Source organism: Monodelphis domestica, chromosome 3 (genome assembly GCF_027887165.1).
Source record: "Monodelphis domestica isolate mMonDom1 chromosome 3, mMonDom1.pri, whole genome shotgun sequence".
Classification (NCBI taxonomy): domain Eukaryota; kingdom Metazoa; phylum Chordata; class Mammalia; order Didelphimorphia; family Didelphidae; genus Monodelphis; species Monodelphis domestica.
Genome location: NC_077229.1, coordinates 397,616,241 through 397,760,419, shown reverse-complemented (window position 1 = coordinate 397,760,419; position 144,179 = coordinate 397,616,241). Strand labels below are relative to the sequence as shown.

Here is a 144,179-nt window from a genome sequence, read left to right as displayed (position 1 = left end):
AGCTAATGAACCAAACCCTGGGGATCAAAGGTGAAAAAAAAAAAGGAGGAGTCACGGGCACCAGCCCAGGGCAGAGAGCAATAAACCCCTCCCCACGTTATCGCTGTATCCCTGCTAGAGAAAGCGCAGGTCGTTCGGAGCTCGGAAACCTTGCTGACAAACAGCCTGGATGTGAATTTGCAGCTGAGCTCTGCTCTCTTGTTCATGAGTTTCTTTGCGCAAGTACTTGCGCGTCGACGCTAAGAGTTCGTATCCGCGTATCCGCAATTATAAAATTCGGAAGGTTGGTCAGATCTGTAATCCCGGGACTGTGGCACTGACCCATCATAGGCATTCTTCTATTGCAGGGACAGAATGGTTAACTGGATAAACTCGGATCACAGCGTGAGTCATTTGCCATTTTGCAGACCCTGAGATAATTGCTCCGGTCACTGAACCCTGGGATCACCTGAAAGCTAACTGCTCCCAAATTGTTTTTAAGTGAATGTACCATCATTAACCATCAACTTAGGAAATGGCATCTCAGGTGACTTCTGAACCTAGCCTTTTTTTTCCCCTTTCATCCCATTCACTGCAAACTGTAGTTATGTCAGAGCATCATAGACTTAGAGCTAAAAGTTTGGACCTTAGAGGTCACCTGGCCTGACTTCATTTTACAGATGAGGAAACTGAGACCCAGAGGTTTGAATAGGACCACATAGATAAAAAGCAGTGGAGTTCTGCTCCTAACCCTATGAAAAATTCTGGATTAAACAAAGGGTTTCTCTAGTATTCCTAATGGTCCCCATGGCTAATCAATTTGACTCCAACTCGTCTGACCTCTTTCCTGAGCTCCTGTCCTACATTTCTGACTGCATGCTCGACAGTGACATCTGTTCGTGCTGCTGGCACAAGCAAAGCCCCAAATCAGTGAATTAGGAAGCATTAATCTCCTACTATGTACCAGACATTCTGGTAGGCTTTCAAGAGCCCAAAGCCAAAAGTAAGAGTCCCTACCTTCAAGGAGCTCATAGTCTAACTTTCTCATGATAACAATAACTGATGACATACATAGTAAAATAAAGCTTTCAAAGGGTTTGACAAACATGAATCTAATTCAATATTCCCAACAACTCTGTGCAGGGGCTGCTACCAATACAATTAGGTCTTTTATTGATGAAGAAGCAGGTTCAGTGAAGATCTACACACACATACACATCTTAGACAGATATAGAAATATGTAAAAATACATGTATATGCATATATACAAATCCAAATATGTGTGTGTGTGTTTATATAGGTAGGTATGTATGATGCTGGGCAAATCTCTTTATCCTGTCTGCCTTGGTTTCCTTATTTGTAAAATGAATTGGAGAAGGAAATGGCAAACGCTCCAGTATGGTTGCCAAGAAAACCCCAAATGAGGTCAAGAAAAGTTGAACATGACTGAACCACAATAACACCTATACCTATATCTGGATTTGTATGGAATACAATTAGAGCCTTTCTCACATGGGTCAGGGCTAGGGACTGGACCTGTGACCGCACTGATATAGGAAATATGAGAAAAATTCTACTAATTCAATTCTCTCTAGCTTCTCAGCAATTTATAGTCATAGAAAGTCGCCCAAAGCACTGGGAGGTGGGAGTGGGAGGTTGGGGTTAAATGACTTGTCTAGAATTATATAGTCAGTATGTTTTTAAGAGAAGAACCTCAAATTCAAGTCGTTCTGCCTCCAAAGCCAACATACTAACCAGCCCATCATCATAATACTCTCTCACTCTCTCTCTCCTTTTCCTCTCTCCCTTCCTCCCTCTTTCTTTCTCTTTCCATGCCCCCTTTCTTCTCTATTTCTTTTTATTTCCTTTCTCTTTGATTCCATCTGTTATTTTCTCTTTCTCTCTTTCCCCTCATTTCTTCTTTCTTTCTCTTTCTCTCATTCTTTCCCTCCATATATTTACTTATACACACATAGAATATATACAAAGTAAGTTGGGGGAAGGAACAGCTTGGGAAATAAGGAAAGGCTTAATATAGAAGGTGCCACTTGAAGTGATTTTGAGTCACCGTGAGGTGACTATGTCAGCAAAACACAAAATGTGGCTGCTCCTACCTAACCCAAAAGCCTTCAGTACTGGAACTGACAATTGTGTGGCTGTTATCTTTCCAACTTGTTAAGTATGGAGATAATCATCACCAAAGTTCTGGTCAAAAAGTAAGGTATTTTTTTTTTTAGATGGGGGAATAGCAGTTTATAAAGACAACTGAAAATATAGGGGAATTTTCATCTTCATTGGGGGGGGGAGAATTACATCAGCCCAGTGAAATCCCACCTTATTGGTATCAGCCTAGGTCCTTAGAGAGAAAGAGTGAAAAGAACTGGACCTGGGTTTGAATTATTCCTCTTTTATTTATTACCTGTGTAATATTGAATAAATCACATATGGGATGTTTCAGGAGGAGTATAATCCCTGGTAAGAGGACTTGCCAAGCCTTTTTCAGGGCTTCTCATTTACCTTTGATGTCCACCTCTCACTCAACTCTTCCCTGTGGTTCTAAGAAATTGTAGCATGGGCAGTGTCCACACTCCAGTGAAACCATCTTAGCAGATGGACTAAACCAGGTTGATGATAACTGACAAGTGTCAAACTCATCAGTGAAGTAGGGGGATGCTTACACCAGGCATGCCAAGACTTTCCCCAGGAAAACAATTTGTGTCAACAGCCTTGAAGACAGCTGAAGCAAGAACTGTGGAGTGCCTAGAGCTTGGTCAGACATGGAAAACACCAAGGTCCTCCACTGTATCTTGGGCCATCACCAATTGTTCAGGATTTTGTCTTGCCGTTGGACTTCAATGACTTTGGAAGAGTGAGCCCAAAGAATGAGCAAGTCAAGATATCACCCTATGATGTCACTGGGCCTCTTCAAAAAGGAAGGACAAACAACGACAAATCCAGACAGGCAAGTCACTTTTCTCTAGAGTGATTTCATTTTCTACAAATTGATAGGGTTGGATTAGATGATCTCTAAGGTTTCTTCTCTAAATATATGATCCTATAATAAACAGTTTATATCTGGAATGTGTTCTTACCTCCCTCCTATATTGGGTAATAGTCATTCTTATGCCTATCTGTACTTCCCAGTCCATATGTCCTAGAATTGACATTAAAAACACACTTCACAAGTAATCTACTCTTAGACACTTAGTCTCAACTTTGCATTTTTCCATCAAATCATATTTTTCTGAGTTTTATCTGTGTGTGTACCAACGTGTACTTGTATGTTTTTTAACACCCTGTCTCCCCATCTCTGCCGAGATGTCCAGCAGATGCTCATAGCATATACTTATATATTCATACTCACTACTGATAAGCCCAGGAGTTTTGCCCTGCTCCATTTTCTCCCTGCACAGAATCACTCCTCCTTAGGTAAATCAGTGACCCCTATGCCCAGGGGACCATTGTACAGATGGTGAACTAAGTATAAACACCCCATCTGACTATATAACTAACTTTAGTTCAGAACTTTCACACTTCAGACATCCTCCAACCTCCGACTCTCCAATAGCTGGGATGACATTGCATGCCACCATATGTGACTCAAGTTGTATATTTCTGGAAAAAATGAAGGGAAGGATTTTGCATAGTGCAAGTGTTTTGAGGAAAATGTAACTTTTAATATAGATTTTTTATTCTTGCAACTAAAATTCACAACTCCTTCATGGCTTAAGGCTTTTGATATTAATTTTGCTGAGTAGTTAAGAACCATAAAAATACTCTGAATTCTCACACTAATATAATGATGTCACAGAATTTAATATAATGTGGCTATATCTTTTTTAATTTAATTGATTAATTAAGAAAATGTTTCCATAGTTACATGAATCACATTCTTTCCCTCCCCTCCTCCTACCCTCCTCCTATAGCCAGTGTGCAATTCCATTGGGTTTTACATGTGTCCTTGATCAAAACCTATTTCCATGTTGTTAATGTGTGCACCAGGGTGATCATTTGCAGTCTACATCCCCAATCATATCCCCATCAAGTCATGTGATCAAGCAGTTGTTTTTCTTCTGTGTTTCTACTCCCACTGTTCTTCCTCTGAATGTGGATAGTGTTCTTTCTCATCAGTCCCTTAGAAATGTCTTGGATCATTGCATTGTTGCTAGTAGAGAAGTCCATTACATTCAATTGTGCCAATGGGACTATATCTTGGACCAAAGGGAACCAATTTTATAGCATCATATATAGACTGGCCCAAGCCATGGATTCCAAGGACCATGTCATAGCAACTCCAGTATAGTTTTAAATATTTGGCCTCATTTATCATTAATGTTAAGCTTCAATCTAACTTTGCACTTCTTTAAAAAATAGTGGCATAAATGTGCAAGGATAAATAGTATTTACATAACCTGACTATGCTCAATTTACTTTTTTTCTCTGAGTCATAATTTATGATCATTTTACCCTTTAGGAAAGTTGGCAGAATGTCAATGCTGTGTTCTATTGTATTTTAGGAAGGGAAGGGGCAGCTCGGTGGTGCAGCGGCTAGAGCGCCAAGCCTGAAGTCAGAAAGACTCATCTTTCTGTGTTCAAATGTGGCTTCAGACACTTACTAGCTGTGTGACCCCAGGCAGGTCACTTACCCCTCTTTGTCTCTATTTCCTCATCTGGAAATAGCAAATTACTGTAGTGTCTTTGCTCTCAACCCCCCAATGGAGTAATGAAGAGTTGGGCATGACTGAAATGGCCAACAACACATTCCCTGGGTGGAGTATGTTCAGAGGAGCACCACCATGATTGTGAGATGACTAGTAATCAGGAAATACATATGACTATTAGTTGAAGGCACCGGGGATGTTCATCCTAGAAAAAGAGATGACTTAGAGGAGAGACACGACGGCAATCTTCACATGTTTGAAGGGCTGTCATGTGGAAGAGAGTTGTTTTTGTTCCATTTGACCCCACAGGGCAGAACTAGGACCCATGGGTAGAAGTAATAGGGAGGCATATATAAAGCCAACCTTCTTGACAATTAGTCCTACAGGAATAGTGTGTTGCCTGTGTTCCCTCTTCCTAGAGATTTTCAAGCAGAGGTTAAATGATTACTTATTGGAGATATCATAAAGGTTATTCTTGCTTCATGTATGAATTGAGTCAGATGATCTCTGAGATCCCTATATACTCCAAATGAAGGAGCAGCAGTGTGGCAAAGTGGAGCTGGTGCTGGATTTGGGGTTGGGAAGACCTAGGTATAAATCCTACCTTGGACATCTCCCTGTATGACCAAGTCACTTAAGCCTCAATTCTGTAAAAAGTGGATAAGGATTCCCTGTATCCACCTCACAACATTTGTGTAAGGTCTGTACTAGGCGATCTAAATTAAGTACTCAATAATGATAGCATTATTATGAAAAAATGGTATCTATTTTTTAAAAGTAATTGTGTGCCTGGATCTTGAAGGGGCTTATGAAATATGTTGAAAGCTCCTTAAGTAATAGTTTAAATATATATATATATATAATTTTTTATTTAAAAAAATATAATATGTATGCATATTATATATAATCCTTCCAGTTTAGAATCAATACTATGTATTGGTTCCCAGGCATAAGAGTGGTAAGGATTAAGCAATGGGGGTTAAGTGACTTGCCCAGGGTCACATAGCTAAGAAGTGTCTGAGGCCAGATTTGAACCTAAGACCTCCTGTCTCCAAGACTAGCTCTCAATCCACTGAGCCACCTTACTGCCTCCATAAGCAACACTATTTTAAGTAAATATAACATTTTCCACTGATTCTCAATTTACTTTATAAAACAATTTTGAAGAGAGACAATCATCCTAGAGTGAATTTTCATTTATACAGTGTAAAAGCTAAGAATATTTTATTTTATTTTTAAATTACCTCATGCCTCTTAGCATATGGATGAAATGATGAGGTTGTTTGGGATTGTAAACTTCCTTGATTAGCTTCAATTCTCTGTATTTTAAATATATTATATTAGGACTCCACCCTAACTCCTAAAATGCTACTGTAAAGCTGTTTGACCCATTGCTCATTTATAACATTGGCTATAATGACCTCCATAATGTTGTCTCATCTAATGCCATGTTTTCCTGGGCCCAGCTAATTGCATTAGGTATGGCATTTCTGCATTTATTTACATGACTATATATGCATAATCTCATTCATCCTTACAACAGGCAATAAAGCAGTTTAATAGCAGCACAGTGTATTTTTTTCAGTGGATAACTAGAGGATAAATGGAGGGAAGAGCAATTTTCTTGGGTAGGAAGAAATGACTTAGAGTCTGGGTAAGAGGTACAGGTGGATATGCAGTGATTCCCTTCCTCAGCCAGAAGAGGCAAAACCAGGAACTATTGTCCTCAAGAACACATCTGGTCACTCCTTTCTGTTCTTTCTTCACTACCCATTTTTGTGGGTTTTAAACTACCTTGGGCCCAAAATATGTTCAACAGATATGCTACTCTCTCTATTTTACCAATGTAAGAAAGGAGTGGAGCAGCCAGTAGCCCTCCCACCACCATTACTCCCAGCTGATTGATTTCCTAGCCAATCCTGAACCTGGCTTTCCAGCACATTTACTGGGTTCTTCCAGCTACCTTCTCACCTCCCACCCCACCATATTTTTGGAATGTCTGTTCCCAGATGAGAGTAGGGAAGGAAATGCTTTTCCTTCCTCTCTTGCCACCTTCCAAACCCTTTAGCTTCCTTTGACATTCCTAAGATGATAGACTATCCTTTTAGGTGATGGAGATATTTATTTCAAAGGTAGAAAAACATTTGGGGGAAAATGGTTGCTCAGAAACAAGATACACTAACAGGTAAAATAGTCATGTGGCAAGGTTCTTGCATCCTTTCCCATGTCCATCCTACCACTCCCTCATTTTGATGTCCTAACAAGTCTCCTCTAGAGTGATTAGATTATCAGCTATTGAAAAGTACAATTTCTATTCAGTACTTTCTCTATTTTTAAAAAGGCTCATAGGAAGTTTTCTTGGTATTTTTATCTTTTACAGCACATCCAATCTTTTCTATTGAACTTTCCTTCATTATTTTGAGGTAAGTAAAACCAGCCATCAAAACAACCACATGTCACAACATATGCCACATCCCACCAGTTAGAGCTGTCATAAGGTTCAAATGAAATAATATATTATATGCAAAGCTCTTAGCACAGTATGTGGCATATAGCAAATGCTTAATAAATACTTGTTCTCTTTTTTCCTTTTCTCCTTCCCACATTGTTGATTCTCTACCTTTCAAACTAAGGGCAAGTATTCTATTTCATCTTTTTTCTAGAACTAACATTGGCCACAATAAATTCTCTATTTTCAAACTATGCAAGAAGCACAAATCAAAATGCTCTATTAAGTATTTATTAAATTTTTCTAATATATTTTTATTTTTCCAGATTATACACGGATACAATTTTTAATATTCATTTTCTGATATTTTGCAATCCATGCTTTCTCTTTCCTTTCCATCATTCACCTCTCCCCAAGAAAACAGGTAATAGGATATAGCCTGTACATATATTATCATATAATACATATTTCCATGTTCATCCTGTTGTGAAATAAGACACAAATTGCTTATGTTCGAGGAAAATTCATGAAAGAAATACAGTGAGGAATGGTATGTTTTAATCTGCATTCATATTCCATATATTCCTTCTATGGTGATGGATATCCTTTTTGTCATGAATCTCTTGGAGTGGTCCTGGATCCCTGCCATATTGATAATAAAGCCATTCACAGTTGATCATCATACATTATTGTTTTTACTTTGTATAACACTTTCCTGGTCCTGCTCTCTTTATTTTGCCTCACTTCATATGGATCTTTCCAGGGTTGGGGTTTTTTTGTATGATCATTTTGTTTGTCATTTCTTCTGGCACAAAAGTATTCCATTACATTCCCCAATTGAGGGACATCCTCTTGGTTTTCAGTTCCTTGCCACCACAAAAAGACCTTCTGTAAATATTTTTATATATGTAGGTTCTTTTCCTTTAACTTTAATCATTTTGGGATATGGACCTAGCTGGGTCAAAGAGTTTGCACAGTTTGATGGCCCTTTGGGCAAGGTTCCTGATTGTTTTATAGAATGGTTCAATCAGTTTGTAGATCCATCAAGAATATATTAGTGGGAGGGGGGGGCAGCTGGGTAGCTGAGTGGATTGAGAGCCAGGTCTAGAGATGGGAGGTCCTAGATTCAAATCTGAACTTAGACACTTCCCAGCTGTGTGACCCTGGGCAAGTCACTTAACCCCCATTACCTAGCCCTTACCACTCTTCTGCCTTGGAACCAATAAGCAGTATTGATTCCAAGACAGAAGTTAAGAGTTTAAAAAAAAAGAATGTATTAGTGTCCTGATTTTTCCACATCTCTTCCAATATTTATAATTTTAATTTTTTGTCTTGTTAGCCAGTCTGATGAGTGTGAGATGGTACCTTACAGTTGTTTTATCTGTATTTCTCTAATCCATAGTGATTCAGAGCATTTTTGCAGATGACTAGAGATATTTTAATTTCTCTATCTATTCATATCTCTTGACCATTTGTCAACTGGGGAATGCTTTGTATTCTTATAAATTTGACTGTTATTTACATATTTGAGAAATGAAGACTTACAGAGAGATTTGCTATAAAGATTTTTCTCCAGTGTTTTTATTTGCCTTTTAATCTTGGTTGCATTGATTTTCTTTCTTTCTTTCTTTTTTTAGTGCAGAAACTTTTTTATTTACTGTAGTCAAAGTTATCTATTCTATATTTCAATATTCTCCATGTCTTGTTTTGATCTAAATTCTTCCCTTGTCTATAGGTCTGACAGGTAAAGTATTTTGTAAAGTAATTTGTATATGATTTCACCCCTTATTTCTAAATCATATAATCATTTTTTACTTCATGTTGGTATATGGAATGAGGTGTTGGTCTATGCCTGACTTCAGTCACAATGTTTTCCAATTTTCCCAGCATTTTTGTCAAAAATTAATTCTTTCAAAAACTTGATCTTTCACCATTTATTAAATTGTGATAAATGTATTATTAAAATCGAATAGCAGGTTAGCTCAAATGAAAATAAATCAGTAACAGAATCATTCTTATTGCACTAGTAGACATAAAAGATGATGATGACGACAGCTATATTTATTATAGTGCCTAATATGTCCTGTACTAAGCACCTTACAAATATTATCTCAATAGATCCTTGCAAAAACCCTGGGAGACAGATGCTATTAGTATCCCAGTTCTCCATATGAGGAGATTGAGGCCAATTTCATACAGCTAATAAGATATCCCAAGGAAGTCATCCAAAGATAGAAACAATACACAACCCCAGTCACTTGATAGAGTCCTTATGTTCAGGCACCAGCCTAATGCTGAGAGCCTGGAATTTAACTCAGAATGTTAGCTCTTTCTTCTCAGCCACAATTGCCACTAAAATCAGGCATGTTCTTCTTGCATTCTTTTTGGTTTAATCTTCACCCTAACTTTATCTCATCTTTCTCTTGCCTTCTGCATGACCTCCTTTAAGCACACCCTATTAGTGATGCTGATCAAAATCTAGGTTGTTCCTGTGTATCCTGCTGGTCAGGTTTCTGTGTTTCAGTGTCCTCGTATCTAAAGCTCCAGTTCTTCAGTAAGGGCTATGAGAGTCTAGTTTCTGGGCTAGTATTTTGTCACGAATGACCCCTTCCATTTTCTGCACCCTAGTTATAATTTCATAGGCTACATAACCACAGATTCCCTGGTGGTGGCTTGGCAGAGTCTTTCTTATTCCCTGATACACTCCATCCTTGATTACCAATAGAGAAAAAAGTCTCTTTTCTGTTCTATGTGAACAGGAAGGCTATCTGTTCATTCAGATTTCAGGTTTATTACTTTTCTCATACATAATTTGGCTAACTCCATTTTTTGGATCTGCAGATATTTGTCCTTTCTCCTTCATCAGTCCATCTTCTCTAGTTTCAAGTAGTTCATAGGGAAGAAACTCTCTTGACTGGTCCAGTCCTTACCAGTGAAATTCCTCTTCTATATATTTCTTTTTAAAAATTAATTAACCAAATTAGCATGTTACATTAAGATTCCTAGATATCTTTCATCTTTCCTCCCCTTGGAAAGACCTACATGAAAGTAAAACGAGCAGAACTAAGAGAAATAATATTTGAAGAATGACTTGTGTGTGTTCACCTCCAGAGAAAGAATTGATATGATAGGGTCAAACACAACATAGTTTTATATATATAATATTTATTTTTGTTAAATGATGCTTTCTCTGTGCATTTCTCAATCCAGAATCAGCACAATCATATAGAATCTTCCTGTGCCAGAAGCCTGAATCCTAATAACTTTGGTATTTCCATTTAGTGGTTCCCAAAGAATGATGGACATTTAATAATAATAATAAGTGCATTAAGGAAATATAAATATAAAATACTCTATGATAACTAAACCAAATGAACAAATCAATTCAGATGTTAGGGGAAATGTGGCATTTGAGCTGGATTTTAAAGAGTAGATAGAAATTCATTGGGCAACTAGGTGGGGAAGGAGATAGAGTAATGGACCAGGAGTAAGAAAGACCTGAGTTCAAATCCTCCCTCAGACACTAGCTATGTAACTGTTGGCAAGTTACTTAAACCCTTTTCACCTCAGTTTCCTCAGCTATAACATGAGCTGGAAAAGAAAATGGCAAACCACTCCAGTATCTTTGCAAAGAAAACTCCAGATGGGGTCCTGAACAGTCAGACGTGACTGAAACTATTGAACAACAACAATAACAAAGTATTTAAGGGATGCAAACACAGTGGCAGACATATAATAGGCACTTAATAGATGCTTATTTCATCAATTGATTATAGTTAAGAGTAATTGTAATAAATGATAAGGCTGGGAAGACAGAACAGAGCCAGTCTGAAAACCAGGAAAAGGAATTTCAGCATTGTTCAGGGGATAATTGCTACTGAAGATATCTAAGCCAGAGGAGTGCAGGCATGACCATATTTATGCTCAAGGAAGATTATCTGGTCATTGTTGTGAGACTGATTGAAATGGGGGAGAAAGACAACACTATAAAAAAAAACAACTTTGAAGACTGTAAAAAACATAACCAATACGATGACCATCCATGTTTCCAGAGGACTGATGAAGACAATTTGGCAACTGACAAAAATTTTTTTTCATGCTGTCTGTATTTTATTTACCTTGCAAATAAGATAAATACCCTTCATCAGTTGATGCTTTCAAAGTACTTATTTTTAAATTCCAGAGACAGTCAGCAGTGGGGAAGTGGAAATGGTGTGGACAAAACTTTCCAAAAAGTTTAGTTGCAAAGGAGGGGAGAGAGATGAAACTATCTTTATGGTGTGGAAGGTTCAAAGAAAAGCTTTTTGTTCAGAATTGGGAAGAATGTTTATAGATAAAAGAGAAGATAATGAAGAGGGAGACTTGAAGATGTATGAGAGAAGGCATGACTGATTGATCCTGAATAATGTAGAAAGGAACAAAATCAAAGGAAGATAAAGTCAAGGGAGTGGCTTGAGGGAGAAGCAGGCTTACTTATAGGACAAGAGGGAAGAAGTGAGAGTGGGCGATAATGCTGAGATCTTTTCAGAAAGAAAGAAAAAAATCTGAGGAAACTCATATGAGGTGGCCTCAATCTTCTTGGTGAGATAACAGACTAGGACATCTGTTCTAAGTGCGGAAGGTAGAGGCGAAGGTAGAAGAAGGAGGAAAGAACAGAGATTTGGAACAATGGCTATAGGGAATGAAATAGGGAGTTAATAAGGTTAATAAATAATGTTAATAAGTAGTAGGATTGTCAAGCACAAGGGAGGTTTAATTAAAGCAATGGGAGTTGAGAAAAGAGTATTGGATTAGGAGTTAGAGGAACTGAAATTGAATTCCAGTTTTGCTTTGGTAAATCACTTAATCTATTTTTGATTCTGTTTCTTCATTCATAAAATGAGTGGAATGGATTTTGAAACTCTCCTTCAAATCTAAATCTAGAACCACTAATCTATGGGGTTTTGAGGAACAGATCTTGTGATTGCAGCAGCGAAGCAAACTACACAGAAATTCTCTCCATTGATATACAGATCAGCTACTTGGACTGCATTTTTTAAACCCACACCTTCCATCTTAGAATCAATACTGTGTCTTGGTTCCAAGGCAGAAAAGTAATGGGGGTTCATTGACTTGCCTGGGGTCACTCAGCTAGGAAACAAGATTTTTTTTCAAATTTTTATTGTCATGCAAAATACACTTTCATATTGGTCATTATTGTAAGAGCAAATTCATATAGAACCCAAACCCCCAAATAAAACCATAAATACACTTATGTGAAAGATGACTCCAACAGTTCCTTCTCTGGAGGTGGATAGCATTCCCCACTGTAAGTCTTTCAGGATTGTCCCAGATTATTGTATTGCTGAAAGAAGCCAAATTTTTGCAGATAATCATTGAGCTAGGAAGCATCTGAGACTAGATTTGACCATAGGTTCTCCTGTCTCTAGCCTGGCTCTCTATCCACTGGGCCACCTAATTGCCCTGACTTGTACTGAATCTTATAGACTTAGGGAGTTATCTGGGGGTTCCAGAGTTCAGTAAATTACTCAAACTTACATAAGCAATACTTAAACTCAGTTCTTTCTCATACTAAAGCTGGCCTTCTATCAACTATGCACACTGCCTCTATGAAGTCACCGTGGTATTGTTACTGATCTCCACTGACACTCACTGAGCAGATCTGGAGCAGAAGCAGAAAAGCTTGGGATCTTTGAAGTTATTCTGGGATGAGGAGTCACAGGCTGTGAATAGTAGGAGGTTGAGGGTCCCAGGAGTCACAAGTTGGGGACAGCAAGAGCCTGAGGGTCAAGGCACTCTAAGGGAATCGCTAGTAAAAAACACTATGGCGACAAATTGAGTAAGGAGGGATATGAAGCCACAGTGGCTGAGATGGCCTGGAAGAAGGATGGGTCCCAAGAACCAGAGACTGGAGTAACAGAAGCCTTTAGAGGCTATCTAGTATAAAACTCTTATTGCAGAATTAAGGCCAATAGAAATGAAATTAATTTCCTTAAGGTCACATAAATAATTAGTGGCAGATCTAGGAGTAGAATCTTTTGGCTCCAAATAAAATTTTTCTTGGTTAGTCATTTTGGACTAAAAGAGCTAGAAAAGCCATAAGCTTCTTTTGGTTTACATAAAGCCCATGATTTTTCTGGTTCTTTTAGATAAGGCAAACAATCATTGTTCTCAATTTGTTATTGAATCAATTCCAACTCTTCATGACCTCATTTGGAGTTTTCTTGGCAAAGATACTAGAGTACTTTGTCATTCCCTTCCCTAGCTCATTTTACAGATGACAAAACGGAGGCCAACAGAGTTAAGTGACTTGTCTAGGGTCACATAATAAGTGTATATGTAAGTAGTAGTAATTTTGATATCAGATTTGAACTCAGAAGCATGAGTTTCCTTGACTCCAGACTTGGCAATCTATCCAATGCATCATCAAACTATCCATCCACTGGAGAAGGAAATGGCAAGTATCTTTGCCAAGAACAGTATCAGGGTGCTATGGTCCACAGACAGGGTCATGAAAAGTTGGATAGGGCTGAACATGATTCAATAACAACAATAACAATAGCACTTTGCCTGGTACATAGTTGTAGGGGTTCTTTCTTTGCATGAAAGAGGATTAGTGATATCATGGGGTGATATCTCCATGGGGTAAAGTAAGGTAGAGTTGCACAAAGTAGTTGCCTTTACTCTCTCTTCCAAAGTCATCAAAGTCCAGTGGTAAGACAAAAGTCAAGATGAGTGGTGATGGCAGGGGATGCAATGGATGACCTTAGCCTCTTTGATGTCTGAGCAAGCTCAAGGCATTCCACAGAACCTTTCAGCTGCCTTCATGGGAGTTGGGACAAATTCTTAACCACTCATTCTGCTGTGGAAGCCACCTCCCTAAGACACTGATGGGCTTCAGACCAGTCAGTTACACTCAACCTGGTTTAACCAGTCTACCAAGATGGTTCTACTGGGATGTGGTCACTAAGCATACTATAGCTTCTTGGAGCCACAGGTGAGAATTGGGTAAAAGGCAGACACAAAAGCAGCCCTGAAAAGGGCTCTCAGAGCTACTAGTCTTCCCTGAACATCCCATGCACCCCTTGGCACTGGGCAAATTCCAGCTCTTATTATTATCCTTATATCTCTGGTTCCCTGACATTCTATAGTTCCCCACCTGTGAATGCTCATCCTTTGGCAACTTCCTGCCATCCAGTTTTTCAGTTCCTTCTCTGGAAGTGGTGACAACGTAAAAGAGCCAGCAAGTTATGAAAATGGAATTTCAAAATTCTGGATGTTAGGAGTGGCACAAAAAAATTCTGAGAAGTGGTTAAGTCAAAGGTGTAGACATGAAAAAATGGTAGGATCTAATTGCAAGGACATAGATTTTGGCTCAAAATAAGGAAGAACATCCTTACAATTAGAACTTTCAAAAAATGAAATGAGCAGCACAGGAAGGTAATAGATTCAGTCAGAGGCTGAAATGATTTATCTGGAATGTTGTGGAAAGGATCTAACTGTGAGATAGAGAGTTTATTAGGATGACCTTTTGGTCTCCTCCTCCTTCTTTCTTCATTCTTGAAGCCCCAGATACCCCACGCTTAGCTATCTTTAGCCCATTCTCTACCCTTTCTTCCTTTTGGTCTTTCCCAATCTTTGTTTTGCTTCAGTTTGCAGCTCAGGGTCCACCTCCTTAATCCTCCCTGCCCCGTGAAAACATCCTGTCTGGATCTCTCCTTTGCCCTCATTACATCCCACTTCAGATTGCATTATTTTGTATGGAAGGCATCTCCACTGCCCAGCCACTTCACACCTACTAAAGAGACTGTAAAGTCCTCAAAGTCAAAGACTGGGTAATTTTTTACATTTGCATACTTTTCTCCTGTTGCAATATGTAGTGGACCTTAATACATGTTTGTTTACCTTTTAGATTCTATTAAAAATAATATTTTATTTTTTGCCCAATTACATATAAAAACAACTTAATTTTGAATTCCAAATTCTTTTCTTCTGTCCTTTCTTCCCCCCCCCCTTGAGACAGTTCACATTCTGATACAGATTTTACATGTGCAATTACATAAAACATTTTTCCATATTAGTCCTTTTGTGGAAGATAACCCAAATGGAAAGAAAATTTAAATGAAGAAAGAGAGTGAAATAGCCAATGTTATGGTCTGATTCAGACTCCAATATGATTTTATTCTAAGAAGTGTATTACTAGGGGCAGTTAGAGGGCTCAGTGGATGGAGAACCAGGCTTAGTGACAGGAGCATCTGGGTTAAAATCTGGTTGATATAATCTGGGTTCAAATCAATATTGACTCTAAGGGTTAAAAAACCCCTAACACTATTTATTTTGATATCTCAAACTGTCCTTTAAAAAATTCACTTCCCCCATTACTTTAAATTGAGATTTACCCCAATTTTAAAAAAGAAGATATTTTCTGTAGACTTTAGGCTAGAGAGCTTGATATCAATCTCCAGCTAAATCTAGAATGGTTTATTGAAAGAAATACTTTATTGGAAAGGGACACAGTGTTCACTCTGAGTTAGCATAGGTTAATAAAGAACAAATCATACCAAACCAATTTCATTTTCCTTTCAGATAGTTACTACATCAGGATATTATTCAGAAGTTGAAGAAGGGGCAACTAGGTAGCAGAGTGGATAGAGTGCCAGACCTACAGTAAGAGGGATTTGCATTTACATTTGGCCTCAGAAACTTATTTGCTGTGTGACCCTGAATAAATTACTTAACCCAATTGTCTAGCCCTTAGTGCTCTTCTACCTTGGAACCAAAATACGGTATTGATTCTAAGATAGAAGGTATGGGTTTTTTAAAAAAAGAATTTATGAAGAGGGAAGCTAGGTGACTCAGTGGATTAAGAGTCAGACCTAGAGATAGGAGATTTGATCAGATCAGTCCTAGATTTGAATCAGGCCTCAGACACTTCCTAGCTATGTGAACCAGGCCTAGCCCTTACTGCCCTTCTGTCTTGTAACCAATACACAGTATAGATCCTAAAAAGGAAGGTATGGATTTAAAAAAAAAGAGCATATGAAGAAATTCCTTGTACCTTTCATTGGGGTTTCATCTTGTAGAGACAAACTTGGTTTTAATATTTTTCTTTTTAAAATCCTGAACTTAACAAACTCCAAATAAAAGGAAACATTTTAATTTATATCATAGAGCAGGAAAGGATTATACATAAAATTGCAGGTTTCTGTCATATTTCTGACTTGACTTACCATCTTGAAAGAACTGAAACCTGCAGAAAATGAGAAATCAAGGAAAGCCTGAAATTTAAGAGGGTGCCCTAACCTTTTGGAGAAAAGAGCCTACTTTTAAAAAGGCTTGGAAAATGAGCAAACATAAAAAGAAGAAAAAAACCTAGCCATAGAGAATTTTTAAAGAGACAAAGAGTAACAAATATAGAAGGTGTAAAATTAAATTAGATCTCAAATAATAAAATATTATATTTTAAGAGATTTATTAATGATAATTAGGAATCAAGGAATAAAGAGGATACAAAATAAGGGCCCATGGCTGATTAGCCCATTTAAAATCCCCATACTTAGCTTACCACTGCCACCATACTGGCTGCAAGCCCAAGAAAGAGCCCCAAGAGGACCACCCACTTGCTAATATCCTCTGTCTATAGGAAGTACATAATCACAGGAAGTCAGTGGACTCCCAGGAAATGTAGTTCTTTTTTAGGGTAACAGATTTTCATCTATACAAAGGGCACAGTAAAAGCAAGGCAAACACACACAAAATCAAAAGAATGGAAAAAAAAGAAGAAAATGTGAAATATCTCATTGGAAAATAACTGATCTGGAAAATAAATTCAGAGAGAAAATTTAAGAATTATTGGACTATCTGAAAACCATAATAAAAATAATCCGGGACATTATAATATAAGAAACTATCAGGGGAAACTGCCCAGACATTCTTGAACAAGAGAATAAAATAGAAATTGAAAGAATCCACAGATCACCTACAGCAAGAAATCCTCAAATGAAAACTCCCAGGAATATAATGGCTAAATTCAAGAGCCCCCAAGCCAAAGAGAAAACATTGCATGCAGGCAGAAAGAAAAAATTCAAATACAATGGAGCTACAATCAGGATCAAACAGTACTTAGCAGCTTCCACATTAAAGGATCAGAAGTCACGGAATATGATATTCCAGAAGAGGAAAAATCCAGGTCTACAACCCAGAGTTACCTATCCAGCAAAACTGATTTTAGGGGGGGGGGGAATGGTCATTCAATAAAATGGAACATTTCTAAGCATTTCTTTTTTTTTTAACCCTTACCTTCTGTCTTGGAGCCAATACTGTGTATTGGCTCCAAGGCAGAAGAGTGGTAAGTAAGGGCTAGGAAATGGGAGTCAAGTGACTTGCCCAGGGTCACACAGCTGGGAAGTGTCTGAGGCCATATTTGAACTTAGGACCTCCCGTCTCTAGGCCTGACTCTCAATCCACTGAGCCACCCAGATGCCCCCCTAAGCATTTCTAAGAAAAAGACCAGACCTAAACAGAAAATTTGAAGTCCAAACACAAGACCCAAGAGAAGCCTAAAAAGGTAAATAAGAAAGAGAAAATTTTAGGGACACTATAAGGGCAAGCTGTATGTATTCTTAAATGGAATGGGAGTATCTGTAATTATTATATATGTTTATATATGTATATATATACATATATGACTTGTTGATCTTTTAAAATATAATTAACTCAAAATGTAAATTTCAAAGCTATCTTGCCTATCTTAGATTTCTTTCAGAATTTTATTCTCTTTACTCTTCCTTTTTTAGGGGGAAAGAATATCCTGTATCTAGGCTTCTTCTGTCTCCCATTTCCCCCTCATTAAAAAAATAAAGAAAAAAACCCCTTATAATAAAATCATGTCATCAAGGAAAACAAATTCCCACATTAGCCATCTCCAAAAGTGTGTGTCTCCTTCTTCATCTTGTAATGAAGACCTTTCTGACAGGAAGTGGTTTCATCTTCAGTCTTATGGAATTGTGGTTGATCATTTCATTGATCAGAGATCTAATTCTTTCAAAGTTTAACTTTCTGATGTTTTGCATTGATTGCTCTCCTGGTTCTGTTCATTTCATTCTGTATTAGTTCATACAAGTTTCCAAGATGTTTCTGAAACTATCCCTTTCATAACTTCTTTTGATAAAGTAATATTCCATTACATTATTTGTATAATCATTCCCCACTTGATAAGTACTGCTTAGTTTGCAGCTCTTTGTCACCACACACACACACACACACAAAAGCTTTTATAGCAATTTTTGTGCATTTGATCCTTTTTCTCTTTTTTTGATCTCTTTGGGGTGTGGGCTTAGTAGAGAAAACTTCATTTCCCCCACTTTGATGATGATCTCCTTGTTGAGGAAGGGGCCACAGGAGATTGGAATCTTGAGTAGCAGAAGGTTCCTTTGTGAAGGGCAGTTGATCTGTCAGTTTGGAGAAGCTGGAGAAAGGTTGAATAAGACTTTCTCCTGAGAGTCACCCACCTTCTCCGGCTTGTGACTGGAAATCCTTCCCCCCCCAACACTTCCCAATTGAAGATACTCAGAGAAGATAAACCTGAGAAAAGACATTTTGAATCTCTGTCAGACTTTTCCTCAGCTCCTGTTGCCCTGCATCTGAACTGTGGTCAAGGGGCCAAACCCAGGGCCACTCAAACTGACTTTCTCTCAGGGAGCTTAGGCTGCCAAGGCTTGAGTTCCCCCGAAACTCAAGGAGGGAAGAAAAGGGTTTTAGCTAGAGAAAGGGACTACTTTTCCCCAACTTTCCTTTCCCATTCTTTCCCTGCCATCCATTCCTTTTAATTACCTTGATTGAGTTAATTGACATTAAAGTAGTTATCTTTTCCCCAAGCTGTGAATCAAGTGTGAGTGAACAGATCAAGGGGAGAGATGTCTTCCTAAGAAGAAACCCTTTGATCTCAAGTAGTGGAGGGGGAACAAGAAGGACAAGAATGAATCTGGGAGAGCAGCCATAGCTAAGGAGGGAAGGCAGAAGGGGGAAATTCTTCAAACCCCCTCTCCTCTCTCTGAGTCAACCCTAAACATCAGCTATCCTCTCCTAGATCCTGTTCCCTTTACCATCACCAAAACCTTTTCTCCATTATACTATCAATAATCAAATAAACCTTTGATAATTTGCTCAGCATTAAGGTATGACATTGGTTGATTGATGAATTTATTTTTAAACATTGGTTCATATCTTTTGTTTCACTGATTATGGAGGGAATAATCTGTTTAGAAATTCACTGATGGACTTCCAGGTAAACATGGCTACAATCTAGACATGAATCACTTCCTCTCCCTAGCACCCAATGAAATAGATTATCTCAAAAGAGCATAAAAATCATCTTTGGAAGAATGGAGGGACTCTATAGTAGGGCGCAGCAATGAAGGTACATAGGGTTTGAGCATTTCCACACTATAAGAAGGAGAAAAAGCTCTCACCCAAATGTGATCTGAACTCCCCTCCCCCACCTCACCTATGGAACCAGAGTTGGGACCAGCTTGCTTACTAGAGACAGCAAGTGAGTGAGGGATGTCTCTGTAGTGAGTGAGTGGGGGGCACACCAGGGTCATTGGGATCTAACTAGGACTTCCAGGGAACTACCCCTGAGAGAGGCTACACAGAAAACCCCTGCCCACTGGAGAGCACAGACCTTGAGTGCTCTTGCAAATTGCAGACACTGTGGAGACTCTAGAGCCTGCCTGAGGCAAAAGCTCCACTCCTCGCTGTAGTGAGGGGGTGGGGGGGGGGAACACCAGGCTCTTTGGGAGCTGACAAGGACTACCAGGGAACTGCCCCTCAGAGTGGTTTCACAGGAGACCCCTGCACACGGGAGAGCACAGACCTCAAGCGCACTAACAAACTGTGGAGGCTGTGGCAGAACATGCCTGAGGCAAAATCCCTACCACATAACTCCATAGAAAACCTGCCCATCTCACTCAGACTTCTGACTAAAATGGAAAGGGAAAACCACCAAATGGATGGCTTATTGTGCCCAAGACCAACTCTCCAGGAAGAAAGTGACTCTTGAAAACTTTTATGGAGGGAAAACCCAGGCTACAGAGGAAAAAGAGGATGAAATTTAAACAAAATCAAAACCTTCCCCAAAAAAGAAAATTGTCCACAAGCTCTGGAAGAACTCAAATTGGAGTTTATCCAAAAGATGGAAACCTTCTGGCAAGAAAAATGGGAAAAAAATTCAGAGAGAGGTCAACAGTCTGACAGATACAATTGGAGAAACAGCTGGAAGCCTTAAACAGCAGGGCAGACCAAACTGAAAAGCAAAACCAGTCCTTAAAGACCAGAATTAAGCAACTGGAAGACAATGATCTTGCAAAACAACAAGAATTAATAAAGCAAAGTCAAAAAATTAATGAATTAGAAGAAAACATAAAACATCTCACTGACAAGGTGACAGACCAGGAAAACAGAGGAAGGAGAGACAATTTGAGAATCACTGGTCTACCTGAAAAACAGGAGGTAAACAAAAATCTCGATGTCATACTACAAGAAATAATCAAAGAAAATTGCCCTGATGTTCTCAAACAAGGGGGCAAAATAGATATTGAAAGGGTTCATAGAACACCCTGTAAACCTTAAAATTTCTTAGACTTATGAATGTTGGAAATTTCCCCATTGGGAAATCTCATACTGGAAAAAATTTCCTACTGATAGTAAGAACCCCTTGGCATGGGAGGATCCTTCTCCTCCCTACTTGGAACTGCTTTAGGACAGAAACCTTTTGCTGAACAATGGAAAGGGCTTTGACCTATGCTTAAGCATAGAACAGGAAGTTCTTTGAGTCATGATTGATTTTAGAATTGATACAATAGAGATACTTGGAATGACAGAACCTGGTCTTGGAACTTCCAATCTCCACCCTACTCAGGGTAACAGGATTTAGGAAGGGCTGCATCAAAAGGATCAAGATTTAATCATTTGAGAATATGACCTTCAACAGACATGTGCAAAGGGGGCAGACCTCTGGGCAGTCCTGGGTTAAGCTAGAGCCACAATTGGCACAGGAAAGACATGGACAGTGATTGGTAGATGTGAGAACTGAGGGGAGGGAACTTAGATGGTTTCCTTAAAGATAGCGGGGTCTGAGGACTGAGAGGGTTTGAGAGGTTTTGCTCTGAGAGGTTGTGCTCGGAGAAGCTTGCTCTGAAGGAGGCTGGAGGTGGAGGCCCCTGAGACTGTTTCTCCATTTTGGTCACGTGAGTGATAGGGACTGATCTCTTTTCTTTGCCTCAGCTATCTAAGGGCTTGGGCCTTTTGGCCCAGCCTAAACAGAGGGGGTATTTAAGCCCTATTCCCTTCTCTCCCCTTTCTCCCTTTCTCTCTCTCTCTCTCTCTCTCTCTCTCTCTCTCTCTCTCTCTCTCTCTCTCTCTCTCTCTCTCTCTCTCTCCCCCTCTCTCTCTCTCTGTCTCTCTCTCTGTCTCTCTCTCTCTCTCTGTCTCTCTCTCTCTCTCTGTCTCTCTCTCTCTCTCTCTCTCTCTCTCTCTCAATATCTTTCTTCCTCCTGTTTGTAATTAAACTCCATAAAAGGTTGACTGCTGACTTGAGTTTTCATTTAGGAATTACATAGCTGAATTCCTTGGCGACCTTAAATTAATATATATCAGTCTTTTAAAGTGATTTCCTTGTCACAACCCTCTATACTATATCCCCAAAAGACAACCCCCAGGAATGTAATTGCCAAATTCAAGAGCTTCCAAGCTAAGGAGAAAGTCTTACAAGAAGCCAAAAAGAGAAACTATTTGACATAATAAGCAAAGAGTGAGTTCTACCACATTCCTTTTATGACACAAATATGGTACTGATTCCAAAGCCAGGCAGGTCAAAAACGGAGAAAGAAAACTACAGACCAATCTCCCTAATGAACATAAATGCAAAAATCTTAAATAGGATACTAGCAAAAAGACTCCAGCAAGTGATCAGGAGGGTCATTCACTATGATCAAGTAGGATTTATACCAGGAATGCAGGGCTGGTTCAATATTAGGAAAACCATCCACATAATTGACCACATCAACAAGCAAACCAACAAAAATCACATGATTATCTCAATAGATGAAGAAAAAACCTTTGATAAAATACAACACCCATTCCTATTAAAAACACTAGAAAGCATAGGAATAGAAGGGTATTTCCTAAAAATAATAAGCAGTATATATCTAAAACCATCAGCAAACATCATCTGCAATGGAGATAAACTAGATGCATTCCCAATAAGATCAGGAGTGAAACAATGATGCCCATTATCACCTCTACTATTTGACATTGTACTAGAAACACTAGCAGTAGCAATTAGAGAAGAAAAAGAAATTGAAGGCATCAAAATAGGCAAGGAGGAACCAAGTTATCACTCTTTGCAGATGACATGATGGTCTACTTAAAGAATCCTAGAGATTCAACCAAAAAGCTAATTGAAATAATCAACAACTTTAGCAAAGTTGCAGGATACAAAATAAACCCACATAAGTCATCAGCATTTCTATCTATTTCCAACAAATCTCAGCAGCAAGAATTAGAAAGAGAAATCCCATTCAAAATCAGCTTAGACAAAATAAAATACTTAGGAATCTATCTGCCGAGACAAACACAGGAACTATATGAACACAACTACAGAACACTCTCCACACAACTAAAACTAGACTTGAGCAATTGGAAAAAAATTAACTGCTCATGGGTAGGATGAGCTAATATAATAAAAATGACCATCCTTCCCAAACTTATCTATTTATTTATTGACATACCCATTTAACTTTCAAAAAACTTTTTTACTGAATTAGAAAAAAACTAACAAAGTTCATTTGGAAGAACAAAGGATCAAGGATATCCAGGGAAATGATGAAAAAAATACAAAGGAAGGTGGCCTTGCAGTCCCAGATCTCAAGCTATATTATAAAGCAGTGATCATCAAAACAATTTGGTACTGCCTAAGAGACAGAAAGGAGGATCAGTGGAATAGACTTGGGGTAAGTGACCTCAGCAGACAGTCTATGACAAACCCAAAGACCCCAGCTTTTGAAGCAAAAATCCACTATTTTATAAAAACTGTTGGGAAAATTGGAAGACAGTGTGGGAGAGATTAGGTTTGGATCAACACTTCACACTCTACACCAAGGTAAACTCAGAATGGGTGAATGATTTGAACATAAAGAAGGAAACTATAAGTAAATTAGGTGAACACAGAATAGTGTACATGTCAGACCTTTGGAAAGAGAAAGATTTTAAAACCAAGCAAGACTTAGAAAGAGTCACAAAATGTAAAATCAATAATTTTGATTACATCAAATTAAAAAGGTTTTGTACAAACAAAACCAATGTAACCAAAATTAGAAGGGAAGCAACAAATTGGGAAACAATCTTCATAACAAAAACCTCTGACAAAGGTCTAATTACTCAAATTTATAAAGAGCTAAATCAATTGTACAAAAAATCAAGCCATTCTCCAATTGAAAAATGGGCAAGGACATGAATAGGCAATTTTCAGCTAAAGAAATCAAAACTATTAATAAGCACATGAAAAAGTGTTCTAAATGTCTTATAATCAGAGAGATGCAAATCAAAACAACTCTGAAGTATCACCTCACACCCAGCAGATTGGCTAACATGACAGCAAAGGAAAGTAATGAATGCTGGAGGGGATGTGGCAAAGTTGGGACATTAATGCATTGCTGGTAGAGTTGTGAATTGATCCAACCATCTGGAGGGCAATTTGGAACTTTGCTGAAAGGGCGCTAAAAGACTGTCTGCCCTTTGATCCAGACATAGCACTGCTGGGTTTGTACCCCAAAGAGATAATAAGGAAAAAGACTTGTACAAGAATATTCATAGCTGCGCTCTTTGTGGTGGCCAAAAATTGGAAAACGAGGGGATGCCCATCAATTGGGAAATGGCTGAACAAATTGTTATATATGATGGTGATGGAATACTATTGTGCTCAAAGGAATAATAAACTGGAGGAATTCCATGGAGACTGGAACAACCTCCAGGAATTGATGCAGAGGGAAAGGAGCAGAGCCAGGAGAACGTTGTACACAGAGACTGATACTGTGTGGTACAATCGAACATAATGGACTTCTCCATTAGTGTCAGTGCAATGTCCCTGAACAATCTGCAGGGATCTATGAGAAAAAACATTATCCACAAGCAGAGGACAAATAGTGGGAGTAAAACACCGATTAAAGGCAACAGCTTGACTACAGGGGCTGAGGGGATATGATTGATGAGAGACTCTAAATGAACACCTCATTGCAAATACCAGTAACATGGAAATGAGTTTGGATCAAGGACACATGTGATACCCAGAGGAATCACACATCACCAGTGGGAAGGGGGGAGGAAAAGAAAATGATCTTTGTTTCTAATGAATAATGTTTTAAAATGACCAAATAAAATAATGTTTAAAAGGAAAAAAAAAGAAAGAAATTTGCTGATGCAGCTGCTCAGCTCCTTTTTAACTTATTGAGTCAGATAGTTGCCTAAACACTGAGAGAAATGAGTGATTTGTCCGTGGTTGCACAGTCAGTATATGGTAGAGGAGGAACATATATCCAGGTCTTCCTAACTCCCAGAACAGCCCTCTGTCCACTATATGAGATAATTTCAAAGTGAGATTCATATATTTAAGAAAGTATGAAATGACCTATTGAGGGGATGGTAAGAAAATATTACCACTTATATTAATTTTCATTTCCTTAAAAGTTATTTAATTGGGGGCAGCTAGGTGGCTGAGTGAATTGAGAGTGAGAGTCTGGTCTAGAGACCAGAGGTTCTGGGTCCAAATCTGGCTTCAGACACTTTTTTGATGTGATCTGGGACAAGTCACTTAACTCTCATTGCCTAGCCTTTACCAATACACAGTATTGATTCTAAGATGAAAAGTAAAGGTATTTTTGTTCAAAGATATTAAGCTTCAATAATACGTAATATGTTCAATGCCACTGGTGTTCTCACTCAGATTGCAGGTAGATGGCCAAATGTCACATATAGAGTGTAAAGCATCATGAAAAAAGATTGGTAGTTCCAAAGTGAAGAGAGGTTGTTTACCCTCATTTATTTGCCTTCAGTGGAGTGTATGGGGTGTTCAGGGAGGGGTAGTATCTCTGGTATGGAGGGCTTGTCGTGCCCTCCTAGGGCAGCTCTCCAGCCTCTGACCCCCACCTGACACCCAGCTCTCACTTGTGGCTCCCAGTAGCTGCTAGCATGGGGCAGCAGCCACACCCCAGTCAACAGCTTCTACAGGCCGGCTAAACCTTGTGAGGGTAGCCATCAGCTCATCGTGGACCCCTGGTGAATTAGGGTTTTGCTCACCCAGCATGTGAAGACTGCTTCAACCAAACAGATGGAAGAAACCAACAAGAAGGTTCAACGGCTGAGATGGCGACGCAGCAAAGCACTGTGGAGTGCTTAGGGCGTGCTGGAGCACAAAAGACAACACAGCCATCCAATGCAGCTGAGGAAGTCTCCAGGTGTAACGATTTCGTGCCACTGGACCCAGGCTTCCAACGCCGAGAGTGGGACTGTCTCTGTGCACCGACTTTTCCACTTAAATCTCCTTCACACACAAGTATCTTTGTGCACACTCATCTATCATAGATGAAAACACACAAAGACAATAGTCATCCTCAGTTACCAAGAGACTACTACTATTTGCCTTCAGTGTATTACAGCATATTTAAGTTTATATGAGTTTGGTTAAGTAGAATTATGCATTATACTATCTAGCTTTAATTAACCATCACAAAATGGACAAGTAGGTTTAAAAGATTCTTTCAAAGACAATGAAGATTTAACACAATGCTAATTAAATGAGTACAAGAAAACAATAACAAAATGGTGGACTTGACATTTCTCTTCATGGTAGCCTCACTCATCCTTTCTTTGACAGCAGAATGATGAGATTAAAACAGAGACAAGTACATCACATCTGGCAAAAGAAAGTTGAAATTATCTAGAAGATTATTTGAAATAGGGATTAAGCAGCATCATTAACAATGAAACTAAATATATACTATACCTTGAGATATTAACTAATTAAAGTATAGAACCATAACAACTAGGAGAACATTTGAAAACCAAGCTTTTGTTGCTAAAAATGTTTTATAAGTGTCACCTATAAAACCTTTCCTACATGGGGGCAGCTGGGTGGCTCAGAGGATTAAGAGCCAGGGCCAGAGATGGGAGGTCCTGGGTTTAAATTTAACGTCAGACACTTCCTAGCTCTGTGACCCTGGGCAAGTCACTTAACCCCCATTGCCTAGCTCTTACCACTCTTCCACTTTGGAAGCAATAGATGGAAGGTAAGGATTAAAAAACAAACACCTTTCATACATACACATTTTAAATACTTGGAAGTGGTATTTTCTGATCTATTTAAAAATCTCTCCAACATGGCTTTCGTGGTTTTTAATCTATTTGTTCAAAATAGAAATTTTTGACAACTTCCCATTAAGTTGCAAGAACCCCCTATTGGTATCAGGAAAGATGGAAAATGCCTAGCTGAATCTCAAAAAAAAATCTTTTCATAATTGGGAATGGGATTGGAAAATGAGTATCATGATGGAGTAAGCACAACCAACAATGTATTTCTTCCAGATCTCTATATACTTGTGATCATCTTTTTCAGATATTTCAAAGCTAAAAAACTGAACCACAAAATGTTAAATCAAGATTTAAAAAATGAAGTCTGTTCAATATATTACTCTTACTAAAATATCATTAATATTCAATGTTCTATCAATAATAATAGTGAGGACATGAGTTTTGTGATATTAAAAGAACATAAAAATTAATTCTAAAATATCAGCTAGGAAGTGTCTAAGGCTAAATTTGAACTCAGATCTTCCTGTCTTCAGACGTAGCATTTTAACCACTGCATTATTAGCAGCTCCAATTTCTTTGTACCCATTTCTATTTACATTTTACACCACTGGCATAGAACACAGAAAGGTTAAGTGTTTTGCCCAGGGTCACATATTTCATATGTGTCAAGGGTGGAACCTGAACACATAGTTGATAACTCTCTATCCACTATAGCATACTTCATCTATACATAATATAGAAACAAATAGACATATTAGAGTTGTGTGCTTGAAAAATATTTTTTATCAATAGGGGTCTTCTCAAAATATTTGGAGATCAGTACACTACACTATACATACTTCCCTTATCATAATTGTTATTGTTATTATTCTTTTAACTCCAGTATTGACATGGAGGCAAAGTCAAATCTTCACTTGATCACAGTTTATCGCATTGGAGGAAGTTCTTCAAAGACTTCAAGGTACTAACAACTGCCTCGTACTTCTGATAACTGAGACTGCATGTTGATAATAACTTAGAAGAATTGCCAATTTAAACATAATAACATTTTTTTTATCAGCCACATATAGATCAAATCTGGTTAATCACTAAACATGAGTGAAAGTAAAAGCTACAATGGTTCTTTGTCCAACAAATTCACCAGAACCTGAACACATCTTGTAGGATAGTCCAAGTCCAAACCTAATTCTCCATTTTATTTAGTGTTGATTGTGGATGCATCCATCCTCCCAGGCGAGAGAGAGTATAATATAATGGATAGAAAGCTGGCCTCAAAGCCAGGAAGAGACCTTTCTGGTTGGACAAGTCATTTAATTGTCAGTACTTTTAAGCAACCCTTTAATAAGGTGCAGAGTTGATAAAGGAAGTTTTTCCTCCTGGATATTTTCTTAATGTGTCAAAATCAAATAGAAATGGGCCTCTGGGCACCACAAATTGACTTAGAAATCTACAAATTAATATCAATGTTGTTTTATATTTTTATGCATATTGACTTAGAAAATGTAAAATTAACATTATGCTGCATTGTATTTTTATTGATTTGATATTAATATTATGAATATTTTATTGATATGACTCTGTTGCCAGTTGGCTAGTTTTATCAGCTGGGTTAAACATTTCCTAATTAAATTATAATCCAATTCAGCTGGACTTGGAGAGGCTGTCTGTAAGCTGAACAGCTCTACCAATAAATCACAGGTCCAGTCTTCCTCACAACAATCAAAAGTGGAAAACTAATGGGTATTGGATGGCTTTGTTCATACAATTTGAGTTTATCTTCATTCTTTAATTTTCTTTTAAGAATATTTATTTATTTTTGTTACATTTGAGTTCCAAGATGTTTCCTACCCCCTATTCTCAACTCCTCACTAGAGAAGGCCAACATTTGACACATATATATATATATATATATATATATATATATATATATATATATATATATATATATATATATGTAAAGCCCTATAATACACAGTTCCATATATCTCTGGAAGTGGATAGCATCTTCCTTTGTAGGTTCTTTGTAGATGATTTGTATATTCACACAATTCAGAATGGCTTTAGTTATTCATGGTTACTCTCTGAGCAATATTACTGTTACTGTATTAAATGATTTCTTGGTTCTGCTTGTTTCTTCATCATTTCATGCAAATCTTTCCATGTTTTTGTAAAATCAACTTGCATTCTTTAACTTTCTTTCTTTGAAAACTCTTACCTTCCATCTAAGAATCAATCTTCTGTATTAGTTCCAAGTGAAATAAATAGTAGGGTTTGGGGTATGGGACTGGATATTATTTAGGCCAGTATAAGAAGAGTAATCTGGTTTTGGGAAGATCACCCAAGCCCAGTGCAGGCAAAGCCAGACCCTGCGATGAGACACACACACAGAACTATGTTATAAATAACAATTGTTTAATAAAATAAAGACAGTTTAGAAGGGATTTGGATATACCTCACTCTAATAATAACTACCCACACCTCCCCAGATCTACAAATCTCTTCACAGAGATTGCTTCTGAGTGGTTTCCCTCCTATACTCTATACATAACCCCAAAATTACTATACTCAACTAAGCTAACACTAAGCCCCCTTTGATAATCTAAGGAAAAGGGTCTGTGTGCAAGTCTGACAAGGCCCAACAATGGTCTCTTGATCAGATGTCAGTTGTCACAAGAGCAGTACAGAAACTTAGCAGGTGTCAAAAAGTCAACATGTTATAGGATAATCCAAACAGCAGGTAGGATGTGAAGAACAAGCAGTCAAATGCCACAGGGAAAAAGCTAATCTCCTCAGGTCCACCCAGAGAGAAAAGTCACAGCCCCTAGGATTAACTATCTCTCTCCAACAGCATCTGCTCTACCCCAGAATTCCAGAACTCTGCACTCTGCTATCCATCTGCCTCTGCTCTCTGCTATGGGGATGATATTAGAAAATAAGTATTGTTTCATTAGTTTAGAGATAAGAAGTAGAGTGGCTACCTTGAGAAAGAATTGGAGTTTTAAGCAGAGCTGAGAGAATGTGTCGATTTCAAATGTTGACAGTTATAACTGTTTTTCTGTGTCAGTTACTCTCTCTGGCAGTTGGGAGTTGGTCTCTGGCAGCTGGCAGAGACACACTCAGGGACTCTCTCTCAGGGCTGGAACAGGTAACATCTTTGACTCTCTCTCTTTGTCTGATGGAAAGACCTGAAGGAGCTTAGTGTTTTCTGTTTCCAACTTGGGAAACACTATTGACTATCTATTTCTGTCTTCATAAATTGGTTTTTATCTGAGAAGACCAAAGAAAGATCTGGTCTTTTGGTAAGACTCAGAGCCCTAATGTGATTCTTGTTGAGACTCGACCAGCTTGCCTTTGTTATTTTATAATTTGTAGGCCAAGTTAAGACTTAAAAGGATAATAGTGGTAGTTTTTAGAATGGTATAAATTTGGGTTAGTCAGATCAGGGAGGATTAGTGTAGCCTGTGAAACACAGGAGAAGTGGTTCCTTGCAGAACCAGTGAGTTTATTTGAATGGATTTAGAATTCCTTAGAATTAGAAATCCTTGTTATCCTTATACATTACAATAAATATTTTATTTTTTTATAATAAGAGTCTCTTTAGCATCCTTGTGCCTGACCCTGAAGGGAAGTTCACATTTGAATCTCACTTCACTTCATCACTGAAGATACTTTTGATTACATCTATCAAAAATATCTGATCAGTTTTGAACCTATATGGGTGTAGTTTTCCCATCTATTTTTTTTAATGTAACTTGCCTTCATTATTTTTAGATTGCATACACTTTACCTATAACACAAGGTAGAAGAGCAGTAAGGGCTAGGCAAATGAGGGTTAAATGACTTTTCCAGGATCACGCATCTAGGATGTATGTGAGGTCAGATTTGAGCCCAGGACCTCCCATCTGTAGAACTGGCTCTCAATCCACTAAGCCACTTAGCTGCCCCCCATTCTTTAACTTTCCAAGTTTTTCATCACTCCCTCTCCTAATATCTCTTGGATTACTTTAAGGTTACCTAGCATCACTGGGCAAAGTCAACAAACATGAGAATATTTGTACTAAGAATGCCTAACTAATGACACTGGAAGCATGATAAAGTGAAAATGTTGTGAGAGGATAAGAGAAACAAACAAAGGTGCATGGAATGCTTAGAAAAGAGAATAGAATTGTGTAGGATATTACTGCCAAGAGATATGCTCAGATGCAATATTAGAGAAGATAGTTCTCCTTATAGTCTCTTTTACTGAGTATCAGCATGGTATAGTGAGTGAATGAAGAAATTATGCCTAGAAGTGCTTAAAATGTGCCAAAGACTGCTACAAAACCAAAGACAATTTCTGTTCTCAAAGCGCGTATATTCTAATAAGGGAGGTAATTACATGGGAATGGGGACCAGGGAAGGGTATTTTGATGTGGAAAGTTACAGAGGTGGCAGAGAGTGAATAGAGGGCCAGGCTTGGAGTCAGCAAGTAGCTGAATCTCTCAGTACCCTCAAGCAACACTCAAGTCTATAGATTACTGGCTTTATTATCTGTGTGTGTGTGTGTGTGTGTGTGTGTGTGTGTGTGTGTGTAGAGACAGACAGACAGACAGACAGACTACAGGTCTATAAATAGTTTGGTCTCTACCAAAACAACAACAACTTATCTTTAGCTATCCAAATAATAGGTCTTTTCTGTTCCATAGCATCTCATTGAATGAATTCCCCTCTTTTTTCTTTCTATCAGTCCCCTTACTTCTGAATGGTTGTTGCTGTTGGCTGGGATTATTGGAACCAAAAGCAGCTAGGTGGCACAGTGGATAGAACATAGGGACTGGAGTCAGGAAGATATCTTCCTGAGTTCAAATTCTCTTTTAGACATTAGCTGTGGGATTCTGGGCAAGCCACTTTAGCCCCAGTTGCCTCACTTTTTTCATCTATAAAATGAGGTAGAGAAGGAAAAGGCAAACAAAGCCAGTATCTTTGCCAAGAAAATCCCAAATGGGGTCATGAAGAGTCACAATGATTGAAAAATGACTGAATTATTAGAGCTACTCTGCTTAAAAAGTAATGATAATAACAACAAAAAAGCAAACTAAAACACTAAGGATGATTTTACGTTCATTACCTAAGGCTATAGGACGTAATTTAAGCAGGCTGTATAAACTCTTGCCTGTGAAATAATATAAGTATGACCTTGAATAACTGTCACAATATGCTTTCCATCATTCTTTTTTAAAAAATCACAAAACAGGAGTACCTGAAGGAGTAGCTCATAAAGAATGACAATGAAGACTGTAAGGATGTTGTTAATGTCCCAGGACATTTATGAATCTTCATTTATTCAACAAGTATTTATTTGGAACCTACTGTGTGCAAAGCACTGGAGTACAAGACCCAAGTGAAATGGTCCCTTCCCTCAAGCAGCTAACATTCTGCTGGGGTGGGGGTGGGGGACATACACAGATAACAAAATAGGAAAATACGCTAAGTAAATATAAAGTTATAAAGACGGATAGAGGACACTAAGAATTGGGGGCAATAGGAAAGGTCTTATGTAGGAAGTGGTACCTGGCTGGTCCTTGAAGGGAGCTAAGGATTCTCCTTCCCCATCAACCCCAGAAACATAACTTTTTAAACTGAAAAATGTATGTTAAATTGGATTCAAGTCCTATTTTGCCTACGAAACCATCATCATCATCATCATCATCATCATAACAACAACTGACATTTATATAACACTCTAGAATTTGGAAAGTACCATATATAGATTGCTTCATTTCATTTCATTTTACCTTTATGCTTCTTTTTTCCTCGTCTGTAACAGAGTTGGATCTGAGAACATGCTGGTAAATGTTTAACAACCAGCTCCCCAGGGGGGAAACATATACAAACACACTCATTTAAAGATAAGGAAACTGAGGCAAATAAAGTGACTTGCTCAGAGTCACGCAGCTGTTAAATATTTGAGGTCAAATTTGGACTCAGAAGATGCGCCTTCCTGACTTCAAGCCAAGCACTCTATCCACTGTGGCACCTTGCTGCCCACCCTGGTCCCAAAGCCAAGACTTGTGTATGTAGCCCAAATAGTGATGTCCAGGAGGAGATTCAAACTAGTTCATGAAAATCAATTGTTAAATTTGCAGTGTGAGCATTTACTACAAGCCTTGATTTATTATTTTCTTGATTGTCTAGAGGTAAGAAAGTGATGGAACTAGGGATTCTACATGTGGATTTGCAGAGAGAGAGCATTCAAAGGAAGAGATAGAATACGGTGCCCAGGGAACAGCCAGTTTGACCAGAGCATTAAGAGAATGAGGTGGGTCAGTATGAAATGTATTTGTAAAGATAGTTTGAAACCAGAGTTCAAAGAATTTTAGGAAAAAGGAGTCACAGGGACTGGACTGGGAACTCTAATTAAATAGGGTCGTTTCTTTAGTAGAGAATGAAAGCAGATAAAGCCTTTATCAGGGGAGTTAAATGCCCTGTGGTTTATGAAGCATTACAAACTGACCTGGGGCCTTTTTAATCACTAAATTGTGAGGAAAACAAATTGCACCCTGTTGAGGCATTGGTTAATGATTTTTAATAGCCTAAATCTCGATATCTCTCATCATGTTTCCTTCTTAGTCCTTTACATTAGAGGGATCTGACATGCCTAACAGCTTGGACTTGACCACTTAAGTAATGAGTTATTCTTTAATAATTTTGATAATAATATTTCATTTTAATTTAATCTAAACCCACTTTTTATTCATTTTTACTAATATTAAAATATTCTTTAAAACCAGTGATTACTGTCAAACTTAAGTTGTCATTCAATCACATTTTAGAGACTTATTTGAGATCATTGTATGATAGATTGAGATAGATAGATGGTACTTCAGAGGTAATCTAGTCTGATCTCATTTCACAGATGAAAAAACTGAGAATAGAGAAGTTGATTTGGCTACCACCACACAGGAGACTTGCCCAAGGACCTAGGATTCGAACCCATACCCTCTGATTCTAAATTCAGTGAATGATTTTCCCTGCATCTTAACTTGATCTTATTCAAGTTTTTCTCCCATTTGTGGAGAAAATTTTATAAGTTGGTTAATATTAGCTGGGTTAAAGTCTAGAATCTACTCAATACCTAATAGCAAATTTTGAGTTCTAGTTCTGAGGCAGCTAGGTGGCACAGTTGATGGAGTGTCAGACTTGGAGTCAGGAAAGTCTGAGTTCAAATTCTACCACAATAACTGTGTGACCTTAGGCAAATCACTTAACTTTCCCCAACCTTAACTTCCTCATCAGTAAAATGAGGATAATAATAACAGCTACCTCAGAAAGTTATTCTAAGTATCAAATGAGATACCACATGTAAAGTGCTTTGTAAACTTGAAGGTGATATATTATTATATATTACATATAATATATTATATCTATTATTATTAATGTGATTAGCATTATATAGTAAGTTGGCCATTCAGAGCTAAACTCAAGCACTTAAATTCTTTGATTATTCAAATAACTTTTCCCAAAAGGAACACTGGTCCAGACTTCCAGTGCAGTGTTAGACAACCCACCCAATAGTTGCTTTAGATTCTTGTGGTGTCTTCTATGGTTGTGAGCTGGTCAGGGCCACGTCTTCCTCCATCCCAAGGGGATACCTGGGTTGAAGGTCAAGGTTCCTGAGCAGATGGTCTAACCGAGGCCAGTCAATGATTTACAGGCTGGTAGCTAACTAATAATTTGTGCTGGGAGAGGACTTCAATGGGGTTGCTGCTCCTGGGTATAATTCGGCTTGTGACAGCTGCTGAGAAACAAGATTGCTGTCCTTGGTCAATGTGTAGTCCAATTGTATGAGAATGGGGTCTGCTGGCAGAGGCTTCCCATTAGGTTCTACAAAGTTGCTGACCCAGCTGGGACAGTGAGCAAAGCAAAGATATGTGTTGGTGTACTTTACACTAGAAAGCTGTCAGTTTAAGTGTAGATACATATAAGATGGAGAGTGGAGCTACAGGTTTATTATTATTTTTTTTTTAATTCTTATCTTCTCTCTTAAAATCAATACTATGTTTTGGTCCTGAAGCCGAAGAGAGGTAAGAGGTAGGCAGTGAGGATTAAGTGACTAGCCCAGGGTCACACAGCTCAGAAGTATCTTGAGGTCAAATTTGAACTCGGGACCTCCAGTCTGTAGGCTTGGCAATCAATCCACTGAGCTACCTAGCTCTGCTCCGCCTTAGTTTTTGAAAAGGCACCAAATTCTGAATAGTGGGATGCCCACATGATTCTTAGTCCTCCTCAGCATTTTTTAAGGTGGTTCGCTGCCTAGATTGATGCACTAATCATGCAGACTTAATTCAGTCTAATTCAATTCAGCATGTGCTCCCCAAGACAGTTTCTAAAATATGTCTTCTGATGGGAATTTGAGCATATATTTAAAAACAAAAAGACAGACTTAAAAAAATGATGGCAAAATGGTTAATTTTTACTCAGAGAAAAGGTCTCTGAAATGATTCTGAGGAAGTAGTGGGGCAGGATATTCTAGAGGATGTGGTCTCTCTCCTTGGTGATGTAGGTCTCTGAATGAAGAATTAAATTTGGTGGAGAAAGACTGATTTCCAAAAACACCAGAATGTTTTATTTTTAAAGCCATAAGCTCCAACTTACATTTTTTTACTTTTAAATTTTTTATAATTCCCCATAGAAACAATCTGTGACAACTGTTTTCTGACATTTTGTGATTTTGGTTCTCTCCCTCTTTCTATCTCCACCACTCCCCGAGGCAGTAAATAGTCTGATATCGGTTACACCAGTGCTTTCATGCAATGCATATTTCCATATTCCCCATGCCGGGAGAGAAGATGAGTCTTACTATGAAAAATTCATGAAGGCAATAAAGTGAAAGATGATATGCTTTGATCTGCAGTCAAGCTCCAACAGTTCCTTCAATGGCCATGGATAGTCCCTTTGGGTTATCTTGGAACCTGGTTTTGCTAATAGTTTAGTCCTTCGCATTGATTATCATACAATGTTACAGTGTTCTCTTGGTTCTGCTGGCTTCACTTTGCATCAATTCATGTCTTTTCACAACTTTTATTTTTTAAGGCACAAAATATTTTAAATATTCAGACTGATATTTGAATACTTTTACTGCTAAAACACCGACTGAAATTCAATCTAGTAGTTTTTAAATGGTAGTTAAGTGCAATGATATTTTCCCCTTCTCATTTGTCTATTGACCTTAAAAGCCACTTAAATAAGTGACAAGCATTTATTAAGTGCATATTGTGTGCCAAGTGCTGCTACTTCATTTTACCAATTTGAGAGCTGATATCAATAAAGGTTAAGTGACTTGTCCAGGGTAAAACAGCTAATGAATATCTGAGCTAGAATTTGATTCAAGGGCTTCTTGACTCCAAATTCCACGCTCTATCCACTATATCACTCTGCCTTAAAGAACTTTACATTCTTTTAGGGAGACAAGTATAGATAAACTATATACAAATTAAATTGGGAAGGAGGAAACAGGAGGACAATGAGGAAAGATATCATTTTTAAAACTCTGCTTATTTCTTGGTGGGACAAATAATTCATTACAAATTTTCTTTAGAGAATACTCTTGTGTGTCAGAGATGGTAAATCATGGTATTGCCAAAAGGCTCTGGAGTAAAAGTTAGGAAACCTGAGTTCTAGTCTAGTTCTTCCATTAACTGTGTGACTCTAGACAAGTAGCTTCAGCTCTGGACCTCAGATTCCTTGCTGTAACACGAAGGAAAGGAATTCTATGCGCACTAAGATGCTACCATCTCCAAATTTCTATGCTTGGCTTCTGTTCAGGACGTGCTTATGAACAACAAAATAGAATAAATAATGTGGTGAAATAAGATGGAAGATACAAACAAGACATAGTGCTTATGGTTTAGAGTCCAACTGGCCCGAGCCCAGGACTGAATAAAAGAAGAACAGCAGACTGGATTACATTTGAGAAAATGCATGTCTGAAGTCTAGATGGAAGAAGCATTCCCCATGGAGCTGAGGATCTATATTGGTTCCTCTTTCTGTAGACATTGTACAGCTAACATCAAACTCCAGATCACTATGGGGCTTCTCAAACAAAATTCATAGTCAAGCAACAGAATTAACCCCACTCAGGAAATACGAAGTGCATGAATAAGACTTTTTTAAGCCCTTACCTTTCAACTTAGAATCAATACTGTGTATTGATTCCCAGGCAGAAGAGTCATAAGAGCTAAGCAATGGAGGTGAAGTGACTTGCCCAGGATCACACAGCTGGGAAGTATCTAAGGTCAGATTTGAACCCAGGACCTTCCATATCTAGGCCTAGCTCTTAACCCACTGAGTCACCTAGCTACCCCCATAAATAATACTTATAAGCAAGATTATGTTGTGCCATTAATTAAAAAAACACACAAAACTACTAAAGAATATCTATTTTGATAGAAAATGAACTTGGCTCAGGATGATGGATTACATTTAGGAAATTTTCAATGACCCCAAACTTTTCTTTGAAATAATTTTCTTTGAAATAAAATCCCATCTTTTTGACACTCCAAATCATGGAATATTGCCTTCTCCAAGACATCAAAATTGTGGATGACCCAAAAAAGCAATGGTGAGAAGCATGATGGAGATAAATAAAGTTGCATGAATTTGCCAGTGATGAATTTTGGGGAGGAAAACAGCATGATAGAGATCTTCAGTGTGAAGTAAAACCAGAAAAGTAAGTAATGTCATTGGTATAATGAGACTGAAGGATAATATATATACTCAGTGTATTGTACTGGTATTGAATAAGTCCAAGAGATCATGAAGAATGGGACTAGTCCACTGGGTATTCACCTTCTCTGCTGGGAGACTAATGAAAAGAGAAGGAGCTGCCCAGGATGAGTAGGAATGGAAGAATGAGGATCTTTATAAATCTTTCTAAAATCCCATTAGGGAGGTTCTGGATCCATTGAATAATATAATATATAAATATTTCTATATATACATACACATATATGTTGAAGTATATGTACATAAATGTAAGCATATACATTCACTCTTTATGTACATGCTCATATACATACATGTATACACACATACATATATACATACTCTAAAGGCCAGAGAAATTAGGTGACTTGTCCAGGGTTACATAGCTGATGTCTAAGGCAGGATTACAACTATAGCTCTGTATGTAGTATATCATATATATATATATATATATATATATATTTACAAATCAGATTGAGATGGGCCAGAATATACTTTAAAAAATTTTTTTATTTAGAATATTTTTCCAAGGTTACATGATTCTAGAATATACTTTATAGAAGAATTTGTGTGAGATTTTCTTCAAAAATAAGATCTATGATGAATTTTAAATATGACCTTACTAATAAAATCTAATATTTAATTTGATAATATAGTTTAGTGCTCAAAATGAGTTATATTTGTCTAATCTCACTTTAGGACTAAATTATATTAAGTATTAATCTTCAGTATTCTAACACAATAGGCTTTGTGAATTCATTTTACTGGACTATCTAGTTCATAAAGAGTTTTCTTCTATTCAAAATCTAGTAAAGACACATTTTCTAATCTCATTAGACAACTATCTTGTGTATTTAGTTCCTAGGTCTCCAAGAAACATTTCCTTAAATTAAGACCTGACACTGTCTGGCCAGTACAGCCCAAATCTATGGATAATCTTCCTTTATTCCTCAAGGCTCAGCTCAAATATCATTACCTCCTTAACTGTTTGGTTGGAAGTGATCTCTTTTGCCTCTGGACCTTGTATTAAGTTAGATAGGTATCCCTTTTCGTCCCCCTAGACCAATAATTCTTAATCTTTTTTTTGGTCATGGAACTTTTTGGCATTATGATGACATCTTTGGGACTGGACAGCTAAGACTTCTCCGAATAATATTTTTAAATACATTAATAAAATACAATGATCCCTCACCTATCACATGAGTTACATTCCAGGGACCCCCACAAAAGGTATCTGTGAGGTAGTGGCATTTTATTTTATTATTTATATATATTTTAGGGCTTTTTAAATCCTACCCACTCTTCTATAAACCTTTTCTACACTCTTATTAATCTTTCCCACACTCTTATAAGCACTTCTTATGCTCTTAAACACTTTCTACACTCTTAAAACCTATGTAATTTTATTTTATTTCATTTTATTTTATTTTGAAATTTTTATTTGGTCCATTTAGAACATTATTCCTTGTTTACAAGAGTTGTATTCTTTACCTCCCTCCCCTTCCCTCACCCTTCCCATAGCCTATGTACAATTCCACTGGTAAACCTATGTAATTTTAATAACATTTAAAATTCTATATGGGTAATCACCACTAAAGTACTATACCACAACTTAAATGAAAATCCCACAATATATTGAAAACTCTGCAATACAGAATTAGATATATATTTTTAAAAACTTGTGATAAAGTGAAGCCACAATAAGAGAACTGTGATATAGCGAGGGACAGACTATATAGAATTACACAGGAAATCATTTAGGTTGAAATAGATATAAAAATAATAAAAGCACAAGTTGGTATACTCCAGTTCAAAACTCCTGCCTTATGGGAAGCCAGCTGGCTCTGTGGATAGAAGAGTAAGGCCTGGAGACAAGATCCTGGGTTCAAATTTGGTTTCAGACGCTTCCTAACTGTGTAATCCTGGAGCAAGTCACTTAATACTGTGCCAAACCTCTACCACTCTTCTGCTTTGGAACTGATATTTCATATTGATTCTAAGACAGGAAGTAAGATAAAAAAAATAATAAAAAAGAACCCTTGCCCGAGAGTGTAAACTTCTTGAGGGCAGGAGTCATTTCTTATTGATCTTTTTGTTCTGTATATGTTCTATATATTTTGTTCTGTATTGATCTGTATATGGCATTGCTGCTAGGGCAATGCCATATACAGAGTAGATGTTGAGTAAATGTGAGTTGTAGGAATGAATTGCTGAGTGAATTAATAAATGGAGTAAGATTTCCAAAGGTTTTTTTTTTACCTTCATTATTATGCTACTAACCCAATTCTCACCCACATATCACACACCCATAGCCCCTACTCTCTATTTACCTAGACTTTCAGTTTTCTATTCTCATCTTCTCACATTCCAAAGTATAAAATTCAAATAAATCCCCTTCCTTACCTTTTATCTCCTCTGTAAAGAGGTTATCATAGAATGTGATCAAATTAATGGATAGTTTGATATTATTTTAGACTATTTGGTTATATTAAAATTATATTTAGGACATTTTTGGATCTTATTACTAGGGATAATTGAAGACAGATTGTATTGCATTGTCCATGGAGTTAAAATGTCAATTTTTACAGGAACTGGAAAGTAATTCATTCACCTCCTTGGCTATGCAGAGGAAGCAGCCATACACTTTAAGAGCAGAGCAATAATTCTCAATGGCCAAGAAAGTATTTTGTATTATCTTGGCGCCAAAGAATATTTGATGACAGTAATAAAGATCAAAGGTTGCAAACTTTCAAGTCTTAACATGTCACTGTGCTGTTATTAAGTATCAACTGGAACCATAAGCACAAGTAATGAAATACATTCTTTCAGATTAAAAAATATATTTGTCAAAAGATTCTATTCTTTAGTGTTGGGGCTGTACTGTATTAGGCAATTGACTAATGAAAACATGACTAAAAAGTTTGCTCTCAAAATTACCCTGATCACATCTCCATGTCTATTCCTGAATGATTATTTAACTGATCATTATAAGGATAATCTGTGGGAGGAAATTATATTATAAATAATTTACCCCAAATCCTTGCCCTCAGGAAGTGAAAAATGCACAATATTGTATAGAACTGGGCAGCTGCCAAATGAAAATTTACAAGCAAACTGGAACTTGTTGACTATTTCTTGAGACTTAGATGGCCCTGTTGGTAGTGAATTATGTTGTTTGCAGTTATTTCATCTTTAGCTTTTAGTTTTCACTTACTAAGGGTTATTTAAAAGTACAAATTAGACAAGGTTCCCAAATGAAACTTTCAGCATGATAATTTTTTCCTGCCTTTTTGGTGTATATTTCAAATTAAATACAATAGTTCCAACAGTGTACTATTTGTCCGGGTCCTTTCTGAACATTCCTCTGCTCTCTTCTTTTAAAAAATATTCATAAACATTAAAAATATTCATAAGCATTCTTTTATTTGTTATCACTATCATTCCTCTCTCCTCCAACAGTTCCCTTTCCCAAATAAAAACTCTTCTTTGTAACAAATAATTATCATCATGCAAAACAAATCTGCACAGTGGCTATGGATAAAAAATGTGTCTCAGTCTTTACTTCAGATCAATAATCTTTTTTGCCAAAAGGTTGGAAGTTATCTATTATCAGTCTTCTGTAGACATGATTAATTGTTGTGTTGATGACAGTTCTAAGACTTTCACAGTTCTTTTCCTTTATAATGTTAAAGTTATCTCATAAATTAGTCTTTGGGTTCTGTTCACTTCATTCCAAATCAGTTCATACAAATTCTCCCAGATTTCCCTGAATCTATCCCATTCATACTTTCTTATGGAACAATTATGTTACATTCATGTACTACAGTTTCTTTAGTTCACCATTGATGGGCATCCATTTTATTTTTTGTTCTTTGCTACAACTAAAAAGTGTTGCTACAAATATTTTTAAATATGTTACTATTACTTCCTTATAATAGGTTAAGCCTACTGTGTCAAAAAGTAGCTCCAAAAATTCCCTCAAGATATTTTAGCTACTCAGTTATCCTAATCTACCTATAACAGCAATGGTGAACCTATGGCACAGGTGCCAAAGATGGCACCCAGAGAACTTTCTGTGGATACACAGTCACCCTCCCCTCCCCTAGAATTCCTTACAAGAAAGGCAGAGGGACTTGGGTGGAGCTGCTACCCTACCCCTCTCCACTGTGTCTGAGGACATTTTTTTCACATCACCCACTCCTCTGCCTAGTAACCCAAAGGGAGTGCACAGGAGTTGTAGGTTTCCAGCTATAAACAAATCTTGAAAGCATTAAAGATGCATTTAATAGCTGACTTAGTAATCAAGGACAAGATAAAAGAGCCAGATCCTAGGACAATGGAGTAGCCAACGCCCAGACCAGAAGTTTATTTGACCTTCAGCACACTGGCTCTATCTCATACAAATGCTAAATGAGTACCTTTGACATTACAAATATACTATAGAGATAGCTAGATAGCCTTCCGGAACTGCAGGTGGGGAAGGATCAGAATACCACAAGATTTGAGTTCCAATTCAGTTCAAGGGTCCAGAAATCAATCATTTGAAATATTAGAAATATATCCATAAGTCTGGTACATGAGCACTTTGCTCATAAGAGTCAGCTAGATTTGTCTATACCTGGAACCCTACAGGATTTAAGGTGGGCAGCACATAGGTGGCAGAGATGGAGGGCAGCAGAACAATTAGGTCACTCCCTTCCCCTTCTTCACTTGTACTAAGAATATTTTTTTTCACTTCAAAATCATCTCCTCTATATCTTTCAGGGAATCTTTTATATTTTTGATATGATATTTTGCCTAGTTAGAAAATAATATGTAAGATGGCATTTTGTTCTACTAAATCAAATGTTTTCTGAAGTTAGCATACATGATTCTTCAATAAGAATCATGCAATTTTCTGTTCTTTATGCCTTTTAATAAGTTGTGTTAAGGCAAAGATATGGTCTGCTGTGGAATATTGCTTGGAAAAGCCTACTATATCTTTCTAATACCCTCATTAAGAATTCTCTGTGTGTAGATTATTCTCATAAGAATATGGATAGGGATAATAGGTCTATGGGTCAGTAGTCATTCATATTTTCTGAATAACTTTTTTTTAAACCAGTAAGGTCTAGGAATTTTTCTAACCCCTTGGCACCTTCTCATCCTTCAGATGATCTGAGAATCCATTCCTCAGCATCCTGAAAATTATGCCATCTCCAGTATAGACTCTAGCTCAGTTCAGCATAAATCCTGGTCTAGCTGTTTTCTTCAATCTTTATTCTTTTCAATAACCATTTCTACTAATTCTATCAGTATATCTAGAACTGTGTTCTTAGAACCCAAATACAATGGCTCCCTTGCTTATGATGGAGAAAAGAGTTTGTTATAACAGGCCTCTTCTGTCTTTTATCTGTTAATTGTCTTACTTCCAGTTCTTTCCTTAAGTGCTTTTAGGATGACTTTGCTTAATTGAGTATCTCACCAAGTTTTCTTCGAAATGGGTTTTCCTTACACCATTTCTCATTTTTAAAAGAAATAATACTACTTATGATCTTTCACTTTCTTCCTCTTTAATAGTTTGTAAGTAAGTCTCTCCTATTGGTAAACAAGCTATATATTTAGTAAGGTAGCTTTAAAAATTGTTATAAAACTTTAAAAAGGCCAGTGTCCCTTTTTCCATCCATTTCTCATTTTTCAGCATCAAATGTGCAAATAAATTAAGTTGAAGTTGTTTAAAGTGCAGGCCATATCATTCTTTCTTACAGCTTTCCATTAATTTGATCTTTGTTCTAACAAATTGTTGCCCTGACTTCAGATAGTTTATTCAAAAATTAATTACATATATATTTCCTTTTTCTTAATCCTTACCTTCTGTCTTGGAATCAATACTAAGGAAGCAGAGTGGTAAGGGCTAGGCAATGGGGGTCACATAGCTGGGAAGTGTCTGAGGCCAGATTTGAAATCAGGACCTCCTATCTCTAGGCTTGGCTCTCAGTCCACTGAATCACCTAACTGCCCCCTAAATATTTCTTGTATATTAAAAGATAATCAATCTCTTTTTTTCCCAAGTAATATTATTGAGGTGTTCACCCTGTCTAGGAAGTTAGGAAGAGTCAACTGTAAATCTGCTCCATGATATTTGTTAGCTGTGTGGCATTGGGAACATAGTGTGGGTATTTAATTGGATTAATTTCCTTGAAAATTGTCAGTTCCTATCCTTTGACCATTGACCTATTAGAAACAGAGTCTTAGTCATATAGATTTGGCTCAGCTTTTTTTTATATCTTGGACATAAGGCCTTCATTAGAGAGACTTGCAACAAAGTCTATTTTCATTCTAATTTTACTTCATTAGATTTGTTTATGCAAAAACTTTAATTCAAAATGAAAATTGTCTATTTAATCTTGTATAATTCTATGAATTGTTTAATCATGAACTCTTTTTCTATTCAAAGATATAAAGGAACATTTTTTCCTTGCCTCTCTAGTTTATTTATTTATTTTCTAATTTATTTATGAGTCGATCTTTTATAGATAATGTATCCATTTGGAGTTTATTTTGGCATGTAACATAAGGTATTAGTCTAAATTTAATTTCTGCCAGATTGCTGCCCATTTCCTCAGCTGATCAAATAGTATTTTCACCATTATCTAGAATCTTTGGGTTTATTGATATAATTGTGTTTTTGTTTGCTTCTGCATGCTGTGTACCTAAGTTCTTCCACTGATTGACCTCTTTAAAAAAAAATGACTACCAGATAATTTTAATGATTATTGTTTTGAAATACAGTTTGTGAGCCAGTATGATTCTTTTCTCAAAGCAAGTATTCATGATGAGAAGTATGGATCTTCAAGATCATCTATGTCTTTGCCTTCTCTCATTCTTTACTATTAAGTATTTTTTTTTAGTTATCATCTGTTCCCAAAGTTTCCAGATGACCAAATTCAATAGATATGAAAGGAATTTGAAACTAGAAGTCCTGGGTTCAAATCTCAATTGTCCTACTTACTACTTATGTGACCATGGTAAGGCATGTAAAGTCTGGGCTTTGGTTACCTCATCTGTAAAATAAGTAAGTTGGACTCTAAAGTCCCTCCCAACTCTAAATCTCGGATGCTTTAACCCTGGAAGGATGCCTTTGAGCACACAATAAAGTCTATTCTTCAAAAAATCATGCAGTTTTTAGACTATTTATAAACATTAGCTTAGACATTAATGCTCTAAACATGATATCCTTGTCTGAGAGGAACTATAATCATATCAATGTTGATGTTTTCATTATAAACCATTCAAGAAGACAGAAGAGAATTATCACTGATTGGAAAGATAGTTCATAAAGTCTCCTTTGAAAAACAAAGGAGTTTGTATCCTGTGCCCAATGGGAGCAAAATGTATCCTGGGATAAAGGTTCAAATGTTCCCCCACTGTCTTGAGTGCTTGAGGCCAACAGCAAAGATTCATTCTTCCTGGACATCCCAGTAGGTTTACTGTCTCTTTGATTTGAGCAGAAGATTCAAACATAACCCAGTTCAATGGCTATTTTTGGCCATAGTCCATCTTAAGCTCAATCAATTAATACATTAATGATCTGTAGGTGCATTGGCTTGGGAACTCCTGCCACCAAGGCAGCTTAAAACCAAACTCTAAGGAAGGAGATAAATCTTAGGAAGCTCTTTGAGTCCCAAAGAGTGGCTTCCCTCAGATTAAGAGATCTGATATATGTCAGGCAAAGAATTTGAACAAGGTCCTTCCTGATTCTCAGTCTAATACTCCCTCAGATGCTTCAAGTCTAATTCCACAGACTTAAATGGCTTCTTTCCCAGACAATGTTTTTCCATGGAGAGTTCCGGAGCTTAGCCCGATTCACAATTAGTCTGGTTCTAATGATTCTGCACCCAGCCAGTCACAAGGGTTTGAGACTATGATTTAGTAACTTAATCCCAAAGCCAACAGAATCTTCTGAGAGTGAGTAAGGGATTCAGTTCTTCCTCTGTCTTGGATATGGTGGCTTTCCTTTGCAAGCTAGGCTCTGTGTGTTGAACAGGGACTTCCAGGGTAAACAAAACAGCTGGTCCTGCTGAGGTAGGCAATCTAGCATTTCATTTGCCGGCGGGAAAGGTTGTAAGCTATAGTCTATTTACCTTGGGTTTCTCCTCCCCCTGGAGTACTCAATTTGCTATAAACTCCCCGAGGTTTTTACTCTTCGTAACTAAGAGTGCTAAATCTGTATCATGCCCGAGTTTGCACAATAGGAGGGGCTAGGCGTATTTCATAACTTCCGTGGAGGGCAATATTTTTCAAAGCAAATAGTCCCCCGAGCTGATCCATCTGGAAGTGCTGAATGTGTGGTGTTCAGCAGGAGCCTCAGCAGATAAGACATTAATAAGTGTCCGAGTAGAGAGTTGACTTACTGAATCAAATGATTTGCTGACACTTCCCTTCTGCCTCAGGTGCTTGAGGCAGTGTCAAAGGTTCACTATAAATAGCTGAAGCTAGCCCTTAGAGCTCCCACTCTCCCCCAGCCTGCCATTCCTCCCTGGCTGCTCAGTAAAGCCTTTGCTTGGGCTAGTGGAATCAATCCCGGGAAAACCACACCATGGTGAGGCTTGTGCTCCCCAATCCGGGCTTGGAGAATAGGATTACTTCACTCGATGACCTTGAGACCATTGAAAAAGAAGAGGCAGGTTCCAGACCCAAATGGGACAACAAAGCACAATACATGCTAACCTGTGTCGGCTTTTGTGTGGGCTTAGGAAATGTGTGGCGATTCCCTTATCTCTGCCAGAGCCATGGAGGAGGTATGTAGTGTCTGTTTATTCTGTATATCCTTTGGGGCTGGGAACGGAGCCCTTAAACCACAAAATGGACAAATAGCCTTTTTTTTTTTTTACAATGCTCAATTACATAGTCCGCACGAGTCTAAAAACTCCATCAGGGCAGCAATCGCTTCCCATCTAAACTTCAAATCTTCCCCAGTGCTACAGGGCACCTTTGCCCAAGCAGATGTTGAATAAATGTTTGCTGAACTGAACTGAACTCAACACTATATCCAGGGCTTAAGTATGTATGTCCAAGAAAGGGAAAAGGGATGGATGAGTAGCGTATTGATAGCTTTGTAGGCCATTGAGCCATCCCTCAGGGATTGTACCATTAAGCTTGGAAAGAGGAGATTGGGAAGAGTTTCTCGAGCCCAATGCAGTGCAGTGGCTCAAACCTTTATTCTTTTGATTTTTCCCTACTCTCTCCTTCATTAAATTGCAGGGGGCAGAACTAGGGAACACAGGTGGGAGAAAAAGACATTTGAAGGGGCAGCTGGGTAGCTCAGTGGATTGAGAGCCAGGCCTCGAAACTGGAGCTCCTAGGTTCAAATCTGGCCTCAGACACTTCCCAACTGTGTGACCCTGGGCAAGTCACTTGACCCCCATTGCCTAGCCCTTACCACTCTTCTGCCTTGAAAGCAATATATAGTATTAATTCTAAGATGAAAGGTAAGGGTTAAAAAAAAAAGGATATTCATCTATGGTTCTTGTCATCATTTGCCAAAAGTATTTTACCTTCAGAAGCAATATGGACATTGATAGAAGGCTGGTCCTGAAATCAAGTCCTAACTCTGGTACTTACTAGTAGTTGAGTGCTGATGAGCAAATGAGTACCCCTAAGCAACTCTGAGATGAAAAGTTAGAATAAATTGCCAATATACATGTGTGGAAAAATTTGCACCCCCAAATAGCCTTTATGCACCAAAAAAACTCATTTATCAACACTCTTTAGATGAGTTGGACTTTCCTTTTGATGTAAAGAGAGAATGCAGCTCCCCAAAGTGCCAGGGTGATATTTTCTCATGGGGGGCTCCTAATATCCTGGAAGAATTGATTACATTCTCATCTCTCCTTTGGGCTTCAAAAGAACTGTAGTATGCTCTCTCCAGAAAGGAGCAAAGAAAATTGTCCCTCGACATCCCCGACAACCCCTTTTCCCCGTGGGCTTTCCTACTTTCTCAGAGGAGGTCAGGAAACATTTACTAATCATGCATTTTGTGCTAAGTTCAGGGGAACAGAGACATACATGAAACAAAATATGACAAAGGCAGAGGAGAGATGCAAATACTCCAGGAAAATTAAACCAGTTTAAATGTCAGCCTATGGAGTCTCTCTTGTGGGTCCTAGTGTCACTAATGATGCAAGAATGTATCCTTTCCATAAAGAACACCAATAAACAGTCTATTTTAATGAGGAAATTTGCACATGGGAGAGTTTGCTGCAGCATGTAATGTATAACAAGGAAAGTTTGGGATTACAAACCACTGCATTTGGGATTTTATGATCAAAATGTTCATTGCATTTGCTGCTCTGGCAGCTTTGTGCTGCCTTTTCCTAAGGCCACCATTCTCAAAGTGGGGTCTGAGGACCTCTCCCTGTAGATCCCTTTCGGGGGGCCAGGAGGTAAAGCTATTTTTCATAATAATACTAAAATTATTGGTCTATTAAAATATTACTCCTTCGGCCAATTAGATAGCTGGTGAGGCCCAATTCTATTCTATATACTTCATTCAAAACAACCTATCTCAATAGATTGAATATAGAAGCAGATTTAAGAACCCAGCTATTTTCCATTAAGCCAAACATTAGAACGATTTCCAAAAAAATGTAAAACAATGCCTTTTTTCTCACTTTTTTTTTGGTTTTGGAAAAATATAATAATTTTAATAAAGTATCTTATTTGTTATTTATATTTATCATGCTTACATTTCATATTATTTTTAATGAATTAATGCATATTTTTAAATGTGCTAGTTTTGATTTCTAATATGATAAATATCAATAGCTTTAACTCATTTTTTTTAGAACAGAAAAAAATAAACCTTATTAATACTACATTTTTTTCCTGGTATATTTCCTTTTTTTTATAAATTAAAATTTTTTTGAAGGGGCAGCTGGGTGGCTCAGTGGATTGAGAGCCAGGACTAGAGATGGGAGGTCCTACGTGCAAATCTGAGCTCAGATACTTCCCATCTGTGTGACCCTGGGTGCAAGTCACTTAACCCCCATTGCCTAGCCCTTACCACTCTTCTGTCAGACTGACGGTAAGGGTTTTAAAAAAAATAATTTTTTTTTGATATTTCATTTTCCCTTTTACATGCAATGACAACTTTCAAAATACGTTTTCCCGAAATTATAAGATCCAGATTGTTTCCCTCTCTCTCTCTCCTCTCTCCCAGAGATGGTAAATAACTTGATCAGGGTTATACATGTATTATCATGCCATCCTTACTTCCATATTGAACACTGTTGTAAGAGAAAAGTCATATTAAACCAAAACCCCAAAATAAAAATTCAAATAAACTAAAGTGAAAAAATCATATGCTTTCATCTGTATTCTGACTCCCACAGTTCTTTCTCTAGAGGTGGATAGCATGCTTTGTCATAAATCCCTCAGAATTGTCCTGGATCATTGCATTGCTGAGAGTGGTGAAGTCTTTTACAATCCATCATCCCGCAATATTGCTGATTTAACCCATTGTTTTGAAAATGTGTAAAGATATTTTATTTTACCAATTACATGTAATAACAATTTCACCTAAGTCTTTTGAAGTTATGTGATCCAAATTGTCTCTCTTCCTACTTCCCAGAGTTGGTGAGCATGAATCCATTTTTTACAAAAGTTCTTGGGGCAATGAGGTGGCTCAGTACATTGAGAGCCAGGTCTAAAGACTGCTGGGAGGGGGGTGAAAAGGGAGAGGAGTACTCTGACCTTAGACACTTCCTACCTGTGTGACCTTGGGCAAATCACTTAACCCTTACCGCCCTTCTTCCTTGGAACCAATACTTAGTATAGATTCTAATATGGAAATCAAAGGTTTAAAAAAAAAAAAAAGGTCTTTGAGGACCTATGTAACTTTTAAGAGCATGAGACCAAAGTGTTTGAGAACCACTGTCTTAAGGACTTCAGAGATCATTTGGAAGATGAAGCTACAATTTTTCTTCTCAAACAAGGGACTTATGATGTTCATGCGAGCTAACACTTTAAGGAAACTTGATATCTGAGAATCCAAACCAAATGATGGTAAATGAGATTAAGGAAGATGACTCAGTCTACAGAGGGATTGTACATTTTGAAAAAGGTCCATTACAGGCTTGGCTAGCAACCTCCTCTTTCTGGTAATTTAGGTAGAAATTTGATTTGCAAAGAATCTACTTACAGACACCCCAGAAACACATTTGTCATACTTGTGGTGGTTATTCAGTTGTGTCTGACTCTTTGTGATCTTATGGACCCTATAGCTGGTTGTGAAGTTTTCTTTGTAAGGATACTAATGTGATTTCCCATTTCCTTCTCTAGTGGATCTTTTTATCAGGTGATCAGAGGTTCAATGACTTGCCCAGGATCACACAGCTAGAAAGTGTCTGAGGCTGAATTTGAACTCAGGTCTTCCTGATTCCAGGCCCAGCCCTTTATCCATTTCTTGCTGCCTTTTTCAGTTGTCATGCTACTTGTTACCTATGTGCCCTTGTACAAGGCACCTTGCCTCTCTTCCCTTATCTAAAAGAAAAGAGTTGGACTAGATGATCTCGATTGTCATTTACATCTCTAAATCCTTTGAGTGAATGTAAAGGGGCAATCTCTGTGCATTATCTACCAGGTATTCTGACACTGTGATGTATTTGATACAAACAATTATTTTAAAGAATATTAAAGTCAATTCTGTGTAAAGTTGAAAGACTAGTGAAGTCAAGTCTCCAGAGCCCTTAAAAAAAAAATAAACAGAAGGAACTTAACCTAAAAGCCAGTCTAGGATCCTAGACTTAGAGCTGAAAGGGAACCTCTCTTTCTGCCCCATGGACATGAGCTTAGCTGCCTTCCAAAACAGGGAGCTCAAGAGGATGAAATAGTTAACTTGTGAAAATCCCTATTTCTCTCTCACATGTCTTGTCCCTATTGTTCTTCCTGTAAAGAGCAGGGTAACCACAGGTAACAACTGTAGTGTCTCCATAGATAGCACAATTTATTCTCAAACGCTTTTGTCAACAGACCTGGACTGAGCCATCAATATGATACAAATGTCAGTGGGAGCCAGATTTCTGTAGAATAGGTCACCTCGGTGGTTTCCCCTCAGACAAGATGAGAGGGGAATTAGAGTTTATAACTTAGTATCATTGAGTGGTGAAAGATGTTGGAGATAATCTAGTCCACTCCCATTCATTTCACCAAGGAGGAAAACCAGGGTTAGAAATAGTTAAATGCCTTAGCCAAGGTCAAACAAAAGCAGAATTTGAACTCACTTTCCTTGACTCCAAGTGCATGGTAGGAAAACAGTAGAAAAGAATAGATATTAGAGAGAGGTAATGCTGAATTCAATATGGAGGCTAGGGTTGGAGAGAGGAGTAGTTGTGATCCTTGAAGAATCCTTTACCCAATTACTAATCCCTCTCATTTGGGGGGCCTGGATCCCCAGGTCAAGTGGCAGAGGGAATAAATAGTCCATCCTACTCCACTGTGGAAGGAAGGTTACCAAAGAGGGGGGTTAATGACTGCAGGATGCATGGGGAGGAGAGGAGACCGGGAAGGAGCAGATATTGATCTCTATATTAGGAATAGGGCTAAAAATGTGACTTTTAGAAGGAAGCATCTAGTCCCTCTAGGCCTTGACATCTGGCAGGAAGTTTTGGTTGCCTTCAACTTCCTCATCTGTAAAAGGAAGGCATTGAATGAGTGGATCTCCAAGGTCCCTTTCAACACTAAATCCCATACTCCTTTTCCTGGGTGAGATGACAAAAGTAATCCAATTTGTTATGTTAAAAAATAAAGCAAAATCCTGACCTTCCATCTTGGAATTGACACTGTGTATTGGTTCCAAGGAAGAAAAGTGTTAAGGGGTAGACAACGGGGGTTAAATGACTTCCAGGGTTATACAGTTAAGAAGTATCTGAGGTCAGATTTGAACCCAGAATCTCCCATTTCTAGGTCTGTCTCTCAGCCCACTGGGCATCCTTTTGTTGTATTTTTCTTTTTAAATGATACAAATGGAAGAGTTTCCCTCAGCCTCTGAAAATCCTCTCAGAGTAACTGGGAAGTCTTTTGAGATGAATGCAAGGACAATATATTATGCACCTAACTGAGCTGAAGTTTATCCCATGGGACTCTAAATCTACAAATATGTGTTCTTTAGGATTTAGTGAGTCTCCTGAACCATTGATCTGTCTCAGAAACAGAGATCTGTTTGCACTTTAGTAATAATTAATACTGCCCCTTCATGAAAACAGGAGGAGAAAACATTCTCATCACTTCCCTTTAGTTCCAAACTGATCATTAGAATTTAGCCAGAAAGTGAAGGAAGACTCACAATCTCCTAAGCAAATGTGGATGTTCCCAACCTTGACTTGATCCTATTCTAGTAATATGTATTGCAAAAAAAAAATGTATTGCAAAAATATACAATGTGTGTCATATCTGCTGTATCAACCTTCATTCTAAGAGCCAGATAAGAAACCAATTAGAGCCTCCTTCGCAAAAAAAAAAATGTTTCCCTTGTTAATGGCTACACCCTTGGTATATAAATGTTTCTAGGCACTGTTAGGTCCCCTAGTAAAGTCTGTAAAGGCTTATTCATGGGACTGTAAGATCATAGACATGGAATGAATAAATGAGTTAAAAGTATTTATTGAGAGTTGACTATGTACCAAACACTGTGCAAAGTGTTGTATATAAAGATAAGAAAGCAGATATTTTTAGCCCTCAAGTAATTTACATTCTAGTGGGAGACATATAGGGAAATGGTGGCCAAGGAGGGGCTTTGATCAGGAAAGTTACAAGCATGGCAAATAGGGCAATGGAAGCATAAAATGAAACACCTCATCCAGGAACAATGATATAGTTGATTTGAGTATGGTTCATGGTTCCATAATTGGAGGAGCATGGAAAGGGGAGGGAGAGCAAAGGTGATCAGAGAGCTAGAAAAGACCTTAGAAAGCATCTATTCCAGACTTTTCATTTTTCATAAGCACCTCATAGGGTCATCAGTTTAGAGCTGGGAAAAAAAAAAAAAAAACCTTAGAGGTCATTGATTCTAACCCCCTCCTTTTACAAATGGGGAAACTATCTCAGGGGAAGAGACTTGTCCAAGGTCAGGGTGGGCAGCAGGATTTGAACCCTGGTCTTCCTGACTCCAAGTCCAGCGTTCTGTTCACAATACCACATGAGTGCTTGCCAAAGGTCACACTAGTAATAAACAGCAAGGAAAGTATTTAGACCTAGATCTTCTTATCCTAAATGTAGTCTTCTCTATACTATACTATTCGGCCAACAACCATACTTCTCCCCATGCTTCCTGAAGTTAATATGGTTTTTGAAGGGATCGGATTCCTCTGAGACAATGGACAAAGCCTTGCTCCAGCTCATTCTTTGAGAAACCACCAAGGGTATGCACTAGAGAAATCAATGGAATCATAGAAATAAAGGAATGGGTAAGGGTGTTTAACCAAGCCCCCCAATTTATGGGACTATGTTATGCTAGATCATTGTTCTACGATGTCAAGAGATATTGGTCTAGGTAAAGAAATGGGAGCCCCTCCAAGTAGTCCCCAGATGCTATTCATTGAGGTAGATAACCCCTCTAGTTTCCTGTTGTTTGGTTAGCTTAGCATATAAATTTAAAACATTACGCAGTACTCTTTCTGCAACTACTATGCTTTGTTTTTCCTTTTCAGTTTTTGGACCCTCCTTCTTTCTCTCAGCTGTTTAGGTTACTCTTCAAAATTCTCATTATTCTGCCCTCCATTCCTCTGTAGGATGAGCCTCAACCCCCTGCGAAGCAGAATCTTTCTTCCTCTGTCTAGACAGATTTCATTTGGTTTAGGGTCAAAATTAGATAGTGTGGTCAATGTCTGACCAGAGAACTCAGCCAGCTTCCCTGGGTGGGCTCTGTGACTAGGAAATCTCTGACAAACCTTTCCTCAGTCTCTTAGGTAAACTTCAGAATCTACTAACACATGCTGGCTTTCCTTCCTTCCCTTCCCTCTCACTGAGCTTTTCCTTGTTTCTTCTACCTCTTTTCTTTAGTCCTAGCTCTTGAGACTGTTTTAATAGGCTCATGCAATTGCTTCACCACTGAATCAGCTTCATTTTCCTAACCTCCTCTCTCTAAAGTTACCATTTCAATAAAAATCCATCTTGGGCTCTCCCTGACTCACTGTCCCCAAAGCATCATTCATCAGCCCACCTAGCCCAGACTAGTTCTCTCAGAGAACTCCTACTTTCCTTCCTTCTTCCTTTCTCTGATGCTATCAATAGGAGAAACCCCCTACAAGTCAAAACTCCCCTTTTACTCATTCATGTGGCCATCTCACCAGTAGCTTAGGAGTTGCTTGGGGCAGGGGTGCTATCTTCAGGCCTGGTTCTCTGTCCACTGAGCCACCCAGCTGCCCCAAAGCAGGGCTCTTTTTAGGAATGTCCCAGACCACTCTGGCAATCTGGTGAAATTATAGACCCCTTCTCAGAACTTGTTTAAATGCAGAAAATTAAATATGTAGGACTGCAAGGAATCTACTTACATTAACATGTTATTAATTTTTTTATAAAGCAAGTTCTCAGACACCAGCTTAAAAATTTCTGCCCTGTTGCCTAACACAAAGTATGGACTTAATAGAGGTTTGTTAAACTGGCTAAGTGGTGCAGTAGATAGAGTACAGGGCTTGGGGTAAGGAAGATGTAAGGTCAAATCAGCCTCAGACATTTACTAGTTGTGTGACTTTGGGCAAGTCACTTAATACGTGTCTGCTTCTGAAACAGGAGAACATTATACATAGTAACTGAAATATTGTGGAATGATCAAATGTGATAGATTAATAGCAATGCAATGATCCAGGACAATTCTGAGGGACTTATGAGAAAGAATGCTATCCACATCCAGAGAAAGAACTGTGGGAGTAGAAATCTAGAAGACAACATGATTTATCCACTTGTTTATTTGGGTTAAGGATTTGGGGTTTGGGTTTTATAAGATTATTCACTTATAAAAATGAATAATATGGAAATATGTTTTGCAGGATAGTACATATATAACTCAGAAAACAAAATAAAAAAATAAAAATTGGGAAATAAGTTTCTCTGCTTCTATTTTCTCAACTCTAAAATTGAGATAATAGACTTTACCTCCTAAAATTGTTGAGAGTATAGAATGAAATAATATTTTTTTATTTATTATTTTTTAAAAACCTTTACCTTCTGTCTTAGAATCAATACTGTGTATTGGTTCCAAGGCAGAAGAGTGGTAAGGGCTAGACAATGGGGGTTAAGTGACTTGCCCAGGGTCACACAGCTGGGGAGTGTCTGAGGGCAGATTTGAACCTAGGGCCTCCCGTCTTGAGGCTTAGCTCTCAATCCACTGAGCTACTCAGCTGCCCCCTGAAAACAATATTTATAAAGTACTTACCACCATGCCTGGCATATAGTAGATGCTTAATAAGTGCTTATTTCTTCCTCTGTTCTTTAAACTGAATATCATTGTAGCTCACTAGTAGAATAGAGGGTACCATAACTGTAAAGCACTGATTTAATGACCCCTTTGGGGGTCTCTCAGGAGACTCTGATTCTAGGAAGTACAGATAAGTTTTATCCTCTCTTGGATGAAATCATTTCAAGTGATTTCTCTCCAAGGGACATGGCTTATGTGGAATATAGGAGGCAGAAAGGAGAGGGGGGCCTTGAGCTAACTATATCACCACACTTGCTTTGTCCAAGAGGACGGAGAAATAAAAAATTCTCTCCATGGTACATCTAATTCAGTCTCCACGACATCCATCCCAGTCATCAGTAAAGGTACTGGCAGTCAGAGACATGGCTGGTTGCAGATTTAAGATGACTATTTACACAGGACATTTTAGCTTTCAGGGAGGCTGCCAACCTTAAACAATACATCCTGTTTTTCAGGGTTCCTGTTCCAAATGGCACACAGATACCAAATAACATGATTACATGACTTCATTTGCAACACAGATGATAAAGACTGAAAAAAAATGAGCAATATGTGGAAGTAAAATGTTAGTGATGTTAGTAAAGGTAGCTGCAAACCTATTTACTACTTTTAAAAAATGTTTAAAGCCATATGGCTTGGAATACTCCAGACTTAAAATAGAACTGATGGTTTACTGGCAAGCAGGCATCTCCCAAGACAAGATGTCACCAGTGTCCTCTTACAGTTTATGAGAAATCCAAAGATAACGCTAAAATATAGTGTAACTGAGAAGATGGAGACCTGAGTTTTCTTTTCATTTGGTCTGACCTGTGAACTTGAGTGGGCTATTCATGACTCCTTTGAGTTATGTCAAAGTGGGGATGAAAAACTATTGACCCACATTTACCTACTTACCACTATGTAAAGATATAAATAGAATGTAAGCTCCTTGAGGGAAGGGCCTGGGTTTGTTGTTGTTGCTGGTTTGTTTTTTGTCTTTGAATCTCTAGCATGCAGCACACTCTTTCACATTTACTAGTTGTGTGACTTTGAGCAAGTCATTTAATACTTGTCTGCTTCTGAAACAGGAGAACATTATACACAGTAACTGAAATATTGTGGAATGATCAAATGTGATAGACTGTGTTACTAATAGAAAGGAAGGAAGGAAGGAAGGAAGAGGGAAAGAAAGAAAGAAAGAAAGAAAGAAAGAAAGAAAGAAAGAAAGAAAGAAAGAAAGAAAGAAAGAAAGAAAGAAAGAAAGAAAGAAAGAAAGAAAGAAAGAAAGAAAGAAAGAAAGAAAGAAAGAAAGAAAGAAAGAAAGAAAGAAAGAAAGAAAGAAAGAAAGAAAGAAAGAAGAAAGAAAGAAAGAAAGAAAGAAAGAAAGAAAGAAAGAAAGAAAGAAGAAAGAAAGAAAGAAAGAAAGGAAGAAAGAAAGAAAGAAAGAAAGACTCAAGTAAAGAACTATAAAGATTTTGAGAAATGTGGCATCGGTTTCATTGTGTAGGGAGAGGGAAGGGAAAAGGGATATTCCCCAAGGAAACCCCAATTTAGAGGCTGTCTTTCACATCAGTGCATCTTTGGTTTTATTTTGGGGTTTTGATTATATATGACTTTCCTCTTATAACGATAATCAATGTGGAAGTGTGTTTGGCATGACAATAAAAACATTTTTTTTAAACTTCCTTCATGACAGTGGCTAATATCTTCAACAAGGTTGTTGTTGTTTTTTTTTTAACCCTTACCTTCCATCTTAGAATCAATATATACTGGTTCCAAGGCAGAAGAGTGGTAAGGGCTAGGCAATGGGAGTTAAGTGACTTGCTCAAGGTCACACAGCTAGGAAGTGTTTGAGGTAAAATTTGAACCCAGGACCTCCCATCTCTAGGCCTGGCTCTCAATCCACTGAGCCACCCAGCTGCCCCCTCCTTGATAATTTCTTGAAAGATAATGTCTAGGCCCTTTTTTTGATCATGACTTGTAGGTAATTCATTAATTCTTAGATGATCTCTCCTGGATTTATTTTCCAGGTCAGTTGTCTTTCCAAAGAGATATTCCACATTTACCTCTATTTTTTTCATTCTCTTGACTTTCTTTGATTGTTTCTTGATGTCTCTTGAAGTCACTAGCTTCCACTTGCCCAGTTCTAATTTTTAAGGCATGATTTTCTTGAATGAGCTTTTGTACCATCTTTTTCATTTGACCAGATGTGGTTGAAAAACTTCTAAATAACTACTGTATAAAAAGTCACTCCCAAGCAATAGCCTAGGACTCTATAGGGCATACCAACACTCTTTCAGTACACATTAGACTTTAAAGGAAAGATAATTCAGGAGGAGTCCAAGGAAGGAAGGAAGCAAGCGTACTATTTTGCTTTATATTCCTCACCTTATTTGACCCTCACAACAACCCTGGGAAAGAGGTGCTATTATTTTACCCATTTTTCAGTTAAGGAAACCAAGGCAGAGATTTAGTACCTTACTCAGGGCCATATAGCTAATGTCTGAGACTAGATTTGAACTCAGGTTTTCCTGACTCACATCAGCAGCTAGATCTCTCCAGTTTCCTATAGCACCATCAGTTCACTAAGATCATCAGTCATCTGTTAGGAACTTGGTATCTTTCATCTTCATATACTCCTTAGAACTTTGCCATATGTCCAAGGCTGCAAAATCCTGGATAGCAATGGCAAAGTAGTGTCTCTGTTGCATGAAGAAAAGGCTAACTACATCTCCATTTTTTATATAGAAACTAATTTTCCAATTTTTTATCCAAATCTTACTATTTTTCTCATTGCTTACTTCTGGTTTCATAAGATCCTTAGCATATTATTTTATTCTGCTCATCACCTTGATTTGTATGACTGCCTGCATGTGCATTGCTTAAATTCCTTAACATTTCAATGGAGCTGTGATCTCCTTGCCATGGCCATTCCGTCCATTGGTGCAGGTTGTAGTTTATCATATTCTTCTTGAATCCTTATCTATATTCTTTCGTATGTAATATAGATGTAAAGTAGATTGGCTTATATAATAGTTCAAACTCTCACCAACAGAGACACAATACAGCTCGTGTTTCAGATATTTAGATATCTGATCTGCTATTTGGTGTGTTCAGAATCTAAGGGATACTGGGATTTCTGCCTTTGCAGGGAGCAGGGGAAGGACTAATACTGGGTGTTTGATCCTTTATTCTCATCCCTCCAAGAGGTCTATTGGTCTAGTATTACACCAAGCTACCCCACTTCAAATACTTGAAGTCTGGGGGTACAATGCCCTTTCTCAGTGTTTAAAAATAAAAGTCACTTTCCCTATTCACTTTAAAAGGAAATATAATAGTTACTCTCAGCCAGCTATTTTTCTTCCACCCAAAACTGGTTACACAAAAGGCAATAATAATGAATATTAAGTGACATTTTAATCAAAGGTAATATTAAAATAAAAATTGGGGAAGTTATACAGTTTGGGTAGGTGATGTGCTTTTTCCCCAAGAGTAAATGAGGTAAGGAAGATTAGATAATCAAAGATAATGTTGAGGCTATGAACCTGGGAGATTGGAAGAATGATAAGAGCCTTCACAGAAATAAGGAAGTTTGAATGAAGGATGGGTCTAGAGAAAAGATAATAAGGTCTGTTTCAGATATGTTTAATTAGAGATGTCCAGCAAGTTCCTTTGGCAATGTCAGACTTGGGTTATGGGCAGAGAGTCAAATGTATAGATCTGTAAATCATTGTCATTCAGATAAGAATCCAATCCAGGAGAGCTAACTCTCCTTGAAAGAGGATGTTAAGAAGGAAGAGAGGCAGACTCGGGACTGTCTATTGTTATCTACTGTCTACTGTTATCTGCAGTGCCTATCTTAAATATGTGTCTTAAATAACTCTCTAAACTACTCACTAATGCACAATAACTGTGTAGCATTAAGGTAAAGTAAATGGTACCAGTATGGTTATTCTCCTCCTCCCCTGCATTCATTTTTATTTTCCAAAAATGAAGAAACTAAGACTTTAAGAGGGGCAATAACTTCCTAGTATTGGATATCTACAGCAAGATGGGAACTTAAATGCCACCTAGTCATTTTACAGATAATAAAACTGAGATCCAGAAAGGTTACAAGATACATCTAGAGTCACACAGGTAAAAAGTGGCACCAATAGGATTTGAACCCAAATAGATGCTTTGGGTCCAAACCCAAAGTGTTTTGGCCTTCAGCATATTCATCTACAATCACAGAACTCATAAGTATCTAGGTGGGATCTGAGCCCAGCTCTTCTGACTCTAAACTCAGGACTCCATCCTCTAAGGTCCAAAGATATCAAATGGATCACTTAGAGGGCAGTGTGGCCTGATCCAAATTAAAATGTAATTAGGAAATATCTGACAAAATAATTTATCATTTCTTCCTCTAGTTCATTTCATAGATGAGGAAACTGAGGTAAATTGGTTTAAGTGACTTGACCAGGGTTTATCCAGCTACTAAATGTCTGAAGATGGATTTGAACTTGGGTCTTTCTGCCACCAGACTTGGAGCTCTATCCACTGTGCCACCTAGTTGCTAGAAGTATAATAGAACATGGATAATGTTAATTTGTGTCATGCTTCTGACATATGCTAGCTGTATGACCCAGGGCATATCTCAGTGCCCTACGTAACACTTTAGGGCTAACCATTTCAGAAAAGGTTCTATTGGTAGAAGGAGTTCCCTGTCAGTGAAATTACAGCTCTATTCCCTCTCTGTCTCCCATATCCTATTGGTCTTTATCTCTAATTCTGCTGTTTATTGAGGCAGATTCTTTCAGGGATTCAGCTATTCCCTAGGAATGAATCAGAAAATTTTGGAAATTCCTTTAACTTTGAGTCAATTCAGTACTTTTTGGTGAAGGATGATTTTCCGCCTCTAAATAGTATTCCACAGGCTTAGAGGAATGAATTCAACTCTCCAAGCTGTGACTCCCAAGTTGTAACTTGGGTATTTATTTATTTTTATAAACCTTTACCTTCTATCTTAGAATCAATACTGTGTATTGGTTCCAAGGCAGAAGAGCAATAAGGGCTGGGCAATGGGGATTAAGTGATTTACCCACAGTCACGCAGCTAGATAGTGTCTGAGGCCAGATATGAACGCAGGATGTCCTGTTTCTAGCCTGCTTCTCAATCCATTGAGTCATCCAGTTGCCCTACATTGGGTATTTATTAAATAATAAATAAATAAATAATAAATAAAAACTGTTCAATTTGTATGTGTGTGTTCATGCACAATGTGTCTTGCATACACATTCATGTGTATCTCTTCAGCCATGTTCCTTACTTATTTTCACATTAACTTCAACCTCCAATTTAAATTGCCCAGTCTGACTTGATATTCACAGAGATTTCTTGAGCTTTCAGTTCACAGGGGGCAGCTGGGTAGCTCAGTGGATTGAGAGCCAGGCCTATATACAGGAGGTCCTAGGTTCAAATCTTGCCTCAGTCACTTCCTAACTGTGTGACCTTGGGCAAGTCACTTGACCCCCCCATTGCCTAGCCCTTACCACTCTTCTGCCTTGGAGCCAATACACAGTATTGACTCCAAGATGAAAGGTAAGGGTTAAAAAAAAAAGGAAAGAAAGAATTCATCTCACAGAGCCCAGTTGGTCTTTGGGCATTAGGGGGATGGATTCAATTCCCACCTCTGAAAAATATTTTTTGTGTATCACTGAATAAGTTACTTAACCTCTAAGTGTCCCAGCCAGCTTTCTAGGTAAGACTCTACACTGGTAGAAAAAGGTATCTTTATCTTTATCTATATCATCCCCATATAGATGAAATCAGAGATCCAGAAAAAAAATATTCTTAATGGTATTTATATGTTCTTTGAATATACTTTAAATAACATTCTATATGCAAAGCTACAGAGGTCCTTTGTCAAGTTGATTTCACTCATTGTCCCATTTTCCAGTGACAAAAATTAGAGCCATTTACCTACAGAACACCTGTATTTGCTTGGGTGTGTGTTTAAAATGAGGATCCTGACTTGAGATGGTTGTAAATTGCATGGATAGATGGAAACTAGCTACTTCTCTATCCCAGTTGCCTCTTCTACCCACACTTATATCCTATATGTTCTTTTTTTCTTTTCTTTTTTTTAAGTTTTGGAAAATTGTATTTAATTAATTAATTTAGAATATTTTTCCATGGTTACAAGATTAATGTTCTTTCCCTGACCTCTCCCCAACACCCCATGGCCAATGCGCAATTTCTCTGTATCCCTTATCTTCTTGACCTTACCTCCCTTGTTCTATGTTCTAAAAGAGACAAATTCTATCCTTTCCAAATCATGGTGAAGCTTAAGACATCATTACATCCTACAAAAAGAACCTCTCTGCCCTCCTAATATTATTATTGATTAATTTCTTAATTGTATTAATTAATTGTAATTAACCTATTAATAATAATATAAAATATAAAAATATATTAATGAAGACTGAGTGATCTTTTGCTCAAGCATCTTGAAACTAACTCAACAAAAGGAAAAGTGTGGATGTTGGTAGTTAGTGTGGTTATCACAAGCCTCATTAATTCAGTAGAGGCAGTATAGTGTAGTGACATGATCCCTAGACTTGGAGCACACTGAAAGAAGTCAATGGTTACAGCATCACAAATGCAAGTTTAAATTCCATCTCTACTATGTGGTGACAACTCACTTAAACCCTGTGGGCTATAAATTTCTTCATCTGTTAAACTCCCAGGAGCCATCAAAGACCATGCTGTCTGACATGGTCACACGTGGAAACTGGGGACTAAAAAGCAGCCCCCAAGAAAGATAAGAAACCCATTAAACCCCCCTGAATGACTTTATTAACATACCCTTATTATTGAAATTGCTATGATTATTATTCTTACTTAGTCCCAGGAAAAATAGATGAGAGCAATATGCTTGCAGGTTTAGTACATATGTCCCACCCTGTCCCCCCAGAATATCACCAGGAGATTCCCACTTACAAAATTAAACCTAAGGATTCTTATGTACCCACTTAGATAGAACCCTCTTTTCTAGGCATAAAACTTCTGACAAATCTGTGCTCAAAATTCCCCAACCTAAAACTGGGCCATCTTGATCCTACCTTCTGACCCCACACTTAGCAACAGTGTTTTTGTTGACTATCTCCTTAGACTTCACATCTGTTGTTAGGATCTATGAAAACATGTATGTTGAGAATGAAACTGTGTGCCAAGTAGACATGTGACCATGAGGGTGTAAAATAAAGCCAAGCCTCAGCCAAGGCAGAGCAGCTTTTCCTGTGAAACCTGTGCCATGGGTTGAATATGAAAGCTGTATCCCATTCATCATTCTGCCGATGCTGTACCACCTCCAAGACCCCATCCCCTGTGGGAGGCTGGACCCCCACAGCATTAAATGAGAGGGGCAGACTAGATGGTCCAAGATCCCTTCCAGCTCAAATTCTAGGAGCCTATGTTGCCTCTTTGCAAATGACCAATTTTGTGAGCTTAGACAAATTATGTCACCACTTTGTATGACAATTAATTAAGGTCAAAGACTCTACTCCCTGCATGGAGAATGGAAAACGACAAGCAGAGGTTGAGGAGTGAGACATTTCTTGGGGTTGTATGGCATTGGAGGAAGAAAGGACCTGAGGGTTTTCTCCCATCACTGGATAAATGGTGGAAGTCAGCTAAGGTCTTTTGACTGTCTCATGAGTCAATCAAAGAGCCTTCCATAAGTAGACTGACTGGTACCAGTTCTACAGATTGTCTCTGTGTTCTCTCTGAAGCACTCTCCTTACATGACACTTTAGAAGCAAGCGCTTCACCTTCTTGATTGGGAGAGATATTGACGCAGGCACCCTGGATATGAGTCAGATTTCCCAGTACAACCTCGTTAAATGATTTCTAAAAGTAAAGAGAAAGATCTAGCCTTCATTTGCCACCTTTGTGACTCCGCTCAAACCATTGAATCAAATATGGTGATATGAAGAAAAAAACCTGCCAAACAGTTATCCGCATTCATTGATGTGTGAATAAAGACTCAAACAAAGCAAAGCTTAGTAGTTTGCTCATCAAAGATATGAGCGTGGCCTAATGCTTGAGACCACAGAAAACCATTTATATTATGGATTTAGAATCTTTATCATTCTGTTGCTCTGGGGAATGACTGAACTTTAATCCTGACATGGTCCTCATGATACTCACATAATCTGACAAGGTTTTAGTAGCATTTGCTAAATATTAACATTCTAACCTTTGCCAGATAATAATTGAGGCATAATTTCTCTCTGCCAAAGATATTGGAAGCATACTCTTATCAAATTTTAAAAGTTCAGTTGAATTAATAGGTATTTATTAAATGAATGAACTAGAAAGGGCATTTTAGGGGGGGTTCTTATTCAGTGAAAATTGGCTTCAAAGCTTATATAGAGCAGCTGTACTAGTGATATGAATCTTAGTATAAAAGCAAACTGTTTGCTTGGGATTAAAAAAAGAAAAAACAAATTGGACGCAGCTAGATGGTCCAGTGGATTAAGAGTCAAGGCTAGAGATGGGAGGTTCTGGCTTCAAATCTGATCTCAGATACTTCCTAGCTGTGTGACCCTGGACAAGTCACTTAATCTCCATTGCCTAACCCTTACTGATCTTCTGCCTTGGAACCAATTGATTCTAAGATAAGAGGGAAAGGGCTTAAAAAAACAGCAACAGATTATGACATAACACAACTCATTAGTTTAGTTAATCATGGTGATTCTTACTAATACATATGCTAGCATGCATAGATATTCATATTCATGGACAAAATTAGCTAACTAGAGGAAACTGCCTTATGATTTAGAGATCAGAAATAACCCTGTTCCAGGGGCAGTTGGGTGGCTCAGTGGATTGAGAGCCCAGCCCAGAGATGGGAGATCCTGGGTTCAAATCTTGCCTCAGATACTTCCTAGCTGTGTGACCCTGAGCAAGTCACTTAACCCCCATTGCCTAGCCCTTACCACTCTTCTGCCTTGGAACCAATACCCAGTATTAATTCCAAGACGGAAGGTAAGGTCTTAAAAAAAAAAAAAGAACCCTGTTCACAGACTTTCTAGTAATCAACATTAGGTAGTACACAGAATAGGGAGATGCATGCAGAAATATTTGCTGCTGTGATAAAAACGGACCCAGTGCTGCATCTTAAATGAGGAGTAATTCTCTGTGGATGAGAAAGTCCTCCAAATGCTCCTGTTTGTCATGACATTGTATGGATTTCATCAAGCACCAGAAAATTGCAATGCCTCCTATAAGACCTCAGTAATCAATCACTCAAAGAAGTTTGGGCAATCTATCCATACAGTCAAGACCAATGGATGGAGAGTGTCTATTGACCAGAATTCACCATGTATCACAATGTATAATAAATACCCATTCAAGCCTGTCTGCTAACACGTATATCTGTGACAGACAATAAAAATGGACAGTGAGCTGAGCTCAAAGTTGAAAAAGGAAGAAAGCAAGTTGTATTGTTTTGGGGAAAACAATTTCACTCAAAGATATTTTATTTTCCTAATTACATGTAATAATAATTTTCAAGATACATTTTCCAAAATGATAAGATCCAAACTGTCTCCGTCCCTCCCTTCCCTACTCCAGCTCAGAGGTGGTAAGCCATTTGATTTGAACCATGTATGTATTATTATGCAAAAGGCACTTCCATATTGGTCATTGTCAGTAGAGCACACTCATGCAAAACCCAAACCACAAAATAAAACTGTAAATAAAGTGATGTGAAAGATAGTATGCTTTGATCTGCATCCATCCAACTCTTAACAGTTCTTTCTCTGGAGGTGGATAGCATTCCCTGTCATAAGTCCTTCAGAATTGTCTCAGATCATTGAGTTACTGAGAAGAGCCAAATTTTCACAATTGATCATTGTATAATATTGCTATTACTGTGTACAATGTTCTCCCAGTTCTGCTTATTTTGCTCTGCACTGGTTCACGTAGATCTTTCCAGCTTTTTCTGAAGTCATCCTGCTTATCTATAAGTATTCCATCACCAATATGTACTACAATTTGTTCAGCCATGCCCCAGTTGATGGACATCCCCTCAAATTTCCATTTCTTTGCCACCACAAAAAGAGCTGCTATAAATATTTTTGTTCAAATAGGTCCTTTCACTTTGAGGCATATTTTAAAACATTTTCCCAACTTTTCAAACCTAATACATCTTCCAGGACCCAACTCAAATCCCACCTCCTTCACAAAGCCTTTCCAGATTAAAACCACTACCAGTTGTTTGATTTTTGAACTCATAGTAGCATTAATTGTCTTCATATATCAAGCAATGGCTCATACTCTGCCTTGGGATATATCTTATGCAGCCATTATTTTATTTAATTCTACTGTTAACTTTTCATGTTATGTTAGAAATGAGACAGTATGGTTTAGTAGAATGAGTTCTGGTTTGGAAGCCTGAAGACCTGGATTCAAATATCACCTTAGATACTCACTGGCTGTGTGACTTTGGATAAGTCACTTATCATTCTAGGCCATAGTTTCTTCTTCTGAAAAATGAAGGTGGGAAGCAAGGATGGACTATACAGCCTCTGAAGTCTCTTGCAGTTGTATATTTGTAATCCTATATTTATGCTACATACTTTCAACTAGATGTTATGCTCCTAGAGAGCAGAGAACAGGCTTTATATTACTATGTAGGTCCATAATAATGTTTTAAAATATGCCTCAAAGTGAAAGGATCTATTTGAAAAATAATACCAGGCACAAAGCAGGTTATTTTTGTATTTATTAACTAAACAGCATCATGATATGGTAGGAAAAATACATTTGCTCCGGAGTCAAAGGATCATGTTCCAAATCTTACCTCTGACACTTTCTACCTGGAGGATCTTATGCAAATGATATAATCTTCCTGGGCTTCAACTTTCTCATATTTGTGATGACCTTGATGGGCTTGGTGGCCTCTGAGTTCCCTCGTCATGGTAGTTAGTCCCATGATCCCTGATACTTTGTAGTGTGTTTTCTTTCTTGTTGCTACGATGTGATTCCTTTCTAAATTGAGTATTTACAGGAAATGCTTAAAGAACTCACTTATAAAGAATCTCTAAGGAGAAGTTAGGTGACTCTGTGTACTGAAAGCCAGATCTAGAGACAGGAAGTCCTAGGTTCAAATCTGATCAGATGCTTCCTACTTATGTGACGCTGGTAAAGTCACTTTACTACATTTGCCTGGGTTTTACAGTTCTTCTACCTTAGAAATCATCTAAAACACAAGACAAAGGTTAAAAAAAATTCAACCAATACTCTCCAGACCCCAAGTCATGAGTCTTTTTTATGCTATTTTTTTAGCATCAGAAATATAATACTTATTTGTCTTCTTTTTCAATTCTAGGAGCCTTCATGATCCCATTCCTCATTCTGCTGATCCTTGAGGGTGTGCCCTTGCTTCATCTGGAGTTTGCCATTGGACAAAGGCTGAGGAAGGGCAGTGTTGGCGTCTGGAGCTCTATTCATCCCACCCTTAAGGGAGTAGGTAGGTAAGCCATTAGGACTTAAACTGGCCTTAACAGGTCAACCAGAGATGGAATGTGTTCATGAAGCAAACTCTGATCCTGTATCTTTGGTTTCCTTTATGCTGTTCCAATGCAGAATTCAATCATTGCAGTGAGTTTGTTTAATGCTTAGAACACAATACCAAGTCATCAAAGAGCTTGCTCTACTGGTAGGGGTTTGGGAGTAGGGATAGAGGAGGGAGGGGTAAGAGTGTTACAGGTGTACAGATAAGTATGGTACCAAGTAGACAGTGATGAGGAAGAAGAAGAAAACCTCACAAAATGTTCCAGGGATATTTGAGGAAGACAAGATTACTTTTACTCTGAGGCTAGAGAGTATGGGGGAAGACTCCATCAAAGAACAGACTTCTGAGAACCGCAGAAAAGAGCAGGATTCTGAAAGACATGGGTGGGAAGGAAGTACATTCAAGACACTGGGGTGGTCTGCATGAATATACAGAGGCGGTTTGGAGATAAATTTGTCATCTAATTTGAATGGAATATAAAGTTCCTGAAGGGAAACACTGGGAAAAGGCAAGACAGGTATTGTAGAGCTAGATCATGGATATATTCAAATACTAGGCTTATCTGCTCTTGCCATCTCCATCCTTCTGACATCATCTCCTTCTTTATCATTTGTTTCAGTCTCTGATAAAACAGCGACCCTGCTCCTTGCCAAGACTTATCTCTCAACATATGCACCCTCAAATCCATTCCCTCTTATCTTTTCTAGTAGATTGTCCCCACTGTCATCCTCACTGTTTTTCTGATCTTCAAGCTCTTGCTTTCTTCTGCCTAAAAACATGGTTATATCTCCTCCATCTTTAAAAAGCAATCACTTAATCTAACCAACCCAGCTATATAGAATCCTATAGATCTCTTCCCTTTCTCAGTTAAACTCCTTTTAAAAAACTGTCTTTACTAAGTGTCTCCACTTTCTTTTCTTCTTTCTTCTAAACTTTCTTTAGTCTGGCTTCTGACCTCCTCATTCAATAGACATTTTTCTTTCTAAAGTTACCAGTGATCCCTTAATGGCCAGTTCTTGAGCTCTATGTAGCATTTGGCACTGTTGAGCATCCCCTAGTCTAGATATTGTCTCCTCTTTGGGTTTTCATAACCCTGCTCTCTTCTGGTTCTACTCCTCATCCTTATTTACTAGATAATTATCTATATGATGCCTGTTAATTGTAGACTGTATCCTAAGACTCTGTCTTGGGCCCTTGTTCCATTTCCCTCTTGCTGGGTGATCTCATCACCTTCTATGAATTCAATTGGGATCACTAAGTAGATGACTCCCAGAGGAAGCATTAAAACGGCAGTTTAGAAGAATGGAATGAGTTCTGGATAGGGAATCATGAGAAATGCCAGATTCTAGGGCAGAAGGTAAGAGTGTAAAAAAAAAAAGAGGAAGTGATATAAGTATTAAATAAGGTAATGAAAAAGTGAATGGTGATAAGGGAGAGAAAATGAAATAGGCTGTGGGAGATTTAATAGGTGTTGGTGTTAGAAGGTGAGGATGGAGAGAAGAATCAAAAATGACTATAAAGTTTTAAACTTGGGTAACTGAGACGATGATGATAGATGCCCTCATGAGAAAGAGGGAAGTTGGAAGGACCAGCAAATCTAGGGAGAAGGTAATGAATTCCCCATTTGTATTTATTGAAGTAGCAATCACAGAAGCTAAAAAACAGAAGCTTTTTGAAGGCAGAGAAAATTTGGTTTTAATCTTTTTTTGAAAAATAAAACTTTATACTGTCCATCTTAGAATCAATGCACTACAATTTGGTTCCAAGACAGAAGAGTAGTAAGGGCTAGACAACGGGGGCTAAGTGACTTGCCCAGGGTCACACATATAGAAAGTGTCAATGGCTAGATTTGAACTCAGGATCTCCTGTCTCAAAGTAGTGAGTAGGAATTCATTACCTTCTCCCTAGATTTGCTGGTCTTTCCAACTTTCCTCTTTCTCATGACGGAATCTATCATCATCATCTCAGTTACCCAGACTCAAAACTTTAAAGTCATTTTTGATTCTTCTCTCCTTCCTCCTGTCTCTAAGCCTAGATCTCAATCCACTGAGCTGCCAAGCTATGCCCCAAAATTTGATTTTAATCTTCATATTCCCAGAAATTAGTAAAGTACCTTCCCCATACTTGGTGCTTTACAAATGTCTGATCTGAATTGAGTTGAAGCTGCCATGCTATTATATGTGCTCAGTACTATACCTATTGGTTTAATAATAATTTTAATTATAAAATACTTTATCTTTTTAGAATACTTACAAGCCTATTTTTTCATATGAGGCTCCCCTATGAAAAAAATAATTAACAGTGTAAGAGATTGTATGATAGGTTTCAAAAGGATGGTCTAAACCAGAGGTGTCAACCACACAGCCTGGCCCCAACACTCCCCAGTGCAGGCCAATCCAGATTAAAATGTAACTCAGAAATATTTAACAAAATAAATAAAAACATAATACAACATGGAAAATGTTAACATAGGGTTTTCTAAGTCAACATGTAGCTCACAGGGATCCTTATGTGTGGTTTAGTGAGCCTGTTTCTATTTGAGTTTGACTTCTCTGGTATAGATCAATCAATGCTACAAGAGTTTAGAGGAAGGAGAGATCTTTGCGGTGTGAAGAATAAAAATGCTCAGAAGCTGGATTCTAGGTGAGAAAAATCAATTTATTGATTAGACCAGCAATAACCAATGAATTAATTAGTCCAGGATCTGTTGGTGATCAAAGACAATTCATTCAGAATCTTAAATCATTTAAATACCATTTTGAAAGCTCATTATTCAGTCCTTCCCAAGATATCTCTAATTGGTGGATACCTAATAAAGAGGCTGGTTAATAGTTTTTCAGTCCCTCCTTGATCCCCTCATGATGATGGGGGAGATCCTATGTCTGATCACAGGATTCCAATATCTTGCTTATATAGATAGGTCTAGTTAAGATTGACTTTCATTGTTCATCCTTATGAGGAAATAAAGGATATGGCCATCCCACATCCTTAGACATACTTTATTAGAGCCAGATTTGTTTACCAGAAAAAATGAATCTTAGATTCTTAATCATTCCAATTATCTTTTTTTCCTTTTAAAATTTTTATTTAATTAATCAATTTAGAATATTTTCCCATGGTTACAGGATTCATGTTCTTTCCCTCCCCTCCTTCCATCCCCCTCCCACAGCCAACAAGCAATTCCACTGGGTTTTACATGTGTCATTGATCAAGACCTATTTCCATATTTTTGTTATTTGCACTAGGGTGATCATTTAGAGTCTACATCCCCAATCATATCCCCATTGATCCATGTGATCAAGCAGTTGTTTTTCATCTGTGTTTCTACTCCCACAGTTCTTCCTCTGAATGTGGATAGGTTCTTTCTCATCAGTCCCTCAGAAATGTTGAACAATCATCCTAATATTAGAAAATGCTCTGGGGAAAGAAATGTAGGGTGCCATTCTTAGGTCTATCAGGACAAAGAATGAGGAAAAGTCTTGAAAAATGCCATGTTATGGAGCAGTATGAGAAACAAAATGATATAGTGGTGAGAATATATCTCAGTGGAGAAGAGTGGTTAGGGGAGACTTAGAAAAATGAAAATAACTTGAGCACAAAGAACAGAGGGCGAGTGAGCAAGAAAGGAACATACATTAAGATGCAGAAACCATATTTGGGGAACAAGAAAATGGGAAGTTATTGAAGAGGAGTCAAGCAAGAGGATAAAATGGAGAGGTATGTTATATTTGATCCTAGAGGTGATAGGAAATAATTGTAGGCATTTGAACAGGGAAGCAATAAGGCGGATCTGGCAGCAACAGGTCAGACAAATTGGAATGGAGCAAAAATACCAGTCAGGAAGCTTTCATAAGAGTCAGCAAGAGAGTCTGAACTATTTATGGCAATGAGAATGTGAAAGAAGAGATGGATGTGAAAAACATTAAAGGAAAGAATAAGTAGCATTTAATGACAAATAGAATATAAGTACAAGGGAAAAGAAAGTTTTAAAATTATTCAATTTTTCATGCCTGGAGGCTTTGGGAGAATAGGATCCTAATAGCAGCACCCATTTATATATAAATATGGATGTTCTAATTATAAATTATTCTTATACATTTTTTAAATTGATCTCTAAGAACTATTAATTAGGCAATATCTTTTTTTAGCCTAATTAGAATTACATTGCATAATGCAATGTAATAAAACTGGTCCTCTGTACTCTATAATTCATGCCTTTGATATTGGCTCCCTCCCTTCCCACCTCCAAGTTAGTTTGAATAGTACAAGTTTTATTGTGTCCTCACTTTGCCAAAGAAGGTCCACCCTCATGGTGTTCTAGGAGTGTTGGCTCTGCTTCACCTCCATACCATAGAAGGAGTTGATTTGGACCCCAAATAAGAAACATGAGTAAATACTTCTTCCTGCTATTGCCGAGATTGGGGTCCATTATTGTAAAACATGCAAGTGCCAGATTTTTTTCATTGTGATAACCTGATCCCCTCCTACTTTTCCAGTCTTTCTATACACACACCAGACATAGACACATACACATACACACACACCACATCATATACCACACATACGTAAATATCACACATATACAGACAATCAAAAATAATGATTAATTTCACTGAATTTTCTTTCTTTACAAAAATTCTTTGTGATAATGGAGGGTTTTCTTGGAGGAAGGATACAGGAAGAAATCTAGGTAATGTGAAAACAAAAGACATCAACAAAAAAACTATTTTCTAAAAAGCTATTAAGTTGTCTGAAATGTACAGGTGTCCCAAAATTCTTAGTGTGGCTTAAGACCCTAATAGCTTTTTTATATGCCTTTTGCCCTGTAGCAGCATTGGTGAAACATTGGTGCCCATTCTGTCCCACTCTCCCAGCCTGGGGGAGCTGCTCCATTCTCCATTTGACCAGCACCTGACACCATTTTTGCATGCCTGTAATTCTCAGATGGCTTGAATTTGCCCTATGGGCATTTGAGCTCAAAAACCTTTGCCAATGCTGCCCTATGGTATCCCAGAGACTTATCATGGTTTTGATTGTCAAAGGGGAATTATACGCTTGGTTTAAATGAATAGATTTTATTTGCCTGCACAGTGTCTTTACATAGAACACATATTTAATAAATATTTGCTCTCTTGAATTGAAGTGGATACATTTCATTGTAAGTTATAATAACTCTTCCTCTCTCCCTCTAGGCATTGCCTCCATGTTTGTCTCCTTCATGGTAGGCTTGTATTACAACACCATCATTGCCTGGGTCATGTGGTATTTCTTCAACTCTTTCCAAGATCCGCTGCCTTGGAGCTCTTGCCCACTCAATGAAAACCAAACAGGTATTAATGCCAGGGCCTTTGGGATCAGCCAAGGCTATCCCATCCTCCTTAGTTTTTCAGTGATTAAGATAACTGTGGGCCACTTTACCTAGTGGAACTGCAAGAAAACTGGCGTAGAAATCACATGTGTATCTTAAATGCCCTGAGCACAGGGAGGTAAATTGGAAGTTCATTATTTAGAGGAGCCCTCTGCTGAGATTGTCTTTTAACAAAATACTTTTCATTTTATATGAAGAGTTAAATAATGCACCTAAAGTATTTTGCAAACTTAAAGCAATATGTACATGCGAGTTATTGTCATTATTATTATTGTAACATCTTAATTTTTCCATTTCAGAAGTGTATATTTTGGAATTTAAGGTTTGCTCAGAATAAGACATACTTGATAGCAACATGAAATGATGTAGCTATTCTGTGTGTATGTTTTTTTTTTAAATGTATTTTAATTAGGAAAAATCTCTAGGGTCATAGGACCATAGTTTTAGAGATAGAAGAGAACTTAAAGGTTATCGAATCCACTTCCCTCTTTTTACTGATGAGGAAACAGTCTCAGAAAAACTAAGTGATTTGCTTAAGATCACACAGGTAGCAGAGGCAGAATTTAAATTTAGGAACTCTGATTCAATACCCAATTAGCTGTAAGACAGAAGGTAAGGGTTTAAGGGGGGGAAAGTGCTAGAGAAGTGTGCTTTAAAGAAACGAAGAGGAGGATGCCATTTGAATTCCCTGCACTTAGCAGTGTCTGACACAAAGAAGGACCTAATGATGATTGTTGGATCCTTAGATTGGATCATCTTCATTTATGAGCAAATAAGAGGTTGGAGGTTGTGCTACAGATTATTCTCAAAAATGGTTATTTGAAGTCATCTGCACACAGTGTGATTACTGTCTCTAAGTAGTTGTTCAAGTACCTGACTCCTAGAATTTCATAGCGAGGAAGCATCCACCCCCTCCCAAGGATGGAGTGGTCTGGGTTTATCCCTGTATTTCTAGCTACATCACCTACATGCAGATTCACAGCTTATAACTGAAGGTCCGTCCATCAGGAAGTTTGTAAGAGTGGGGCACTTTCTGGAGAATTTTGGCTCCTTTAAATGTTTTTTGAAATTATCCCTTAAGATCATGCCCCCAGGATTCACTCACCAAAACCCAGCTCCAATACAGGATTCAGCTTGAGACAGCCTGAGGCCAGATTTGAGCCTCAAAAATCATCTCAGGGTCAGTTTAGTGGCTCTGGGGATCCAGAGCCAGGCCCAGAGATATTCTAGGATTCAAATCTGGCCTCAGGTACATTCTAACTGTGTGACCTTGGGCAAATCACTTAACCTCTATTGCCTAGTCCTTATCACTCTTTTGCCTTCGAATTAATAATTCTAAGACAAAAGATAACGGTGGTTTTTTTTTTAAGTCTTTTCATAGCAAGACTCCAATGTAGATAAATTAACTTATGTCCTTTTCCTCCAGTCTAAAGTGGTTTTCTTACTCCTGTCTTTACTGAAATGTCTAAAGGGCAGTGGAAAGAGGGTGGGAAAAGTGAGCAAACTGGAGTTTTCCATTTCTCCACATCTCACTTTGTCCTTAAGCCTCTTTACTCTTGATTGAAGGATCCTCCAGGAAGCCAGCTCCTGGGAGCTCTTCCAAGTCTTATGCTTCAGAGGATGATGGGCTGGTGGCTTCTTCCACATAGAAAAGTCACCAAAGTTCTCATTAACTTCCCATCAATTCATTTGCTGCAAAATCAGTGTCAGAACATTTACCAAAGCCTGTTTTGTTCCTTTTTCAGGTTATATAGAGGAATGTGCCAAGAGTTCTTCAGTGGATTATTTTTGGTATCGAGAAACTTTAAATATTTCTACCTCCATTGACGATTCAGGATATATTCAGTGGTGGATCTTGCTGTGTTTGACATGTGCTTGGAGTGTCCTTTATGTGTGTACTATCAGGGGCATTGAAACAACTGGAAAGGTATTTGGGTTTAAAATGATTGGTGTCATGGCAGGGATTGGGAAGAGGGAAGGGGGGAAATAGAAGGAGCAAGTATAACTTTTTTTAAAAATGGTAGCCTCTTAGCTAGAGAATACTCCTGGGATCATAAATTGGGAGCTAATAGAAACCTTAGATAATAATAATTATTATTATTATAGCAAGCATTTATGTAGTATTTTAAGGTTTATGAAACATTTTACAAATGTAATTTCCTTTGATTCTCACAACTCTGGGAAAGCAGGGCTTGTTATTATCTTCATTTACAGTTGAAAAAACTGAAGTAAACAGTTTAAATAACTTCTCTAGGATCATCAATAAGTGACTGAAGTGGGATTTGAAGTCAGGAAGATGAATTTTCTTGATTCCAGGCCTGTTACTCTATCCACTAGGCAACCTTGCTGTAAATATAGGCACTTTAATTGTTCTATGATTATTTATGAAATAGTTTACAGGATTTTATTTGTCAGTAATTGTATTGCCTTTGCATGCCTCCGTTTTTTCCAGGACACCTGCCCACTCAGAGAACAACATAAAAAACAAAACTTGCCTCCCCTTGGCCAGTCCAGACATCTGGCCATCTAACTTGTATTTGCTTTGGGGCTCAGAATAGGGGTTGGGGAGAATTAATTCCACTCTGGCCAATACTGCTGAGAAATGACACCTTTTTAAAAAGAAACGGCTGCAACACATACTTCCTATTGTTGCCTCCACTCATTTATTTGTTCATATAATAAATATTTATTGGGTGCCTACTATGTGCGAGGCACAGGGGATATCAAGCTTAGCTGAAGAAGCTTTCATTCTATGGGGAGGAAACAACATGAACCCATAAATACAAACTATGCAAAGTAAATACAGCTAAAGGAGAGTACTAGGAACTTTGAGTTTGGGATTAGGCTTCAGATGCAAGGGGCCACTTGAGCTGAGCTTTAATGGAGCCCAGGCATCCTCTAAAGCAGAGGTGAGGAGGAAGGAAGGGCATGACAGGCACCAGCATTCTCTGCAAAGGGATAGAGGCAGGTGGGACAGACAAGCTAAACTAAAGAGTGTGAAGGATATAAATGTGCAGTAATCCAGGAAAAGTAGGCTAGAAGCAGACTCTGATGGGAATTAAATAACACAGAAGCCTGTATTTTATCCTAAAGGGAATAGGGAATCACAGGAACCTTTTGAATAGGACAGTGACCTGATCAGACCTTGCTTTAGAAATATCAATTGGGCAACTGCAAGCAAATGGAATGGAGACAGGAGAGAGTAAAAGCAGGGAGGCCAATGAGAAAGGAGGCTTTTTGCGAAGTGATAAGGACTTGAATTCAAGTGGTGGGAGTGGGAATGGAGAGAAGGGGATGGGTGCAAGAGGTATTTCATAGAGAAAAGTAACAAAACTTAACAATTGTGCTTTTATTCTTATTAGACAAACTATTATCAATTTAGATTCATCGGATCATAAGATTTCAGAGCTGAAAAGGAGCTATGTTTATGATAAAGTATTTTGTTCTTTTGGGGGGTTGGGTGTTTTTTTTTTGTTTGTTTGTTTTCAGCAATGTTTCTAATTTGACATTTTAAAAAATAACTTTGCTTCCCTTTTAGGCTGTGTATATCACATCAACTCTTCCTTATATTGTCTTGACCATTTTTCTTATCCGTGGCTTGACATTAAAGGGGGCCACCAATGGAATTGTCTTCCTCTTCACACCGAATGTAAGCACTTTTGTCTGCTCTATCCAGCAATAGAAATATTGTTTGAAGAATGACTTGTGTATGTCAACCTCTAGAGAAGGAACTAGATAAATAAATATAAGTAGATATAAGATATAAATAGATGCAAGGATAAATAAAGATAAATAGAAATAATCAAGTGAGCCTTAGTGTGGGGAGGGGAAGGAGGAAGGGAGAGACCTTCAAATTTTACTGTAGCAAACAAATAAATAAATCATTTAAGACATTTTAGAGTACACCTGGCCGTGGGGCTAAGAAACATAGTTGAATAGATTCAGTCCTGGATCAGGCTCTATTTTCTGACTAAGAGTAATCCATAGGCATCTCCTGTCAGTACTTCTTGTCCTCTCACCATTTTCCTACTTCTTCCTGCCCATGTTAATATTAAGGGACGTGGGTGTTCCTGGTGGGAGCTTTGGCGATTTTCCATTTTTCTTTTGGGGGCAATTATTGTCTAATGGGGGCAAATGGGATGTGCTCTAGCAGGTGTTGGGGGGAAGCTGCTGTTTACTCTCATGAAACCTAAATATAACATCCCCTAAAGCAGCTATGAGATGATCCTGCCAATTTATAGTTTATCCCTTTCAAAGTTTATAAAAATTCCCCAAGAACCATTCAAATTTTTCCCTGGTCACATTCTTTATAGAACTTTGTTTTCTTCATTTAAAGAAGAAATTACAGAGTTAGGTGAAAGTTAGTTTGACTCTTACTCTCTGAGTGGTGAAACATATATATCTATATATCTATATCTGTATGGAAAGAGACAGAGACACACCACAGAGAGAGAGAGAGAGAGAGAGAGACAGACAGACAGACAGAGACAGAGAGAGGCAGAGAGAGAGACAGAGAGAGACACAGAGAGAGACACAGAGAGAGAGACAGAGAGACAGAGAAACAGAGAGAGACAGAGAGAGAGAGAGAAACAGAGAGACAGAGAGAGAGAGAGAGAGAGAGAGAACCTTTAGCTTCTGTCTTAGAATCAATATTAAGAATTGGTTCCAAGGCAGAAGAGCTATAAGGGTTAGGCGATTGGGGTTAAGTGATTTGCTCAGGGTCACCCAGCTAGGAAGTATCTGAGGTCAAATTTGAACCCAGGACCTCCCATCTCCAGACCCCAACAGAAGCTATTACTAATGCCAAAGAATTAGCTTCTACACAGATGCTCTGCTCCCTTTCAAGAATTTTCTAGAATATTTTTAGACTCATCAAAACATTTAGCATTCTACATCATTGGTACTGACTGTATTCATGATAACCCACGTGTTTTCTACTCCCTCCCAACCACATGTACTACTACTTGCTCATTTGCTGAGCAATATTAGCAATAAAAAGAATTGGTTCCCAACATTCGGGAAAGAACCAGGAAATTTAATTTCCATGAAATCCATAGGCATCCCTTGCTTCCTGGTTTTTTTTTTTTCCTCATTGGAACAGAGTGCTTTCCTATAAAGCAGAAAAGAGGGAGATGGATTGTGGAACTCTTGAATAACTGAATGACATACAGGATTAATTCTTTTTTATTTGATTCTGCAGGTCACAGAACTAGCTAATCCTGTCACGTGGTTGGATGCTGGAGCCCAAGTGTTTTACTCATTCTCCCTGGCCTTCGGAGGCCTCATTTCCTTCTCCAGTTACAATTCTGTACAGTAGGTATCTGACACAAAGAAAAAGTTATACTTGGTTCCTGGTTCGAGACGTAGTCTAGAAAGAGCCCATGGACAAATTACTTAATTACTATCTATCTCAGTTTCTCTCTCTGTAAAACAGAGATAACAACAACTCCCATATCTACTTCAAATTGTATATTAAGATGAAAAGAAAGAATGCATATGAAAGCCCTTCAAAAAGTAGGAATGTTTTCTAAGTCATCAGGTGAGTAAAAACTCTGCTCTTTGAATGAATGGGAGATCCATCTAAACTTTTTTTGTGTAAACCTTTACCTTCCCTCTTAGAATCAATACTGTGCGTTGGTTCTAAGGCAGAAGAGTGCTAAGGGCTAGGCAATGGGGGTTAAGTGACTGGCCCAGGGTCACACAGTCAGGAAGTGTCTCGGGTAAGATTTGAACCCAGGACCTCCCATCTCTGGGCCTGACTCTCAATCCACTGGGCTACCCAGCTGCCCCCCATCTAAACTATTATATATAAATATATATATATATATATATATATATATATATATATATTCAGAAAGAAATATAGTTTTAGTACTTTCAAGGACATAGATTACTGCAATCTTTGATGCTTTGATATTAACATATACAAAAATCAAGAATAAAATTGCCAAGAACAGATCTTCAAGTGATCTGCTTTAGTAAATATTCATAAATGATTTATTCTTGAAGTCTAGACTCCTTCACTCTCTACTATAAAAGCTAATCAGTGAATAAGAATTGTCCAGTCTTTCTTCCTAAAGTTTCTCATATTTATACTTTTCTTTCCATTCCCACTTTTCCTTTACATTCCAAAACTACTGGTCTGGTTCAGACTCCCATTATCTCAAACCCAAACCATCATAATGGCCTCTAATCTGGCTTCTCTATAGCTCTCTCTCCTTAACTCCACAGTTACTCCACAAGTTGAAATTCATGGCCCTCCCCAATCTGATCCCAATATTCCTTTAATTCAGTTTAAAAACATGTTCTAAGTGCCTACTATGTATAAAACATTACGGTAGTTGTTGTGGGGTTCAAAGACAAAAATGAAATATTCTTTTCCTTAAGGATCCCCTGTTTTTTTGGTGGGGTGGTAGTAGGGAAATGGGAAATTGGTCAAGGGAACCTGGCCTGGGTGAATTCCTGTGATTAAAGGAAGAAAAGAACAAAGAAGAGTCCAAACAAAGTCCTACAGGAATATTTGAGGAACTTCCTGGTTATATGCTCCTGGGCAAGTTACTTGATCCCTTTTGCCTAACCCTTAACGTTCTTCTGCCTTGGAACCAATACTTAGTATTGATTCTAAGATGGAAGGTAAGAGTTTTTTTAAAAAAAAGAGTATTTGAGGCAGGAGACAGAGAGAATAGTCAACTGGGAAAATCCAGCAGTGACCTACAGAAAAGATGGCGCCCAAGATGAGCCATGAAGAAAACTTTCCCAGCTGTCTTGCTTTTGACACCATCGAAAGAACCTCCAACATCAGCCAGAGTAATCTGTTACTCATTGCTCCATGCCTCTGTCATTTTTCCTACCTGGGCAGGTCTCTCCTCTGTTCCATTTGCCCAAATCCTACCTTATCCTTCAAGACCTGTTTTCAAAGTCCTCTCTCCTATTCATGAGGGTCAAGTGAGATAATACATGTAAAGCATTTTGCAAACCTTAAAGTGCCTTATAATTATTAGTCATTAATTTTGTCTATTCACATGCATATTGTACATATATATATGTATATATATATATATACTTATATATACAAATATATAAATGACTCATGTCCCACTCTTTGTGACACCGTTAGGGGTTTTCTTGATAAAGATGTTAGAATTGTTTGCCATTTCCTCCTCTAGTCCATTTTATAGATGGGGAACTGAGGCAAATAGGATTCAGTGACTTGCCCAGGGTCATACAGTTAGCAAGAATATGTGGTCAAATTTGAACTTGGGACTTTTTGATTCCATGGCCCGCACTCTATCCACTGAGCCATTTAGCTGCCCATTATTTATATTATATATTTCTCAATGAAGCTTTTCCAGACTCCATTAGCCTTGGTGATCTCTTTCTCTCTTGAGGTCATAGATCCTAACTGTCTGCCCCATTCATCGACCAATGAGTCATGTATTGCCTTGTAATATCTATCATTGTCTTCTACTATTTTATAACTTTTCATATATTTATACACTGTGTCCCAAAGTATGTTAGAAACTCATTGGTGGCTAATGAACTCATCATCAGCATCATTACCACAGTAGCTAACATTTCTATAGCACTTGCTATGTACAAGGCACTATGCTAAGTGCTTTACAAAGATCATCTCATTTGATCCTCATAACAACCCTGGGAGATCGATAGTGTTATTTTTATCTCCATTTTACAGATAAGGAAACTGAGACAAACAGGGTCTTAAGTGAACTTGCTTAAGGTCACACAGCTAGTAAATGTCCAAGGTCAGATTTGAACTCAGGTCTTCCTGACTCCTGGACCAGCCCCCTAGGCACTGTCCAACCTAGGGTCAGAGAAGGGGCCAGGGAGCCAGAAAAAGGACTGTACGTGAGAGAGCATGCTTCATCAGATCTCTAAGGTGTCTTCTAGCTCTGAATTCACTATCCTCTCACACAGAGTGGGCTGGAGATTGCTTCGTAGCTTGGGGAGAGTCCAAAAAGAACTGACCTGGGACTCCAAATACCCGAGTATTTGTCTCAGCTCTGCTAGTAACTTATTGTGGAACCTTAAACTACTTCCACTCCCTGGGCTTCTATTTCCTCACTTGTAAAATAACAGGGCTACGCTAGGTGACCTTTAATGGCTCCCCAGCTCCAGCCTTCTGATCCAGATCTTTAATTAGGGCCTGGGAATGCTGTAGGCACGTTGGAAACAGACCAGTTACGGAAATTAAATGTGTCTCCTGGGTCTAATGCACCTTGCCTTTTCACTGAATAAATAGGACACATTTGAACTTGCTGAAGATTTTTTTTCTTTCAAAAATTCTTTTTTATTATGAACTTAGCAAATACCAATGCACTTGGACATTTCCAGGTGCAAGTTTCTGAATATTACATATATATGTATATGATTTATATATTTGATATTTATATATACACATAATATAAATATATATCACATGTATATTTTAAACCCTTCCCTTCTGTCTTAGAATCAATATTGTGTGTTGGTTCTAAGGCAGAAGAGCGATAAGAACTAGGCAATGGGGGTCAAGTGACTTGCCCAGGGTCACACATCTAGGAAATATCTGAGGTCAGACTTGACCCCAGGACCTTTCTCTAGTCCTGGCTCACAACCCACTAAGCCACCTATTAAGGGAGCCTCAGTGTCTTAATCTGTAAAATGAAAGGTTTAGATCAGATGGTCTGGGAAATCCCTTACTATTATAAATCTGTCATTCTGTGGTTAGGATGGATTAGACCCTAACACTCCTCAGTGAAATCAGAGAGCCCTCAGATGGCCTTAGAGTTCACAATCCAATATCAAGGCAGAGGGAGGAGGCATTTCTTTAAAGGACAGCATGTCTGCTCCTCATTTGCACTGGCCCATCAATTCGTTCTAGTCTTTTCTAACTGGGGCGGCCATCGCAGCAGGGTGAGCAGAACACCTGAGTAGGTTTCAGGATAGACTGGTTTTAGCCTTGGCCCTGCCACTGCCACCATGGGACTGTGTTCAAACCATGTAGGCTTGCTGTTCTCCATTCTTCTCACCTGCAAAGGGAAGAAACTTTTTTTAATTGAAATTTTTTATTTAATTAATTAATTTAGAATATTTTTCTATGGTTACATGATTCATGTTCTTTCCCTCCCCTCCCTCTAGGCCCCTCCTGTAGCCAACAAGCAATTCCACTGGGTTTTACATGTGTCATTGATTGAGACCTATTTCCATATTATTGATATTTGCATTAGAGTGCTCGCTTAGAGTCTACATCCCCAATCTTATCCCCATCAACCCATGTGATCAAGCAGTTGTTTTTCTTCTGTGTTTCTACTCCCACAGTTCTTTCTCTGGATGTGGTTAGCATCTTTCTCATAAGTCCCTCAGAATTGTCCTGGATCACTGCATTGCTGCTAGTAGAGAAGTCCATTACGTTCCATTGTACCACAGTGTATCAGTCTCTGTGTACAATGTTCTCCTGGTTCTGCTCCTCTCGCTCTGCATCACTTCCTGGAGGTTGTTCCAGTTCACATGGAATTCCTCCAGTTTATTATTCCTTTGAGCACAATAGTATTCCATCACCAACATATACCACAGTTTGTTCAGCCAGTCCCCAATTGAAGGGCATCCCCTCATTTTCCAATTTTGGGCCACCACAAAGAGCGCAGCTATGAATATTTTTGTACAAGTCTTTTTGTCCATTATCTCTTTGGAGTACAGACCCAGCAGTGCTATGGCTGGGTCAAAGGGTAGATATTCTTTTGTCGCCCTTTGGGCATAGTTCCAAATTGCTCTCCAGAATGGTTGGATCAATTCACAACTCCACCAGCAATGAATTAATGTCCTGACTTTGCCATATCCCCTCCAGCATTCATTACTTTCCATTGTTGTTATTTTAGTAAGGGAAGAAACTTGATTAGATCTTCTTTAAAGTCTTTAATAGTTCCAAGAACTGGACCCATGGGAATGATGTATGTGTTCCCTCCTTCAGATATCCCCTGTTCTATCTTCTCAGAATTGAAATGTAGCCCTTCTGGGTGACTAGATCAGACCTTTGGATCCTTCACTTAAGTGGTGAATGGGGTCTTTCTCAGAGAGTCATATCACATTTGCCTCCCTAATTTGACAGATACAGTGAGCTCATCACAACTACTCCGCATTCCACTTTCCTAACAGTCCAAAGAGGGTAAGTGGCTGAAACAGAAGAACACCAATCACTAAGGCCCAAGTTTATGACACTTCTACTAGATTTATTAAAGATGTCCACTTGCTCTTGTTCAGGGATGCATTGCTAAATAGAACAGTGTTGCTGGGATTCCAGTTTCTTGCCATTTTGCCCCTGCCTGCCTCTGTCAATGTCCCCTCTAATGGTCTACTAGTAAATTTTTAAAAATCAGTTCTACAGGAGGAAAAACAAAATGTGTACCACACAGCACACTTAAAAAAAAAACAACAAAAACTCCTTACCTTCTGTCTTGGAACCAATACTATATATTGGTTTTAAGACAGAAGAGTAGTAAGGGCTAGGCAATGTGGATCAAGTGACTTGCCCAGGGTCACATAGCTAGGAAGTGTCTGAAGACACATTTGAACCCTGGACCTCCTGTCTCCAGGCCACTGAACCACATAGCTGTCCCCATCGCAAGTTTAAACTTACAAGTTTAAACTACTTTAATAATATTTTCTTCTAAGTTTAAACAACTTTATTAACATTTTCTTATTTCACTTTCTTAAGGCTAGATAATCAACAAAATAATAAATGAGGCCCTAATTTGTAGGGTTTTTGCCAGTTTCTGAGGTATAAGTATCCACCCTGAAAAGTTAACAAATTAACTTTCACAGTTGCTTTGAGATTGTTCTAATACATCCCTGCTTCAGCCCTTCCTGCAGAACTCTCCCCTTCTTCCTCCCCCCCACCCCAAGTCTTGGAGCAATATCTCTACTCAGGGAAGTTAGGAGCATCATAAAAAATGAACAAGAAAGACCAAGGAGATGTGACAAATGCAAACTGCAGAGTTCAGTGAGGTACCCATGGAAGCCAAAGGCCCAAGTCCAAGGGCCAAATGTAAGTTGATGATAGGGAAAGTAATAATGGGTGTGGGAAAGGCTTTCAGTGAACAAATGGCAAAGCAGAGCTCCAAAGATTTCAGCTTGGTACAGTCTCCTCAGTGGGGCACTCCCCGGAAAGGGCTTCCTAAAGCTCACTCTGCCACTGTGGGGATCATAGGTTCTCAAGGCTGCTGACCCAGAAGGAGACAAGAGTGTCACGAAGCACACAGAGTGATGTAATGTTACAGAAAGAGCCCTGGTTGAAAGTTGGGGACCCTCCAAGTTTGAGTTTAAGTCTTACCTGTGCCGTTTACTAGTTGTATGACCTTGGATGCATTACTCAGTCTCTGAGCTTCATTTCTTCATCTTTAAAACAGGAATAATAATATACTAGATCAAGGCTACAAGAAATCATCTAATCTAATCATTTCATTTTAGTGATTAAGAAACAGAAGGGCTGGGGGACAGCTAGGTGGCTCAGTGGATTGGGAGCCAGACCTAAAGATGGGCTCGAATGTGGCCTTAGACTCTTCCTAGCTGTGTGACTCTGGGCAATTCACTTGACCCTCATTGCCTAGCCCTTACCACTCTTCTGTCTTGGAACCAATACTGGCATCAATTCTAAAACAGAAGGTGAGGATTAAAAAACAAAAAGAAGGAAAGAATCAGAATCCCAGAGAATTTGAGCAATTTGGCTATGGCCCTACAAGTATGTGTTAATAAGCAGTGGAGTTGGGATTTGAACTATCTACCTGGACCTGTTGGGGACGGAGGAGTGTCAGTGTAAGTGCTTTGTGGACCTTAAATCATTAGGTAAACATAAGTCACTATCATGTAAACAAACATAATCTTTTAGCCAAAGGTTGCATCTATACTAACATTTGTCTCTTGGTTCATAGCAACAACTGTGAGATGGATTCTGTGATTGTTTCTGTGATCAATGGCTTCACATCTGTTTATGCGGCAACTGTGGTATATTCCATCATTGGGTTCCGAGCCACAGAGAGATATGATGATTGCTTCAGTCAGTAAGTCTCAAGGACTTCATTGTTGTTCAGTCATTACAGTCATTGCTGACTCTTCATGACCCCATCTGGGGTTTTCTTGGCAGATGTGGGAGTGGTTTGCCATTTCCTTCTCCAGCTCATTTTAGAGATGGGGAAACTGAGGCAGAGAGGGTCAAGTGACTTGACTAGGGTCACACAGCTGGTAAATGTCTGAGGTTAAATTTGGACACCAGTCTTCTTGACTCCAGACCCATCATTCTATTCTCCCTGCCATGTAGTTGCCCATTTGAAAGACTATATGTGACCTTGTTATATAGGCACTCATAACACATACTTCAGTGACTAAAAAGTAGGACTTAGAGAGATGAAGACTTGGGGCATAAATCAAACTTCAGACACTTACTAACTGTCTGATCCTGGACAGGTCACTTAAAATCTCTGGGCCTCAGTTTCCTTTTCTGTAAAATAAGAGAGTTGGCTTCTAGGATCTCTAAAGTCCCTTCTAGCTCTAAATCTCTGCTCTTATACCAAACTCCTAGTACAATGGAACATATACTTCACCTACTGGTACTTTTATGTACTTCTATTTCTAATGTACTTAGAGACCGATAAGGCATGTCCTTTTATGGAGGCAAATGTACTTCTAAGTACCTAAGAATTCAGGTTTTTGTTCTGGCTGCTTTTGTGTGTCTGCAGTTGGTCTTTATTGAAGGCTCTGAGAGGGTCTAAGATCATTATACCTGTTCATTTCTCCTGGTTTGCTTTCTCTCTTTCTAGAAACATCCTGACCTTGACCAATGCATTCGATTTGCCCGAGGGTAACATCACACAGGACAACTTTGAAGAAATAAAAGGCTGGTATAATTCAACCTACCCTGAAGTCTTTGAAACATTGACATTTAAGACATGCGACATGAATTCTTTTCTATCAGAAGTGAGTAAACATTCCTGTTTGTAGTCTACATCCCAGTTTACCCACTCCATCATATTTGCCAGACAGGGAAAGTCTCCCCAGGGTTGGGGATCCAGAACTGGCTAAGGTGCTGAAATGAACTTCCATGCATGGAAGGATGAGGCTCTTCAATCTAAACTATGGAAGCCCACTAAGAACAAGCAGTAGCTTCAGTAGCCCTTGGAAGAAGAGATTTTAGAGTAAGCTTGAGATAGGAAGAACACAGAAGCAGATTTGTATGTAGGACTGTCAACACCCTAACTCTATGAAGGTATAATGGAAAGAGGACTGCCTGGGATAGCCGGGTAGTACAATGAATAAAGCACCAGCCTGGAGTCAGGAGGTCTTGGGTTCAAATGTGGTCTCAGATATTTCCTATCTGTGTATCTGGGGAAGTCACTCAATCCCAATTGCCTTGCCCTCACTGTCTTTCTGCTTTGGAATCAATACTTGTATCAATTCTAAGACAGAAGGTGGTTTTTTAAAAAGATATTAAAATGACTAATTTTTACATGTCATTTGCTCAATTCCCTGGGAATATTCCAGGGGTGGGACTTAAAATGTACCTGTGAGGTTGTCTTTGGGGGGGGGTGCATTGACTTCTGGCCAGAGACTAGATTCAACCAAAACCTTCCTTCACCTCCTTCCCTCCAGCCACCAGAATAATAAGAGTTAAGAGTGGGTCCAAGGACAAGAATAACTTGGTTCGTGAATGAACGTTAAATGGCTTACTAATTACCTCTTAGCTATCAGCCTAACCATCAGGGATGTATTATTATACCATGTCTATTTATATGCTATGTCCATACAGAGGTAACACTGGGAGCTATATAATATTGTCATTCAATTGGTATGTCTTGATGATTCATGTTCTGCTAACAAAGATTTAATCTTGTTTAAATATTAGTTTATGTCTTTCAAATCATTTCACTTCTCTTACTCCAGTTTTTTTTTTAACACTTACAGTACTAAGGCTAATAAAAAATTTTGCTGACTTGAATCATATAATTTTGATAAGTGAGTTGGAGATGGGGAGGAATAAGATAAGGAGACAGTCCACAATGAGTAAATATAAGGCAAAGCTAGTAATCTATTTAAAACCACAGTATGGAATGGTAGAAAGAGCACAGAATCCAGAATCCTGGTCTTGATACTTATTTCCTGTTCAACCTGAAGCAAGTTACCTCAGGATCTCAGTTTTCCCCTCTATTGAAGGAGGAGATTGGCCCAAATGATGTCCAAGATTACTTCCAGCTCAATGATACTAGGTCTTGGATGAATATTGTTCTAGAAGAATGCTTTAACAAAGTAAAAGAAATGCATAGACCATGCATGATGGAGATGTAGCCATTATCTGATTCATTTGGTCCATGCTGAGAGTCAGAAAGGAAGACTTCAATTAAAAAATTAAAAACTAAAAAAGCTTGGGTCCTGAATTATCTAGTTTGTCTTTGTGTAGGGAAGTGAGAAAACACAAATTTCTGATATGAGAACCTTTGTACATGTTTCCTGGTTACATGATGTATATTCCACATGCCCTCTTTCATGTTTCTGATTTATACATTTCTTACATGTGTTCCCTTCTCCACTGGTGCTGCTGCAACCTGTGAGATGGATTCTGGGAGAATCTCTCCCTGTAGTTTGACTTGTTACATTGTGTGGTTACATTTTTGTTTGTTTTGAATTAATGTGTCCTCTGGCTGACTAATAAAAGTAAAAGCATTGATGGGGACCTAAGAGCTACAGTTTTGAGTAGAAACTGACCCATGAGGTACTATGGAATAAGGACAGCTTTTCTGGTGTCTGTCCCTGTGTGAGCAAATGGCCCCAGGCTAGACATGGATAAAATTAATTTTATTTTATTTATTTATTATTTATTATTATTGTTCAATTGTGTCCAACTCTTCGTGATCCCATCTGGAGTTTTCTAGGCAAAGATACTAGTTTGCCATTTCCTTCTCTGGCTCATTTTATAGATGAGGAAACCCAGGCAACCACAGCTAAGTGATGTGCCCAGGATCACAAAGCTCGTAAGTGTTTGAGGCCAGAATTAAACTCAGGGAGATGAGCTTTCCTGACTCCCGGCCCAGCAACCTATCCACTCTGTCACCTAGCTGCCCCTCTACCCCTTGCCATACTGAAATCACAGAGATGAAAAATATTGACATATATAAATGTGAATTTAATTATAGATCAATTTAATTATAAAACTCTATAGTACAGATTTTATTTCAAGGTCCTTTGGAAGATGAGAGAGAAGAGAAAATAAAAGCAGAACCACTTTGATGTTCCAGGAGACTCAAACCATTGTATGATTGACATATGCTTAATAAAATAGACTGTTGCTTACTCTAGGACTCTTTCTGTCCTGCAGGGAGTAGAGGGAACAGGTTTAGCCTTCATTGTCTTCACCGAAGCCATCACCAAAATGCCACTTTCACCTCTGTGGTCTGTCCTCTTCTTCATAATGCTGTTCTGTCTGGGCTTATCATCTATGTTTGGAAATATGGAGGGAGTAGTTGTTCCCCTACTCGATCTCAAGGTCATCCCCAAAAAATGGCCAAAGGAACTTCTAACAGGTATGTGCCATCTCTGAATCCTATGTAAGGGGATCCTTTATGATGCTGCTATGAGAGGGATAAGTCTATGCTTTGTCAAAGGCAGGCTCACTGCTATAAATAGGGGATGAGGACTAGATCTGAGATCTCACTGGCACAGGGAACTCCTAGATCAAGGAATTCTTCCTACTAATTCAGACCAAACCTTTCTCTGCAACTACTAGTTTAAGCATTGCTTAGGGGCTTGCCCGGTGTTACACAGACAGTACACCTCAGAGGCAGGATTTGCCCCCAGGTCTTCTTGGCTCCAAAGCCATCTCTCTCATACCATATTATATACAAGTCCTGCATTATAGTAGGTTTCTTCTCTTGTTCTTTCTTTAAAACAAAATCAAAATATAACAGGAAAAAAACCCAACCTATGAAAATGACACTTTCCAAACAGATAAACTAAAAGCTTATCATCTGCATGAATTACTGAAGGTTCCTACACTGTGCCCAAGGTTTCCCAAAGGACAGACTGGCAATAACATTTGGAAGACCATTTGATTTGCAAAACTTTCATTTATTCACAGATATCAACCATATAAATTGAAATGCATTAAATAATTAATAAATCAACAAACATTTATTAAGAGCTCACTATGTGGGGCCACTAAAGTAGCACAGATGATAGAGCATCAGCCTGGAGTCAGGGAGACCTGAGTTCAAATTTGGCTTCAGACCCTGGGCAAGTCACTTAACCCCAATTGCCTAGCCCTTGCCACTTTTACGTTTTAGAATTGATACTAAAACAAAAGATGAAGGTTTAAATTTTATTTAAAAAAATTTTTTTAAGAGCTTACTATGTGCCAAGTTCTGTGCTAAGCCCTGAGGATAGGAAGGTAAAAAGAAAGCCCTGCCCTTAAGGAGCTTACTTATATTCTAATAGGGAACACCAACATAAAAGAGAACTGAAAAGAGGGAGGGGAGGAGAAGGTAACCATGCAGGAACCTGAAGGATGGGGAATCTAGAGAGACAGATGGGAGCTGGGGAGGGGAGTGTGGCACAGCCAGCTTGGGCCTGTCCTCAAAATGGAACCCACCACTGCCATGTGTATAGAACTCACCAAGAGGAAAAGGAGCCTACGTGGCAGTTCCAGGGTGAAAATGTCTCAGGCACTAAGTTCCATGCTGAAAAGTATAAAAATAAAAACTAAATGGTGGGAAGCTATTATCTGAGCCATAATGACATTGATTGCAGAAAGCTTTACATTACAAAATGGCAGGGTCCAGGCCCATACCAGTTCATCCAAACACCCAGTGCTTCTGTGTCTCTAGTATATGTGGAGTCAAATGATATAGACCCCCCCCCCTTTAAAAGAGGAGTGGTCTTCTGAACACGGCTTCTCAGGGGGGTGACCTGTGAAGTTCTCCTTTTTCAAGAAGGTACACTCTATAAAGTAATGATCCATTCCCCAAATGGAAAACGCCAAGGTCACTTCCAGTAGCTTCACAACCAAGGGAGTTATCATGCCATCTGGACACGTTCTAGGATGCTAGATGAATGCGCATAGCTCCCCTCGGCAAGCCAAGGAATTTCAAAGGATTTTTTTGGTAATTTTTACTCATAGTATGACCATTGATTACTGATTCTCATACATCATTTAATTAATAATTGGAATTATTCTTGATCATTATGATTTCAACTTGTTATAGTATTGGCCATCTCAGAGGATTACTTGGAGAAGTTAAACACACAAAAAATATTAATAAAATGATGAATGTATCCCAATGAAGACAGCTTAAATAAGTTATCTTTTACAGAAGGCAACTATCTCATGGGATAAAATATGGAGTCAGAAGCTTTTCTGGGAAGGGAATAGCATGGTAAATAGAGACCTGCCCTCAGAGTCAGAAAAGCTGAGTTCAGGTTCCACTACTGACACATTCTCTGAAAAATTATTTAACCTCTTATATCCATGTAACCCTCTAAGAATATGAATTTAGAAGGAGTTCTATAGGGCAATGAATCACAGGTTGGAATAATAATAATAATAATAATAATAATAATAATAATAATAATAATAATAATAGATACATAAGTTGCATTAAGGTTTTCAATGTCCTTTGCCTTCATTATTGCATTTGATGACCAATCTAAAGTGTGCCTGCTTGGGGATGAAGTAATTCCACTTACATAGCCAATGCTTAAACCTGGTCTTATTTAGAGGAATCAATCTGTTTTAAATCCATTCATAGAAGAGCAAACATCCTCAGTACCAGATTTATGACCATTAAGAGCTGGTTTACAAAATATTCTCTCCCACAATCCTAATCTATAAAGGTCTCCTCTTGCAGAAGGCAGAGCCAGGGTAATTTCAGGTAAAATGAGAGGTTTTGAAAACAAAATTGGCAACTTCATGGCTAGGGAATCTTGCTATTTCAAACCTCTAAGTTATCTGAAGTCTGAACAAATCTGGAGTTTCTTTCCATTCTTCTTATCTTAGATAACCTTTTGGCTTCTTCTTTGTTCCTCCTGCAGGTCTAATTTGTTTGGGGACCTACCTCCTTGCCTATATTTTCACTCTGAAGTCAGGGCAGTACTGGCTCTCACTGCTGGATGGCTACGCTGGATCCATCCCCCTGCTTGTCATTGCCTTTTGTGAGATGATTGCAGTCGTTTACATTTATGGAATAGACAGGTAGGAAATAAAAGTGGGCTTCTGATGGAGATTTTGTAAAGGGGCAAATTAGAATTAAAGCAGAATAATAAAATGTGAAGCAGGGCCAGCCTGCTCCCTGGTGGATGCTGGCAGAATCACAATGACATCTGGTTTATGAAAACACAATGGAACTTAAAAGAAATGATAACTTTAAATCAAAGACTCTTATTCTTTTTTTTGGATCCCTTTAGCAGTCTGCTGAAGCTCATGGATTCATCCCTAGAATGATATTTTAAAGTGCATTAAATAAAATATGTTATAATTTATATAATATAAATATTATAAAGAAAACCAATTTGAGTGAAATATACTTATCAAGATAATTTTTTAACTTCATAGACCTCAGGCTGAGAACTTCTGTTTTTAAATTAAAGTAAAATTACAAAAGGTAAAGTAAGTTCCCTAGAAAATTCAGTGCCCATGAATCCACAAATGTGTCTAGTTTGCTCACAAATTCAAGGAGCTCAAGGGGCAACATAAATCTCTAAAATACTATTCAGCAATTCAGTTGTTAAATACCTTGTTTGTGCCAGGCACAAGGCTAGGGACTAGAGATATGAGAAGAAAAATAAAGCGGGGGTTCCTCTTCTCTTGGGAAGAAACAAGATGTAAACAGATAAGATAATAGAACATGGAAGCTAGGAGGTACAGTGGATAGATTGCCAGGTCTGAAGTCAGGAAGACCTGAGTTCAAATCCACCTTCAGACATTTACTAGCTATGTGACCCTGGTTAAGTCGCTTAACCCTGTTTGCCTTAGTTTTCTCATCTGTACAATGAGCTGGAGAAAGCCATGGAAAAACGCTCCAATATCTTTGTCAAGAAAACTCCAAATGGGGTCCCAAAGAACTGGACATGACTGAAAAATGACTGAACAAGTAGAAAATGCTTATAAAGTAATTGGGGAGGGCAGGAGGTTAAGTTCTAAAAATCAAGTGGGTCAGGAAAGGCTTCTGGTAGGAAGTGGCATTTGAGCCAAACCTTGAAAGAAATAAGATTCCGAGATGCAGAGACAAGGAGAAATGCCAGTTCGATGATGAGAGGGAGCCTGCGCCGATGCAGAGAGGAGATAGAGGGAATGTTAGGCATGGGGAATGGCTTGCCTAGAACAGAGATGTCACGAGAGGGAATAATGTGAAATTGGTATTGAAAGAGAGACTGAAGGCAGATTATGAAGGACTTCTAAGGCTGAACAGAGGAGTCTGTATTTTGTCCCAGAGGCAAAAGGCAGTCCGTAGAACTTCTTGGGCAGGGGAACTATGTGGCAAGACTCATCCATACTTGCGAAATAGCCACTTGATACCTCTAAGGAGGATGGATTAGAGAGGGAAGATGATGTGAAGAACTACTTTCTGCCTTTTCCATTGAGAAGGCCCTGTTTTGAATGCTGGTAAGAATTGAAAATATCCAATATACATTCCCTGATTCCAAAAGGCTTCTAGTGGAAGAAATCATATGTATATAATATGTTAAGAAATGTGGGAGCAGCTGGCTGACTCAGTGGATTGAGAGCCAAGCCTAGAGACGGGAGGTCCTGGGTTCAATTCTGGCCTCAGACACTTCCCAGCTGTGTGACCCTGGACAAGTCACTTAACCTTCATTGCCTAGTCCTTTCCACTCTCCTGCCTTGGTTCCAAGACAGAAGGTAAGGGTTTTAACAAAACAAAAACAAATGCAAACAAACAAACAAACAAAGAGAAATGTGAAATGCTATGTTCAAGACAAAAAGTAATATTCAATAAGTCTCACAAATATGATATAAGCTAAATTCTATAGGAAATCAGCGGGGAGAATAGACACTTCTGAATGAAAGGAGGAGATAGAGAAAGGGAATAAGCATTTACTAAAAGCCTCCTAATGAGGGAAAGAGCATGAATCATGTAACCATGGAAACATATTCTAAATTAATGAAGTTAATTAATTAATTTTTTAAAAAGCCTCCTAAGTACCAGACACTGTGCTAAATGACTTCTTGTCTCATTTATTCCTCACGACAATCCTGAAGGGCAGGTGCTATGATTATTCCTCTTTTACGGATGAGGAACGTAAGGCACCCAGAAGTTAAATGGCTTGAGCAAGGTTACACACTTAGTAAGTGTCTGAAACTGGCTTTGTACTGAGGTCTTCCCGAGTTGTCACAGAAGACATTATGGGCAGGTGGCGACTCAATTAGACCTCAAAGGATGGGTAGCGTTGCGATAAAGACAGGACCATCACTTTCTTTTACCACATGCAGTAATTATAGATTAAAGCTATGTTGTAGTGAAGATCTATTCTGTCAAAAGGTCTATTCTGCCCCACTTTCAAGAGAACCTCAGCGATGTGATGTAAGCTAAGTAGAAGGTTGGCACCTGCAGGGCAAGGGCTGCTCTCCAGTTTGTTTGGTTAACAAGTCCGTTTTCTCCTTTTGATTTTTGTTTCTAGGTTTAATAAGGATATCGAGTTCATGATAGGTCATAAGCCGAATATCTTCTGGCAAATTACCTGGAGAGTGGTCAGTCCTCTCATCATGTTGGTGATATTCCTATTCTACTTTGTAATCAAAGTCAATGAGGAGCTGACATACAGTGTCTGGAACCCTGAATACGTGAGTACATAGAAGCATATCTATACATAGACCCACGGGGTGTCTTCTGGTTTGTGGGGAGGACCCCAGAGACTGCCCTGAAGCTGGGTGATGGAGAAGCCCATCTGCAGAGGAAGGGAGGCTACTCCCTCTCTCTGATTCAGAAAGACCTGGGAGGAGCTAAGGGGAAGGACGGGGCAAAAGGGAGGATTTTTTCCTTTTTCTTTCTTTTTTTTTCGAACCCTTACCTTTGGGGGCAGCCATAGATATCTAAGTGGACAGAGAGCCAGGCTTGGAGTCAGGGGGTCCTGGGCTCAAATCTGGCCTCAGACACTTCCTAGATGTGCGACTCTGGGCAAGTCATTTAACCCCCATTGCCTAGTCCTAACTACTCTTCTGCCTAGGAGCCAATACACAATATTCTTGTAACCAATATAGAGATTCTGTGACTTAGAATCCATGCTGTGTATGTAATCTTGTAGCCAACATAGAGATTCTGTGACTTAGAATCCATGCTGTGTATGTAATCTTGTAACCAAGATAGAGATTCTACAATTTAGAATCCATACTGTGTATTGGTTCCAAGGCAGAAGAGAGGCAAGGGCTAGGCAATAGGGGATGAGTGACTTGCCCAGGGTCACACAACTAGGAGGTATCTGAGGTTACATTTGAAACCAGGTCCTCCTGATTCCAAGTCTGGCAATCTATTCACCGAGCTATCTACCTGCCCCCAATGGCTTCCCCTCCCCCCCTTTCCTTCCCATATTTAATTTTGGAAATTCTAATTCCAGAATATATTGTATATTTAACCATGGGTTGTGTTTCCCTCCCTAGGAGGAATTTCCTAAATCTGAAAAAAAGGCTTATCCTGGCTGGGTCTATGCTGTGGTGGTCTTTGTGGCTGGAATCCCATGCCTGGCCATCCCCTTCTTTGCCCTCTACAAGTTCATCAGGAATCGCTGTCAAAAGAAGAATGACCAGCAAGGGCTCGTCAATTCCTATTCTTCACCCTCCGTGAATGGAGACCTAAAGGGTTAAGCCAAAGCATGTTTTTCTGGGAAGTGGGGACAAGATCTTGACTGGAAAAGGAAAAGGAAAAAAAAAGCAATAACCAGGCACAGTGGGAAGACTAGACCCTCATTGAGCCACCCTTGCTGGGGGTGAACCTCCAGCCTAACACTCCAGTCTCTGTGACAAATGGGAATTCTGGTGTGCCTTATAAACTGGGGGCATTTCCATGCTAGGAATTGAAGGGATTGACACAGTTACATTTAATTTAACTCACATTTACCAAGTACCTGCTCAACACCCAGCAATGTGCTGGATGATGAGGATCCAAAGTCACCGCCATCTATATTGTGCTAGCCTGGGGCCAACACCACTGAAATGTCCAATAACTGAAATGTAGTGATGCTGAGGCTCCTGATTTTGGTTTGCATGTGAATTGCTAGGGCTATGTGAGGCAACAATAAACACCCCTAGTTTCTATTGCTATATGTACCCCTTTCTGTTTGTGTGTGTCATCTGTTGAGAGCTTTTCCTGCAGAAAAACTTTGGCCCTAAATCATAGTCTCAGTGTGATAAGGGACCTTCAAGGTTATCTTCTCCAACCCATCATGAATCAAGAATTCCCTCAACAGCATCCTAGAAAGTGGTGTTCTAGCTTCTGCTTCCAAAGATAGCCAGGAAGGAAGAACTCACCACTTCCTGAAGCAATCAATGCCATTTTTTGAGAGCTCTGATCATTAGGAAGTTTTTCTTTGCATCAAGCTATGAGAATTTATTTTTCATATATTGCATTAATTCTTAAATCAGGACCCTTGAGTAAAAAATAAAAAAAAAATCAATTCCTGGATATTCGAGAATAATTTGTGTGCCATCTGGACTGTAGGTTTTTATATCTTCTTTGTTCTTGGGAATCCCCAGGAATGTGTTCCTTTCACAAAACCTGGCTGACAGGAAGGTTTTACAATGATTCTCTTCTGGTAGACCTGAAGATCATCACCTGCCGGTGTGAAGTACAGCTGAGAGTTGATGGACCACCTCTTAATTAGCTACTTAACCATTAGAGATATCTTGGCATATTCAAGAGAGGAGTAATAAATAGTAAACTCCCCAAAGTGTATATAGGTACCCAGTGAAGGCAAGAGTCCATCTTTGAATTTATAGAGTATCCTTTGACCAGATTAGGATGTCTTGACTTGTCAGTTAATAAATTATTTTAAATTAAGAAATATTACCTCTCAAGAATTTCAATCATTACAAAGCCAAAATATATCTTTCTCCATTTTCTACCTATTGCTCCTACTTCTATTCTTTAGTGTCAAAAAGAAATTAAATTCATCCTCTACCTGTTCCATCTTGCAGAAAGAAGTCTGTAAAAAGAGTATCAATAGGCCTAGGAGCGGAACCACCCTGGCACCTTGGTTCCATGATCATTACCTAGAAACAGTCAGACTGGCAATTCTACTTGTTTGTGCAGGTTTTGCACAGGTTTTTCTGGGTATTTTCTCATAAAACGTTCCTGAGTTTCTTCACAATCCTTTAGTTGACTAGATATTAACTACACTTACTCACTGTTGCTAGATGTCACAAATAGATAAACAATTAAGTAATACCTCCCTTCCCAGGAGGCAAGGAAGAATGTGCCCTTAGAGTTTGCCTAAGGGAACATTAACATGCTTGTAATGAGTAATTCAATGTGAATTTTTATCCAGGTTACCTTTGGAAGAAAGAATGGTTATATGCCAACTCAACCTCTAACTACCCAACGGACATACCACCAATTCCTGATATACTTCCTTAGTGGTTTAATGGGATGCATTTTCTCCCTAAAAATTGGTACCCAATCTGTATCTTGAGTGGACTGGTATTTTGGGTGATGCCTTTAACAAACTATAATATTTGCTTTTTATTCTTACTGGCCAGGTCGGTTTATTCCCTAAGAAACCTAGAAGCTGTTTAAATGAAAATCTGAAAATGCCCACTATTCAAGGCACTGGGTTTGGGGAAGGGTGTAGCTGCCAGTACCTGGGGTTAGTAGCTTTCTTCTTTCTACTGGATCCTCTACATGTTTATTGAAGGCAAGCTAGAGGGAAATTGGTGAGGTTTCCATGTTTATATTCATAGAAGCCCCAAACATGGTGGCTATGGTGGTGATGATGGCCAAAGCAAATCAAGTAGAGAGGGATTTGTGAAAGATCATGTAACAGTCAAGGTTCTCCCCATATCCAACTTCCCGTCTCCATCACTGAGCTGGTGAGTAAGAATTTAAAGTCTTCACAATAGTGTATTCCAACAGTTATGGACACATTTTAAAAAATCTGATATTAGTCTTGTAAGTAATCATTCCAAAGGCCAATGTTCCAAAATGAGAAATTACATAGGGTTTTTTATGGTGTGATATATGTATTTTTCAAAAATCTTTTCCAGATTACATTTTTATACTGTTTTTGATATTCATTTTCTGACATTTTACAATCCATATTCTCTCCCTCCTTTCTACCCAAGACTATTACTCCTTTTAAAAAGATAATATTTTATTTTCCAATTACATGTAATAACAATTTTCAACATGTTTTCTGAAATTATTAGATTCAAATTGTCTCCCTCTCTCCCTTCTTTCTCTCTTCCCAGAAATAGTAAGCATTTTGATTTGGGGTATACATATATTATCATGCAAAACATACTTCCATATTGGTCATTGTTGTAAGAGAATTCTCATATAAAACCCCAACCCCAGAATAAAACCAAACACAAACTAATGTGAAAGATAATATGTTTTGATCCATATTCCAACTCAATTAGTTCTTTCTCTGGGTTTATGAATTTTAAAAGAAGATAAGGAGTACATGATGGCAACCCTGGGCCAAGGATCTTTAATCTCCATAGAATTCTAGAACATCAAATTTGGAAGGGGCCTTAGAGGTCAACTGGTCCAACTTTTGTATTTGGAGATGAAGAGACTGAGACACAGACACGATATAATTTGTTGGTAAATGGCAGAGACAGGACTTAAAATCCCATAAGCAAGTACATGCATGCTTGATGTTATTCTGGTGCCATCTTATGGTTTCCAACTTCGTATGTGCGTATGGATCCCAATGATGCTTTTTATTCACTCTTCTTTAAGGTTACCATTGATAAAAAGTATGAAATAGCTCTACTCTTATTGACCCACCTGCACATTATACTTGTTGCTCTCCTGAAAAATTCTTATCATGTCTGTCCTTGCTAATTATTATCCCATCCCAGGGAGTTAAGTTACTGTCACGGCTAAAGATTGTCAGTCATAGTAGATGTAACCTAGATAATGAAACAGAAATCATAGCCTGGCATGTTTCTAAATTTGTAAATTACATATTTGTTTTCTTGTAAATGTGTAAAAAAACCCAAACCTTGTCTTTTATATGCATAAACATATATACATCTGAATAAATGACTTCTTTAATATGTATTTGTTTAAATGTAGTTTTTTAATCTCTTATCTTCCATTTTAGACTCAATACTAAGTATTAGTTACAAGGCAGAAGAGTGGTAAGAGTTAGGCAATGGGGGTCAAGTGATTTGCCTAGGGTCACACAGCTAGGCAGTGTCTGAGACTAGATTTGAACCTAGGACTTCCCATCTCAAAGCCCGGTGCTCTATTCAGTGAGCCACCTCATTGCCCCTAAATATTGTCTTCTAAATGCAAAATAAAATCAAGTTGAGGCCAAGAGCGAATCATGGCAGGTCAACTAGAAATCAGACCAAAAACCTAGACAGAACTTGTTCTATGCCTGTGATGGTGAACCTTTTAGAGACCGAGTGCCCAAACTATGCTCACACACGTGATCCCCTCCCCCCTTACCCCAGACAGGGGAGGGAGGAAATGCTCACATTGGGCTGCTGGACAGAGGGGCAGGTCATGTGAGAAATGTCCTTAGTGAGTATAGAGAGGGGGAGGGAGCAGGCACCCCCCCAGCACAAGCTTCCATAGGTTTGCCAACATGGTTCTAGGCTATAATGGAAAACACCTGGATTCTGATCTCAACTCTCTTGCTTCCTACCTGTCAGATCTTGAGCAAGACCTTCCACAGAGGTAATAATGATGATATATGATAACAATACTACTTTATACATATATAATATATAAATATATAATATATAGAAATGTATATGGAGTTTTAAGGTCAGAAAAGTGCTTTATAAGTATTATTTCATTTATCCACAGATTTAGAGTTAGAAGGGCCCTCAATGTTCATCTAGTCCAGTTTTTTTTGTTTTGTTTTGTTTTTAAACCCTTTCCTTCTGTCTTGAAATCAATACTGTGTATTGGTTCCAAGGTAGAAGAGTGGTAAGGGCTAGGCAAAGGGGATTAAGTGACTTGTCCAGGGTCACATAGCTGGGAAGTGTCTGAGGCCATATTTGAAGCCAGGACCCTCCATTTCTAGGCCTGGATCTCCATCCACTGAACCACCCAGCTGTCCCCTAGTCCAGTTTTTATACTCCTTTAAAAAAATTTATAATATTGCATAATGAACAAGTGATTTTATTTTTTATTTTTATTTATATTTTATTATTAATTATATATATATTTATATCTATATTATATTTTTATTTATATTTTATTATTAATTTTATATTTATATTTCTTCTACTTGAAGACCTCCAATGAAGTGGAACCCACCACCACTTTTGGAGTACTTTGGTTATTAAGAATTTTCCTGATATCCCATCGAAATTTGCATCTGGCAACTGGCACTGGCCCCCATTGCTTCTGGCTCTGTGTTTTGGGGTCACAGAACAACCCTAAACCCTCTTCCCCAAGATGGCTCAGACACGGCTTCCATGCCCCCTCTGCAGTCTCCCCACCCGCTACCCAAAAGTTCTCCAAGCTGAAGACCACCATTTTCTTCAACCTACCTTCATACAACATAGACTCAAGGCCCTTCTCCATCTTGACTGTCCCACTCTATATGCTGTCTGGCTTATTTCGGGGCCTCAGTTGTCTTATCTGTAAAATAAAGGGTTTGGCCTGGATGGAGTGAGGGGAAGAGAAGGAAGAGACATTAGATGGTACCTACTCTGAGCCAGTCACTGGGCTATGGACTTCATAATTAGTATCTCCCTGGATCCACACAACCCCCTGAGCAGCAGGTGCTGTTATCATCCCCATTTTACAGCTGAAGAAACCTAGATAAACAGAGATCAAGCGATCTAGTCCAGGGACAATAAGTATCTGTGGTCCTATTCAAAGTCAGATCTTCCAGACTCCAGGTCCAGTGCGCCATCTAATACAGGAACTTTAAGGTCTTTTCCAGGCCTGTAGCTTCCTCTCCTTTCTTTCCCTTACTGGTTTTGCTGTCATGAGGCTCTGGATAGGGGAGACCCAAAGAGCTGCCAGAAGAGAAATTCCGTCAGAGCAATAAGTCAACAGATAACTAGTTTTTACTAATTCTTTCACTTTTCAATTGACTGTGGAATTGTGTAATTCAGCCCAAGTATATTTGTCAGAAGCGTGTACCTATACTATCCTAGGCTGGGATATGGAGAGCAATAGAATGAGATAGAGAAGATTTGGGGGGAATGGAAACAAAAACTGGACAAAATATTATTTTTATTTTTTTAATCCTTACTTTCCATCTTAGACTCAATACAGTGTATTGGTTCCAAAGCAGAAAAACTGCAAGGGTTAGGTAATTGGGGGTTAAGTGACTTTCCCAGGGTCACACAATATCTAATGCTTGATTTGAACCCAAGACCTCTTGTCTTGAGGTCTGGCTCTCTATCTACTGAGCCACCTCGATGTCCCTGGACTTTGAATCTTGAAAACGATCTGCTAGTACAGATCATGAAGTTCCCTTCAAGTTTTTTTTCTCCTCTTCTTCACTCTATACAAACACACACACATATATATAAATATATTTATATATTTTTTAATGTGCCTGTACATCCTATGGCCTAGCTAACTTGGAAAGACAACCAATACAGTTGAAAAATGAAGGTTAGTAATGCAAATATTAATAATATGGAAACAAATCTTGATCAATGACACACCTAAAACCCAGTGGAATTGCCCATTGGCTACAGGAGGGGGTGGGGGAAAGGGAGGGAAAGAATATGAATCTTGTAACCATGGAAAATATTCTAAATTAATTGATTAAATAATTTTTTTTGAATCACTAAAAAAAATGGCATGACCAAAACAACATTGAGGAAAAGGTTTGAACCAGTGCCCCTCTCATAGAACTATCCACACAGTATGATTATTGCTCTCAAGAACTATAGCTGAGAATTCTGGGACTTTTTACTTTTTGCTAATGATGGGGCAAGTCCATGTCCTCCCTACTCTTCCCTCTCCTAGGTAGCAGTATGGATTAAAGGTCAGGCTGATAAAAAATGAGATTATGTTTACCTCCTATGAAAAGGCTTTTGTGAAAGTTTTTATAAGCTCCCAGAGGACCTGCGCATTTAAAAAAATCTATTTATTCTTATTGTATAGCATAGTAGCTCATGTGCATTTCAATTTTTCACAATTCAACAAGCATATATTAAGCCCCTACTATTTTTCAGGCATTATGCTAAGTACTAGGATGACATTCCTTCTACCACTGAACATCACTACCATTCCATGCCTTAGTTGACAGTCTATAATAGTTTAATAATAGTTGTTGCCACGTGCATAACCACATTCCTGGACTTTTTGTATATAGTCGAGTCAGCTCAGAGGGACTTTGGAGCACTTTCTTACAGAGACTATTGATTAACAGCTCACCTACTACATAGGCGCCTTTGAAATGTTAGAAGAATATAAACATTAAAAAGTTTTTGTACAAATAAAACTAATGTAGCCTAGCAGTAAGGTGGGAGGAAAATGTTATAGACTGTTTCTCAGATAGAAGTCCCATATATAGAGAACTTTATCAAATATATAAGAATATGAACCATTCCTCAATTGATAAATGATCAAAATATATGAACACATAGATTTTGGACAAAGAAATTAACTTCATCATCTCTAATGTACTCTGAACATTCCAAACCTCTTCAGCTCTTATACTAACTACATAAAAAAAAGTTTTACATCATTATTATTTAGAGAAATGCAAATCAAAACAACTCTGAGATATCATCTCACACTCATCAGACTGGCTAAAATGGTAAAAGGGCAAAATGGCAAATGTTGGAGGGGATATGGAAAAACAGGGACAGTGTTACATGTTTGGTAACACTGAACTGATCCGACCATTTTGGAAAGCAATCTGGAATTGTGCCCCAATACTTATAAAACTGGACCTACCTTTTCATCTAGCACTATGAAGTTTATTTCCTATGATAATCAGGAAAAAGGAAAAGAACCCTTATGTTCTAAAATATGTATACCAGTTCTCTTTGTGGTGACAAAGCACTGGAAATTGAAGAGATGCCCATCAATTGGGGAATGGCCAAGCAAGTTGGGGCATACGATTAGGATGGAATATGACTGCACTGTAAGAAATAGAAAGCAGGTTAATTTTTTTAAAAACCCTTACCTCCCATCTTAGAATCACTACAAGTATTGGGAACCTCCTGTCTCTGGGTCTTGCACTATATTCACTGAACCACCTACATGTCTCTAAGCAGGTTAATTAAAACAAAAACAACCCAAACTGGAAAGGTCCATGTGAATTTATGAAGAGTGAAACAAGCAGAACCAAGAAAACCTTACAGATAGTAACAGAAAATTAGTTGAAGAATGGCTTAGGTATGTCCACCTCCAGAGAAAGAACTGATAAATAGAAATAAGCAAGATATGATTTTATATATACATATATGTTTTTGTTAAATGATGCCGTCTCTGTTGGGAAGAGGAGAGTGAGGGAGGGTGTTAACTGAGTATTTTAATGTAACAAATAAACAAATAAATTTAAATAAAAAAAGAATATAAGCAAAAGCCCCCAACACATGGAGTGAAATCTTGTGGTGAATGTATAGGATGACATGGAGAAGAGTCATCAAAAGAGAGGGCAGGCATGACGAGATTATATTTTATGCAGTTGGATTGAATGCCCACATCGATGAGATCATAGATTAGTCAGGAAAATGGTAAAAATATCTTCCAAAAGAAATATTTCCTTGCCATCCACTTGCCTCCCACTTTACCCACTAGAAAATAAGACCTTGCCATCTACCTTGCTGCTGAGCCATCCTCATCCTCTGTGAGCTCTGGATTCACTCTGGGGTCTGTATTGTACTAATTAATAAGTGTATTACTTAACTCACTAGATTTAGCCAGCCCTAGCCATTTTGCACATTTCACTCTGGCAGTATTTTTTGTCGTCTACCTAGCCCAGTATGCCCTCTAGAGAGACCACTGGACCGTGCCATCCATATTACTATCCTGATCCCCATCCTAGCACATACTTTTCTAATTGTAAAATCATAACCATGCCAATACTTCTACTGCTTCCAGAATGAGCATGACCATCAGCTCCCTTAGAGCTCTAGTTACCGTCCTTGTGATGCCTCAAACCTCCCCAACTGCTTCCTGGCCACCTCTCACCTATACATGTTGCCCCCCTTTATTAGCATGCTAGAACCTTGAAGGAAAGGACTGTCTCACTTTTATCATTGTAATTCCCAGCACTCAGCCCAGTGCTTGGACAGAATAAATGCTTTGTTTTTCCATTTATTCACTCATTCATTCCATTCAACTTGGATGTCCTGAATAGCTCCCCTTTAGAAGATGCAACTGTGATCAGAAAGGGTCTTCGTGCCATCCATGGTTAGGTAGAGGCCGTTTATATTGGACTCGGGTCACAGAATTTCAGTAAACGTGCTTGAAGACTTAGAGGTCAGAAAAGCCTTTCTGAAATAAAAACAAGAATTTAGCTATGAGTTACCAATTAACTGTACTTTATTTTTTAAAAAAGATGAAGAAATTCAACAGGGAGTGCATCTGGTAGTTACTTCAGTGGCTCTATTATCTGCTGTCCCATCTGTTCCTCTGGACAAGCTGGTCCCTAGTGGAGAGCCCCACCTCCACCTCCGGTCAGGATAGTTCAATGCAAAAGCAGGCTCACACCCCAGACCCTCCTCAGTGACAATGTCCAGCATTCTTGCAGCAGATACCCTTCCAGGGGATCCTAAGGAAGATGAAAGACCTAAATGGGACAATAAATTCCAGTACATCTTAAGCTGTGTTGGATTTGCTGTAGGGTTAGGAAATATATGGAGATTTCCATACTTGTGTCAGACTTATGGAGGAGGTAAGTACATATTGCTTCCCATTGGGGATTCTTCACATCGTGATTGGATGTCATGATGGGTATCTGATTATTTGAGGATGATGGACCAATACAGTGTATATTCTTAGTGTGGAAGTTGTTTGAGTTTCATTGTTAGAACATTGAATTTGTTTTTATTTTTTTATTCAAAGATATTTTATTTTTCTAATTGCATGTAATAACTTTCAACATATTTTCTAAAATCATAATATCCAAATTGTCTCCTTCCATTCCCCCCCCCCCCCCTTGGAGATGGCAAGTAATTTTATTTGGGTCATGCATGTATTTTTCATGCAAAACATACTTCTATATTGATCAGTGTTATAAGAGAACATTCATATAAAACCAAAATTCCAAATAAAATTATAAATAAACTAATGTGAAAGATAGTATGCTTTGATTTGCATCTGAATCCAACAGGTCTTTCTCTGGAGGTGGATAGCATTCTTTGTCATAAGAGCTTCAGAATGAGGGTGTGAATTTTTATAACAATGTTTTTTCTCAAGTATGTTGTTATATTTTGCTTTATTTATGTCATTGTTTAAAATAATGGATGGACAAGTATTAATATTTTATGTTTTTTGGAATTACTTCCTGAAAACATAAGAACCATCCATTCAGAATCAAGTTTTAGAAATGCACAGAAGCTAGGTGGGTACAAGGTAGGGCATACTAGACTTGGACTCATAAATACCTCAGTTTGAATCTGACCTAAGACACTGACTAGCTTTATGACCTCAGAGAAACTGCTTAACACCATTTTACCTCAGTTTCCTCATCTGTAAAAATGAGTATAATAATATCACTTCAGAGGATTATTGTGAGGATCAAATGAGGTAATATGTAAACTACTTTGTAAATCTTAAAATGTTATATAGCCAGTTATATTTAATGGCATGATATAAGAGTTGTACATTCAGATGATTTTAAGAAAATAGTAAATAGTTATTTCAACTATCATTAATCTAGGGTTTGAAATTAAGTGCTCATGAAGCAATTTAGTTTTTCCTAATTACTTTGCCCTAAATTAGGGAAGATGCCACCAGATAAGCAATGGCAAATCTCTATATGGGCCACAATTCAATAAATTAAATTTGTGCATTATTTAAGATTTCTATGGTGGCTCTGATTCCATCTCACTCGACTCGCAATGATGAAATATTGACACCTTATTCAGAAAATTATTATTTTTATTACAATAACTAAACTTAGTGGCATGAAACAACACTATTGATCACACATATGGAGAGCAAGATTTAAAAGAAATAAAGTACAATGTGGTACCTCTTTCACTAATTCTTTTAAAAAAAACTATTTTATTTGGTCATTTCTGAGCATTATTCATTGGAGACAAAGATCATTTTCTCCCCCCCACACTCCCACCTATCCCATAGCCGATGTGCGATTCCACTGGGTATCACATGTGTTCTTGATTCGAACCCATTTCCATGTTGTTGGTATTTGCACTGGAGTGTTCATTTAGAGTCTCTCCTCAGTCATATCCCCTCAACCCCTGTAATCTAGCAGTTGCTTTTCCTTGATGTTTTTACTCCCACAGTTTGTCCTCTGCTTGTGCATAGTGTTTTTTCTCTTAGATCCCTGCAGATTGTTCAGGATCACTGCATTGCCACTAATGGAGAAGTGCATTACGTTCGATTGTACCACAGTGTATCAGTCTCTTTGTACAATGTTTTCCTGGTTCTGCTCCTCTCATTCTGCATCAGTTCCTGGAGGTCTTTCTCACTAATTCTTAAAAGTTGTTAATTACCGTTTAGTTAATTTTTCCATTAAAGTACAAAGACCTCTTGAAATCTATTCAGTCTTGGGGCAGAGTCCATGGACCCTTGCATTAATTTTTTTTAACTAAACCTCCTTTTTGTATGAACTCACTATAGAGTTGACTGACAGGTAGGTCTAGCCTCTGTAAGAAAGACAGAGGAATGAGAGCTAGAAGGGACCATAGAAACCATATGATCCAACCCTCTTATTTTAGCAATGAAGGAACTGAAGCTGGAAGAGCTGGATGTGTCCCAGTTATTGGTCATAAGTGATACTTCCATCCATAACATCTTGTATCAGTCAGAGAAAGATAGGCTTACTAGGCATTTTGAAAGTCTCCCTAGCAAAGCTAGCCATCCTGGACAACCACTGGCATCAGAGTCCAGAGAAGCTTTATTACAGAATTAGCTGTTTCTGTTAAATAAATAAGCCTCCCTCCCTACCCTGACCAACTTTTTTTCTTTAAAGTAGGAAGAATCTGAGGCCAAATTTGAACCCAGGATCTCCTAACTCCAGGCCTGGCTCTCTATCGAATTCTACCTAGCTGCCCCCCTCCAAACACTTCTGCATTACACCTACTTATTCATTTAATTGGCTCTGCAACTCTACCCTCTCTTCAATCAGCATAACAGTCTGGTCCATTGGTCCCATCTTTGGGAACTGTGGCATCCTCTTAGACGTGAGGAGTCTCAAATCTATCAAAAAGACTTTGATAGATGGTCTATCCACCATCTCTAACTCTTATAATGTCCCAGAAAAATATGACCTATAGTGTATTCATTGAAGCTTTGGAGAGCAACTGTAGTACAATGTCCCTGGGACACCTCAACCAACATTGTTCAACATTAACCATAATGAGGGTTACAAAACTACAACTGGAGAAAAAGAGGGGAAAGGGGCTTATTACTTAGCTCCTTTCAGTTTCTAAAGCAAAAGTTTAACCTTTGTGGTGTTCTGCAGCTACTTATCTATCTTCTCATTATATGTATGTACAGAAAAGCAAAGGCCACTGTTAGTGCTGGATGATCATAGAGAGAGCAAAGAGAGATATTAAATCGTTATTTCAATTAAAATACATTTTGTAAAAAAACACTCTAGTCTACAAATAGCTATAGGAAATATAGATGCATGTAATTTTAATATATAAACAAACACTTCAATTGAGATGGTCTGGCTATTTGAAGTTCCTCAAACAAAAAAGTTCTCAAACAGCTCTCTCACTCTTTCCACTCACTCCTTCAATTCCCATTTTCCGCAGGAGGCTTTGATGAGTCCTTCTAGCTGTTAGTGCCTAATCCTTTCAGATTGCCGTCCCTCTCTTCTCTTTCTCTAGGTAGGTACATAGAGAGTGACAGATAGACAGACAGAAAGATAAAGATATTTAGAGACTGATGTAAAAATAGAGATACATAGATATATAGAGATAGGTAGAGAGATATTGAGATGGAAAGACATAAAGATAGATAGCCAGACAGACAGACAGATAGATAAAGATATTTAGAGACTGATGTAAAAATAGAGATACATAGATATATGGAGATAGGTAGAGAGATATAGAAATAGAAAGAGATAAAGATAGATAGCCAGACAGATAGATAGATATAGATTTTTTTTTCAAGACTGGGGCTCTCTCACCAAGATGAGAAGTTCAATAGCCAATCACAGTTGATCTACTCCATTTCTGACTTGGGCCAGCTCATCTCTCCTTAGGCAACTTGTGGGGACTCATCACAGTCATGATGAACAGAGACTTGCCCTCGACTCTGTCCTAGGTCCTCTCTTTTTTCTTTACACTCAGTGATTTCATCAACTCCTATAGGTTCAATGATCTTTTTTTAAATTGATTTAATTTTATTTTAAAATTCAATTTAATTTTATTTTTCAAGTCTTATTTTCTCCCTACCATCTCATCTCCCACTGAGAAAATAAGAAATACAAAATCTGTTGCAAACATGTATAGTTAAGCAAAATAAATTCTTATATTGGCCATGTCCAAATAGATGGATATGTAAATATACCGAGAGCCCTGTATCTGTAAGTCCAAGCTAAGATATTTATCTATATCTATTGATCTACACTCTGAATCCATCACCTCTATATGGAAGAGGAGTATCATATTTCATCATGGGTTTTCTGGATGGTTGAGCATTTTGTTGATCAGAATTCCTAAGTCTTTTTTAAGTTGTTTGCCTTTGTAATACTGTTATTACATAAATGATTTCCCTAGTTCTATTCAATTCACTTTGCATTGGTTCTAGGTTTCTCTGAAATGGTCTCTTTTATCATTTCTTACAGCACAATAGTATTCAAACATATCCAATTACCATAACTTGTTTGATCTTTCCAACTGATGGAAAGTCCTTCAATTTCCAGTCCTTTGCCACCAGATAAAGAGCTCCTATTAGTGAGCTCCTTGAAAGCAGGAACTAGCTTTTCCCTTTGTTTGATCCCCAATGCTTTGCATAGTGCCTGGCACATAGTAGGTATACAATATATAAATGCTTGTTGATTGACTGACTATAAGTGATTTTGTACATATGGGACCTTTTCCTCTTTTTTTTGTTTATTCTTTTTGGTGTATTGACAATCTAGTATTCTGACTTAAAGGGTACGCACAGTTAAATAGCTTTTGGGTTCCAGTTTCAAATTAATTTCAAGAATAGATCAAAGAAATATTCCCATTTAAAAAAAGTTATCAGGACATAACAATTTTTAAGCTATTTTAAATGGAGTGGAAATGATTTCTTGACTCAAATGCCATCACCCCAATGATTACATGACTTTTCATGGTCTATAATAAATTTACTCCATTACATTAAAAAAAGAATAGATTAGTTTATAGTTCCATTAATAATCAGCCCATAAACAATTAGTTTTTAGAAAAGGCATTTACTAAAATGGTATAAGAAGAACAACTTGGTATAAAAGCATGTCCCCAGAGTCCAACGGTAATGAGGGGTATATGTAATATATGCATCTGGCAATGGGTAATTTAGAACTCCTAGTATCAGACATCCTTTTTCTTTTGTAATTCCTAATGCGCTTCACCTTGAGTTCAGTTCTTTGCTGGATAAGCAGTTCTGTGGAACTTCCCAGGGTCTTCTCCTTTCTTGGATCCTGATCCAGCACTTCTATACACCACAAAAGGGTCAAGCTCTCAAAGTTGCTTCCTCCCTCAGAAGGCTATTTTTTTGTATCTGCAATCTATCTTGGGTGTATTTATCTTCTACTGGTCCAGTAGTTCCAGTGACATGCCCAAAGGGTGAGAGACTCACACAGATGTATGCCTCCACAGAATATTCCCAAGCTTCAAATCCTTCACCACCAGACTAGCAAATTTGATATTGTTATATTCATTCCCAAAGGGATTTTCTTTGCAAATAACCAGCTATTTTCTGGTATCATTTGCCTTTATCCAATTGCTAAAGCTCAATAATCACTTCCCACTGATTAAGCATATATTCAGGGGGCAGCTAGGTGGCTCAGTGGACAGAGACCCAGACCTAGAGATTGGAGGTCCTGGGTTAAAACCTGGCCTCAGTTGCTTCCTACCTGTGTGATCCTAGGCAAGCCACTTACCCCCAATTATATAGCCAGCTTTACTATTTTTGTATTTCTTTTTTTTTCCTCAGAAGACTTCTATTCCTAAAAGAAGGCAGCTGGATGGCATAGGAGATAGAATACGGGACCTAGTGTCAAGAAGATCCAAGTTAAAATCCATCCAGACATATATTAGCTGGGTGACCTTAAGCAAGTCATTTAACTTCTGTTTGCCCAGAAGGCAGCTAGGTGGCTCAGTAGATAAAGCATTGAACCTGGAGTCAGTAAGCCCTGAGTTCAGATCTAACCCAGATGCTTAGTATCTGTGTGAATTTGGGCAAGTGACTTAATCTCCATTTTGCCTTAATCCACTGGAGAAGAAAATGGAAAATCACTCCAGTATAGACATCAAAAAAAGAGATGGTATGGTTCATGGGGTCATGAAGCATTGGACTGACTGAATGACTAAACAACAATCCTAAACTGGACTAAAGTTTGGGACAAGAATGTCCCAATGTTAGTGTTAGTTAGTTAGTTAGTTAGAATGTTAGTGATAAGAAATAAGGCTTCAAAGCTGGATTAAATGTCCATCAGTGTTCATTGAGCTGGTTGGCTACTTCTTTATTTTTCAAAATAGCTTGACCCCAATTGATAAAAACTTCTTTTTCTTTTTTTTTTTTAACACTTACCTTCTGTCTTGGAATCAATACTGTGTATAGGGATAGGCAATGGGTGTTAAGTGACTTGTCCAGGGTCACACAGCTAGGAAGTATCTGAGATCAGATTTGAACCCAGGACATCCCATCTCTAGGCCTGACTCTCAACCCACTGAGCCACCCAGCTGCCCCCCAAACTTCTTCTGAAGACAAAAAAAAATTACTCTCCATAGTCAAAACTCTGAGAAGTGATGGGTCATCCCTTCCTTGAATGGAGATGAGCAACTGAAGATTTGTCCTTAGTCTGAAACTGGTTGTATGAAAAGCCTGTTTCCTTAGAGGACTTAAAGAATAACTTCTGCAGTCTAAGCTAAAAGAGAGGTCCACTAGAGCCCAGTCTTCTGAAGGGAAAAGGCAGCCCATCTGCTGAGAGCAGCAGCCAAATGCAGAGACAAAGCAATGGTGCCGAGTGGAATGTGAGCAGATTAGAGCAATGCCTGGCAGAGTATATACCATGCTCACATCCCCAGCAAGGATTACCTACCAGAGCTAGTAGAAGTAGATGGAGTTTTTGTCTGCTTCTATGTTCTTCAGCCTAAAGTGCAGATTCTATGCTAAATAATCTCTTTAAACTAATAGCTATGGAGCTGTCAACGAGATATATGTTTATTTGTATTCTAATACTTGTGTTTTATTTCCAGGAGCATTCCTAATTCCATACTTTATTGCCCTGATCTTTGAAGGAATCCCCCTGTTTCATATTGAACTCGCCATTGGTCAGCGCTTAAGGACGGGTAGCATTGGGGTGTGGAGCACCATCTCACCATACCTTAAAGGAGTAGGTACGTCTGGAATTTCAGGGGCAGAATTTCGAAGAGTCTTGCTCACACACTTTGTTTAACAGTGCTGACTAAGAGCAATCTTATTGTAGAAAGAGCTAAAATAAATACAATCAAGCTTCTTTCATTGAGTGTGACAAATATTCATTAAATATCTCCTCTATGGAAGGCACTATTATTGGCGCTAAAGATACAAAAGTAAAACAGGACCTAATTTTTGCTTTTAAGGATCTTTTAGTTGAAAAAGAAAATGTGTACATCAAAGTATTTTGATATAATTTATTAAAAATTAGAATTCAAAATGATTAGGAAAGACCCAGATAACCAGAAAGGCATGAAAAAGTTTACAGGAGCTTTTATCTAAGGATTGTAAAAATTAAAAATAAATACTGGGAAGCAATTATTTGAGCCATACTGCCATTTATTGTAGAAAACTGTAAATTACAAAATGTCAGGATCCAGGCTCATCCCAGATTGGTCAACAACCCAGTGCTTATACATTACCAGTATGTATGGGTTCAAATTACACAGACTCCTCTCCCCCTTAAAAATGACTGAACACCTCTTCTGGGGGATGGGGGGAGAGGGAGGGAACAGAGGTGTTTTTTTAAGAAGGAATATTCTATAAAGTATTAATTTCTGCCATATATGGTAAAAGCCAAGATCACTTCCAATAGCTTTAAAGCCAGCTGAGATGTCATACTATCTGTATAGCTTCCAGGATGCTGGACACATTGGCACAGCCTCCCATGGCAAGGATATATTCCAAGGCATTTCAGAGGATTTTTCTTATAATTTTTCTCATAATATGATTATTAATTATGGCTTCTAATAAACAACTATTTGATTCATTAATACTTGGGGTAATTCTTTATCATTTATTCTATTATGATTATATTGGCCATCTAAGAGGATTACATGCAGAGGTTATACACACTCGATATTAATAAAACAATGAATTTATCCTAATTAAAACAGCTTAGCTAAGTTACCTTTTATAGGAAACGTAATGAAGGATGAGATTTTAACTGTCAGATGGAGGACAGTCCAGTCCAGGAATGGGGTAAAAGTGGGCAGAAATGCAGAGAATTAAAAGGTAATAATCAATAAACATTTATTAAGTATCTACTATGTACACTTAAATGCTGGAAATATAAATACAAAAAAAGAAAGACATTTCCAGTCCCCAAAGAGCTTATAATCTAATGGGGAAAGACAAAATGCAAAAGAGAAGTCAAAAGTGAGAATGGGGGAAGGAAAAGAAGATTCCCAATGTGGGTACCTGATACCTGCTCAATCACAGAAATTTCAAGGAAGAGCAAGACAGGTGAGAAAAATGAAGAAATGTCTGAGCTGAGTTTGCTCCTTAAACGGAGATTTGGAGTTCATGGTTCCACCTTCCAATCAGAGAGGCAGAAGGAAGTGTTGAGGTGGAGGATCCAAGTTATAGGACAATGAGATGAGCTTCCTGGGGCATGATAGAGAAAAACTTTAGAAGGGAGAGGTCATTGTAAGCTAGGACATCTAGGGAGATCAGAGGAATCCCAAAGTAGTGCCTGGGGAAGAAATGAAGACAAGAGATTATAAAATGGTGAATACATGCTAGTTCAATAAGCATATGAAGGGAAGGAGTAAATAGTCTAGAAGGGTGGCAAGGTAAGTCACAGCCAGATTTTGGAAGGCTGAAAACCAGAAAAAGTAATTTATACACACCTTCATTAATCAATGGGAAGTCACTGACATATTTGGAGAGGTAATGTGAATTCAAGGAGGTAACCCAAAAGAACTTAACAGTTTCAGTTTATGAGGGGGAAAGAAAGCATTCCAATGATTTTTAGTGTATTCCATGTAATTCAACAAACATTTATTGAGTACCTACCATGTATGAAGTAATATGATAGATGCTAAGAGATTGAAAGCTAAATGAGACATAGCCTTACCCTCAAGTAGGTTCCGGTTTTAGTTGGGGAAATAAGCATGCCCATAAATAGTTATAATAAAGACTAAAATGAGAAAAAAAGAAAAACAAAAGAGACAATGGCAAAAAGGATTACAAGCTACTTGTTTAGAGTTTGCAAACCCAGACTCTGTAATAAAAGACTTCCTTTTCTTTCTTTTATAGGCATTGGATGTTTATTTGTATCTTTCCTGGTGAGCTTGTATTACAACACCATTTTAATGTGGGTGATGTGGTATTTTCTGAATTCTTTCCAAAGCCCCCTTCCATGGAGCTCTTGTCCTCCAAATGAAAATAGAACAGGTAAAAGAGTAGGTGGGTGCCTTGCTGTGTGTCATTGGGGAAGGCAGAACTACGTCTCTTTCTGCCTCTGTCTTTTATAATCAAGATAATTTGGGGGCAACTGGGCAGCTCAGTGGATTGAGAATCAGGCCTAGAGATGGGAAGTCCTGGGTTCAAATTTGACCTCAGACACTTCCTAGCTGTGTGATCCTGGACAAGTCACTTGACCCCCATTGCCTAGCCCTTATCACTCTTCTGCCTTGAAGTCGATACACAGTATTGCCTCCAAGACAGAAGGTAAGAGTTTAAAAAAAAAAAGATAATTCACCAAGAGGTCTTCAGGACAAATAGTCTGCTTAAACTCTGGGGTTTTCAGGGGGGTGGTGAGAAAGGGGAGGAGAAGAGGGAGAGAAAGAGAGAGAGAGAGAGAGAGAGAGAGAGAGAGAGAGAGAGAGAGAGAGAGAGAGAGAGAGAGAGAGAGAGAGAATGTATGTGTGTGTGTCTGTGTGTCTGTCCCACCCTATCTTCCCTATAGATTTAGCCTCAGGTAACTGCCTGTTCCTTCTACTGAAGAAAGAACTTCTGAAGCTAGGCAAAATGAATTGGAGTTTATGGAAGCTGCCCTAGTGCATGCCCAGTGACAGCAGGGGTACCATTGCTTTGGGGAATAGATGATCTCAGTCTCTAGCCTGAAGCAGAAACCCTTCAATTTGGGGAAAAGCCCTCCTCTCATCCAGTTAGATAGAGTCACAGATAGGCAAGATCCTGATGGAACAACTGCTTAGAAGTGGGGCAAGCCCAGGCTCCTAGTCTCTGACTCTGGTTCCAAGTATATAGCTTATCCTCTCTCATTCTATCAACAGGCATTTATCAAGCATCTACTAAATCCCAGGTGTTGCATTAAGTGCCAGGCACTGGGGATAAAATAAAAGAGTGAGGATAGCCCCTGCCCTCCTGGAGCTTATATGCTACAAGGGGACACAGCATCTTCAGAGGGAAGTAAATACAAGAAATGTCATGCCTCTTTGAAAGAGGTAGCAGTGAAGGGAGCTAGAAAATCCAAAAGGCAGAAGTGATGAGGAGGAAGATTCCAAATATAGGGTTTTGAAGGTAAATATGGGAATTTTAAAATTATGAACAAGAAACAGAGAGTAAGTCAATCGGAAGGTATGAGAAAGTTTAATCTGTAATCAGCTTCAGAAGATATGGAGCAGTGATGGAAAACCTATGGCATGGGTGCCAAAGATGGCATACAGAGTGCTCTCTATGGGCACTCAGCCACCCTCCCTGACCACCCCCACCCCCACAGTTCCTTACTAGAAAGGCAGAGAGACTCAGGTAGAGCTGCTCCCCTCTCCCTCTCCACCATGCCTGAGGACATTTTTTCACATCCTCCACCCCTCTGCCCAGCAGCCAATGGGAGAACACAGGGGGTAAGATGGGAGGGCTAACAGGTGGCAGAGCTGAAGGGGAGCAGAGTACTCAGGCTACCCTTCCCCTCTTTACACTTGCTGAGGACATTCCTCACATGAACTACCCCTCCACCCAGAAGTCCAATGGGAGTGCTTCCTCCTTCCCCTGTGTGGGGTAAAGGGCAGGGCGGGATATGTCCAGCACTTGGGGGGGGGGGGGATGGCACTACATCTCTAAAAGGTTCACCATCACTGATATGGACTGAGGCAAGAGTAATTAAGGGCTGTAAATGTCACATTATCCAGAAGATAATGGGGCACCACTGTAGCTTCTTGAGAAGAAAAGTGACAGGGCTACTGGACAGTGTCTAGAATTTAGGGTAGTTCTGTGTCTCTTTGGACTTTAATGTAATTTGGGATTCAAGCCTGGTGTATTTGCACTAAATATTCATTGGTAGAGGAATGATTACCCTACCCAAAGTGCTTTTGTGAAGACCCTTTTGTGAAGAGTCAGAGTTGGTAAGAGCTTGAGAGAGAAGAAATCTCTTTGCTTCTGACTTCTAGGAAAAAAAAAAACCATAAGATTCTTTCGGGAGAAATCCCTGGAGAGAGAAAAATTTGTCTTTGGGAAACAGTACTCATAGAGCAATGAAGCCTCTTTTTCTCAGTTAAGACAATCTGAAAATCAGGGACATTTTTTGAGGCTCTGACTCCTTCCCATGTCTGCAGTTTCCCAAAGTCTTTTTCATCTCTCTAGGGTTTTGTCCCTGAAAAGAACCTGAGATCCTTTGTCTCCTCTTTTGAAACCAAAAATTAGAAGATGTCTCACCTCTCCCCAACACACCCTTTATAGAAAGTGCTCAATGTGGAATAATCTTTCTTTCCATCAATGAGGAGAGTCTTATGCAAACACACAAGGGCTTCAATCCTAGTTTACATTAGGACCTAGTGACTTCCAACTTCCCCACATCCTCCAATCTGTTGTGGTAGAGTCACTTTATTTACTGCAGGGAGTCCAACTTCTCTTGCCATCCATGCCTTCCCACCAATTTAACAACCCTAATTTCAGCCTGGCCTGGGCCAAAAACTAAATTTGCCTCCCCCTGTTCAGGGTTCTGATCTGAATGATCACTTTTTAGGGTAGAAAAACAATGACATAACACCAAAGACAACAATGGAGTTGATGGATTTGACCATACCTTAAGTTCAATATTTTGTTGCTTTCATGGTCCTAATCATTGATCCCACAATTTTTCAACAAACAATCAAGTCAGCAAACATTTATTTATTATCTGCAAATGACTTGGCAGGGCCAGGTTGGGGAGACCAAGACACCCCTGATTTTGCTTCAAAAGGCTTTACAATGGAATGAAAGGAGTCTGCAGTCATTTGTGGGCTGAGACACATGTTGGCCATGACAATGACTTGTAACGATCTTTGGTTCTCAGGGTCCATTGAAGAGTGCCAGAGCAGCAATACTGTGAATTATTTCTGGTACAGGAAAACGTTAAACATTACAGCTGACATCAATGAGAGTGGGACCTTACAGTGGCGGCTGATCATGTGCTTAGTGGCTTGTTGGATGATTGTGTATATCTGCGTCATCAGAGGTATTGAGACCACAGGAAAGGTGAGGATGTTATAAAGGCACTTGTAGAAGCTGAGCTGTTCCTAGTTGTCTCTTGGAATATGAAAATTGCTTCCCTACTGTTTGTTGTGCTTTTGGAGAAGGAGTGAATGAGTATAAAGGAATCCCAGGCTTACTGCCTCCCATTAAGTTGTAAAGCCCTAACAATTTGGTTGATTGTCCTCATTCAATTTCTTTTTCTAAGATGGGGCTGTTTAAATATTTATTTCCTCTTCTGTTAATCTAGGCAGCAATCTATGTGTTTTTAAATAATCTATTTTGCTTAGATTGTCAGATTTCCTGGCATGTAATTGGGCAAAATAATTCCTAATAATTGCTTTGTTTTCCTCTTTATTGGTTATGAACAATATTTCCTTTGATTTTCAGAATTTCTAATTAATTGTTTAACAAGTTAAACATGCCTTTATTAGATTTTAGATAGATTTTATAGATTTAGATAGATTTTAAATTGTTCTTCTCCTAGTTTGCTTGTTTGTTTGTTTGTTGCATGCTCAATTCAATTAGGTGGTTGTCCTATGGGTAATATGGGCTGCGTTTGCTACAAATGTGGGGATTCATTTGGGTAAAAGCATAGAGAAGCAGCATGGTGTAGTGGCTTGTGGATAGAGTCAGAATGACCTGGGTTCAAGTCTCATCTCTTACATATATAGACTGTGTAACCCTGGTCCAGCCACTTAATCTCTCAGTTAAACCTCTAAGCCTATAAATCACAGAGAAATTGCTGATCTTCCCTGTTAAAGGTCCACTTTAAGGCATATTCAGGTAGGCCTATAACCTTTACTATACCGTCACCACCCACAAGGGATGGTCATACCTTACTTCTCTCCTAATGATTTTGCCATGGCCAAGATTTTGAACATTAAAGTTTCCCTCTCTCGTTGTAATCTCATGGCCTTCCTTTTCCCATTAGCCACATTCCTTATAAACCTATTCTTTCTTCAATTTGGCCTCCAGTCATTCCATCTGTTCCTGTTTTCCCAATCACTCGTATTCTAGTCTTGCTTTCCTCAGTTTACAGTCTTGGCCCTAAAATCAACCAATCAACTATACATTGTACTCCATCTCTTATTCATTTAGCCAATTCTTCTATTGTTCATTCCCTGTCAATCCTTTATCACCCACATCATTTTCTTTCTTTAAATGAATAGGAATAAACAGGACTGAGAAAAGTCCAGAGATTGTGTTAATGGTTTCACTACAGATTCATCTTATTGAATCTCAGCTGACTTTTCACTACTCTACAGCAATCCTTTAATTTTCCCTTCATTGACTCTAACTCTCCTCTGTGGCTCTTTCAAACATTATATTCCTTTCTTCAATTTCTTCATGTCTTCTTTGCTTTCAGATCCCCCTCTCCTACTTTACTGGGGGAAACCAAGACTGTCTCTTGTAAACTTCCTTATCTCCTCTATTCCATACCTCAAAGCCATCTATAATTTGCTTGATTTCTCCTTTCCCCCAGTGTGCATAGAAGAAATGGTAGAAGAAATAGCCTTTTTCCTTGCCATTCTTTATACATTTTCCCTTGATCCCAGTTCCTCTTGAGTCTTCCAGAGTTTACCCTATCAATTACTTTCTTTTTCCTCTTTTATCTCTTTCCCTATCTATTGGTTAGTTTCTCACTGTTCACAAGCATACTTCTGTCCACCTTGTCCTTAGCAAATCTTCACTTGACTCTGTCAACCTCTCAAGCTATTGTTTCTTATTTCTCCTTCTTTTCATTGTCAGATTCCCAGAAGGAGTCGCTTATATCAGGTTCCTCCACTTTCTTATCACCTACTCTCTTTCCAAGGTGGTTCAGTGCATAGAGTGCGAGACCTAAAGTTAGGAATTTTCATCTCCATGAGTTCAAATCTTACCTCAGACACTAGGCAAATCACTTAGCCCCCTTTGCCTTAGTTTCCTCATCTGTAAACAGTGGTCTGGAAAAGAAAATAGAAAATAATTTGAATATATTTGCTGAGAAAAACCCAAAATGTGGTCATGAAGAAGAGTAGGGCATGACTGAAGAATAACTTACTTTTCAATCCACTGGAAACTGACTTGTTATTCTTCTGAGCTTGCCCTCTTCCTGTTTACCTATGACCTTTCTTCTCTCTACTGATGTTATTATTCCAGTTTAGGTCTTCATCCCTTCTCATCTATACTACTATCATAATCTCCTACTTGGTCTCCCTGCTTATAGTCTTTCTCCTCTCTAAACCATCCTCTGTACAGATGCTAAATTTATTTTCCAATGACATAGGCTTGATCATGTCACTCCTCTCCTTGAATTCTTTCAGTAACTTGCCATTGCCTTGTAGGATAAAGTACAGAGCTATCAACCTGGTATTTCAGGCTTTCCATCGTGGGGTTAGTGGCTCTCTTTCCAAACCTTCTTACTTTTCCTCTTCACAAACTTACATTCCAGCCAAACTGTACTACTGACATTTCTCAAAACTCAACATACCAGTTCTCATCTCCATATGTTTGCACAGGCTGTGTCCCATGCTGGCATATACATGTTTAACTTTTTCCAAAAATCTTCCCTCATCTCCCTAGTTGTTAATACTCTCTCCTTCCTTAATTTGCCTTGTACATACTTATTTGTGGGCATGTTGTAGAGTATGATTCCCATTTCACTAAAATGTAAGCTCTCTGAGGGCAGAGACAATTTTGTCCTTTGTACCACCATCCTTATCCAGTACTTTGCAAATAGATAATTAGCAAATATTAATTTTTTGTTTTGTTGGATTGGTGCTAAGGCCAAAGAACCTTAAGTAAGGTAAGGTAATGAGGGTTAAGTGATTTTCCCAGGGTCTCATAACTAGGAAGTATGTGAGGTCATATTTGAACCCAAGACCTCCCATCTCCTGGCCTAACAATCAGTCCACCTAGCTGACCCTTAACAAATATTTGTTAAATCAAATTAAGCTGAATGGAACTATAGCTACATTCAATAGACACAGAACTCAACATTATCCAGCTTTCTAGTTAAACCTCATAAACAATATTAATGGAAAGTCTATTATTTTTATATTATTATTATTCATATATTTATATTCATTTATATTATTATTTTTTAACCCGTGCTTTCTTATAATCAATACTGTGTATTGGTTCCAAGGCAGCAGAGCAATAAGGACTAGGCAATGAGGGTTAAGTAACTTTCCCAGGATCACACAATTAGTAATTGTAAACTTAAAAATTAATATACAATAACTCCAAATATTATATTTTTAAGATTTATTAATAATAACTAAAATAAAAAGCTAGAATAAAAAAGGAGCTAACTTAGCCACAGTCCCAAGAGAAGAGAGTGCGAGGGAGGAGTCACACACAACTTAAAAACAATAAGATAAGGACACTAACATAAATGAAGGGAAAAGGATTCTGGGAGATGAAGTCCAAGGATTCAAGATTTTCTAATTATACAGAAGTGGTCAGATTCAAACCCAGGACTTCCCACCTCTAAGTCTACCTCTCTATTCACTGAGCCACCAAGCTTCCCCAAGGCTAACTATTATTATAATCCTATAGGAAGTTGCCTCAGTCCTGGCAACTTATTTCCAGCCTCCAAAATCTTTCTAGGAAATTCCCCTTGGCTAGTGAAAGACTCCTGGGCAGAGCAGGCCATGGGGTGTCTCTTAGGGTCTTCTGAAGATCTCAGTGATAATCTAAGTAATACATAGGGGAAATGTTCCCTGGTTCAGCAGCCATTCATTATTTCTCCATTCTCTTGTGCAGGCCATTTATTTTACTGCTCTCTTTCCTTACCTGGTCTTGACCATCTTTCTTATCCGAGGACTCACTCTACCTGGAGCTACTGAAGGATTAATTTACCTTTTTACACCTAATGTAAGTACAGGTAGGTCTCTCTGAGTCTGTGTGAAGGGGCCCACTTTGGAAAAACCAGTAAATAAATTAATAAAGCAAAGCTCTCCCACCCTCTCAGCTCCCTTCAAAAAAGAAAAAAATCTCCACATCAGTTCTCAGTACAAGATAAATTGAAAATTAGGGTGACTGTGAAGACCCAAAGTGGCTGATGGCGCCATTTGCCTTGGGCCAGACTGCTGTTGATAGAAGAGCTCAGCCCTAGCTGAACTTAAGCCAATTGAATGAATCTATATTGCAGTGGGCACCAGCTCCATGACCTTTCCTTGTTTTGCAACGTTATCAGAGAGAACCTAATTCTCAAAGGTTCTCCTGTCTCACAATGGCCTTAGAATTGGCTCCCTCCTGGATAAATACATCCCTTCCCTACAAGAGATAACCTGATACATTACCAGAAGCCTTCTTAGATAGAGAATGGACTCTTCTGTAAGTTTCTTCAGCTGAGAGCATCTAGTAAATAAATGTTAAAAGAATGTTAGTGTTCTACATTTAGGTCTAGAAGGAGCCTTAAGAATCATCTATTTCAAATTCCTCATCTTACAAATGAGGAAACAGAGACCCTAACAGCTTCAATAACTTACCCAAGGTCCCGCTAACGATGACATAAAACAGATAGGACTCCAAATCCAGCCCTGTCCAGGCTGCTTTTTAAAGATGACAGTAAAATTTTAAACTAATTGGACACTGGTAAAATCAAATTAGGACATGTGATCTTGAACTAGATGACTTTTTCAGATACTTTCTAAAACTATCATTCTATTCGACAACCTATTTAATTTCCCTAAGCCTCAGTTTTCTCATCTGTAAAATGAATACAAAATACTACATGCCCTCTCTGACTCATAGTATTACTGAGGAGGGAAATGAAATCATATTTGTGAAAGTATTTTTGCAATTATGAAACATTATTTATGTGGAAATAATGACTATTATTTAAATTGCTATTATTCTCTACTTCCATATTATATATCTCATATGACATAATATTAATAATATTACAGCAATAAATATATAGTATAACGTGTCATAATAATTAATAATAATACTTCGTTCTCTTATTTCAGATGAGTATTCTCCAGAATCCCCAGGTATGGCTTGATGCAGCTACTCAGATCTTTTTTTCCCTTTCGCTGGCTTTTGGAGGACACATAGCATTTTCAAGCTATAATCCACCCAAGTAAGAAGAGTTATTTCTTTGATTGTCACTTCACTGCATTAGGCTGCAAGTCCTCACTTCTTGGTGACACACAATTTCTGCAGCTTGGGTTCTCAGGGTGGGTTTCCTCTTGAACTTTTAAAATGAGAACAACCACAATATTATCTTCAAATGGCACCATTCCTTAAAAGAAAACAAATGACATTTATACCAATTAGTATTCCATTTGCTAAAGCTAAGGATCCAAGTATGGCATTTTTTTGGAAGCCACTTCCTTTCTATCAGGTCACAGAGAATTACTTGAAAGAAAAATCCTTGATTTATCTCAGTGACTGACAACCTCTCTAATGGCCCGTGCCTTCCAAAGCTGTCCAACATATATTCAAGAAGCAAGTTAGATGAACAGACTTTAGCTGGGTAAAAGATACAGGAAGTCACTGATTTTTGCCAAACTCTACTCCTGGAAATATTTTTTAAATGGGTTGTTCTAAAGTAGATTGTATATCCACAAGAAACAATGTTAGAATTGGTTTTTGTGGTCCCCACATTATGTTATTAAAAAACAACAACAACACTGCAATAATAAGCCTCTTATCTTTTAAATGGTAAAACTATGTTCTATATGTTGATTTTACAATTATGCTATGAAGAATTCATCGGGCATATGAAAATATAATTCTCTATAACAAATTTGACTTAAAACGAATGAGAGAATTATGATAAGCATTAAAGAAGTTATTTAAGCAAGAATTTTGGCTGAATACTCTAACTAAAAAGGGCATTTTAAAGTACTTTGTATAATGCAGATCACTTTTTTTTAAGTTTGCTTTACTTTGAAAAGTTTGAATTAAGGCTTTTTTCCTCAATAAATTGTCCTCTGGCAAGAAGAAATAGTAAAAAATTATCCCATTCCATTGGCCTTTGAGTTAAGAGGGAGAATCATTCTTTTTACAAATAGACTAAAGTTCCTTTTTGTTTGTTTGCTTTTTGTAAATCAGGGTAGTATATCAGTAAACTATTAAATGAGTGGATTATAAGAACAAAATCTGAATTATAGGCCTGTGGTAAAGAACATGTAAGCAGTAAAAGGTTTGTACAACTTATATTCTGTAAAATAAAATGCATAAGTGATTTGTATTTACTGGAAGACATGGTCTGGTTAAAAAGAAGTTTGTCACATCAACAGCAATAATTTCAGATATTCATTAAGTGAGTGCTTATACAGAAAAGGTGCTACATGCTAGGCAGACTCAAGGTTTATACCCAACAATGTCCCTGTCCTCATGGAGCTGATAGCCTACTAGGAAAATATGACACACACTTAAATAAGCAGAGTACAATTTTTATCTTATAAATAAATGTGTGAGAAGTGTGAGCAAGATGCCACAAAAAAGGAAAGGTCATTCTTGACTGGTAAATCAGGGAAAGTTTTCTGGATGAAATGTCATTTGAGTTGGGCTGTGAAGAATGGAGAAGAGGGAGAATTCCTGGCCACTACAGCTCTAGAGAACTAGAGAAGGATTTTAAGAGGTCAAAATGGGGGAGACAAAGTCTTTCCTAGGCAACTAATTGGTTCCAGGGAATGATAAAATCCAAGATGGCGCCAAAGTTGTGAGGCCAGGTTACCAGGAGGATGCCAGTGCCCTGGACAATAGTGGGGCAGCAGAGAAGATGGAAAGATTTGGGGAGGGGGAAGGAAGAGAATAATTTCTATTTCTGACAGGTTAAGTTTGAGTTATGGAAGAGAAATCCAGCTCTAAATGCCCCAAAAGGAGAGATACTCAGATGTTACACCAAGCACTTAGCACAGTCTTAGCTTTCAGTAGGCACTTGACTGACCTCCATGGACTCAACCCTCAAGAAAACTGGACTCCTCTGCCCTCTGAGCATGATGTTGTTATGCCTTGGGGCTTTTTCTTGGGCTGACCCCCATGGCTGCAATGCCTTTTCTCCTTCTCACAAAAGTGTCACCTGCTCTCCTCATTAGTGAAAACAATTCCCTTCTGAGTTCCCATGGCACACTGTTGGCGCACCTCTCAAGTACTTATGGATACTTAATTTGTGGTATGACATTGTGCTCTTATTTTTAAAATTCCAAACATCAGTAAAAATGCTTTTATGTTTGTTTGTTTGTTTCTTTCTTTCTTTCCCAGGAATGATTGTGAAAAGGATGCTGTCACCATAGCCGTAGTGAACAGCATGACCTCCCTCTACGCTTCTGTAGCTGTTTTCTCTGTCCTGGGTTTCAAGGCAACAAATGATTACTGGGATTGCCTGGACAGGTAGGATCCTATTGTGCATACGACAACAAGAATAGAATGTTTTTCTTTTCTTTTTTTCCTCCTTTTTTTGGTAGGGATGGGACTCAGTGTGAGGGTAACAATACAGGAAGGTTATGACAAAGCAGGAAACCAGATCTAAAAACTGAACTTTTCCAGGAATTGGAGAATGACAAGTAACAAATATTGTTAGTTACTCTGCCTAATTTCTCCTGTTTCATCAGAGGTGAAGCCAGGAAGCCAGATTACTCTAACCTTCACAAAAACAGCTACATTGAAAAAACTAGAATTTTACAATTGTAACAAAAGGTAGGCAACAAGGAAACCAAGTTAGTATGTGTCTTTTATGTACTTGTTCAAGTGTGTTATGTCTTGGGTTGTCAATTTCCAAGTTAATACACTTAACTAAGGAGAAAACGACTATTTCCCAATGTTATAGCAGTAGGCAGAAAACTCTAAATAAGACAGAGTAAAATACTTCCCAATAAATTTTGAGAGGGCAGCTGGGTGGCTCAGTGGATGGAGAGTCAAGCCTAGAGATGGGAGGTCCTGGGTTCAAATGTGGTCTCAGCCACTTCCCAGCTGTGTGACCCTGGGCAAGTCACTTAACCCCCATTGCCTAGTCCTTACCGCTCTTCTGCCTTGGAACCAATACACAGTATTGATTCTAAGGTGGAAGATAAAGTTTTTAAAAATAAGTAAACAAACAAAGAAATAAAGAAATCAATTAATTAATTTTGATAGGCGCCAGGTGTTAACTTGGAAATAACTCAGAACTACCAAAGTAGTCAGAAAAACCAAAGTTTTTAATCAGGAATAGGGATAGGTCCAATATTTGGCTGCCAAACAGAGCCCAGCACCAAAACCTACACAGGACCTTACACCCTGGGGACTCTGGGGACATATCCCTGGGAGAAGACACCGAGCTATACGAAGACTCCAATGAGGGTCAGAACTTGGGGGTCTTTCTTACCCTCTTGGTATGGCAAGGCTGCATAGACAAACTGCAAGCAGGCTGCAAAGAGGTCTGCAGCCAGCCTCAGGGGGATCAGGGTGCTGTCAACCACAGCAGTTACAAAGGGAAGGGTCACACCAAGAACTGGGCTTCCTGAGAGGACTTTAACATAAGAGCAGCCTCTAAAACAAATAAAGGTGCTCAACAATGTGACTATGTCCACAGATCCCACCCACACTAGCGTCCCCAAACAGTTTTAAAGCCTAAAGTTCAAACCCAAACAAGTGTTTTGTGTGCCTAGTATTGGGGTTTCTGCAAATTGAGGCATCCAAATTTCTCCCCGACAGGAGAAAAGAAACATGTAAAAGAAATCTCTTAACCAAATTACTAAGAGATTGATTTATTGTACATCCCCAGCACAAACTGGAAACTAGAGCAGGACAATTAGGGTTTTATCCTTTGATGTTGTTATATTGTTGTTTACTTGTTCCAGGCATGCTTAACCCTTTATGGCCTCATTTGGGTTTTCCCCAGCAAAGATATTGGAGTGGTTTGCCATTTCCTTCTCCAAATGAGGAGACTGAGGCAGAGTCAAGTGACTTGCCCAGGGTCACCCAGCTAGTAAATGTCTGAGATCAGATTTGAACTGAAGAAGATGCATCTCCCTGACTCCAGGCCCAGAACTCTATGCATTATACCACCTGGCTCTCCCAGTTTTAGCTTAAGACAATGAAATTTTGAGCTCAATGGCATCCCTTAGGCTCAGCTAGCAACATAGAAACTGCTGAGCTTAAAACCAAGTTAGCACCAATAATCAGTCAAAATAAGAAGCTACTGATTGGCTGCTTCCTTCCTCTTCCCAGAAACGACATCCCAGGTAAGTCCATCCCATCCCAGACTACTCCTAGCATCCTCAGCAGTGGCCTTATGGGACTTTAAAGGTATTTTCTCTCACAGGTGCAATTTTTCTTTAATAAATTTTATTCTCTATTACAAATAGGTTTGTTTTTGTTCTGGACTGCAAAATAGGAATCTCTTATATTTACATACATAGGTATACAATGAATTATGGCAAGGGTACAGATGCTAGAAACTCCCCTATATATGCTCATTAAGAGCATTTGCTTTAAGAAGTGGATATGACAGGGGTAGCGAGGTGGTTCAGTGGACAAAAGCCAGAGCTACTGATGAGATGTCCTGGGTTCAGACACTTCCTAGATGTGTGACCCTGGGCAAGTCACTTAACCCCTATTGTCTAGCCCTTACCACTCTTCTGCCTTGGAACCAACACACAGTATTGTTTCTAAGACAGAAGGTGAGGATTTAAAAAAAAAAGGGGGGGGGGGAGTTGGTAGGAGGACACATTTTGCTTTTCTTTCATCTGCTTACCCTAGCACCCAGATGACTAGTCTGAGCTCTGTTCAAATGTAGATTGGCCATACAGACTCATCGGGACTCCTAGAAGCTTTTTCCTCCCCTTTTCCTCCTCTTTTTCTCTCTACTTTGTTTTCTTCATTTTCAGCCTCATCGCTAGGAATCCCTGGGTTATGTGTGGCAATCACCATTACTCCTCTGGGTAGCCCGCAGAGACCCCTGAAGACCAGGAAGAACTTACAATCTTGTCTTAGCTCACAGTTTCCACCTTCTTCTTCCCCCCTCCTAGAAAGAACTGCTCTCCAGTGCCAAGAGACTGGCTAGATTGTGCTGCGCCATTTCCCATTTCCTCCGCTCTGCCCTAGGGGCTGAGGATAGAATGGCTTTCTAACCATGGAATTTCAGGCATTGTGATAAGTCGGAGGGTGAGAGCTTGACCTGTTTCCCAGAACCCACCCCAAATACCCTCAGTGTTTGCAAAGGCTTATTGGCTCTGCTCTTCCTGTCCGGTGGACTTACAACGTGATAATTCAAAGGAAGGTGGCACTATCTTTAGCATGACCTCCATGACCGCTTTATCTGCCCCATCAGAGTTCAATGCCCTCAGAAAAACCTACCTCAGCAAAGTAGTTATTGGATTACATGGTTAAGGCAGGTTTCCTCTACATGTGACACAGAGAGAGGATCAGGAAATCAAGTCAGGGAGCCCCTCCCCCGAAAAGACCCCGAAGCCCCCTCCCCTTTGTTGGTGCCTCGCAGTCAGATCTAAAATTACTTAAAGGACCTGGAGGAACTGAACCCCATCTTGGAAAACTTTCCCTCATTGTTATTTCTTGGAACACGATGCACCCTCCCACCGGACCGCATTATGGCACTTGTTGGGAGGCTTCTGAATTTGGGGACCCAGGAAAATGCTCACCGAGTCATCTGCTCCTCTCTCCACCAGAAACATCCTCAGCATCATCAACGAGTTTGATTTTCCAGACCAAAGCATCCAGAGGGATGACTATGCAGCCTGCTTCGCACACCTGAATTCCACTCAGCCGGACAGGATGGCGCATCTCCAGCTGAGGAGCTGTCACCTGCAGGACTTTCTGGACAAGGTAGTGAGGCGCAGACCAGGCGCCGGGTCCAGCAAGAAGCAGGATGGCTCAGGGGAAAGAGCGTGGGATTAGCAGGGAATCAGGCTGACTGCTGATGCGGGTCTGGCTGAGCTGTCTCTGAACCCCTGGTTCCTCGAGAAGCCATCAAATGAGGGAGATGGACTAGATGATCTCAGGTTCATGTAGGCTCCAATTCCCATGGCCCTAAGGATATCCACATTCATTTGGCCTTAACAAGTACTGGCTCTTTCCTTTATTTATTTTTTTGTTTTAATCCTTACTTTCTGTCTTAGAGTCAATACTGTGCATTGTTCCAAGGCAGAAACACAGTAAGGGCTAGGAAATGGGGGTCAAGTGACTTGCCCAGGGTCACACAGCTTGGAAGTATCTGACCCCAGGTTTGAATCCAGGACCTCCCGTCTCTAGGCCTGACTCTCAATCCACTGAGCCACCCTAGTTGTCTTCCAAGTACTATTTCTTTTTAGAAGGAACCTCAGTGGCCAAATAATTTAACCTATAGATTTTTTTTAAATGCTGGGTCTGGAATCAGGAAAACTCATCTTCCTGAGTTCAAATTTTATAATTAATTTTATAATATATATATATACTATAAATAACATATAGTAGAGATAATTTATATATAATTTTATACATAAATATATTATATATAATATTTATAATTGCATACATAAATACATATAATGTAGTATATAATTTATATATAAGTAACATAATTATATAAAATAGATATTATAGATAACATAATTTTATAAATACATATATAGTATGTATAATTTATATATAAATATAGAGTATATATAACATACATAATTTTATACATAAATATATTATATATAACATATAATTGTATACATACATATAATATAGTTTATGATTTATATAAATATATAATAGATAACATAATTTTATAAATACATATATAGTATATACAATTTATATATAAATATATAGTATATATAACATAATTTATACATAAATATATAATATATAATTATATACATAAAACATATAATATGGTATATGATTTATATATGATTATACATAAATATATGTTATGGGTAACAATTTTATACATAAATATATATAGTATATGTAATTTATACATAAATATATAATATACATAACTTAATACATAAATACATATAATATATCATATATATAATTTATATATAATTGCATACATAAATATATGTAATTTTATACTATTACTAGCTCTATGACCCTGAGCAAGTCACTTAGTTCTGCCTCAGTTTCCTCATCTGTAAAATGATCTGAAGAAAGAAATGGCAGACCACTCTACTACCTCTACCAAGAAAACCCCAAATGGAGTGATGATGAAGACAAGACTGAAATGACTGAAAAATAATTCTCATGGGGACATACAAGCTTGTTCCACTTTTGAATAGTTCTAATCAGTCCAAAAGAATTCATTAAGCACTAGCTATGTCCCAGGCGCTGTGCTTCTTAGTCCTTAGAAGTTTCTCCTTACTTGAAACATAAATTTATCTCATTGAAACTCTCACCTAGTGGGCAGCTGGGTGGCTCAGTGGATTGAGAGTCAGGTCCAGAGACGGGAGGTCCTGGGTTCAAATCTGACCTCAGACACTTCCCAGCTGTGTGATCCTGGGCAAGTCACTTGACCCCCATTGCCTAGCCCTTACCTCTCTCCTGCCTTATACAGGCTGGATTCTAAGACAGAAGGTAAGGATTACTAAAAAAGAAAAAGGGAAAAAAAAGAAACTTCCACCGATTGCTCCTGGTTCTTCCCTTGAAGGGCCAATAAAACAAATCTAAACGTCACGTTCTGCTTAGCCCCAGATGGTAGGCCTTAGATCAATGGTTGGCATTTGCAAAAGGGCAAAATTTGCCATAAAACTTCAATGACAGCCATTAACTTATCACAGACAGAAAAGGAGGATAAAGGTAGGGTTTTTCTCCTTGCAGTGTTTGCTGTGCTTCCTAGGAGATCCATATAAATATTAGTTCTCATTGCAGAATAAATAGTGAGGCAGGGAAGCAGGCTTTCCGGTGGGAAGAGGGGTGAGACTTCTCCTGATTGGCCCCAGAGGGAAGACCTGGGAATAATGGATAGAGAGTGCGGCAGGGGAAATTTAGGCTTGGTGAAAGGAAGAATTCCTAGCAATTGGCAGTATTCAGAGGGGGCAGCTAGATGGCCCAGGAGACGGAGAGTCAGGCCCAGAGCTGGGAGGTCCTGGGTTCAAATCTGGCCTCAGACACTTCCTAACTGTGTGACCCTGGGCAAGTCACTTGACCCCCATTCCTAGTGCTTACTGCTCTTCTGCCTTGGAACTGATCTACAATATTGATTCTAAAATGGAAGGTAAGGGTTAAAAAAAATTTTTTTAAGTATACAGAAAGTTGAATTGGTTACCTCAAGAGGCAGTAGGCTTCCACTCACAGAAGGTCTTTTAGCTAAAGCCTCTTTGCTCATTTTTTTTTTCTTAATAAACCCTTACCTTCTGTCTTGGAGTCAATACTATGAATTGGTTCGAAGATTAGAAAAGTGGTAAGGATTAGGCAATGGGCATCAAGTGACTTGCCCAGGGTCACACAGCTGGGAAGTGTCTGAGGTCAGATTTGAACCCAGGACCTCCCATCTCTAAGCCTGTCTTTGGTCATATTTTAAGAAGTATTCTTATCCAGATTTGGACTGTAATGTAACTGTGAACCCAAGTTTCTGCACCCCAGGGCTTGGCACGGTTGTGTCTGAGCATACGCATGTGTGTTCCCCAGAGCGCCTCTGGTACTGGCCTGGCCTTTATCGTCTTCACTGAGGCCATCGTCCACATGCCCGGCTCTCCTGGATGGGCCGTGCTGTTCTTTGGAATGCTCTTTTCCTTGGGTCTGACTTCCATGTTTGGGAATATGGAAGGAGTGCTGACACCGATCCTAGATTTGCACATTCTGCCCAGGTCAGTCCCCAAGGAATTTATAACAGGTAAGTGAAGAATTAGGTTATTCTTAAAATAATCTTAATGATTCACCTGTTTGATTCTCCCTCTTCCCCACCAAATTACTTCTGAGCAGCCCCTCTTTGCTCCCCCCTGCTCGCCGAGCTCCTCTAAGGAACAGATTTAATATGTTATAACCATTTTAGGGTCTCTTGGAGGGTTTTTCACCAATTTAGAAAGGGTGGCCCAACGAGCTTCTGTGTGCACTTCCAAGTTTGGGATTCTCAAGCCATCTCCAAAAGCACTTGAAGTAGGAAAAAAAGAATTAAAAGTCTTCTTCTCCCCACTCATCCAGCCCAATTGTGGCTAAGTCGTCCTCTGAATCAAGGCCATGCCTTCCCATCTGTTCAGTATTTGGGCCCTGGGGAGTAGAGAAGATGGGAAGAACAGGGAAAAGCAGGAGAGAAGGGAGGGGAGAGGAGGGAATGGAAAGAAAAGAAAGACAAGGCAACGCAAGGGAAAAGGCTTTAAAGAGGGCAAACTACTTCCTAAGGATCAGAGCTACCCAAAGTAGAATGGCCAACCTTCCTTCCTTCTGGAGGCAGTAGACTCCTGCTCTTTTGGGGTCTTTAAGGCAAGTCTTCAAGCACCTAATGACCACTTGTCTTGGGTGCTGTAGTGATGATTCTTTCTTGGAATATTGCCTGAAGCTCCTTCCTCTTCTGAAATCTGGGGTTTGGTGGAAAGTGGTTTTTATATGTTTGCAAGGAGCAAAAAAGCATAGCTGCTACTGCCCTTAGATACCATCTCCCCTCCCCTTTCTTCTTCCCTTCATTTCTACCAACCAATATAATTTTTTCCTCCTTTTTTTAAGGTGTGATATGCCTAGTCTGCTGCCTTTCTGCTCTTTGTTTCACACTACAATCTGGCAGTTACTGGCTTGAAATCTTTGACAAATATGCAGCTTCCTTGAACCTATTAGTTTTTGCCTTCTTTGAAGTTATTGGAGTAATTTACGTTTATGGATTGAAAAGGTAATGTTAGCCTGACTTGTTCTTTCTTCTTCTGGGGCCTGTGGATTCTCATGATTCTCAATTATGTTTGAAGAGGATCAGATAGTAGATCTACCAGCCAAATACCTGCCCTCTTCCCTCTGGTAAAGGAGAAGCCCAGCTCCTTTCCTGGTTGCCTGCGAGAGTGAGTCAATTAGAAGTAACTCTAAAGGCTTCTTTGAGACCCCAAGGTATGCCCATGAAACAGAAAGACCCAAAGGAATTCCTCTAGCACATTAAATGGATTTTTTGTTGATCTATAGGGAAAAAAATGTCCGACAACTTCACAGGACAAGAAGGCATGGATGGATTTTGATTGATCCCAGTGGAAGGAATGGTGGAAGTATTACCATCCCTAAGGTCTCAGACCTATTAAGATATTGCAATCTATAAGTAAAATAAGTTTTTTAATGGCAGAAACAATCAAGAACAGAAGAGGCAGAATAGCACAGTAAATAAAGAACTAATTTTCCAGGCCAGAAACCTGAGTTCAAGTCCTCTCTTTGACACATCTTGGATGTGTGACCCTGGAAAAAGCACTTAACTTTTTAGTGCCCTAGGAAATTCTTGAAGTCTATATAAAGAGAAGATGTCAACCTACAATAGTAGAGGGGGATTTCTTCATCCAGGAGTTCTCTAGACCAGTAAAATCATAGATCTGGTCCCTGTCCCTACTCAGAAACATTAATGCAAGGCCTGGGGCTATCTACAGTACCATTCTAGAACATGAGTGAATGCCAGACTATGCTTTTATTACTACATACCTAAGGAATCCTATTTTGTCCAGTTATGCATGACCGGAGCCAATATGGAAAGGAAAGGGTATATCTCAAGCTGGATACAGACCATCTATTAAACAGTCTTGCAAGAAAGAGTTAATATTATTTAAAATGTCATTTCGTTCCCTCGGTTTGTGATTTCAACAAGAAAATATGCAGAACATAAAGCAGCAGAGGGTTTCTCTTAAAAAACAAAAATCAGAGCAGAGATTAAGACAGTCATTCAATAAGACTGCATCTTGTTTGTTTTGTTTTCAATTGTTTAACTGTCTGAAGAGTGGTTTTAGGAAAACTTGGAAGGAACGAAACAGAGATATAAACAGCCCATTTCTGTCTTTTTTATTCTAATACTTGAAAGGTCCATGAGTTCAATGGTCAAGTATTCCCTCCACCACTTGGCACATCCCCTCCCCACTTAGCAGAAGGTTTCATGAGTGAGTGAAGTCAAGCCACTCATCTGCTGGTGCTCAAACATCTGACATGGAGTCTTTATGAACCTAGCATGGCTACTCCTTGTAGAATACATATCTTATCACTGGGTCTGAATTTGAAGACATTCCATCTTGATAGGGCTTGCTGAAGTATTCCATTTCCTCCCTAGAAAATGCTTTTTAGTACATAATCTGATCATTTCATAGCCTATTTCTTAGAGTCCAATAAAATGTGCTTTTTATCTATGACACGTAAGCATCACTGATCCAGTAATGATATTAAAAGAGAGAAGGAAGATAAGCAGCTAGAGGTATTTGTCACTCAGAACTGCCCAGCTGGAACTTGGAGAATTTTTCAAAATAAATACACAGGAGTCATTTGGTGGGGTTTATTGGAATCCGGGGTTCATTCTTTGCCAGTAAAGCAGGATCGAAAGATAGCCATCACAATCAGAAAAGAGTGTTCTGCTTAGAGAGACTAAGTGAGGAAACTTCAAAGTCAGGGCAAGGGCAGGAGAGATGGCACAAGAATGTGAGCTGTTCTGTTCACATGACAGGTTCTGTGATGACGTGGAATGGATGACGGGAAGACGACCCAACCTCTACTGGCAGATGACATGGAAAATCATCAGTCCTCTACTGCTACTGATCATCTTTGTATCTTACATCATCTTAATAACACAAAAGCAGCCAACGTATGAATCCTGGAACCCACAATATGTAGGTCTCTTTGAGAAATTCAGGGAGTCTCACTCATTTATCCCTATAGGTCCAACAAGGAACCACATTTATCAAATCTCTAGAATCAGTTCAAACTTGGGGCTGTGATATTTTTAGACCAAAAATTTGCCTCCAGAGCCTCAAAAATCCAGAAATCTATAAATTGAATAACCCCCACCTAAATAATCACCAGCAGCATCAAGATCCTGATCTCATAAGATGCCTCTTCCTCCCCAAATCTTAATTTTCTAAAACTTGAGTATAACATATAATTATGCTTTTAATTAAGAGAATGACAAGGGAAAAGAAGGCAGTAATGCTAAAAACAAAATGTCTTTCGTTGAATGGAAAGAAATCTAAAAAACTTTCATAATAAGCATAAATTATATGTTGATTTAATATAAATATTATCAGGATTTAGTTTTCCTTTCAAATGTGGTACAATGGATAAGGTGCTAGAGTTGCATTTGGATAACTAGGTTCAAGTTCTGAATCTCTTGTGTGACTTTAGAACAGACACTGAATCTCTTTGGACCTCATTTTTCTACTGTATAAAATGAGGGGAACAATCTCTGAAGTTTTTTCTAAATCTATGATCTCGTGATCTCATTTTAGGGGTGTGCCTTCTATTTAGACAAAGAAAGTAAAAATAACATTATATAGCACATTCAACTTTTCTTTTTTTTAATTGAACTTAAACATCAAAAAGATAGCATTTTTATGGACATTTCCATATATATGCAGCAGGACACAAAAAGAAGATTGTATAAGAGACCTTTTCTCTATTTTATACCACTTGCTTTATTATATTCCAATAATTACTTTCAAAACTGTCCTGCTTGTCACAACCCCCAATTATGAGAAATAGCAAGTTTTGCTCCTTTCTTCTGCCTTTCTGCATTAGCATCTTCCTTCTTTTACCCTCCTCTTTTTCCTCTTAAGACCTTCATAACAGAATCAATCCAACCTTGGGTCATCTTTCTTTCTTATTTAATGTTTTAAATCATCTTTGAAATAGTAAGGTTCTGAAATAACACATTTCGTTTCCCCCATTAGAATTTTAACAGTACCACATCATAAAGTCCCTTCCAATTGCTCAAATAATTTTACCTTTTGAAGTTTCTCTTGATTCTTGTGTTTTGATTCCAAAGTTCCTACTTCTGATTTTTTCATCACAAATGCTTATAAGTCTTCTATTCTAGAGGTGTTACACTGCCCCTCCAAATTCCCAAATGCCCTGAGCCAGATTAAAGGGTAACTGGGAAATGCTTAACAAAATAAATACAAATATGACATAATGTAAATAATGTTAATTTATGATTTTCCAAGTCAATTTTCAGTCTGCAAGGATTAATTTCTATTTGAATTTGATAATACAGCTTTATTCCATTGAAAGCAGATTTTCCCTCCCTATCAAAGATTATACTCAGTTTTGCAGGTAATTAATTTTTGATAGAGGTAAGCCCATATCTTTTGCCTTTTGGGATACTATATTTCAAGATCCCTTCTCACTTATAATAGAAACTATAGGTCTTGTGTGGTCTTAACTGCAATTTCTTGTTACTTTAATTGCTTCTTTCTGGAGATTTGTAGAATATCCAGGAAGCTCTGGATTTGGACTATGAGATTTCTAGGATCTTTTAAGATTCCTTTCAGGAAGCAATTATTATTTGAATGAATTCTTTTTGGCTTTCCTTTGCCTTCTGGTTCTAGTAGATCTAGCCAATTTTTATTTGTAATTTCTTAAAATATAACACACACATTTTTAACATGATTTTTAGGGAGTCTAGTGGCTCTTAAATCATCTCTTCTTGAACTACTTTTGAGGTCTGTTGCTTCTAAAATCAGATATCCTATGGCTAGATGTTGCAATGGATCGAGTGCTCTAGAGCCTGGAGTCAGGAAGATCAGGATTCAAATACAGTCTCAGAAACTTATTAACTCTGTGACCATGGGCAAGTCACTTGACCTCAGTTTACTCGATTGTTAAATGTAGATAATAATAGCATCTACCTCTGAGAGTTATGAGGATCATTTGAAATAAAGTTCTTAAGCACATTGAAATAAAGTTCTTAAGCACACTATATAAATGCTCCCTTTTCTTCCCTTATTCTCCTTTTATTTTAAAAATCTTTTGACTTAGTCTAATATTGCTTGCCATTTCATGGAGTCATTGAATTCTGTTTGCTCTATTCTGATTTTCAGGAAATCTGTTAGTTGGAAGGGGTGTACCACTTTCTGGTCCAAGCTCCTTATTCTCCTTACAATTCTTCCTTCCTTCCTTCCTTCCTTCTTTCCTTCTTTCCTTCCTTCCTTCCTTCCTTCCTTTTTCTTTTTTTTTCTTCCTTCCTTCCTTTTTTCTTCATCTCTCTTCTTCCTCCCTTCCTCCCTCCCTCCCTCCCTCCCTTCCTTTTCTTTCTTTCTTTCTTTCTTTCTTTCTTTCTTTCTTTCTTTCTTTCTTTCTTTCTTTCTTTCTTTCTTTCTTTCTTTCTTTCTTTCTTTCTTTCTTTCTTTCTTTCTTTCTTTCTTTCTTTCTTTCTTTCTTTCTTTCTTTCTTTCTTCAAATCAATCTGATTTCAAGTCCCCTCTTTGACACAATCAACATTTATTAAGCACCTACTACATTCCAGGGACTGGGCTAAGTCCTATTATGAAAAAGTCAATTTTTCCTTTGAGTCCCTGCCTGTAGTTACTACAGCTTCCTTCTCTCCTGCTAGGCTGGAATGGGAGGCTGCTTTGGATGTATAATGATTCTTTATAGAAGTTTATAGAAGTTCTTGTGCTTGTTAATCTCTCTAGCTTTAGATCCCAAGTTGGAGCTTTGGGCCACGGGCAGGTTTTGCCTCCATTCTGTGCTTTGGAGCAAATTAGTGGGTCCTGCTTGGCCTCCTCTTGAGTCACCTAGAGATATTGTATTGACCTCCACTTCTCTAGGTTAGGACCTCCTGGGTCTTTAAGGTGCAAAGTGATGAATCTTTAGGGTCTTCTATGGCATCTAAGGAAAGGATTCTTGGACCTCAGAGACATCTGGGTACTAGCATGCCACACTGGCCACAACTAGTCAGGAATTCTTCAGAGTGTCCACTAAGGTTTTCTTTTTTTTTTAACCCTTATCTTCTATTTTAGGATTAATACTGTGTATTGGTTCCAAGGCAGAAGAGCAGTAAGGGCTGTAATAGATGCTATTACAAGGGTATTTATGGTAATGAGGACAAGGGCACAGGAAGCTGGCTAGGGCAAAGGCCAGGCCTTGTACTCCTTCCCCCACCCCACTTCCTGTCTCCCTCAGCAGACTTCAAATGTCTTCTCTCTGGATGGTAAGATTTAAGAGGAGTTTCAAAGAATGATTTCACAATCTGTGGTCTTACTAAAAGGGATTTTATTCTTAGAATAAAGGAAGGAAGGAAGTTTCCTGTACTTTGAAGGATTCTCTCAAGGTGTTGAATTCAGGAAACAGGGTTGATTTTCTATGGGGAGATATGGATAACAACTAACAAGATTCTTCAGAGCTAAGCTCCCAATCTTCGTAGTATTTCAGGCAACAGGTAAACAGAAGTTCAAAAGAAGTTTGTCTGGCAGCCTCTTCCCAACCCTCAGCCAGGAAGAAATGTCCCAGTTCCCCTTCTGGGTTTCTTTTCTGGACAGATTCTTTTGGAATCTTCTTTCTCTCTGTTTGATTGACAGTTCATTCAGCATTCCATTTCTTGCTTCTTCTTGCAAAAGCTATCTTGTGCTATAACCTTTCCTTTCACAGTGCTAGTCAATAGAGCCCAAGTGACTTGCCCAGGGTTACACAATTAGGAATTACCTGAGGCCAGATTTGACTCCAAGACCTCTGGTCTCTAGGTCTGGCTCTCTATTCACTGAGCCACTTAGCTGTCCCTCACTGAGGTTTTCTAGTTCTCAGAGAACTCTCCACTCTCACAGCCTCTGCATTGAGATCCTGCAGGTTACAGGCATCACTGGGCATGCTGGAAGGCTGCAAGCTTATCCTGGCCCTTCCTTGTTGGTGGCCCCCCTTTTCCTATTGTTCAGATGTGGCTGGATGGCTTTTTTGCATAGTTCTGAGATGAAAGAAGTCACTTACTAATCCTACTTTGGTCTGCTAAGTTTTTTGCAGTTTTTGAGGGAATAGTTGTTGGGGTAGCTCCTCTACCTCCTGTCCTTCAGGCAAACATCTTAGTAGAAGTTGTGAACTTTTTTTTGTTTTCCTAACAACAGTCATTTCTCTCTCTCTCTCTCTCTCTCTCTCTCTCTCTCTCTCTCTCTCTCTCTCTCTCTCTCTCTCTCTCTCTCTCTCTCTCTTTCTCTCTCTCTCTCTCCCATCCCCCTTCCTATTAAAAAAGGAAGAAAAACAAAACCCTCATGACAAGCAAAACAAATTCCCACATACACCATGTCCAAAAGTAGGTCTCATTTTGCATCTTTAGCCTAGCACCACCCAGTCAGCAGGCAGGAATCATAGTCAGTCATTTCATTGATCTCAATTTTTACAAAGCTGTTATCATGGTATAAAGTGTCATCCTGATTCTACTCCCTTCGCTCTACATCAGTCCAGACAGTCTTCTCACACTTCTTGCATATGATACTTTCCAAAGAAGTTCCACACGCACCACGGCCTCACGTGATATACTCTTGTGAAGGACGCTGTGAAGCAGGGTGAGCGAGATACTATTTCACTATGAGAATCTTCATCTTTAATAGCTTAGAATCTGAAGTAAGTGAATGTCCTTCACTGAGGAGGATTGCAGCCCCTCTCCATCAGTTCCAAAAGACTATTTCATGAGTTACTGTGGACAGAATGTTATCACCTACTGACCAATCAGCTTTTCAGAGAGACTTAGAGTCTGTTCCCAAGTCCATGACTCAGAGCTTTAAAAGCTGATTATTGAGGTCCACCAGAGATTGGCCTCCATTGGCAGAAGCTTCAAGAATCTAGGACCATTTCCATCCTATAAGAATAGGACTTAAATGCAGGGTAGGAATTATTATTGTCCCCGTTTTACAGCAAATGAAACACAAATATTAGCTCACCTAAAGTCACAGGATCACAGGATTACAGAGCTAGTGCCAAAAGGGACCTTAGAGATGATTTAGTCCAAGCCCTTCACTGTCCTGAGACGAAGAGAGAGGTAGAGAGGTAAGTGACTCTGTCAAGGTCACACTGGTATAAATGACAGAAGCAGGATCTGAAGCCAGGACTTCAATTCGGATCTTTGGACTTCAAATCCATCCTGGGCCATTTCAGAACCCAATAATGTAAAGGTCATAAGGTTTGTAATAAGAGAAAGGAAAGGAACCCTAGACATTCAAATCTGTCATTTTCCCTCCAGGCTGGAGACTCAAAATTTATAAACTTAAGAGTGGCATGGTGGCATGGGCCTGCAAATTCCCAGAACCATATTAAAGTGTAACTGGGAAATATTTAGCAAAATAAATGAAAATACAAGATAGATATAGGCAATTTGTGGTTTTCTAATGTCAGTTCATGGTTGGCAGGGATCTGTTTCTATCTAATCTTTATATCACTGGTCTAGACCATGCTGCAACTCAAAATAATATACTATAACTATATGGCACTGCATGCTTTTAGAGTGTTTTTAATATGGACATGACTCATCTAACACTGCTAATTGGTTCCCCCAAAACCACAAGGTTAAATAAAATAATTACAGCGGTAGATGTAGTCACCAGAATGATGTTTAATTAATTAATGCTTAATAGTTATAGGTGAATTTTAAAACTTGTGCTGAGTTTCAACGATAATTTACCAATAACATAATTGTCAAACAACTTTGTTTAGGAAAACCTAAATAATATTCTGAGGACATTATCTCATTTAATCTATGTTAATTTGAGATCCTAATTTAGTTCTCAAGAATCTGATGCTACCTTTTTTTTTTAAACCGTTATCTTCTGTCTTGGAATCAACATGATTCTAAGACAGAACAGTAAGGGCTAGGCACTTAGCATTAAGTGATTTGCTCAGGGTTACACAGCCAGGAAGTATCTGAGGTCAGATTTGAACCCAGGACCTGGCTCTGAATCCACTGAGCCCCCTGGCTTCCCCTGAACCTGATGGTATCTTAACTGTAATAAGGTCCTTACCTCCCTTGTCTCTCAAATGAAGCTGCTTATGTTTCAAGGAAAGCATCCTATGGAGCCAGGGATCTTACCTGTACATTTCTCATTAATGCACAGAAGTACACACTTTTCTTTTTCTTGTAATTTAGTTAGGATTCTAAGCTCATTGACCCCAGGAAGGAGGGAGGCGGAATTTCCTCCTGCAGCTAGTTCAAAGTCACTAAATGTTATAAGTTGAATTGCTCCCTTGGCGAGAGGAGCTCTTCTCACTCCAAATCTTACTGCCAATGATTCTCATTCAAAAGAACTCAAAATAAGGATGCCAATGCGACCAGCCCCTGCCACCTCCCCTGGTGAGGCTCTCACTGTGGGCACGCCAACAGTAAACTTTGTGCTTGTTTTATTCCAACAGGATGATTTCCCAGTCAAGCAGGAGAAATTCTACCCTGGCTGGGTGCAAGGCATCTGCGTGATGCTGTCACTACTTCCTTGCATTTGGATACCTGGAATGGCACTTTTTCAGCTAATCAACAGGAGGCAAGGAAAGGGGAAGAATCCATGGTCAGAACCTTATAGTGACAAACCCTATGAGCCTGTGCAGGACTAAATGGGCGCTTCTATGTAAAAGGACAAGGAAATGGGGGAAGTCATGTAAAAAATTGTGAGTTTGGGCTGTCAGGGCTGTTCTGTCACTTGGACAAGGAGGGCAATATTTGCTGTCAGTATAAAGAGTAGTTCATTCAGTTGTTATCAATGACAACATTCTTTCTCCTAGTCCCCGAACACTCCACTCTTCAGTTTTCCATTACTTACTAGTCAATAAGTATATTTCCCATTTGGGTGTCAATAATAGAGTGCTGCCATGACTGGAGTCAGGACGACTCATTGTCCTGAATTCAAATCTTCCCTCAGATATTTGCTAAACAAGAATATAAATCTTGTAACCATGGAAAAATATTCTAAATTAATTAATTTTTAAAAATAAAATGGAAACATCAAAGTTAGCCTTGAAATTTAAAAAAAAAAAAGTCAAGTCATGAATTCAGGACCAGAAGACTGTATTTCTGGTCTTTGTTCAGCTACTATTTAGTTATGCGACTTTGTCCAAGACATCTTGCCTCATTTTTCTGATCTAAAAAATAAAAAGATTAAACAAAGGGAACTTAAAAAAACAAGTCACTTAACCCTATGCCTCAGTTTCCTCATCTGTAAAATGAGCTGGGAAAAGAAATGACAAACCACTTTAGTATCTTTGCCAAGAAAACTGAAAATGGAGTTATGAAGAGTGGGAGATGACTGAACAATGTACACCAGAGGAAAGCATCCTGGCTAATAGGAGAAATGGACTCAGCCTATTCCCAATGTGTCACAAGATGGACTATTTCAAGTGCTGTCTGCTGTTCCAAGGACAAGAATCAAGAACTTCCTATCCATACTGGCTGCCCACTCTCATGCTCTCCTCTCCACCCACCCAGTCACTCACACATCACTCATGCCTACCTTGTTTTCTATTCGTTTTACTATGACTGGTTCCACCTCACTCCTGGTTCCTCCTTATGAGCCGTCTACTTACCCTATGTTCCAAATTAAGCTCTCTCCCCTTTTCTGGATCTACTTTATAGGTCTGCAATTACACCAGTATACGCTCCAACAACAACAACAAAATTGAAAAGAAAATGTCTACTAAGAAGTTCAATGGTGAGAATGCCGCTGTGCTAAATATATAAATCAACATAATATTTAAGGATGACAAAAGGGCAACTAAGGATCAGTCCTCTTGCTAATCTTTAAGCCACTTCTCATGATTAAATTTGATTTAAGCAATATAGTGATTTGTCTGTTCTCTAAAGGCAGAGGCCACTGGAACCTCTGAAATTATGGAGGCTCTCAAACCATTGGGTAAACCAAGGTAAAACACCATCTATGCCACCTTTGAATCTATTCACTACTAGAGTCTAACTCTTAGATTGTCTACATAAGATAAAATTGTATCTCTAAAGGCATCCTGGATCACATTTACAAAAGACGAAATTGTATCTCTAGAGGCATCTTAGATTAACTCTATGTAAAATTGTATCTCTAGAGGCATCTTAGATTAACTCTATGTAAAATTGTATCTCTAGAGGCATCTTAGATCATGTCTACATAAGACAAAATTGTATCTCTAGAGGCATCCTGGATCACATTTACAAAAGACAAAATTGTATATCTAGAGGCATCTTAGATCACGTCTACATAAGATAAAATTGTATATCTAGAGGCATCTTAGATCACATCTACATAAGACAAAATTGTATCTCTAGAAGCATCTTAGATCACATCTAGGTAAGATAAAATTGCATCTCTAGAGGTATCTTAGATCACATCTATGTAAAATTATATCTCTAGAGGCATCTTAGATCACGTCTACATAAGACAAAATTGTATCTCTAGAGGCATCCTGGATCACATTTACAAAAGACAAAATTGTATATCTAGAGGCATCTTAGATCACGTCTACATAAGATAAAATTGTATATCTAGAGGCATTTTAGATCACGTCTACATAAGACAAAATTGTATCTCTAGAAGCATCTTAGATCACATCTAGGTAAGATAAAATTGCATCTCTAGAGATCTTAGATCACGTCTATGTAAAATTATATCTCTAGAGGCATTTTAGATTACATCTACATAAAATTGTATCTCTAGAAGCATCTTAGATCATGTCTACATAAGATAAAATTGCATCTCTAGAGGCATCTTAGATCACGTCTAGGTAAGATAAAATTGCATCTCTAGAGGCATCTTAGATCACATCTAGATGAGATAAAATTGCATCTCTAGAGGCATCTTAGATCACATCTAGATGAGATAAAATTGCATCTCTAGAGGCATCTTAGATCACATCTAGATGAGATAAAATTGCATCTCTAGAGGCATCTTAGATCACATCTAGATGAGATAAAATTGCATCTCTAGAGGCATCTTAGATCACGTCTAGATAAGATAAAACTGTATCTCTAGAGGCATCCTCTGGTCAACAGACCTTGCAAGTGTCTGAAAGTACCCGAGAATCCACCCTACTTAGTCATCCTTAATTTTTCCCTCCCTGTGGCATGGGAGTGACCCTGCTTCCACCCTCTTTTAACATACTCCAGCCCATCAGAGGTCAGCATCCTCTCAGAACTATTGCTCTACAAGCCCCTACCAATGTGTTTCTATTATTAGCCAGTGACATGACGTGTTAGTTTGAGGTAAAAAGATATTTACTTTAACAAAACAAAAGTGACAAGAAGTATCTCCCCATATAAATAGGGATACACTGTCCTACAGTGGACCATTTCAGAAATGGGAGGACCAGATGAGGGGAGCATACACAATCAGGGTAACTCACACTCCTTGGGGGGGGAGGCTTCCTAGCTGGAACCCCTTTATGCCTCTGCTCCAAAGCTGACTACATCCACTGTTGGAGTCATTGAGCTCAACTCAGCTGTTCTCTGTGGACATGTCTATTGAAATGCCCTGTTTCTCTGTGCTGGTAGTTGCAGCGAGTTGCTGATGCTCTCTGGGCTTTGTTCTACCCCACAAGAGAGGAATTCTCAAATCTTTTAGCAACAGAGACTCAGAGGCCATCCAGCCTTTTGTCTCACCTAACCAGCAGAAGTTCTCAGGCTTAGTAAAATCTGTCTTTTGAACTCCAAACTCTAGCTGCTATTCAGGCTCTCAGAGTCTAAACCTGTGGTCCTCAAACTTTTCCAAAGGAGAAGTACCCTTTTAAACAAAATTTTGGTAGATTCGTTGTAGAAAATTCTCTAAAATTGTTTTTCTAATATGCATTAACAAACAATGCAAAGAAAATACAAAATAAATACAAATCTGGGGCATTCCAGAGTTCCTTGCAGTATTCTTTGGTATAAAATTAATTTGAATTATGGTTAGAAAATTACTTTTAATTCCTGTATTCTTCTTCTTCTGGTTGACTAGATCCCTACTGTATCAGGGGTGTGCTGGAACAGCTCATACTGGCTAATAAGCCAATTGTTAAATTTTTAGCACAAACATTTACACCTTGGAAATTGGTAAAAACTACACATAGGGCCTTGATTTATTATTTTGCTCATTGTCTAGACTTAAGAAAATGATGGAGAAAATGTTAGTTGTGCAGATCAAAATTAAAATCTTATCTTGTTGGTTTTATTTTTTAGAAAGCCAGTTATTAAACATTCACTAGTACTTACCTGCTACAAATCATCCTGGCAGTACTACTTTACAAAACAGCAGAGGTGGGCAGCTGGGAGTCATAGTGAATAGAATGTCAGGTTGGGATTCAAGAAGACCTGAATTCAAATCCAACTCCATACACTTACTAGCTGTGTGATGCTGGGCAAGTTGCTCAACTGTTTGTCTCAGTTTCCTCATCTTTAAAATGAGCTGGAAAACAATCTGGCAAACCACTCCAGCATCTTCGTAGGAAAACCCCAAATGGGGGACTGAAGTCAATCAGACACAACTCAAATGACTGAACAACCCCTACAGATTGTCTAAAAAAACTGATAGAATTAGTAAATAGGGTTGGCGTCCTCCTTTCTGGGGCAGCGAGGTGCCTGGTGGATAGAGCGCCAGTCCCAGAGTCGGGAAGACCTGGGTTCAAAGCTTTCTAGCTATGCAAGTCATTTAACTCCATTTGCCAAGCCCTTGCCCAAGCCTGTCTTAGAGTTGTTACTAAGACAGAAGTACGGGTTAAAAAAAAAACAAAACCAGAGACGTTGGGTATAGATGTGGCCATAAGACATTGTCTTCAGTTCCCATCGGGCCATAGTCTAACTTGGATCAGTGCAAGTCACTCAAGAGGACTGGGGAGAGCTGGCAGGTCCCTACACTGGGAAGATGCTGGCCCCGATGCTTCCTCTCAGCCACCAAACTGGGTGCTCCCTACACTCGGAGATGACCCACGTGGCTTCTCCTGACTGTCTGGTCAGGACCTCTGGAACCCCTCGTGGTTTCTTCTGATGAGTCTATGGATAAAAAATTTTTTTCATCCTCTTTTTTTTTAAACCCTTACCTTCCATCTTAGAATCAATATTATATATTGATTCCAAGGCAGAAGAGCAGTAAGGGCTAGACAAGGGGGTTAAGTGACTTGCCCAGGGTCACACAATTAATGTCTGAGACCAGATTTGAACCCAGGTTCTCCCATCTCTAGGTCTGGCTCTCAATCTGCTGAGTTCTACCCAGCTGCCCCCAAGATAGGACAACATATGAAATGGAGCTCTTTGTTCTCAGCAAGGTAGTATCTATTAGAACTTTTGTAATGCCCTCTGGAGCCTCCCCAAAAAGCTGTAGATGAGAATGATGACCCAGAGAAACTCAAAGGTCTCAAAGTCATCAAATCACACCTGCAGGTTGGCCAATGCCAACTTGCTCCACTGGAGGGGAGCCAGAACATGGGCTCCCCGCCAATTCCCTAGAAATCTCTCCCTCCCTCAACAGAAATCAAGCTCCTGGCTCCCTTCCCCTAATGCGTGGGCCTACTCAACTCCCCTAAGAACCCCATAAAAAGCCTGGCCGAGGCGCCCCATTCCTCGGGAGCCCCGGATGACCTGGCCCGACTCCATCATCCCCCCTGACTCTCCTGCGTTTTGCACGCTTCCTCCAGAGATCTGGCTTCCTTCCCTGTCCCGTGCCGTGCTCCGAGCCTCCGTACACGGGGTCTGGGTGCTGTGGACCTTCTGCAGGGCTGCCCAGCCCTTTCCCAAGGCGGGCTGGATTTGGGGGAGAAGGGTTTTCGGCACGCGTCACTGGGCACTGGAGTGTCGAGCTCTGATTAAATGCATGAAAGTTTTTGCATTTTAAAAAATAAACGAATATGTTTGTTCAAAGGCCTACATGCCGTTGTCTCCAGTTTCCCTCTTCCTTCCCCCAATCTCAAACAGTGAGTGTGGCACCCGCAGTCCTTGTACGGGTTTTATGATGGGCATGGACGGACTTTGGGTCCCAATAAACGCATTAGACTCAGTCACTCGGAATGCTTTGCTCTGAGCAGATAGAAAGGCGATAACGCTGCCACAGACGGAGTGACTGACTCACGCCAGGGAGGAAGACGGCCTCCTTTCGCTGCATTAGAGAAGCAAACACTCTGCCAAGCTGAGTGGGGAACAAATCAAGCACGCCGATGGAGCGCATCCTCCGTCCAGGGAATGGCCCCCAGGTCGAGCACGCAGATGTCTGGCTGTTGGTCAGTCGTTTTTCAGTCGTCTGACGCTTCATGGCCCCTTTCGGGGTTCTCTTGACAGGGACACTGGCGTGGTTTGCCATTTCTTCTCCAGCTTGTTGGACAGCCGAGGAAACTGAGGCAAACAGGGTGAAGTGACTTGCCCAGGGCCACCCAGCATCTGAGGCCAGATTTAAACTCGGGAAGAGAAGTCTTCCTGACTCCGGGCCTGGCACAGACACGACCCAAATGCGAATTTTATTTTCTCCTTCAAATCACAGAAAGACAAAAGGAGAACAAGAACCGAGAATGGACAACCGCTAATGATCTACCACTTGTTCTTTCCCGGGCTGGGGGGACCCTCATCCCGCTTCCTAACTCCTGTCTGTCAAGGAGGACACTCTTTTTCTCAGTTTCTTTTTTCGGGCCATGGTTCCATGATTCTTGCTCTCCCCTCCCCCCTTCTTTCCCTGCTCTGGGAGCCGACAGGCAATTCCACTGGGTCATACGTCATCATCA

At 38.7% G+C, this 144,179-nt stretch overlaps 2 protein-coding genes across 2 annotated transcripts; both read left to right on the top strand.

The window, feature by feature from the left end:
• The first annotated feature begins 45,672 nt into the window (after nucleotides 1-45,672).
• SLC6A19 (solute carrier family 6 member 19) lies at nucleotides 45,673-96,822 on the top strand. Its single transcript, XM_003340599.4, has 12 exons — nucleotides 45,673-45,974; nucleotides 66,003-66,143; nucleotides 71,381-71,518; nucleotides 73,302-73,483; nucleotides 75,095-75,205; nucleotides 76,757-76,869; nucleotides 83,481-83,609; nucleotides 84,366-84,522; nucleotides 86,915-87,119; nucleotides 89,623-89,782; nucleotides 92,227-92,389; nucleotides 93,203-96,822. Exons 1-12 carry the CDS (start codon nucleotides 45,773-45,775, stop codon nucleotides 93,404-93,406), a joined length of 1,905 nt encoding a protein of 634 aa, XP_003340647.1. The 5' UTR covers nucleotides 45,673-45,772; the 3' UTR covers nucleotides 93,407-96,822.
• A 5,444-nt stretch (nucleotides 96,823-102,266) lies between these two features.
• SLC6A18 (solute carrier family 6 member 18) lies at nucleotides 102,267-139,291 on the top strand. Its single transcript, XM_001369306.5, has 12 exons — nucleotides 102,267-102,597; nucleotides 109,292-109,432; nucleotides 111,552-111,689; nucleotides 114,529-114,710; nucleotides 118,455-118,565; nucleotides 119,666-119,778; nucleotides 121,911-122,039; nucleotides 125,312-125,468; nucleotides 128,244-128,448; nucleotides 129,276-129,435; nucleotides 131,221-131,383; nucleotides 137,880-139,291. Exons 1-12 carry the CDS (start codon nucleotides 102,435-102,437, stop codon nucleotides 138,072-138,074), a joined length of 1,857 nt encoding a protein of 618 aa, XP_001369343.2. The 5' UTR covers nucleotides 102,267-102,434; the 3' UTR covers nucleotides 138,075-139,291.
• Nucleotides 139,292-144,179: the final 4,888 nt, after the last annotated feature.

Bases quoted from the DNA above. Each gene is read 5' to 3' on its own strand.
- SLC6A19 (XM_003340599.4), top strand. From the start codon at position 45,773: ATGGTGAGGCTTGTGCTCCCCAATCCGGGCTTGGAGAATAGGATTACT. The intron at 76,870-83,480 runs GTAGGTATCTGA...CTTGGTTCATAG, and splicing joins TCCAGTTACAATTCTGTACA to CAACAACTGTGAGATGGATT. The intron at 87,120-89,622 runs GTATGTGCCATC...TTCCTCCTGCAG, and splicing joins GCCAAAGGAACTTCTAACAG to GTCTAATTTGTTTGGGGACC.
- SLC6A18 (XM_001369306.5), top strand. From the start codon at position 102,435: ATGTCCAGCATTCTTGCAGCAGATACCCTTCCAGGGGATCCTAAGGAA. The intron at 125,469-128,243 runs GTAGTGAGGCGC...TGTGTTCCCCAG, and splicing joins TGCAGGACTTTCTGGACAAG to AGCGCCTCTGGTACTGGCCT. The intron at 131,384-137,879 runs GTAGGTCTCTTT...TTATTCCAACAG, and splicing joins AATCCTGGAACCCACAATAT to GATGATTTCCCAGTCAAGCA.